Raw genomic sequence first — 144,179 nt, forward strand, 5'->3', positions numbered from 1 at the left:
CGGTCAACTCCCAACCACCACCATCAATCACCATCAACCACAGTCGTCAACTCTCAACCACCACCATCATCAACCACCATCAACCACAGTCGTCAACTCCCAACCACCATCATCAACCACCATCAACCACAGTCAACTCCCAACCACCACCATTAACCATCATCAACCACAGTCAACTCCCAACCACCACCATCAACCACCATCAACCACAGTCGTCAACTCTAAACAACCATCATTACGAGCGTAGTCAAAATAACAATAATAATCATCATCATCAGTAGGCCCACGTGTTGAGTTATAACAATAATCATCATCATCAGTAGGCCCACGTGTTGAGTTATAACAATAATCATCATCATCAGTAGGCCCACGTGTTGAGTTATAACAATAATAATCATCATCAGTAGGCCCACGTGTTGAGTTATAACAATAATCATCATCATCAGTAGGCCCACGTGTTGCGTTATAACAATAATAATAATCATCATCAGTAGGCCCACGTGTTGAGTTATAACAATAATCATCATCATCATCATCAGTAGGCCCACGTGTTGAGTTATAACAATAATCATCATCATCAGTAGGCCCACGTGTTGAGTTATAACAATAATCATCGTCATCATCAGTAGGCCCACGTGTTGAGTTATAACAATAATCATCATCATCAGTAGGCCCACGTGTTGAGTTATAACAATAATCATCATCATCAGTAGGCCCACGTGTTGAGTTATAACAATAATCATCATCATCATCAGTAGGCCCACGTGTTGAGTTATAACAATAATCATCATCATCAGTAGGCCCACGTGTTGAGTTATAACAATAATCATCATCATCATCAGTAGGCCCACGTGTTGAGTTATAACAATAATCATCATCATCATCAGTAGGCCCACGTGTTGAGTGTTTCCTCTCGTCGAGGTTGCGCCAGTCGCCGCTGCTGCTGCTGTCACATCCCGAGGATGCCGTGGCGTTGCGCGGCGTGGAAGAACGTCCGACGTTCCGGGGGAGCCCTTCACGTGGCCCTTGCATTCATCCGGATGTCTACGGAACTTAACCCCCCCCCCTCCTTCTTTAACCGCACAATGGGTTCCTAAAAATATATATACGTTGGTCCCATTTCCATTCGCTTCGATGCTGTAGGGGGTACTTTGTCTTTACACGTGTTGCCGTCGTCACGAAGACGACCCAGGGGGTCACTCTTGCTCACGGAGACTCAAGCCTCAACCTCGTGAGTTCCCAACCTGGCGTCAAAGCAAACATCGACTTCGAACCATCGTGAGGATGCGACGCAGCCATCGTCACCTCGTCGCAAACGGTCACTCCGCCCATCGTGACGATGCGAAGCAGCCATCGTCACCTCGTCACAAACGGTCACTCCGCCCATCGTGACGATGCGAAGCAGCCATCGTCACCTCGTCACAAACGGTCACTCCGCCCATCGTGACGATCGGACGATGTCATTGTCACCTCGTCACAAACGGTCACTCCGCCCATCGTGACGATGCGAAGCAGCCATCGTCACCTCGTCACAAACGGTCACTCTGCCCATCGTGACGATCGGACGATGTCATTGTCACCTCGTCACAAACGGTCACTCCGCCCATCGTGACGATGCGAAGCAGCCATCGTCACCTCGTCACAAACGGTCACTCCGCCCATCGTGACGATCGGACGATGTCATTGTCACCTCGTCACAAACGGTCACTCCGCCCATCGTGACGATCGGACGATGTCATCGTCACAAACGGTCACTCCGCCCATCGTGACGATCGGACGATGTCATTGTCACCTCGTCACAAACGGTCACTCCACCGATTGGCAATAAGCCCCCCCCTCCCCCCACCATTGCCATCAACCTGTGTGGAAGAACTTAAAACAAGAAACGGTGAAAGTGAAAACAGCCTTCATGCTTGACTGAGCGCAGACGGCTGCTGCATTAACCATCAACACGATCGCCTCAGCGCACCGCCGGTGTGCAAGCAACGGAACGGCCAAATCATCACCTCCCCTGTGTAAACAAAACTATTATTAAATCCTGAGAAATAAAAAATGCACGTGCAAAGTCACGCCAACTAAGCGCGCTGGATTCTCAAGGGCACGCGAGCGAGCGGGGATCATCGACGTCAGGGAGGCAGTGAACAATCGGTGGACTGGTTAGTGTTGCTGATCCCCCTGATCTCTCTGCCTAATCTCTCCCATCAACATTGTGCCCATCTCCCATTAACACTGCTGTTGTGCGCCGATGCAGGGACGGTGCTCTTGTGCGGCGACGGAAGCTCATTTCACGCTCATCTCTCTCCCTAATCTCTCTCTCTCCCTAATCTCTCACATTAACACAACTGACGTGCTTGCGTCCGGGGATGGAATTCCTTTCCAGCTCAGACCCCGCCTGCTTGCCCATCACCACATATATAACCTATTGTTGTAGCTGCTCTCTCGCTGGTTCAGCAGTTCCAAAGCTGGATTATGATTTTTTTCCGCCTGAGGACGACCGCTTGTGTTGCGATCGAAACGTCGTGATATATATATTTTGTTACCTACCTACGTGACTTTACCGAAAGAACCAAAGAGTATGGATTCCTGCAGTCACGAAAGCTTCAAATCAAGACGGGTTAATGTTGCTGAGGATTTTCCCTGCAGTCGGGATGGCGGCGGCTTCGATGGGCGGTTGCGCGTCCGCCGTCGGTGCCATCAGCTCGGTCGCGCGAGCCGAGCGAGATGCGTTTACACTATGAGACCTCCTTTGCCAATAACAAGATATAGTAATAGGTTTTTACCCTTTTATCTGGCACAAAAACTGACACCTTTATACAAGGGATCATGTTTGCAATAACCACAACACAAGCAGTCAAAATGCAAACAAAAAAGACAACTCTGATAATGATATGCACTGTCCTTGAATTTGATTGGTCCACACCCGAGACGGCTTTTCTTAGAGCCCTTGGTCTCCACTGGTGTTGGACCAGAAGACGCCAAAAGGCATACAACTCAAAAACAGCGCACCATCAGAGTATTGAGAGCTCGGGGTAAGCACTTACATTATGAGACCTTCTTTGCCAGTAACAAAATATAGTGATAGGTTTTTACCCTTTTATCTGGCACAAAAACTGCAATAACCACAACACAAGCAGTCAAAATGCAAACAAAAAGAGACAACTCTGATAATGATATGGACTGTCCTTGAATTTGATTGGTCCACACCCGAGACGGCTTTTCTTATAGCCCAGTCTCCACTGGTGTTGGACCAGAAGACGCCAAACGGCGTATATTATCAGAGTTGTCTTTTCTGTTTGCATTTTGACTACTTGTGTTGTGGTTATTGCAAACATGATCCCTTGTATAAAGGTGTCAGTTTTTGTGCCAGATAAAAGGGTATAAACCTATTACGAAATGCGTTTGTTGACGGCCATTTAAACCCAAGGGGATGACCAGAGTGGATGTTTCATTTCCTTTTCTCCTTCTTCCAGGAACCACTGATAAATGTGGTGCTTCTGGTTGTTGTTGTTGTTGCATGCGAAACCAAGGCCGTGTGCTTTGTGCACGCGCGCTGCGACATGGATACAATGAATCCGCGACAGAATTAATGTTGAGGCCCATATATGGAGTAATTGGGAGTGGTTTTCGTCATATAAGGAATAGTGGAACGGGAATCGATATATTTTTTTGCGATCCAATGCTTGATTAAACGGAAATCGACCGATTTTTTTTTACGATGCAAAGCTTCATCAATGCTTGATTCATGCTCGAACACATAAGCACATTTATTGATATTTTGAATACTTGTGTGCATGTATTCGAGCATTGATTAAGCATGGCTATGATATTTTGAATACATGTGGCTACGTGTTCGAGCATGGATCAAACATGGAATCGTTCAAGTTGACCCCTGTCGCGTGACTTTCTTGATCTAAAGACACGATTTGTGGATCGACAAAGCCCCCGCATTAAGCCGCCCCCTCGACGCTGATTGGCTCCCTTCCACATTAACATAACGTCCCATTCATTCTGCCGCCGATTCATTGTATCACGTTACTCGGCAGTGCGTCTGCGGCGTTCCGACTGAACGCTCACAAGGCCGCTCCGACAACGCCGAGACCCGCCGCCATTCGCCACTCAGTGACGGCGACGTCAGCACGGTGTCCGTGCCAGGCCAGGTGCACCTTGAGTAGCCAAGGGAAAGCTGTCGAAGGCTCGCTGCTGGCAGGAGGAGGACACGGGACAGACCCAGCGGGTGTGCCCATGGGTTGGCCGACTGAGATCACTGGCAGATGCACCGGTTGTACCCCCCCCCTCCTCCCACTAAGACAAAGATTCCCTGTATAGCCTTAACAAACTGTTGGGGCAAGTGCTGTTAACGGTGCGGTATACGAGGGGGTGGGTGGCCAGCGCCACGCCCGACCGCTGGACGAACGGAAGATGATGACGACCACTCGTGTTGCGATCGAAACGTCGTAGTTTTTTTGTTATTTTCTTTGAACCTTCCTACGTGACGTTACCGAAAGACCCAAATATTACAATGCGCTTCCCCGAATCCACGTGAAATCCAGCAATTGCTTCGCTCCACAACGGCCCTTGGACTCTGGAGACGATGAGGGCATTGTGGTGGCTAGGAGATGTTGGCTACCTCGCCTGGTATACAGGAGGTCGTGGGTTCGATCCCGACCCTGACGCCTGCTGCTGTGTATTTGCTGCTTTCGTGTCTCTCTCTCTCATAATCATCACGGTGGCTAGGAGATGTTAACTACCTCGCTTGGTACACAGGAGGTCGTGGGTTCGATCCCGACCCTGACGCCTGCTGCTGTATATTTGCTGTTTTAGTGTCTCTCTCTCCCCGTGGTCTCCGGGTCCTCCGGTTTTTTCCCCCCCTCCACCTTTAGAGGATTTGTCTGCAATAAATTTCCACACGATAAGCCACGTTCCTTGGCGCTATCGCTTGTGACGACAGCCAGGTCGCTTCTAAAAACAATAACTCTGTACCTCGGTGGGCCTTACCTGTTAGAAATGTTGACGAAAATGCGTTTAATAGTTTAACGTAGTTGTGGCGTTATCGAGCAAAAAGAACGGAATGCTATTCAAGAAGACGTTCGCCCAAATAAAACGTTTGCGCAACGTTCAGCGCGGGTGCTGGACGGATTTTCCGTCGCTCGACTGTGAGAGGTGGCGACCGTCACCCAGCTGTGGATAGAGAATGCCTGCTGGTGAAGATCAAGTTCATTTTTTTACGCAACGCCCTGTCTAATTGAAGAAATACGGCAGAGATCCCCTTGGGATGCCGGGTATGTCTCGCTTCTAACCGAATCAAATCGAGGAAGGGGGACGCTTTTGTGATCAGGAACACGTGAAATGCAATTTTTTGTTTGGTGAAAAAAAAATTCGGCCCCCATTGATTGAGTGGAACATTCCAAATCATTCATCACACACCCCCACCTCTCCCCCAATAGCAAGAGACAAAGATCCCTCGTGTAGCGTTTAACACATTGGATAGGGGCAAATGCTCTAAGCGAGCACAAACGATGGCACACACATGGAGTGGTGTGGCCAAAAACCAGGCTCCAATCCAGCTGTGTTAACAGAACCTTCATCTGCGGCGGGGGGGGGGGGGGGTCCGTTCCTTGGCTGGCGTCCAACCAGGTCCAATATCTAACAGAACAGGAGTGGTGGTGGGTGGGTGGAGGGGGGGGGTCCTTGCCTTTAAAACATTTGGCACTTCACCAGTTCAAGCAAGCCTGACTGCCGATGAGACACTGCATGTTGAAACTGGTTCGGAGCTTTTGCTCGTTTTGAACTAAGGCTGTTGAACCAAAAAAAAAACTAACTCCCAGAAGGCCGTGTGTCTGATGGGATGTGTAAAATGTTCACGTAAATATATATTTTTCTACAGATGGGGTTTTCTTTTTTTTGTTCAGGAGAGGCATACATGGAAAGGAGGCATGCACTGTATGGTCTGATTTTTGGGTGTTACATGTTTGAAATCGATCATGAATGACACAAACCATAATAACATCAATCACATCAAGTGCTTAGAAATCCAATTTTGCATTGGCAGGGATGTGGATTTGGCATGAACATAGAGCCTGTACTATGTAACTAAAAATTTTTAATACCTAAAAAAAAATCTTGCTTTCTAGGCTCCGACAATTTGAACCAGGGAGGTGATGAACTCGAGCTGGGATGGTTGCACAACTGTGGAACTGCTCGTGAGTTATCTGTACACCAGGTATAGCTGCTGCTTGTGGACAGACAATCCTTCACTTTCTTTCTGAGGGGTGGGAAGAAGTGAAGGCTGCCTCTGTTTATAGAAACACTTACCAGGCACAACCCATGGAGCACGTGGGGCGAGTGTTTTGTGTTACTCGCACATTTGATGGCTTCACCCCCTCTCTGGGAAAACAAAGTTACTCGCTATTCATCATCATCATCATCCAAATCAGCCGTGGTAAATTCACTGCTAGATGAAGGCCCCCCCCTCCAAGTCATCGCCACTTCCCACGATCCTACAACGCACTAATCCAACCAGCATCTGTACAGACTTCATTTGCTCCATCTCCTCCAATTCCTCGGCTTTATAACTCCTCATCATTGGCCCCATCAACGCTTCTGGCCATAACGAGATCTGCCCTGGTGAGTTTCTTAACGCCGATTGGCTTGCAAAATCATACTGCTGATGATGATACTGCTGCTGCTGATGATACTGCTGCTGCTGATGATACTTCTGCTGATGATGATACTGCTGCTGCTACTGATACCGCTACTGATGATACTGATGCTGATGATTCTTCTGCTGATGATACTGCTGCTGATACTGCTGCTGATGATACTGATGCTGCTGCTAATGATACTGCTGCTGACGTTGATACTATTGCTGGTGATGATACTGCTGATAATGATGATACTGCTGATAATGATGATACTGCTGCTGATGATACTGCTGCTGATGATACTGCTGCTGATGATACTGCTGCTTTATGACGATGCTACTGCTGCCCTAGCCTCGGTCATCGCCCCACCAAAGCGACCACTCGAGGCTACTCAGGGACCGCTAATACGCGACCCTGGTGTGTGTTAGTGTCAGTAGCATCAGTATCATCAGCAACAGTATCATCAGCAGCAGTATCATCAGCAACAGTATCATCAGCAGCAGTATCACCAGCAGCGGTATCATCAGCAGTAGCATCATCATCAGCAGCGGTATCATCAGCAGCAGTATCATCATCAGCAGCAGTATCATCACCAGTAGCGGTATCATCAGCAGCAGTATCATCACCAGTGGCGGTATCATCAGCAGCAGTATCATCACCAGTAGCGGTATCATCAGCAGCAGTATAATCACCAGTAGCGGTATCAGCAGCAGCAGTATCATCACCAGTAGCGGTATCATTAGCAGCAGTATCATCACCAGTGGCGGTATCATCAGCAGCAGTATCATCACCAGTAGCAGTATCATCAGCAGCAGTATCATCATCAGCAGCAGTATCATTGTCATCAGCAGCATCATCTTGCAGGCCAATCGGGGTTAACGGGCATTATCCTTTAAAAACTAAAATAACTTCTCCGACTACATCAGCCGGTAGTGGTGCAGAGGCAGTACTGCTTACAGCATCAAGCTCAGCTGATATCTTTCTAGTCAGCTCCGCTCTCTCTCTCTCCACTGCTAGGTTGGATGTTGGGTAGACTCGTCATCTCATTTATATTTACGTGATCTAACCCCCCCTCCTCTGTTATGGCTGTTTGGTGCTTTGTGGTGGCGGTGAGGAGAGATATGAGAAGGGCCAGGGGGTGGGGGGTGGGGGGGACGGTCCTTGCAATCGCTGCAAAACTCTCACCTCGCTCGCTCCATCGCCACAGCCTCCCCCCTCCATCCTCCCTCCTACTCCCTCCTCTTCCCTCCTCCTCGCTATCGACTTCATGACCCACTGCCCCCCTCTCGCCAGACTCCCAAAGGGGGGTGGGGGTCCGTTTTGCGTGAACAACAGAAAATCTTGAACCGAACCAGCCCGTCTGTTCGCCGCCAGTAAAACGTACAGGGCGACGGCTTTGTAAGAGTAATTAGCGGATAAATAAATAAATTATTGCTTTGAAGTTTTTTTTTCTTTGGTGCTGTGTGGTTGTGGGTTGTGGGGGGGAGGAGACAGAATCTAAAAAAAAACTGAAAAAAATGTGTTTCTGCCGTGACCCCCCGTGAACTCTGCGTCTCTGACCGCTCTGATAATTTGTTTGGCCCCGACGCTCGCTCGCTCGCTCACTCGCTGACCCCCCTCCACCCCCTCGAGAACAAACGCGCACGGCCGTGGACTTCCCCCAGCCGCTGTTTCCACCCGCGAGGCTTTACAACAGCGGCGTCTGTGTTCAGCGGTGGGACCGGGAAATAAATAAATATATAACGGGTCATGAGAATCCGATGGGGTTTTTTTTTTGTTAACAACCTCCTCCGTCTGGAGTTTAACAACCAAAAAAGAAAATACACAAGTCTCTGGGTTCTAGAATTCACGCTTGTCCCAGCTGACGTTTGAGAGCGTTGATTCGCTGTGACCTCTGTCCCGTCTGTAACGGGAGAATCGCGACAACTCTCGTCAACATATCATCATAATAACGATCATCATCATCATAATGATGATGATGAGGAGTCACAGTGCCAAAGGTGCCTTCCGACCAAAGTCACTCACCTCGCTCACTCCCCCCCACTTCGCAAACTTAACACGCGGCCGCATCCTTGGCCGCGGGGGAGAGAAGAGAAGCTCAGAAGACGAGGAGGAAGGTGCCAAGCGAGAGAAAGGGAGAGAGGGTGGAGTGGAGGAGCTACAATGAGCGGCACTCTTGGCCCGTCGCGGAGTTTCAAGCGAATTCGTCCTGGGAACGATGCACACGGGGGGGGGGTGGGGGGGGGGGTGGGTCACCGCGTTCGCCCGCACCCCCCCCCCCCGTCTCGATGAGTCCATGGAATGAGAGCGAGGACACTAAAGACAAAGATCCCACAACTTTTATAGCCCCACCCCCCACCCCAGTATAGCCTCCGCTCCGTCTCCCTCCGGAGGATGTCCTCTACGGGACGCGTTCCGTTTCTTGGCTGTGCCACTCCACATCGACACCACAAGCACCCCTAGACCCCGCAAACCTTACACACAGACAAAGACCCCCCCCTCCCAGTATAGCCTTGACGGGCTGTTGGGGCAAGTGCTGTTAGCAAGCACGTGTGAAGGCCCAAAACGGCACACGAGGTGGGGTTGGCTGGCCACGCGCCACGCCCGGCCGCCTTTGTCTCCCCAGTGGCGATGTTTACACACCGCATCGCTAACCGCTACGCCAGCACCATCACCAGCAGCAGCTGAAGCAGCCATCGAAGAGCGATTGTCCCAAACACAACGAAACTGAACTTTGTTGAACAGTCACGTCGTTTTTTTTTATAGATTGGCCAATTGCTCTCGGCACGCTGGGGTGCTGCATTCTGGAGCCCAACAAATTCCAAATCCCTGACAAGGTCTTTCAGTTCACCTTGTGTTATGAGGTGTGGTTCAGAGGAGGAGGAACGGGGGAAAATCTGGGTCATGTGACCTTGATCGTTCAGGACCAGAAGTTTCATCCTCTTCCTCGTCTGACTCGAGTGAGAATGATTCTGGTGCATCAGGAACCGGCAGTCCTTATCCGTGGCGTACTGGGCGTATAGCTGGTGGAATGTTTGGATAATGCACAGTCCACTTTTTCCGCTTTGACACACCTTTCCCAACTGGAGGCGCCATGCAGAAGTAACAATCGCTGATATGATCTGTTGGCTCTCTCCAAATCATCGGCACTGCAAAAGGCATATATTTCCTTTTCCTGTGTCCTGTTGCACAAGTGTTTCAGCATATGTGTGGAGCCCAAATCTTGTCCTGATCTACAATTTTGCAGCCAAAATAAAGGTGATAGGCTTTCTTAACCATAGTGGTCGTACTGCGCTTTTGTGATGCAAAAGTCACTTCGCCACAAACATAGCAGAAGTTATCTGCTTTGTTCACAAGTGCGAGGCATCTCTGCTCACTGTGGCTAAACAGAAATGTGTCCCTTTTGCAAGAAATGTCTAACCTCTGTGATTGCCAACAAGGGTTTTGCCACCAAGTACTAAGTCATCTTTTGCAGAGGGGTCAAATACATATTTCCCTCATTTAAATGCAAATAAATTTATAACATTTTTGACATGTGTTTTTCTGGATTGTTTTGTTGTTATTCTGTCTCTCACTGTTCAAATAAACCTACCATTAAAATTATAGACTGATCACTTATTTGTCAGTGGGCAAACGTACAAAAGCAGCAGGGGATCAAATTCTTTTTTCCCTCACTGTATCTTGGAAACTAGAGCCAATCAAGAATTTAAGCATTATTTTCATTGTCAGTGACCCATAATCAGTTAAGGTGGACGAAATTTATTTCGGAAGCATTTTGGCTGTAGACCAGTGTTATCTGAACTGGTCATGGGTCTCCCCTAGGTCGACTCAACCTCAAATGAGTACTTGGTGCAGAGTGCAGTGAACATCGCCACTGGGGAGACAAAGGCGGTCGGGCGTGGTGCTGGCCATCCACCCCCTCGTCTGCCGTGCCGGCCTTCATAGGTGCTCGCTAACAGCACTTGCCCCAACAGTCTGATAAGGCTATACGGGGGATCTTTGTCTTTGCCTTATTTGTATGTGTGTGTATGTGTTCGGCATGTGTGTAAACATGCCACATATTTACCCAGGAGAGCCACACCGAGAGGCTTTGGCTGTCGGGTGCTGCTGCAAATTGGGGAGTTGTGGGCCACGAAATCCTTTGGCTAAACGAGAGCTTGGATTCGCGTCGAGACGACGGGAGAACACCCAAAAAACTCCGCACAGACGGATTCAGGAACACGTTCGCCGTTTCTGCCATCTGCTGGCTCGCAGGCCACGGAGCGACGGGAAATCCCCGTGCGGCAACCCAAGGACGCACTTGTGGCAGCCGCGTCGGCGTGCGCGACGTTGAACAAGGGAGCTCTTCTGTAAGGGCGGTGCAGGGGACCCCGAGATGAGAGAACGCACGGGTCAGAGGTCAGAGGCATCGTTGCCGGCTGTGAAGCGAAGTCGGTGGGCCTTGGGTAGGGTGCGTCGCGACTCGACATGGACGACGGGCATTGGCCACGGATGAGTAACAGAGCCGGCAGCCGTGGAATGCGGAACGAGTTGGGGCCGGGCACCATCGAGACCCGAGTTGGGACTGGGCACCACCGAGTAAGGGGCCATTCCATAAATGACGTCACGCGATTTTGGACGATTTTTTGACCCTCCCCCCCCCGCCTTCGTCACACGGCGTCACAAAAAGTCAGACCCCCCCCTCAAATATGACGTGACAAAGCTCTGCCCCCCCCCCAAAAAAAATTAAACATGCTTCAAATCTTGATTTAAAGCTTTAGTGACTGCAGTAATTCATATTCTTAGCTTTTTCGGTAAAGTCACGTTTATTATTGTATTGTTTCCCTTCAACGTGACTTTACCGAAAATGCTAAGAATATGCTTCAAATCGCTTTAAACTATTGTCATTGTAGTGCGTATTAAATGTGGCGCTGCATTCTGATGTTGTAGGAGAAAACATTTATTTAAAAAGTCTATTTAATTAAGTAGAACGTGTTGTCTATATGTATTTTAAGTTGCGCATTTTTACGTGACGTCACATTTCTCAACCCCTCCCCCCTCGTCACACAAATGTCTGACCCCCCCCCCCTCCCAGGTGCGTGACGTCATTTATTGACGGCCCCTAATGCGTTGGGACTGGGCACCACCCGAGGGGAGATGGAGCGATGAAGCCGGCTCGCGTGAACACGCGCGCAGTGGATACCCATCAAAGCTCCACGCAGATCGGTTCAATGCGCAGACGCGTCGACATGACGCACGTGTTGGCGTGCGTATGTGTGCACGATAGCATTGCCTACAATGATACGGTGATAATTGCACCGTTGTCGAACACACTGCTCAATGAAGGCCTCCCCGTGTCGTGTTAGCCACGCGGGGTTGTTTTGACCATACTTCACCGCGGGTGTCAGTGCTGGTTAGTCACGAGGCAGTCCCCAGGGACGCTTTGGGTATCACTCGCCGCTGATGTTAGCTCGGGTGGCTGGGCTGAGAGAGCCATGCGCTAATTGCTGCGCCCACTCTGAACACGCACGAGGGTGGAAGTGGTGGTGGAGGTGGTCGGAGGTGGAGGTGGTGGTGGTGGTGGAGGAGGTGGTGGTGGAGGTGGTAGTGGTGGTGGTGGAGGTGGTAGTGGTGGTGGTGGAGGTGGTGGTGGTCGTGGAGGTGGTGGTGGAGGTATTGGGGGTAGTGGTGGAGGTGGTAGTGGTAGTGGACGTGGTGGTGGTGATGGTGGAGGTAGTGGAGGTGGTGGTGATGGTGGCTGATCGATGTCCGGGTGCGATCGATTGATGGCTCCCTATTGGTCAACCATGTTATTACGTGTTTCTCGATCTCGCGATGAACTTCTGCTCAGGACCCCCGTCTCCTCACCCCATGGGGTTGGCGGCACCACCACCACCACAGGGACCACTTTTAAAATAAATCTACAAACGTACTTTTTTTACTTGCTTTTCATTAGGATTATCTTAATGTGTTATTTTTTTCTTTGCCCGAAATTTGTTACGTGATTTTATTTTGCCCCCAATTTCACTTTTATTGTTCGCGCCTGTAGAAGCACTATGTATTGCATATTTTTTGGTTGTCACGAATAGTGCTATTGAAATAAAGTTCGATCGATTGATTGATCTTAACGGTTCGTACGACTCGGGTGTAAATTAATCCAAGCCTCCAAAAAGCCGAGAGGCATCAACGCGATCACATATCGCTCTTGTGACTATGCAGGGAATGTCAACAATTTGGCAGCACATCTCCCATGTATCTGCCTGTTCCGTGCGCGTGAAACAATGGGGGAAACAAAAAAACAATAATTACTTTTTTCACGCACATCCAATTTGCCACACGGCCGTTTTATTATTACATGCTTTTTATTAACTCACTCTGTCTGTTGTTGTTGTATCCTCAAGTCTTGTAACTGAATTTTAACCCACTTCCCAATGTGGTATCAACTGCAAACTTGATATACTTATGTCATACTGATGACAATACTATATTCTATCATAAAATATATATATTTTTTAAAACATTATTTTTTATATGTTATATTTCAGCTTGGGTCTAATTGTCCACGCTCAACTGACGTTGGCTGTAATTACCCACGGTCCCCTTACGTTATGGCAAGCTTCAGGGCCACTTCCTGGAGTCGTGGAGTTCTTACATTACTAGTACGATACATTGCATTAAAGCGTGTTTTTTAAAAAAAACATTTTTTTAAATATTACTTATTAGTTTTTGTGTGCGTGTCTCTTTCTCGGGCTTCGAAACGCGCAATGAGTCTCATCGGCAGAGCGAGGCTCGCTCCAAACAAGCAAACAAGGCTGGGGAAATGTCGGACACGTGGACGAGGCAGGGCCATTTCACTATGAGACGCGGGTCCTTAGTTGGGGCAACGATAACAATGATAAAATACGCGTACAGCAGCAGCAACAATAAGGGGCCGTCCATAAATGACGTCACGCACCTAAGCGGGTGGGGGGGGGTCAGACATTTGTGACGATGTGTGACGAGGGGGGGGGGGGGTTGAGAAATGTGACGTCACATCAAAATGCGCAATTTTAAATAAATATAGACAACACGTTCTACTTAATTAAATAGACTTTTTAATAAATGTTTTCTGCTACAACATCAGAGTGCAGCGCCACATTGAATACGCACTACAATGACAATAGTTTAAAGCGTTTTGAAGCATGTTTTATATATTTTTTGGGGGGGGGGGGGCAGAGCTTTGTGACGTCATATTTGAGGGGGGGGGGTCTGACTTTTTGTGACGCCGTGTGACGAAGGGGGGGTGGTCAAAAATCGTCCAAAATCGCGTGACGTCATTTATGGACGGCCCCTAACAACAACCGCCACTAAGTGGCGGTGACGTCACCACGGCGATTGTGCCAGTCTAGGTGCACGTGAAGGCCACTGTTAAGTGTCGAACGCCCGCCGGCAGGAAGTCACGGGGCAGACCGGGGACGGTGCCACGGGTCGGCTGACTTGAGACGAGTGGCCGATGGCACCACCTGTCCCTTTAGCCGCCCGGCGCTCCGCTCGTTGTTGTGAGCGTAGTTGTGTGTGTGTGTGCGTACAAAGACCCACCCCGTGTAGCCTTAACAGACTGTTGGGGCAAGTGCTGCTAGCGAGCACCTTTGAAGGCCGGCACGGCGCACGAGGGGGTGGGTGGCCAGCACCACCCCCGACCGCCTTTGTCTCCCCAGTGGCGATGTTTACTACACACCGCACCGGGCACTCATTTGAGGCTCAGTCGACCGCTGCACTACCGCTGTGTGCTGCGTACAGAGCGCGCAACTACCCCGAGGGCAGGTGGGGAGGGACGTGACCGTGGGGCGGTTGAGACTAAAGGTCCCGTCTTGTTAGGGGAGCCCAACGCCCCCCCCCTCTCCCCTACCCCCTGGGGGTGCACGCTGCTACCCGGTTCACACAAAGACCCCCCCCCGCTGTCTTCTAAAGCCGTGGTGGTGGAGGGGGGGGGGGGTCACGGCGACACGTTGATAGCGCCGCTTAGAGGGCAGCCACCTGCTTGAGTCGCCTAAAAGTCGCCCCGCCCCCCCTAAATCCCCCCCAACCCGAACCCGCCCCCCCCTAAATCACCCCCCATCCCGAAGCCGCCACGCGTGCTGCGTGTGGTCACTGCAGTAATCGATTCCTTGCAAAAGCTATTTGACGTTTAAACGTCTTAACGCCTCCTTGTTTCAGCGCGGGAACAGTCACAAGCGGTGTTTATGTTTCGTGTTAGGCGCATTGCATCCCAGGATCACAAATGCCGCCACCGCGTACGCAAAGCAGCGGGAATTCGACAGAGCCGGGCAGCGTACAGCGGCCGAAACTGTGGGGGGCAAGGGCCACGTTCAAGGGGGTGAGTTTTCAGCGGCAGATTTAAATATCACCAAAGCAGTGGTTCCTGACCTCACCTACGGCCTCGCGTCCCTTTGGTTCTCAATCGGTAAACAAACAAAAATGTGAAATGTTAATGAATGCATCGGCTCTGATGAAACAAAGCGAGTTGTACTTAACGTGCTTTCGATGATTTAGCTTCTAAAAAAAACGATCTGGTCCTGTCTCGCCCCCCCCCCCCTTCCCCCTAAAGGGCATCTCGCACCCACAGGTTAAGAAGACGAAGAACCGCTGCAACTAAAGATTCCGATTGTCTTATTGTCGGAGGCCAACGCGTTCCGTCGTCTCGTTCATTCATTCACTCACTTGTTGCGAGTTACCATCCTCTCCCGACCTGCCCTCTTCAATTCACACCTCCGGTTAAAAACCAAACAGCGGCTCGCGCAAACCCCCCACCCCCCCCCCCCCCACCGCGGCGACGACCAACGAAGACTCGGCAGACGATTGCGTGACGCTTCACCATGCGCAGTTTATTGCGTGAAACTTGAGCACCGTTTTGAGCACCGTCTTGAGCATCGACAGTCTTCACGCGCGAAGGCCTCCGCCGCCGCTACCGCCGCAGCACCTGCTGCTCTTCAAAGTTTTCTGCTTGGAAACGCGTTTCTTGTTTTGTTTTTTGTTGGTGGGGGGGGGGGGGGGCGAGACTGCGTTTTTTGAAGCGAACTGAACGAGCACCAAACACCGGATCCCACGCGCGTCCAGTCCATGGAAATCAGATTCCCTCCACGCCTCGCCCTGGAGGAGCCCCTTAGAGACTTTCATCATCACCACCACAACAACAACAACAGTGGCGTCGTGGCGGTTAACAGCAGCGACGACCACGATAAATCGGCGCTGGGCGCGAGCAATCAGACAAACAGCTTACGAGCCCCGAGGAAGCTCAACGGGAGCTCCATAATTAATATAAAAAATTCGTATTATAATAGGTGCGTGCACCGAACATCAGCTCAACTCCTGACGAACGTAACCGGCTCATTCGACGTGCAAGCGGATGCGTCTCTCGTCTACGAGAGCTCTCGGATCACATCTCGCTACATCTCCATCTCTTCTGTTAATCTCACGAAGATTTCTGTACACATTTAAAGGGTATGGGAGGGGGGGGGGGGTGCATTAAAACTATTTCTGCTTCGGACCCCCAATAGCCCACTACCACCACCATCACCACCGATGATGATGCTGCTGATGACGATGACAGCAATTGTGATAGTGCACAAGAAAGCTCAGGACCACATCGCAATGCGATGTCCACTGAAGCACCACTTTGGTTCAAGATAACGACGACGTTCGCCCGAAAGAGATCAACGGTCTCACGGATGAGGATCCCTCATATCTGCATTGATATGGGCAAACCGATGTCACGGATCCGATTATATTTCGAGATTTTACTCTTATCCACGGCGGTTAAATATCGCGGGTTATAGGAGTGACCTCCTCTATTCGACCCCTCTTATCCGTGAGTATTAAACAGCCTAGCTTTGCATTATGGGTAAAATCGCGGATAACTGAAAGAACTGGGAGCCGCGGGTAAATAGGAGTTTTCGCGGACCCTACAGCTGCCACGAATAGGAGTGGCGGGTGACAGGGCCGCGGATAAGAGTTCTCCTGTACAGGGCTTGGTTTATCGTGACACCATTTATCGCGATACGATATTGACATCCACGATACCACGATCGTCGCGATGTCATTGCCTTCGGTTTGTGTGGTTTTTTTGCGTGTGCCCCCCCTTCACATTTATAATCAACGTCACGCCTTCAGATAGCCTTTGGCTGCAGTAAATGAACCTCATGGCTGTACCCCAGGGTACCACAGAACCCCGGCTCTCGCATAATGCCCGTGACGCAGTCATTTTTAGTCTGTCGATGGTCGGCGATGCGGCAATCGGCTCATCTCGACGACCTGTTACACGATGCAACTATTCAAAGTTGCATTTTTCGATAACGGATTTTTTTTTATGCTGATGTTTGGCGGTTCGACATCACAGAGTAGCACCGCCGATTTCGGATTGATTGGTAACCCCAGTCGCGGAGTCCTAACACCCCTGGAAAAGAAGTTTCCCAGAAATAAAGTATTTAATTGCCTTGGTCATTTTGTATTATTTGGTACCCCGGTGTACCGCCATAAGGATCAAATGTCCACGTGATAAGCGACTGTGCTATCATTTGTGATAGCCAAGTCGCTTTGCTATACAATCTCAGTGGGCCTTAACTTTATTTTTATTTTTGCTGCAGCCAAATCACGATCCCTGCTCGACTAATTTGTCGCGTGATTGACTTTGCTCGTCGGCGGCGGGGGGGGGGGGCATGCGGGAAGGGGGCCGAGAGTGAAATCTTCGTCCGCTCAGTCGGCCTGCGGACCACCAGACTACTCGGACTGGAATCAAGTTGGGTGGATTGTTTGTTGCAGCGACCCAGTCAGTTTATGTAAAGAAATACAATGAACAAGAACACCGCGAATGTCGCTTTAAAACGTACCTGATGATATTGCACAGTGCACACCGCCCCCTTTGACACACAACAAAAAAACCCATGGGTGAGCCTTTACATTTGCTCACGTGAGATCTCGTGTTAAAAAAAGGCATAGCACCAATCGTCGGATTACAATTAAGATTGCTCGTTCATCAATAATGTTGAAAACAATACAATAATAAATATAAACAATTAAATATAGTGTGCTTGACAAATATCCCCCTGCCCCCCCCCCAAACCCGTCCCTCCCCTCCCACGTGGCTATAAAAGTATCCCTCGATAAGCGACAAGGAGGCTGACTCGCACCGTGTGTGCTGGCCAATGGCACCGGCAGACCCACGAGGGCAGCCGCCTCGTCCGCGTTTTAATGCGGCCAGTCCGAGGATTCGGCCGGCCAGGAATCCATGCGCACCGCAAATCTGCCGCCGCCTCTCTTCCCCCGTTGAACTTTTCCCTACGGCTGACCCGCTGCACGGTGTTTACCCCGACGGGACGCGTGAGAAATTTTGGCGTCAGGGGTTTTGGCCTGCTGCCGGGACAAAATTATCGTCGATCCCGGATGCCCGCGGCCTCCGATGACCACCGGTCATCTGGTCACGACACTTTCACCACTTGCTTGGATTGCCGTCAACGTGACGGATCGCCCACCTGCCAAACTCGAGAATGAAACGCCAACAAACAGAAAATAATGCAACAGCCGCGTTGGGTTGCATCACAAAAAATAAACCCTCCTCGGTGGGGGTCGAGCCGCCGTTGGTCGGCGTAAGACGCAGGGAAGAGTGAAGTGCACGGCTTGCATAGAAAGACAGCGGTCCTGAAGTAGAATCAGCTCGGCCGGATTCCGGTGAACCGGTAACCCACACCTGCCAAGCCACACACCCGTATTCTTGTGCAGGGAAATTGAGTAAAAATCTAAAATAAATTGTAAAGTCGTTTTTGTGTTTCTCCCTTGTCATGGGACTTTGTAGGATGAACGTTGAGACTTATAAGGGGCACGGGGTGACCAATAAGGTCTGAATTGTTATGCAATAAGGTAGGGCACTGATAAGTGGTTGATAGGTTTGGGTTAACCGAGCCGGCCCGACCAATCGTGAGCGGCGAGTCGCGCGACCCCTCAATCGCTGTCTCGAAGTCCGCGCGTAAAACCTGAAACCCGTGGCCGCGCGACTGCTTTGTCCACGTCGGGGACGAGAGTGGTTGTGCAACACAGTGTGTGGCGTTTGTCAAGAAAGGGCGTCACGTTTTTTTCAAGAAGCGCGAGGAGGTGTTTGTTCGTGTGAGCGCGAGCGACTTACGCGCGCTCTCTCTCCCCTCTTTGAATCGCGACTCTGAGTCACAAATAAAACGTGAAAGACACGTTGTTTCACGAGACAATTAAAATAACGGTGACGACGACGACGACGGTGATTATTTATGAGAGGCAGGCAACGATGGTTTTACTGAACGCAAAATTAGCGCCAACGCGCAAAGTGGTGGACACGGTGCCCGCGTGTCCTGCCCAGAGACCAACATCACCTCCCGATTAGCACCACCACCACGGCCCTCCCGAAGACCACCTCCATCACCGCCTCCGTCAACCATCACCTTCCGAGTCCTAACGTCACAATCGCCTCCAGGTCAACAACAACAACAAAACATCCACAGCGGCTAACCATCGGCTGGGCTCATGACCATCAACACATCAACACAACACAGCGACATCACCCACCCGCCTCTTCATTCTTCGTCCTCCCCCCACCTCGTCTCCTCGGTGCCCCCCCCCCAACCCCGGCCACCCGGGCCCGCTTCTGCCGTCGCCCCCCGGAAGAATCGCCGTGCCCCCTCCCCCCTCTCTCACCCCCCTTAGCTCGCTCCGCCGGCCCCCCTCGTCTCCCCTCGCTCCCCTCCCCGCCCGTCCACGGCGCACGACCGGCAGCACTGCGCAGCGACGGACGTCAGGGAGCAGCGGCCCAGCGCCCGCAGGGTGCGGCACAGCGGGGCCGAGAGGCGCTCACGCACGCAGCCGCGTCCCGCTTGGGGGCCTGGGGGGTGGGGGGGGTGACAACGTGGGGCGGGGGGGGGGAGGTGAGAGAGGGGCGGGTTACTGAGAAGGAAAGACGACGCAGTGAGATGAGAGGGAATGAGAGGGAATTGGAGACGGGGCAAAGAAGAGGGAGGGGATGAGATTTAATAATAAAAAAAACAGAATTGTAACATCGCAGAGTGAAAGGGAATGATTAAATACGAGAACGGAGGATGAACAAAAACAGTGACGAATGAGAGAAGAGAAATTTGATGAATCGTAGAGCGCGAAAAACAAGTCGGAGAATGAAATAAAACGAGGGAATGAAAGAGGACCGTGAACGTCGAGAGAGAACGAAGAGACGGAGCGAAGGCGGATTGTGGGAGGAGTCGGGAGGGGAAGGAGGAGGGGGGGAGAGGGGGGGGAGGAGGAGGAGGGGAAGGAGGAGGGAGGGGAAGGAGGAGTAGGAGGGGAAGGGGGGGAAGGAGGGGGTGGAGGAGGGGAAGGAGGAGAGAGGAGGGGAAGGGGGGGATACGGGGGAGGAGGAGGGAGGAGGGGGAGTAGGGGGGATGAGGGGGAGGAGGGAGGAGGAGGAGGGAGGAGGAGGGAGGAATCAGCGCCGCGCTGTAACCCCACTCCACCCTCTACACGCGGGGACACCGTGCGGCTATCGCCATGGCAACAGAGAGGCTGCGTCTGGTCTCCCCGCCTGGGCCGGGCGTGAGAACGCGCTGGGTGCCGGGTGGAGGGGTCACAGGTGCGGGGTGAATCCCCCCCCCCCGCCCCTCGTCCAGCTGTCTCAGTTGAATCCCCCGAATCATCAACACCATCATCAAAACAATCATCATCAACAACATCAACACCATCATCGTCAACACCATCATCGTCAACACTATCATCATCAACATCATCATCAACATCATCATCAACACCATCATCGTCAACACCATTATCATTAACACCATCATCAACAACACCATCATCCTCAACACCATCATCAACACCATCATCGTCAACACCATCATCATCAACACCATCATCAACAACACCATCATCCTCAACACCATCATCATCAACACCATTATCAACAACATCAACACCATCATCATCAACACCATCATCATCAACACCATCATCATCAACACCATCATCAACAACATCAACACCATCATCATCAACACCATCATCATCAACATCATCATCAACAACACCATCATCAATACCATCATCATCAACACCATTATTAACAACATCAACACCATCATCATCAACACCATCATCATCAACACCATCATCAACAACATCAACACCATCATCATCAACACCATCATCATCAACACCATCATCATCAACACCATCATCAACAACATCAACACCATCATCATCAACACCATCATCATCAACACCATCATCATCAACACCATCATCATCAACACCATCATCATCAACACCATCATCATCAACACCATCATCAACAACATCAACACCATCATCATCAACACCATCATCATCAACACCATCATCAACAACATCAACACCATCATCATCAACACCATCATCATCAACACCATCATCATCAACAACATCATCACATTACCCAGGTGGAGGCGGGGGGGAGTTAGCAAAAGAGCGGCTCACAATATGCAAAGTTCCCGACTTCAAATCCTCGCCGGTGGTGGACTCAGTCACCCATCAACCCTCTGGGAGGGGAAGTCCATAAAACGAGTCCCCCAACTCATAGACTTGTCCCCGCCATAGGAATGTGGAGGTTGTTTGATATTTTGTTCCGCCACGACCACTACCGCTAGCGGGGTCAGGGCTGTGAACGGGAGACGAACGCCAATGCCTCAACGCTCCAGGAGTCACCGACTGAAAGGCCAAACGTCCTCTCGCATGCCTGCTGGTTTCTCGCCTTGCGCTCCGCAGGGACATCTGCCATCAGGGACTCCCCTTTGGCTAAATATAAATATAAAAAAAAAGAAACGCGCTCCGAGACGTTTCAGTTGCGGCATGGGTCCAATATGCAAGCAATCATTACTGAATATATTTATCATCATCATCAGCCATGGTCAATCCACCGCTGGATGAAGGCCTTCCCCAAGCCGCGAGCACCTCCCACCCGCTCAGCGTCGTAAATGACGAGCTGGGGAGTCCGAGCAGAAGTGCGCGGTCGAGGCAGACCGTGATGAGACAACGCGCGATTCACGGACGCAATATCGCTCGGCGCGACGCAGCGGCCGGCCGGCCAGCCGGCCGGCCGGCCTACCCGCGTGCAAATAAAGGGCACCTTTGTCCGCTCGCGGAGAAAGGTGCCTCGCGTTCCGTCTCGCCCGGCACGGCGAGGAATTTTAATCATAAAAATTCCTGGGCCGGGCAGCGCGGCGGCGCGGTCAGACGGCGACGGCGGTGGCGTGCGGCAAAACGGGGAGGGCGAGAGGAGAAATTACGGCCTTGGGGGTTGTCATTAGCGCCCGCGTCGCTCACGAGAGACGACCCGCACCGAGTTTGCGAGTCAGCGGCCGCGTGCGGCCTCGAAGGAACGGCAGCGCGAGGTGAAAGGTGGTGGGTGGGGACGGGGGACTGAAAAACATTTTAGGGCCCCCCCCCCCCCTGAAATAACCGCAAGAGAAGCGCACGAGGTGACGCAACAGGTGAACCCGGAGCAGTGGAAGTCGCGTCGGTAATTCCTGTCCGGGGACGAGGCAGCACGAGGTCGCCGCTGACGGAGCGTGCGGGCGCCCCCCCCCCCCCCCCGCGCGCCCCCCCCCCCCCCCGCACTGTCCTCGGTGGAGGCGAGGTCGTCCACACGAAACGAGAACTGCACCAAGGTCGCCGACCTGGCTTTGCCCACGGTGGCCGTGCTCCCTCCCTCGCCCCCTCTCTCGAAAGCTCCGGCGTCGAGAGGTTCGGCTGACCAGGCTGCTGGCGCGCGTGCGGATATCGCGAGAGGGCCGGTGAGTCGGTTGGACGGGGTCTAGAGCCCCCCCCCGCGAGAGGGCTGGTGAGTCGGTTGGATTGGGTCTAGAGCCCCCCCCCCCCCGCGAGAGGGCTGGTGAGTCGGTTGGCCGGGGTCTAGAGCCCCCCCCCCCCCCGCGAGAGGGCTGGTGAGTCGGTTGGCCGGGGTCTAGAGCCCCCCCCCCCCCGCGAGAGGGCTGGTGAGTCGGTTGGACGGGGTCTAGAGCCCCCCCCCCCCCACGAGAGGGCTGGTGAGTCGGTTGGCCGGGGTCTAGAGCCCCCCCCCCCCCCCGCGAGAGGGCTGGTGAGTCGGTTGGACGGGGTCTAGAGCCCCCCCACCCCGCGAGAGGGCTGGTGAGTCGGTTGGACGGGGCCTAGAGCCCCCCCCCCCCCACGAGAGGGCTGGTGAGTCGGTTGGACGGGTTCTAGAGCCCCCCCCCCCACGAGAGGGCTGGTGAGTCGGTTGGACGGGGCCTAGAGCCCCCCACCCCCACGAGAGGGCTGGTGAGTCGGTTGGACGGGGTCTAGAGCCCCCCCCCCCACGAGAGGGCTGGTGAGTCGGTTGGACGGGGTCTAGAGCCCCCCCCCCCCACGAGAGGGCTGGTGAGTCGGTTGGACGGGGTCTAGAGCCCCCCCCCACGAGAGGGCTGGTGAGTCGGTTGGACGGGGTCTAGAGCCCCCCCCCCACGAGAGGGCTGGTGAGTCGGTTGGACGGGGTCTAGAGCCCCCCCCCCACGAGAGGGCTGGTGAGTCGGTTGGACGGGGTCTAGAGCCCCCCCCCACGAGAGGGCTGGTGAGTCGGTTGGACGGGGTCTAGAGCCCCCCCCCACGAGAGGGCTGGTGAGTCGGTTGGACGGGGTCTAGAGCCCCCCCCCCCACGAGAGGGCTGGTGAGTCGGTTGGACGGGGTCTAGAGCCCCCCCCCCACGAGAGGGCTGGTGAGTCGGTTGGACGGGGTCTAGAGCCCCCCCCCACGAGAGGGCTGGTGAGTCGGTTGGACGGGGTCTAGGGCCCCCCCCCGCGAGAGGGCTGATGAGTCGGTTGGACGGGGTCTAGGGCCCCCCCCCGCGAGAGGGCTGATGAGTCGGTTGGACGGGGTCTAGAGCCCCCCCCCACGAGAGGGCTGGTGAGTCGGTTGGACGGGGTCTAGAGCCCCCCCCCCCCACGAGAGGGCTGGTGAGTCGGTTGGACGGGGTCTAGAGCCCCCCCCCACGAGAGGGCTGGTGAGTCGGTTGGACGGGGTCTAGGGCCCCCCCCCGCGAGAGGGCTGATGAGTCGGTTGGACGGGGTCTAGGGCCCCCCCCCCGCGAGAGGGCTGATGAGTCGGTTGGACGGGGTCTAGAGCCCCCCCCCACGAGAGGGCTGGTGAGTCGGTTGGACGGGGTCTAGAGCCCCCCCCCACGAGAGGGCTGGTGAGTCGGTTGGACGGGGTCTAGAGCCCCCCCCCCCACGAGAGGGCTGGTGAGTCGGTTGGACGGGGTCTAGAGCCCCCCCCCACGAGAGGGCTGGTGAGTCGGTTGGACGGGGTCTAGGGCCCCCCCCCGCGAGAGGGCTGATGAGTCGGTTGGACGGGGTCTAGGGCCCCCCCCCCGCGAGAGGGCTGATGAGTCGGTTGGACGGGGTCTAGAGCCCCCCCCCACGAGAGGGCTGGTGAGTCGGTTGGACGGGGTCTATCCCGAGCTGGCACACTGCACGCGTGCGCCCGCACGGCGCCGGCGCCCCGTTCACGCGGTTGTTGATTTGCGGCATTTTTTTTTCGTTTGAAACGTAAATATTTGACCAGGTGTGCTTTTTTTTGTTGCAGCGCACGTGCAAGCACGCACACACGCGCGCGCACACACGCGGACACACACACGCAGGGAGGATTAAAACCCTTCCATCGTCCACCCCGAAGCCAACTCCACAACCTCAAACACGACGTCCCTACCCCCCGCACCGCACAGCGGACAAAGCTGGCGTCTGGGCCGGGAGCCGACATCGGTGCCGGGTTCTGCTTGGCGAACGGCGACGGGTCTCCTATCGATATCGCTACTTCTTCTTGTTCTTCTTGGTAGCGCTGGGTCACCTCCCCACCGAAGGCGACGGAGCGATTTTAGTAACTCGCCCTCGTTCCATCCACGCGGCGAAAGCCGCCCGCTTTCTGCACGAAGATCTTTTCGTGGCTCGTCAAGTTTGATTCCCCCCCCCCTCCCCCACGACACACACGCGTCACAGCTCTCTCTGTATTTAAATCAGCTCGGGCATCCCGTGAATCACGTGACTTCTGCGAGTGGCCACCCCCACTCTGAGCCACTCCCCCTCACACCGCCCGCTGCGAGAACAGACGCCGCTCCGTGCAGCAGCAGCAGCAGCGTGGAGGCCCTGACGCAGCCTCTCCCTCCTCCACCCTCTCCTCGTCTCCCCTGGCCCTGTGCTCCCGCTCCTCCGCTCCTTACCCATCCATCCTTCCTCTTCAAGTTTCCAGCAGGTTTAGTGGTTTTTGTTTTTAACGGGCGACAAGTTAGAAGACCATAATTACAGCCTTCGCTTTGCAAAACAGCGACATCGGGGCTGTCACCACAGTGACAAAGAAAGTTTGGCGACGAAGTGTATCAGCAATCGTTCGTCGGGGTGGCTACGAAGTCAGAGCGTCCGAATAATAATTTTAGCGTTAAAAAATATTTCGCCTGGAAATCCACGAGACGGAACGTTTGTTTTCACGAGGGTATCAGGGTGTCCCCGGGGTGTCAAGTAACCCACGCGTAGTGTCGGTGAGCGTGTGCGGGTGGAGGGAATCGGAGGACATCGGCGCGTCTTGGCGAGCGTGTACGGGAGTATCGGCGAAAGCCGGCGCGTGTCGCTGAGCATCGGCGAGGAGTTCCGTCGTGCGCGCGTCGCCGCGCTCACCGGTCCACGTGCCAGGCTGCGAGCACGCGTGCGCGACGCAGCGCCGCTCGGACTGCGGCCGGGCATGACCCTCGCACGGCCACGCACGCCGCCCCCCCTGCGCCCTCCTCTCCTCGTCCTCCTCCTCCTCCTCCGCGTGACCACAGCTGACCGGACGGCTCTGAACTCCCACGCCGCAGCTCACCGAGCACTGCGACACACGGGGAGACGCGGGGACGCAGGGACCAACGCCAATCCATGACGGAGGTTTTTTTTGTTTTTGAGGTTATATCGCGTGAATATATAAATGTGTCGTCAAAACCCGCCACCACCCGACACAGCCAACTGGTAAGGGTTGTCACGTAAACAGAACGTGGCCAATTCGGCACTAGTACAGCACTAGTGTATAGTGTAGTGTATAGTGTAGTATACTAGTACAGCACTAGTGTGTAGTGTAGTGTATAGTGTAGTATACTAGTACAGCACTAGTGTATAGTGAAGTGTATAGTGTAGTGTATAGTGTAGTATACTAGTACAGCACTAGTGTGTAGTGTAGTGTATAGTGTAGTATACTAGTACAGCACACCAGTGTGTTGGAGAGCCAAGCCACAACATTTACAATCTGAGTAACGACGTTTCGCCAGTAATTACAACCGGCTTCATCAGGCGACAGCCAGATTTGTGGAGAAGTCCACCTGTTTAGTTCCTTATATAGAGGCGTAGATGTGGTGACCACACTTCTGCGCTTGTGCACAATGTGGGGGGGGGGGGAGATTACTTAGGCAACGTACATTAGGCTGTGTCGGGTGGTGGCGGGTTTAACAACACATTTATATATCCACGCGATCTAACCCAAAAACCTCTATTATGGATGATATTGGTCGCAAAGGCCAACCACGTGTTAACCACGTGTTAAACTGACCAATACCAGTACCTGCCGTTCGCCACTAGATACGCTGACATGAGTGGACAAATGTATATGGTTGTGAGAGAGAGATTTATTGAAATGAATGTTGCTGCAGGAGGCATTTAATGTCCCACACACCACCACCACCAATACCAACGCCCGCCATTCGCCACGAAGTGACGGTGACGTCACCACAGAGCCTGTGCCAGGCCAGGTGCACTTTGAGGCCACGTGAATTGTCAAAGGCTCGCTGGTGACAGGAGGTCACGGGACAGACCCAGTTGCCATGGGTTAGCTGACTGAGATGACTGGCGGATGCACCGGCTGTAACCCCCCTAAACTGTGCCAAACTTGTTGCATTTTTTGCCGCCTGGAATTCTGCTCGTTATTGTGAGCGTCGCAGGGACACAGAGAGAGAGAGAGACACACACACGCACAGACACAATACCTGGCCATGGCTAACATCACTGGCGAAATATATCCGAGCCAATACTGGGGCCTTCCTTAGCTTGACTCAGCCATGATTGAGTACCTGATGCGATGTATAAAAATTATCCCTGGGGAGATAAAGGTGGGTGGGAATCGTGCTGCTGGCTACACCACACGCTCGTGTGCTGTGCAGACCTTAGCAGGTGCTCGAGGGGTGTGAATGTGTATCGCGTGTGAGTGTAGGTGTCTGTAAATATGTGCAGATGGTTATGCAGAGATCTCTGTATGTGTACAGACATCTGTGTGTGTGTATATAGGTGCGTGGGGAGGGGTAGTACAGCGGTTAGCACGCTGCACTTCGAACCACGGAAAAGCTGAGTTCGATTCCCGCTCACGACCAACACCAGTGACGATTGTCAGCACCGGTCCTGGGCATCCCCTAGGTCGAATCAGCCTGAAATTAGCGCTTGGTGCGATGTAAACATCACCACTAGGGCATTTGTAAGTGCTTGCGAAGTGCACTTGCCCCAAGCGTGTGTTCAGGCTATATGGGGGACCTTTGTATTTTGTGTACAGGAGTGTGCATGCAAAGATGTGTGTGTCTGTGTGCATCAATGTGCGCGGATTGATGTTGGTGCCCACCTTGTCCCATGGACCCGTGGACCAGGTGACGCACGGCTGGGTATTGCAGGCCTGCGTGGCGTTGGGGGTGGCACGGAGGTCACAGCGGTCGGCATGGGGGCACGAGACGCGGCGACGCTGCACCCCCCCTGCACACGTCCGCGAGCACTGCACACGCGCACACAACAACAGCAGCAGCAGACGCCGCCATTCGCCTCCAAGTGACACGGCACCCGTGCCAGGCGAGGTGCAATTTTGAGGCCACGTGAAGTGTCGATGGCTCGCCGCTGGCAGGAGGTCACGGGACAGACCCATGTGCCATGGGTTGACTGACTGAGATGACTGGCTGATGCACCGCCTGTGGTCCACACTTTGCCAACTCGCTGCGTTTTATCCACCCGGCGCCCCGCTCGTTGTTGTGAGCGTCGCCCCTCCTCTGCTGGAGGGCGACTGCCTCCTCCGCAGGGGCCGATCTTGCGCGGTGCCGGCGTTACAGGCGCACGCACAGACACGGGCGTGCCCTCACCGGCCCCCATGCCGATGTTGCCCAGGGCAGGCAGGGCAGCGGGGGGCAGCCCTCGCCCTCCGTGGTGGCGAGGCGGGGCCCGCCCAGCGCCAAGCAGAGCTGGGGCCGCACGGAGCGACGGCTGCGGGCGTCCACGCACAGCACGGCCCGCGATCGCTCACGTGGTAGCCCGCAGCCACGGCGGGAACACTGTCGCACGGGGTCACGGGGTCACGACGACAAAGACACGGGGTCATGGGGACAGGGAGACAGGGGACAGCGACACGAGGTCAGGGAATCACGGGGACACAGGGGCGCGGGGCCAGGGAGCAGCGACAGTCGGTACTCCGCAGCCAGGACAGGCACACGACGTCGCGTGAAGATGTCGCGACGCGTGCGGGGGCGGGGGTGGGGCCATGCCTCGCTCCAGTTCCCGGCGTGCCAGGCGACGCACGGCCGCACGGAGCAGCGCCGCGCCGGGGGCGGCCTCTGGGTGAAGTCGCAGTGAGCCGACCCCGACCGAGACCTCGATGCACACCACACGCTCCGGCGTGCGACGCCCAGCCCGCACGTGGCCGTGCACTGCAGCGCACGCACGCGCACGCACATGCATTCACACACACACATTCACACAAAGACAAAGATCCCCCGTATAGCCTTTTAACAGACTGTAGGGGCAAGTGCTGCTAGGAAGCACCTATAAAGGCCGGCACGGCACAAGAGGGAGTGGGTGGCCAACACCACGCCCGGCCGCATTTGTCTCCCCAGTGGCGATGTTTTACACACCGCACCAGGTACTCATTTGAGTCGACCTAGGGGAGGCCCAGGACCGGTTCAGATAATTAATCGTCGCTGGTATTGGCCGTATGCGGGAATCGAACTCAGGTCGCCAGGTTCGTAGCGCAGCGAACTAACCGCTACACGACCACTCCCCCCACACACACACGCACACATACATGCACACACGTGTACACACAGGCACACGCACTTAAAGATCCCGCCTGTAACTCGGATCGCAGGGCCCCTGGTGCGGTGCACGAGCCCCTGCGCCTCGCTGACTCGGAGCTGCACGCACGTCGACATCAACTCACACGGTAGTTGGTGGCCAGGCCACGACCATCGACTCGCTGCGCTAAGAGAACCAGGCGGAGTCTCACAGGCGGCCGCCTGGATTCGAACTCAGGCTCCCGTCGGTGCCGGCTCGGCGCTCTGACCTCGATCCGGTGATTTTTTTTTAGTTCTTCCCAGAAATCCTTCACCTCGCTCCACGGCGTCACCCTCCACGAGGCCTCCGGTGGCCTCGTCCCCTCCGCTCGCCGCGACGTCTCCCCCGCGCGCTCAGGAAACGCCACCGGCGACGACGGCAGCGACGACGATGACGGTGCAGATGACGACGGCAGCGACGACGACGGTGAAGATGACGACGGCGGTGACAACGACGACGGTGACGATGACGACACCGGCGACGACGACGCTGCCACGCCGCCCTCTCCTCGGCCTCCAGCGAGGGGCGGCGCCTGCCGGCGTTCGTGGCTCGAGCCCGGCGGCACGCTCGGCACCGTTGGAAGCTCGGGTCGGATTCTCGCCCCGTGTGCCGACGTGGCCGCGGTGGCGACGGTGGCGGCAGCGGCGTCCACCGGCGGGACGACCCCCACGGCCGTGGGCCCGGCTCCGGGGCCGCCGAGTGAACCCGCGCTCCCACCGAAGCCATCGCCGGCCCGTGGAACTTTGTCGGCAAAATCGTGGATTGGCATCGGCGACTTTGTGCCGGTTGGCGCGAGCGTGCGGCCGCCGCCGGCGCCGCCGTCCCATCGGCCTTCTCCCGGCGTCTCTCGTTCCGAGGATCCATCTCCAGCAGCAGCGTCGCCGATGGCTTCCCCGCCACCTGGCTCGACCGCGACGCCCGACGCCAGTCCGGTGGCTCCGGTGAAAGTCGGGGAACTCGCCGTGCTGGACGCTCGGTTGTCCGACACGGTGTCCCCCACGGGCCGCCGCCCGTCGCGGTCAGGTTGCCGCCCGGCCGTCGTGGTCGCGCGATCGCCGTACCCTCTCGCCGTTTCGGCTGGCGGAGTGGCGACGTCAACAGCAGCGTCGTCCGGGGATTCCGAACGAGTTGCCGATCGATTGCTGTCGGTCTCGGTTGCCGCGCGAGGTTGCGACGTGGCGGGGAAATTGCCAGCACTGGCGCCATGGTGGTGGTTTGGTGTCATACGAACCGGTGAATGTTGCTGCTGGTGCAGTGTCAGTGCAGACGGTGCGGTGGTGGGGTGGTGGTGGTGGTCCGATGGTGGTGATCGTGGTGCGGCTGCAGTTGTGGTGCGGTGGCGGTGTTGGTGCGGCGGTGGTGGTGGAAGTGAAGCTGAGCTGGTGGCGGTGACGATGGTGGCCGTGGTGGCCGTGGTGGCGGTGGTGGTGGCGGCGGCGGTGGTTTGGTCGGCAGGCTGCTGGGGTTGGCCGTCACGAGTCACGCCCGTCCCAGCCTCGTCCAGGTCATAGAGGAGGTCCTCGTGGAAGCTGATGAAGTTGTAGTCGTAGTAGTAGATATCAATGAGGTTCTTCTTCTTAGCGTTAGCGCTCCCGTCAGATGGGGACGAGGAGGTGGCGGAGGTTGGAGGTCGACCACGTGGCTCACCCGGTGGGTCATGCCGCTCTGCTCGCTCGCTCACGTCGTCACTTTGCGACACGGAGGACGACGGCGATGAGGAAGAGGAGGAGGAGGATCCGCGCAAGTTTTGGTTGAGCCGCTTGATGTCGTTTGGAATGAAGATGGCGTTGCTGTCCACGTGGACCTCGCCTCCTTGATCTTCCACGTCGCGCTCAGCGTCCACATCATTGTTGTCGTCGTCATCGTCGTCGACCGCGAGTCCACCGTCGATGCCGTTGCGTTCGCCATCTTCGTCGCCACGGCCGTCTGTTTCTTCACGTTGGTGGTGGTCGCGTTCGTCTGGGGTGACGCCTCCGTCACGGTCTGGGTCAACATCTTCCTCATCGTCGTCGTCGTCTTCACGGTGGACAGTGTCATGGCGTTCGTTGTCCTCATCTTGACGGTCATCACCATCGTCATCATCATCATCATCGTGGTCATCGTCTTCATGATGTTCATTGGCATTGCGATCATGGTCTCCATGGTGATTATCTTCATGACCGCCATCATCATTATCATCTTCACCATGGTTATCTTCATCATCACGGTCATTTTCATTGTCTTGGTTATCTTCATCGTCGTCATCACCATCGTCTTCATGACGATCATCCTCAACGCTTCCATTGTCTTCACCATGATCCTCGTCAGAGTCTTCATCGGCACCATCATTGTCATCAATCTCATTGCCTCCATGATGTTCACCATCATCAGATTCTGTGCCTACACCATCATCTTCATCACGGCCATCATCATCTTCACGACGGCCGATCTCGCCGTCGTCATCTCCACGGTCGTCATCGTCGTCGTCATCATCTCCGCCGTCGTCTTGGGGAGGACCGCCGTGGTGCTTGCCGCCCGTCCCGTTGGCGGCGGGCCCGGTGGTTGGGGGCAGCTCGGTGCAGGCCCTCCAGTCGCAGCGCTGCCACTCGGCGGGCCGATCGGCCTCGTTGCAGACGTCGTCTCCGCTCCGGCGTTCACAGCGGACGTCACGTGACCTCACGCCGGCCCCGCACGTCGCCGAACACTGGAAGCCAACGGTCGAAAACGACAGGGCAGAACTTTAATTCCCTGGAGCGGCTTCCCTTGCGATAACAAAACCCCTCTCTCGCCCCTTCCTCCCACCCTCCCTCCCTCCCTCTCTCCCTCCCTCCCTCCCTCCCTCCCTCCCTCCCTCCCTCCCCTCCCTCCCCTCCCACCCTCCCTCTCTCCCTCCCTCCCCTCCCTCCATCCCCTCCCTTCCTCCCAGCCCCGTTCGCTCCGTGTCCGGAGGGAACGAGATCGGCTCGTTGTGCCAGAGCGAGGCGGAGGGTCGCGTCGCGTGACACCACGAGAGGCGGTTGGCCACCGCCTCTTGTGGTGGCGCCGTCACCCGCCAGCGGATCGACCGCGGCCGACGATGATGACGGCGCAAGGGGGAGACGGGCGCAAGGGGGAGACGGACACAAGGGGGAGACGGACACAAGGGGGAGACGGACACAAGGGAGAGACGGACACAAGGGGGAGACGGACACAAGGGGGAGACGGACGCAAGGGGGAGACGGACACAAGGGGGAGACGGACGCAAGGGGGAGACGGACACAAGGGGGAGACGGACACAAGGGGGAGACGGACACAAGGGGGAGACGGACACAAGGGGGAGACGGGCGCAAGGGGGAGACGGACGCAAGGGAGAGACGGACACAAGGGGGAGACGGACGCAAGGGGGAGACGGACACAAGGGGGAGACGGGCGCAAGGGAGAGACGGACGCACCGGAGACCAGGCGCCCACGAGCCACGCGCCGCGCGGGTCTCCAGCGGGAGCGTCCCCGCGGGTGGGGCACGGCGGCGGCCCCGGGCAGGGCCGCGCGTGGGGGGGGCGGGGGAGCCCCTCGCACTGGGACGTGGGCAGCGCGCGGTGCTCGTCGGCCCCGACGCCGCGCACGCACAGCACGGAGCGCCGCTCCTCCTCCTCCGTCTCCTCCGAGGACGCGCCGGCGGTGGGGCGCGGTCCGCACGACGGCGACGGGCAGCCCTGCCACTCGCCCACCCACCACCTACGCACGCACGGCAACGGTCACCCGCGTGGCCTCTGACAGGCCGTTGGGGCAGGTGCTTTTCGCGAGCGCCCATTGTGATCGTGAGCGGGGATTGAACTTGGGTCGGTGGTTTTTTTGTAGCGCAGTGCGCTGACCGATGCTCCCCCACTCCACGCACGCACACGCGCGCAGAGGTATGGACGCACATGCTTGCATGGACTGATGGATGGTCCAAAAGATGTTTGGAACAAAAGATATAACAATCAATAAAGATTCGTTCATGATGCCATCCATATATACAGACACAGACACAATTTCAACCGAGAAGATGGGTACAAACTGAGCAATCATTGTAAGGATGTTATCAACCAGTTTAAGTCATAACTGGCTGTGATATTCTCACCCTACCACCGTCCAATGTTAGTTGTTATTTTCAGCTCTCTGATTCTACATTAATAAGTTAAATTTCTCACTCAAACAAAGTTACTTTCGTGCGCCGACCTAGAGGTGCCGGCGACTCTGCGATCTTCCCATTAACATGCGAATCTCTCACATTAACATAGCCACCCCAGCTCGCTCGCCGTGGAGGCCGCTCACCGATCTTACAATAACATGCTAATTTTTACCTGGCAGACGATAAATTGTTGTAAAACCCACCACCGTTGCGGTCGCCGCCCACCACCTACATTAACATTAGCTGCCCCGCCCATGCTGCTGACGCCCATTTCAAAGCTTTATAAACAATTTGCCTTTAGAAGCTAACCCCCTTTTCCTGATGACGGCCGCTCGTGTTGCGATCGAAACGTGTTATTTTCTTTGAACCTATCTACGTGACTTTACCGAAAGACCCAAAGAAAATGAACAGAGAGACTAATTAACCAATAGATGAACGAATAAACACACCAATAAATATATTTTCTAATGGATACACCGACAAACAGTGTCATCTGATGGCCAAACAAATGGACCGACGAGTGAGCCAGCAGACGGACAAATCAAAAAGCTGACCGACAGATGTACGGTCTGCTGATCCATTTATCGGAGGACCCTCAAACAGACCAATGATTATTTCGCAATGGCTGGACCGACGGACGGACGGACGGACGGACGGGTTGCGCGCGCGTTGGTACCGAGCGGGGCACTCGTGCTCGTTGCAGGCTCTCTGACGGTCGTCGGGCCGGGGGACGTCGTCGCAGAGCCGCTCCTCCACGGGCCCCGCCGTGCGCTCCGTGCAGTGCACCTCCTGCCTCTGCACCCCTTCACGCGCACGTGCGTGCACGCGCGCAGAAGATGGGTACAAACTGATTTTGAAGCTGATTTCAAGATATAAAACACTCGCAATGATTGAGCATGGGATATGAACTCTGGCGCTCAAGCCCATTAACGGAGGAATTATTTAAGGACAGCGTTTCATTAATGCATTATTATCTCGGACATTTAGGAGGCACTGCAGATGTTTTGGGCGGATGTTTGATGTTAGATGTTAAAATGTTTCGTTAAATAATATGTATGTTAAATATTCTTAGATAAGTTATATAAGCGGCTTATTTTTTCGAAATGGATTAATAGCAGCAGATAAATTATTATTTTTATTTGGTTTTCCACTCAATCGTCTGTTTGGAAGTAGAGTGGATCATCGTCCATTCCTCCTTTAAATGAGTGAAGTGTTTACGATGGGTCGATGCTTTGGGATTTTTGGCAGCACCGCTCACAGGCCTCCAAATCTTTGATACGCCATCTGTGGAATTGGGTGGCCGCATCGGCCACGTGACCCGGTCCTGATTCGGTTGATGGTCGACCAACTGGCGGCGTGGAAGGTTGAAACCGGGAGGTTCGGTGGTAGGGTCCTGTATGATATTTTTTATTTTTTGACAGCTGTTATTTTCATTGAGATTTGGGCAAACTCCGCTGCGGAGGGATTGAGCTGCGGTGTTGTGACGGTGGAGGGATGTTTCCGAACGCTATTGCAGATGTACGCAAACTGCCCTTCAGAAGAAAAATTTGAAAGAAAGGTTTTGGCGTTTGGCAAATCCCCTCCCACTTCTCCGGAGGACCGAACGCACCGCAGTGCCTCTTACTCATCGTCTCAAAACTTCATGATGTATCATTGTTGTTGTTGTTGTTGTTATCTACTTATCTGCGCTGCGCCAAAACTACGGAGCGTCCTGCCACCTGTGGTCAGACAGGCGAGGTCACTCACCTTGTTTAGGTCTTCTCTAAAGACTCACCTGTTTCGACTGGCCTACACTTCCCATGTGTGATCAGTGGACCCTGGACTTTGCACTCTTTATATTTCCTAACTTCGTGCATTGGCACACTGAGATCCTGGGATGAATTGCGCCTTAAAGATGTCAATTATTATTATTATTTATTTCACCGACCTTTCCCCGTCATTAGGATTCACGACGGGAGGAGAGGGGACAGGGCGGTCTGGCCTACACACGGTGGCGAAGATTGTGCGGTTGCTTGCGGTTGCGTGCGGCTTTGCGTGCGGTTGTGTGCGGGTTGCTGCGGTCGCACCTCTGCCGCAGGGCGCGGTGCAGCTACCCCAGGGCCCGTAGCGCCAAGCAAACTCCCGCGGCCGCCTCGCCCCCTCGCCGTGCGGAGGCTGGTGGACCGTGTACTCGTAGCGGATGCCTGGGTTCGACTCCTGGAACAGGAGCTGCGGCCGGCGGCGGTAGAGGTGGTGGTGGGAGCGGAGAGGAGGGTTGACAGTGAGTCCCACACCGGCTGGATTGACGGTGCCCCACCGCTCGCCTTATTCCTGACGCTGGCCTTAACATTCGCCCTGGCACTCACCTTGACACAAGCGCCTACTGCTAGCCCTAGGCCCAGTATTTATCAGTTGCCTAAAAATGGACCACTCAAGACAATGCAATTCACACGCAGTTCTCTCTCTCTTATGTAGTTGTGAGATATTCATCTGCTTCACCCCCCACCCCTCCAGTTCCCCCCCACTCCCCCCCGTGCTCGCCCCCCGCTCCCCCGCCACTCATCCACCCTGCTCCCCCCCACTCATCCACCCCCACTCCCTCCCCCCACTACTCACTCTTCCCCCTGCTCCCCCCCCCATTCATCCACCCCACTCGCCCCCCCCACTCATCCACCCCGCTCCCTCCCCCCACTACTCACCCCCCCCCCCGCTCTCCCCCCCACTCATCCACCCCACTCCCCCCCACTCATCCACCCCACTCCCTCCCCCCCACTACTCACTCACCCCCCCCGCTCCCCCCCCCACTCATCCACCCCGCTCCCTCCCCCCAACTACTCACTCCCCCACTCCGCTCCACCCCCCCCACCCCCCCCCCCCCCGCCCCGCTCGCCTGTATCCAAACGGGCTCGCGCGTGGGCCCTGCGGCCGTGAGGTTCTCCAGGTTCCTGCGCCGCCAGTAGGTGAAGGTGGCTCCTCCCGCCGCATAGTCTCCGCGCCACTGGATCACCCAGCCGCCGTTGAGGAAGTAGCGAGCCGGCTCCGCGTCGCTGCGCAGCGCCAGGAAGTTTCCGGCCTCCTCCACCTCCTCCACAACGATGTCCCGCGCGCCCGCCGGGATGCGGTCGATGTCCACGTAGCCTGGAGGTCACGGGGGGGAGGGGGGGTCAAGTTTCGTGGCGCCGATTGGTCCGGGATCCGCGGAGATCTTAAAGGAAAATCAGCTGCCGTCGGGGGGGGGGGGGGGGGGGGAGCCCGAGGCTAAATTGAAAGCGAACCGCGCTCCGACATGCTTTGTTACGTCGTAGGTGCAACATGAACACCAATCGGTTATTTTATTAATGATCGTCGGTCGCGGTCGATCCACTGCTGGATGGAGGCATTTCCATGCTGCCACCACCGCTCGTCGCCATCCTTTCACTTTTTTGGTTGGACATCATCATCATCGTCGTGTTACGGTCATGTTGTACCCCCAGGGCCCCCTCCCCCCCCGACCCCGCCCCCCAGGCCCCCCTCCACCAGGCCCCCCTCCACCAGGCCCCTCACCGAGCCCCTCGCTGTCGTTGAAGGTTTTCTTGACAGTGCGGCACGTGGAGCCATCGCCCATGCACACTCCACAGCGGTCCTCCACTGCCAGCGAGTCAATCCGCAGGTCGCAGCCAACGTGCTGAGACACAGGTGAGGCACAGGTGAGATACCTCACACAGGTGAGACACCTCACAGGTGAAACACCTCCCACATGTGAGACACAGGTGAGACACCTCACTACAGGTGAGACACCTCACTACAGGTGAGACACAGGTGAGACACAAGTGAGACACCTCACTACAGGTGAGACACCTCACTACAGGTGAGACCTCACTACAGGTGAGGCACAGGTGAGACACAGGTGAGACACCTCACTACAGGTGAGACACCTCACTACAGGTGAGACACAGGTGAGACACCTCACACAGGTGAGACAACTCACTACAGGTGAAACAGGTGAGATACCTCACCCAGGTGAGATACCTGACACAGGCGAGACACAGGTGAGACACCTCACACAGGTGAGACACCTCACTCAGGTGTGACAGGTGATACACCTCACACAGGTGTGACACAGGTGAGATATCCTCATAGAGGTGATGTACTCAGAATCAGTATATTTATTCAGGAGGAATCCGATGAACTATGAAGCTCTTTTTCACAGATGTCCAGTAGGGGCACGTGGTCAGCGAGTTACAACAACACAAGAGACAAAAACCGATAGCGGTGCAGAGTATAGGAATGCCACTTAAGTACAATTTGTACATTAATAACCTGCGAATTTTTCAGCGCTAAATGCAAGCTTGGGCAAGGCAGCAACATCACAAACAGTCCCAGACCGCACCATTAAACACACATTATCTCAATTAAATGCCACATTAAAATGTATGGGTAAGGATCAGAGTTACAAATCGCATTGGCCAATGTGGTTGTGTCCAGCAGGAATCTTCTACTTCAGAATATTTTTGAAGGAAGACTTATGATGAAGGAAGGGGAGTGGGGGGGATCAATAAGATAATTACAGGAGTGAGTGAGTGATTCATGGAGCGAGTGAGCGACAGACGGAGTGAGTGACCGATAGAGTGGGTGAGTGAGTGATTGATGGAGCGAGTGAGCGACAGACGAAGTGAGTGACCGATAGAGTGAGTGAGTGATTGATGGATGGAGCGAATGAGCGACAGACAGCGAGTAACCGATAGAGTGAGTGAGTTCTTGATGGATGGAGCGAATGAGTGGCAAACGGAGTGAGTGACCGATTTAGTGAGTAAGTGATGAATGAAGCGAGTGAGCGACAAACTGAGTTAGTAACCGATAGAGTGGGTGAGTTATTGATGGAGCGAGTGAGTGGCAAACGGAGTGCGTGACCGATAGAGTGAGTGAGTGATTGATGGAGCGAGTGAGCGACAGACGGAGTGAGTGACCGATAGAGTGAGTGAGTGAGTTATTGATGGAGCGTGTGAGTGGCAGAGGCAGTGAGTAACTGATAGAGTGAGTGAGTGATTGATGGATTGAGCGAGTAAGTGGCAGACGGAGTGAGTGACCGATAGAGTGAGTGAGTTATTGATGGAGCGAGTGAGTGGCAAACGGAGTGCGTGACCGATAGAGTGAGTGAGTGAGTGATTGATGGAGCGAGTGAGTGGCAGACGGAGTGAGTGACCGATAGAGTGAGTGATCAGTGGAGCGAGTGAACCAGAGAACAGTCAAAAGAACACTCGAGGCGATGATGAACGTGTGAGGAGTGAGCGAGCGAGCAAATGAACGTGCGCTCTGCCTTGGTGGGGATCCACCCGGGCACCTTGCAGATGCCGTTGATGCAGATGTCTCGGGCGTTTGGGTTGTCCGCGCACGGCGTTCCATCCACCGCGGCGTCCAGCAGCTTCTCCGTGAAGTGCTCGCCTACCGGCTGGCAGTGCAGCTCGCACGGGTTCACTGACATCGCATGCACGTGCATGCACGGTTATGCACGGGCACGCACGCACGGCGCCGGCGTTACGCATGCACTGGAGCGACGCGCGTGGGTGCGTGTGCGCTGGGTAGTGCTGGCGATTAGGTGAGCGAGTGATCGGGCGGGCAAGCGAGCGAGTCGGTGAGCGATCGGTGATCGTGCTCGGGTGTGCTGCTGGATGAGTGAGCGAACGATCGAGCGGCAGGGTGGTTGAGCGAACGGCGAGCCATCGGGGGATGGTGAGAGAGCGAGCGACTGTGTGGGTGGGTGAGAGAGTGAGCGGGCTGGCGAGTGGGCAGGCGAGCGAGTGAGCAACCGAGTGGGTGAGCGAGCGACCGAGCGGGCGGGTGGGCGGGCGAGCGAGTGACTGAGCGGGCGGGCGGGCAGGCTAGCGAGCGAGTGGCCGAGCGAGCGGCCGGGTGGGCGAATGAGTGAGTGACCGAGTGGGTGAGCTAGCGACCGAGCGGGCGGGCGGGCGAGCGAGTGACTGAGCGGGCGGGCGGGCAGGCTAGCGAGCGAGTGGGCGAGCGAGCGGCCGGGTGGGCGAGTGAGTGAGTGACCGAGTGGGTGAGCTAGCGACCGAGTAGTTGAATGGGCGAGCGAGTGAGTGAGTGACCGAGTGGGTGAGCGAGCAACCGAGTGAGTGAACGAGCGAGCGAGTGAGTGAGTGACCCAGTGGGTGAGCGAGCGAGGGGTCTCACTGGGGCTGATGACGGGGATCCAGGAGTGGAGGCGCCCCTTGTAGGGGACTTTGTCGAAGCGGCTGCACTGCAGCGCGCGGAACGACGGCGGCGTGCCGCCCGCGGCGCGGCCCGGCCCTGCCGACGATGCCGACGACGACGTCTTGTTCGCCGCCTTCATCGTCGTTGCCGCGGGGCAGGCGGCCGTGTGACACAGGCGGTAGCGGCGCCGCTCGCCCGTGCAATAGCGGCCGCCTCCACGGGGCCTGAGCGGACAATGCGGGGACAATGAGGGGACAATGAAAGGACAATGAAAGGACAATGAGAGGACGATGAGGGGACAATGAGAGGACGATGAGGGGACAATGAGAGGACAATGAGGGGACAATGAGAGGACAATGAGAGGACAATGAGGGGACAATGAAAGGACAATGAGGGGATAATGAGAGGGCGATGAGGGGACAATGAGGGGACAATGAGGGGACAATGAGGGGACAATGAGGGGACAATGCAGGGACAATGAGGGGACAATGAGGGGACGATGAGAGGACAATGCAGGGACAATGAGGGGACAATGAGGGGACAATGAGGGGACAATGCAGGGACAATGAGGGGACAATGAGGGGACAATGCAGGGAGAATGAGGGGACAATGAGGGGACAATGAGGGGACAATGAGAGGACAATGAGGGGACAATGAGGGGACAATGAGAGAACAATGAGGGGGCAATGCGGGGACAATGAGGGGACAATGAGGGCACAATGAGAGAACAATGAGGGGACAATGAGGGGACAATGAGGGGACAATGAGGGGACAATGAGAGAACAATGAGGGAACAATGAGGGCACAATGAGGGGACGATGCAGCGACAATGAGGGAACAATGAGGGGACAATGAGAGGACAATGAGGGGACAATGAGAGGACAATGAGGGGACAATGAGGGGACAATGAGAGGACAATGAGGGGACAATGAGAGGACAATGAGAGGACAACGAGGGGACAATGAGGGGACAATGAGAGGACAACGAGGGGACAATGAGGGGACAATGAGAGAACAATGAGGGGACAATGAGGGGACAATGCGGGGACAATGAGGGGACAATGCGAGGACAATGAGGGGACAATGCGGGGACAATGAGGGGACAATGCAGGGACAATGAGGGGACAATGCGAGGACAATGAGGGGACAATGCAGGGACAATGAGGGGACAATGAGGGGACAATGAGGGGACAATGAGGGGGATAATGAGAGGGCGATGAGGGGACAATGAGGGGACAATGAGGGGACAATGAGGGGACAATGAGGGGACAATAAGGGGACAATGCAGGGACAATGAGGGGACAATGAGGGGACAATGAGGGGACAATGAGGGGACAATGCGGGGGCAATGAGGGGACAATGAGGGGACAATGAGGGGACAATGAGGGGACAATGCGGGGACAATGAGGGGACAATGAGGGGACAATGCAGGGACAATGAGGGGACAATGAGGGGACAATGAGGGGACAATGAGGGGACAATGAGGGGACAATGAGGGGACAATGCGGGGACAATGAGGGGACAATGAGGGGACAATGAGGGGACAATGAGGGGACAATGCGGGGACAATGAGGGGACAATGAGGGGACAATGCGGGGACAATGAGGGGACAATGAGAGGACAATGAGGGGACAATGAGAGGACAATGAGGGGACAATGAGAGGACAATGAGGGGACAATGCGGGGACAATGAGGGGACGATGCAGGGACAATGAGGGGAACAATGCAGGGACGAGATGAGCGGTGAGAGTGTTGGGTACGGGCGAGTGTCGTGGCGAGCGACGCTGGCCGTGTTGTGCTCACGTGGGGCTGTCACAGAGCCTCTCTGCAGACTCCACCCCGCCCCCACACGAGCGCGTGCAGGGGGTCCAGGCCCCCCACGACCCCCAACCCCCCGGAATCCTCTCCGGGCGCCAGTCGGTGGAGACGCACTCTCCGTAATAGCACCACTACGTGCACACACATGCACACACACACACGTACACACACGTACACACACACGTACACAAACATGCACACATACACACGCACACACACGTACAAACACGCACACATACATACAACAACAACCGCCATTCGCCACTAAGTGGCGGTGACGTCACCACGACGCTTGTGCCAGGCCATGTGCTGGCAGGTCACGGGGCAGACCCACGTGCCACGGGTCGACTGACTAAGATGACTGAGATGACCTGTGCCCCCTACTGTGCCAACCTGCTGTGCTTCAGCCACCCGGCGTTCCGCTCGTTGTTGTGAGCGTCGCTCCTCCGCCCTCCGTTGTTGTTGGAGGGCGACTGCCTCCAACTGCCCAGTAGCGTCCTTCACGAGCCTCCTCCACAGAGGCCGATCTTGACACCGCTGGTACCAGTCATCGGCAAGTCCACTCAGCTCCACGTCCTCCTGTACCACATCACTCGATCTCTTCTCCAGCCCGTGCCACGCCCGTTTAGCCCCCTCGATCCGGCCAAACAAAAGCTGTTAGGCATGCAGTGGATGGGCATGCGGGCTACATGACCCAGCCAACGCAGCCTTGCCTGCCGGAGGAGTTCACCAATGGGACCTTGTCCAGATCTTTCAAGGATTTGTGAGCTCCTCACACAATTCAGCCTGGTTACACCCAGGATGGATCGTAGGTAGGCTAGCCTAAATGTTTCTAACCGGCGAAGATGTTCCATTAGGGGGGTCCATGTTTCGCAAACGTAGAGAAGGGAGGGCATGACTGTGGCCAAGAAGAACTGAAGCTTCATTTGGAGCGACAGACCAGGTAGCTTCCAGGCAGCGTTACGCAACCGATGAAAAGATATTGCCGCTCGACTGATTCGGAGTGAGACCTCTGCTGTTAAACTGGCGCCAGTCATAAGCACACTGCCCAGGTATGGGAAACTCTCCACTCTATCCACAACTGCCCCATCACCGATTGGGAGTTGTGGAGGTGGAGTGTCCGATGGTACAAAATACCCAGGCAGGTGCTTAGTTTTGGTGGGGTTGATGGTAAGGCCCCCATCTCTTAGTGGCATGCTCCAGTCTCAGCAGCAGCGTCTCCAACTCCTCCTCTGAATGAGCAGCTATTACCAAATCATCGGCATACATGACGTGGTTGAGCAATAGGGAGCCATCCCTTGACCGCACCCGGCATCGATCAGCCTCCCATTATATCCCCCGGTACAGCTATTGAAGGCTTCACGAACTACGTGGTCAAAATATATGTTAAATAATGTGGGAGCCAGAGGACATCCCTGTCGCACCCCAAGGTGTACAGGGAATGGCTCTGACTCCTGGCCACGTAGTTTTACCCGGGCCCGCTCACCATCATGAAGGTCCTTAATGATCGTGAGCAGGGGGTCAGGGACTCCAAAAGCATGAAGAACAACCCAGAGCCCAGGCCTACTGATGGTATCATAGGCCTTGACCAGGTCAATAAAGCAGAGATGTAGGTCTTCTTGGAATTCCCTACACCTCTGCTGTAGCAGACGGACAGAAAATATGGCATCTGTGCAGGACCGCCCTTTCCTGAAACACACACATACACACACAAATGCACACACGCACACGTACACACATACATACACGCACACGTACACACGTACACCTACATACACATACGCAACAACCGCCATTCGCCACGGCGCTTGTGCCAGGCTAGGTGCACCTTGAGGCCACGTGAAGTGTCGAACGCCCGCTGGCAGGAGGTCACGGGACAGACCCAGATGCCACGGGTCGACTGACTGAGATGAGTGGCCGTACATACAAAGACAAAGATCCCCCGCATAGCCTTCAGACTGTAGGGACAAGTGCTGTTAGCGAGCACCTATGAAGGCCGGAACGGTACACGAGGGGGTGGGTGGCCAGCACCACGCCCGACCACCTTTGTCTCCCCAGTGACGATGTTTACACATCGCACCAGACACTCATTTGAGGCTGAGTAGACCTAGGGGAGGCCCTGGACCGGTTCAGATAATCGTCACCGGCGTTGGCCGTGAGCGGGAATCGAACCCGGGTCGCCGGGTGCATAGCGCAGCGCGCTAACCATTACACTACCGCTCCCCACATACACACATGCACATATAACAAAGACAGAGATCCCCGGGATAGCCTCAGCAGGCCATTGGGTCAAGTGCTGCCAGAGAGCAGCAGCTGCGAGGGCCGTGACGGCGTGCGGCCGTGACGCTACATCACCTTGCCGTGGTCACAGCGAGTCCCGTCGGCCGCAGCATCGAGCTTGGAGTGGCACGTGTCGCCGACGGTGCACCACAGCGTGTGGCACACGTTCTATGTACAGCGGCGGGGGTGGGGGGGGGGCAGAGAGAGGAGGGGGGGAAGGGAGACGGGGGACAGAGATGGAGAGCGGAGCAGACAGAAGAGAGAGGGATAGGAGAGACGTGAGAGGGAATGGGCGAGGAGAGAGAGAGAGGGGACAGAGAAAGATCGCTGGGGAGTTAGTTCATAGATTCATAGTTCATTTATTTGGTATAGCCCTGTGAGCCATTTGGCTCTTGAATCGGGTGCAACCGCAACAAACAAAAAACACATGAACAAGAAAAACATCTTAAAGTGATTATGTGACTGTGCAAACAGAAAATCCAGGGAAAAAAAAGGGAGTAAAAAAGGAGAGAAAGGGGAGAGTGGAATGGGATAAAGATGGGAGAGGGAGATAGGTGAGGAGAGAGTTGGGAGAGAGAGAGAGAGAGAGTCGTGTTAACCCGAACCCCCTTGTCGGTTCGGGCCCTGCGCCTTGTGACGTCGCTGCGATCAAGGTGGAGCCGGCACCACGTGGGGCTCACACAGCAGTCCACAAACACAGAAAACAAAGTGCCCAGAGAGTACACGCCGCGTGAACGCTACGGCCAGGCGGGCTGCCACACTCCACGTGAACAACACCGCCGCACAGCCCCAGGCACTCGATCCCCTGACCCTGATGTGAACCCTAACCTGGACCCTAACTCGAACCCTGACCCTAACTCAACCTCTAACCCTAACTCAACCTCTAACCCTAACTCGACCTCTAACCCTAACTCGACCTCTAACCCTACCTCAACCTCTAACCCTAACTCAACCTATAACCCTAACTCGACCTCTAACCCTAACTCGACCTCTAACCCTAACTCGACCTCTAACCCTAACTCGACCTCTAACCCTACCTCAACCTCTAATCCTAACTCGACCTCTAACCCTAACTCGACCTCTAACCCTAACTCGACCTCTAACCCTCACTCAAACTCTAACCCTAACTCGACCTCTAACCATAACTCAAACTCTAACCCTAACTCGACCTCTAGCCCTAACTCGACCTCTAACCCTAACTCGACCTCTAGCCCTAACTCGACCTCTAACCCTAACTCAACCTCTAACCCTAACTCAAACTCTAACGCTAATTCGACCTCTAACCCGTGGTTTCCCGCAACAAACGTATATCCCCGACTCACCGTTGCTGCACGCGCGAGGGTTTCCCACTTGGCTGTGTTTTTTTTCCCCGCCCCCAAGGAGCGTCCTCTCTTTATCTAGCACCGCATCCTCCGCGTTGCGAGACGCACCGAGAAGACGCAACCCATAAAGTGTGTGCTCCGTTTTCAGTGACGTTAAACGCATCTGCTCTCGCTCGTACAAACATTCCCCTATAGCCATGCTGAGTTTCGGGCCAACTGCACTGGCGGCGCATCAGCCAGTCATCTTCGGTCAGTCAACCCATGGCACATGGGTCTGTCCCGTGACCTCCTGCCAGCGGCGAGCCATCGACACTTTAAGCGGCCTCAAAATTGCACCTCGCCTGGCACGGGTGCCGTGTCACTTGGAGGCGAATGGCGGCGTCTGCTGTTGCTGTTGTTGTTGTTGTGTGCACGTGTGCAGTGCTCGCGGACGTGTGCAGGGGGGGTGCAGCGTCGCCGCGTCTCGTGCCCCCATGCCGACCGCTGTGACCTCCGTGCCACCCCCAACGCCACGCGGGCCTGCAATACCCAGCCGTGCGTCACCTGGTCCACGGGTCCATGGGACAAGGTGGGCACCAACATCAATCCGCGCGCATTGATGCGCACAGACACATGTTTGCATGCACACACCTGTGCACAAAAGACAAAGGTCCCCCGGATAGCCTCGACAGACTTTTGGGGCGAGTGGCATTGGCGAGTAGCACCCACGAAGGTCGGCACGGCGTCACGGGGAGGTGGGTGGCCAGCACCACACGCGGCCGTCTTTGTCTCTCCAGTGCTGATGATTGCGCACTGCAGCATGTGCTCAGTTTAAGGCCAAGTCAACCTCGGGGAGGCCCAGGACCAAATCGGATGTCCGTGACTGTTATTTGTCATGAGCGAGAATCGAACTCGGGTCGCCGGGTTCGTAGCGCAGTACACCAACAACTACACCACCGATTTAAAGCTTTCGTGACTGCAAGGATTCATCTTCTTTGGTTCTTTTGTCGAGAGAATTTTATTGTTTTATTTTATAATTTTATTCTCATTCTACGTGATTTTACCGAAAGAACCAAAGAAGAACTTCACCACCACTCCCCACAAAGACAAAGAGCTTACAAGACTGTTGGGGCAAGTGCTGTTAGCGAGCACCTATTAAGGCCGGCACGGCACACGAGGGGGGGTGGGTGGCCAGCACCTCGCCCGACCGCCTTTGTCTCCACAGTGGCGATGTTTACACATCGCACCAGGTACTCATTTGAGGCCGAGTCGACCTAGGGGAGGCCCAGGACCGGTTCAGAAAATCGTCAGCGATGTTGGCCGAGAGCGGGAATCGAACTCGGGTCGCCGGGTTCGTAGCGCGGCGCGCCAACCGCTGCACCACCGCTCCCCACCACGCACACAGACACACACACAGACACGCAAACAGACACACACACAGACACACACAGACACACACACAGACACACGCCCGCGCGCGTCCGCACGTACGTACGTCCATGCCCCGGCAGTGTCGTGATGCCTCCCCGTACTGCAGCCGGCACTGGTGGGGGGCATCGTAGAGGGCTCCAGGGGGTGCCGTGGGGACGACGAGGGGCTCGGGCCGAGGGGAGGGGGGGTCGTCCAGGCAGAACCCCCAGCCCCGGCTGCGGTGGGCGGCGGGGGTGGAGCGAGGGGTGGTGGACAGCGGGGTGACAAGAGAGAGAGAGAGATGAGGGATGAGAGACAGAATGGCCGTGTAGGTTTTCGCTGGTCGTGCCGTTTCTGCTGCTGCTGCTGTAGCTCAACCCACGTGCATTTGGGGCCGTGCCCGCGTTTTCTGACGTTTCGCTCCGCGTGCTGGGCAATGCAGTCGGCCAATACAGCTACACAGCACGTTTGTTTCTGTTGTTGGTCAGCTCTGGGAGGAACCCGGAAAGCCCCCACGCAGAACAGACGGGAGAGAGAGAGTGAGAGGAACATACAAACTCCTCGTCGCTTACCCGAGGCACACTGGGGGCCGACGTTGGAGTCAACGTCGGCACCACGGTTCCGACCGCACGCCGACGTTGCGCCAACGTCGGGCCAACGTACACCGCGTGTTTACTGGCGGGGGGGGGGGGGGGGGTTGCGAAGAGAGCCACGCACTCGAGGAAGCGCGTCACGTAGTCGCGGCTGCACGAGGACCAGGAGAGCGGCCGCGAGCTGTACGTCAGCTGCGGAGACATGATGGACGGGCGCTTGCCCCGCGCCTCGCACGCGTTGCCCTGCCCGTCGTGCTGGATGCCAAAGCTGGGAGGTGGATGACGGGGGATCAAGAGGGGGGGGGGGTGGGAGGGCAGAGTTAAACGCAGCGGCATCGACTTTGCGAACTTCACGCGACGCGTCACGATTCGCTTTGACGCTGGCCTCAACGTAACAGGATTCTGGCCTTCGCCTTGTGACTTGAGACCTGGGATTCGTGGCTGACAAACCTTGAAACCGGCGCCGACGAGTGAGTGGGTCGGTGGGAGTGGTTGAGTGGGCAAGGGCACGAGTGAGTGGACGGGTGAATGAGTGTGCGAGTGGGTGGGTGTGTGAGTGGACCGTTGAGCGAGTGAGCGAGCAAATCGACAACTGAGTTGGAGAGTGTGCGATTGAGTGATCGAGTGGGAAAGCGGTTGAGCGAGTGGGTCGGATGAGTGAGCGGTTGGTTGAATAAGTATTCGAGTGGATGAGTGAGTTAGAGTGGGTGAATGATTGAGCGAGCGAGCGAGTCAGTGAAATTGGCAAAGGGGCCCTATTTAATTCCTTGTGCCAGAGCCCATAAGCCAACCCATGCTTCGGCACTGGTGGGGGCCTTGCCTGTGTCCGAGCTCATGGGCCATGGTGAAGGCCAGCGGAAGGCCCGTGTCCTCGTTGATGTTGCAGCTGCGGTGTGGCTGACACATGCCGGCCATGTGGGACAGCCCCAAAGTCTCGCACGGCCGGTTCATACCCGCACACAGGTCCTTTCTGCGGGTGTGGGAAACGCACAAAGGTAAAGACAGAGATCCCCCGTATAGCCTTCAACAGGCTGTTGGGGCAAATGCTGTGAGTGAGCATCTATGAAGGCTGGAATGGCACACTAGGCCACCGGGTACTCATTTGAGGCTGAGTCGACCTAGGGCAGGCCCAGCTACACTGCCGCTCTTTACTCAGGAAACACAAGCACACACAAAGACAAAGACATGCACACGCACGCACGGTCACCATGGAGATGGAGTGAGGAAATCAGTTCGTGTGCACATGCTGGGTGCATTGTTGCATAGCGGGGTCGCGAGCGGTGCTGCCGGTTTGGGGAGGGTTTCATCCAGCAGTAGATTGAAGCCGCTCACCGTGTGCTCACAAACTCACCACATGCCACACGCTCACCATTCGCTCACCGCATCATATGTCGTCCGTTACAACTCGGACAGTGCTATGTGCTGCCGGCTGCGTGGCATTCCTGAGAATTGTTGTCCTTTGGGCCTGGCTCAGCAACTGCCATTGAGGCAACCAAGGCACCGCGACTCACCTGGTGAGCAGCACGGCCGCGTCGTGGTGAGCGTGGTGGGCCTCTCCCTTGGGGTTCACGCTCCTCTGCCACTTGCAGAAGCTGTGCAGCGTGAGGTCCGCGTGGTGCACCACCTTCAGCTCTTCCTGCGAGCCGCGCGGTCCCCAGGTGTGACGCACGAGCGAACACACCGTCACGCGTCCCACCGTCGCACATCCCACCATTGTGAGTCCCACAGTCACGTGTCCCATCGTCACGTGTCCCACCATCACGTGTCCCACCGTCATGTGTCCCACCGTCGCACATTCCACCATCGTGCGTGCCACCATCATGCGTCCCACCATCACACATCCCACCGTCACACACCCCACAGTCACACACCCCACCATCACACACCCCACCATCACACACCCCACCATCACACACCCCACCGTCACACACCCCACCGCCACACACCCCACCATCACACACCCCACCATCACACACCCCACCACACACACCCCACCGTCACACACCCCACCATCACATGTGCCACCGTCACACACCCCACCGTCACACACCCCACCGTCACACACCCCACCGTCACACACCCCACCGTCACACACCCCACCATCACACGTGCCACCGTCACACACCCCACCGTCACACACCCCACCATCACACGTGCCACCGTCACACACCCCACCGTCAGACACCCCACCATCACACGTGCCACCGTCACACATCCCACCGTCACACATCCCACCGTAAACGTCAGCATTGGAGAGACAAAGGCGACCGGGCACGAGAGAGGAGTCGAATGCGTGCATCATGCGCTCTGCATGACACGTGACTCACCCCCCGTGCAACTCGTGCGGGGCTCACCTCTTGGCCCGTCAGCAGCACCATCCTCACGAGGACGACGTTGATGGGGTTGCCGATGCTCGCGTCCCGGAACAAGCCGGCCACCTGCAGCAAACGGGATGGCGGTGGTGGGGGGCGGGGTGGGGGGCAGGGTGGGGGGTCAAGACTCTCCCGGTGAGCGGTGCACCACCCTGCGTCGAGGAGAACGGCCACGGAAGACGACTTCACGGCGCAACGCCGGAAGCCGCTCCGGCGGGGACTCCTTACCCTAACCCCGCTGTCGCGCCTTCGTCACGTCGATTCGCTCATTCGGGACAGCGCGAGGCGACCATCGTCCACCCGATTGGCACATCACGTTTTATCGTCCGTCCCTTCTGTGTGAGATAGAGCGTTGCCCCCTCTCCTCCTCGCACGGGCGGGCTTCTCCCGGCGTGCTTCACGGTTCCCTCCGACGCTGTAAACAACCCGTGGGATGAGGACGCAACCGGTGAGGTGACGTTCGCGCAGAGTGACTCCACTCTGCATGGACGCGCATTGTTATCGCGAGTGGCCAGGAGCCACGGGGGGGTGGGGGGGGGAGGGAGGGGGGGTGTTGTCCGAGCCAAGCGAGGGAGTGGCTGCACGTGCCATGTTGACGACGGTGAGGACGTAGGCCTCGATGTTCTCCTCGCCGTGATGCTCCACCATCTTGCCGTCGGCGACCACCATCGTCTCCACCCAGCGCTCCTTGCTGACGGAGCGCGGGCCCACGCGGCGTCTTGGGCCGCCACCAGCAGCAGCAGCAGCGCGGAGCAGGGAGCGCTGCCTCCACCCCTGCTGCCAGCGCTCGCGTCTCCTCTCCGTGCGCGAGGCGGCCCGCGGCGAGTCTGCAACGGAGGCCGCAGGGCGCGGGGATCAGCGACAGCGACGGCAGCACGGCCGGGAGCGTCAAATGAACCGCTCGGTGCGCCCGTGGTCCAGGAGAGACGAGGAGATGAGTGGAGGAGGGAGAGGCTGCGTCAGGGCCTCGACGCCGCTGCCGCCGCCGCCGCCGCTGCACGGAGCGGCGTCTGTTCTCGCGGCGGGCGCGGCGAGGGGGAGGGGCTCAGAGTGGGAGTGGCCACTCACAGAGGTCACGTGATTCACGGGATGCCCGAGCTGATTGAAATACGGAGAGAGCTGTGACGCGTGTGTGTCGTGTGTGGGGGAGGGGGGGGGAATCAAACTTGACGGGCCAGGAAAAGATCTTCGTGCAGAAAGCGGGCGGCTTTCGCCGCGTGGACGAAGCGAGGGCGGGTTATTAAAATTGCTCCGTCGCCTTCGGTGGGGAGGTGACCCACCCTGACCAACCCACGATGGCCAGCGTGTTGAAGTGTGGCCAAACACGCCCACCACGGCTGACACGGTACATCGGGAGGCCTTCATCCAGCAGTGGATTGACTTCGGGGCTCCAAACGATCAATGCATTCAAATAGTTATTCTTTTCCGAAATTGGCCCCCCAACAGCGTACGCAGGCTATACGCGCGGAAGGCTGCGTTGTTGTTTCGCAACGCGTGCGTCCGGTGGGGGGGGGGGGGGGCAGGGCAGTGGTCAGTGCATCACGCTGCTCCTGCGACCCGGGCAACCCGGGTTCGATCCCCGCTCGCGGCTAGTAACGGTCGGAAGCTTGCTTCTGGGTCGACCCCAGCCTTAAAATGAATTGACGAGCACGCACCGCGGTGGGGACAAAGGCGGCCGGGCGCGGTGAGGGCCACACCAACGGCGGACCCCCTCGTGCGCCGTGCCGGCCTTCTTTGTAGGTTCTCGCGAGCGGCACCCCCGTACAATCTGCTCGCGAAAGCGTTCCCTCTCTCTGTGCTCGAGGACGTGGGCGGCCTCACCGCTCTCTCCGAAAGCGTCGCAACGGTCGTGCGGCTTCGGTGGTGTTATCATCTGAAGGGCGCGCCCACCCACGGGTGTTTATAGAACCGGCCAGAGTGGTCATATTTCACGGAGTTACGCTCAGGAGTTGGTGTGCGAGCGCACCAACAATAGCCTTAAAAGGCTATTGGGGGTGGCATCTTCATATTTGTGTGTGGTTTCGGGGAGTGGTGGTGCAGCGGTTAGCGCTACGCTGCGCTACGAACCCGGGGACCCGAGTTCGATTCCCGCTCACGGCCAACATCAGTGGCGATTATTTGAACCGGTCATGGGCCTCCGCTAGGTCGACTCAGCCTCAAAAGAGTACCTGGCGTGATGTGCAAACGTCACCACTGGGGAGACAAAGGCGGCCGGGCGTGGTTTCTTGCCACAACAACCCCCCCCCCCCCCTCGTGTGGCGCTTGTAGCGGCCTTAAATCGGGTCGCTCGCTAACTCCATGTGGGATATTTTTGTCTCTGCGAGGAGCGGCGGTGCAGCGGTGATGTCCGCTTGTGGAGTGACGAGTGTGCCATGGCGAACGTGGAGGGTTGGTGCCTCTCACTGCGCCACAGGCTGCATCGATTATAGACTGTTGGGGCGAGTGCCTGCATCGATTATAGACTGTTGGGGCGAGTGCCTGCATCGATTATTGACTGTTGGGGCGAGTGCCTGCATCGATTATAGACTGTTGGGGCGAGTGCCTGCATCGATTATTGACTGTTGGGGCGAGTGCCTGCATCGATTATTGACTGTTGGGGCGAGTGCCTGCATTGATTATTGACTGTTGGGGCGAGTGCCTGCATCGATTATAGACTGTTGGGGCGAGTGCCTGCATCGATTATAGACTGTTGGGGCGAGTGCCTGCATCGATTATAGACTGTTGGGGCGAGTGCCTGCATCGATTATTGACTGTTGGGGCGAGTGCCTGCATCGATTATAGACTGTTGGGGCGAGTGCCTGCATCGATTATTGACTGTTGGGGCGAGTGCCTGCATCGATTATTGACTGTTGGGGCGAGTGCCTGCATTGATTATTGACTGTTGGGGCGAGTGCCTGCATCGATTATTGACTGTTGGGGCGAGTGCCTGCATTGATTATTGGCTGTTGGGGTGAGTGCCTGCATCGATTATTGACTGTTGGGGCGAGTGCCTGCATCGATTATTGACTGTTGGGGCGAGTGCCTGCATTGATTATTGACTGTTGGGGCGAGTGCCTGCATCGATTATTGACTGTTGGGGCGAGTGCCTGCATTGATTATTGGCTGTTGGGGTGAGTGCCTGCATCGATTATTGACTGTTGGGGCGAGTGCCTGCATTGATTATAGACTGTTGGGGCGAGTGCCTGCATTGATTATAGACTGTTGGGGCGAGTGCCTGCATTGATTATAGACTGTTGGGGCGAGTGCCTGCATTGATTATTGACTGTTTGGGGCGAGTGCCTGCATTGATTATTGACTGTTTGGGGCGAGTGCCTGCATTGATTATTGACTGTTTGGGGCGAGTGCCTGCATTGATTATAGACTGTTGGGGCGAGTGCCTGCATCGATTATTGACTGTTGGGGCGAGTGCCTGCATTGATTATTGACTGTTGGGGCGAGTGCCTGCATTGATTATTGACTGTTTGGGGCGAGTGCCTGCATTGATTATTGACTGTTTGGGGCGAGTGCCTGCATTGATTATTGACTGTTTGGGGCGAGTGCCTGCATTGATTATTGACTGTTTGGGGCGAGTGCCTGCATTGATTATAGACTGTTGGGGCGAGTGCCTGCATTAATTATAGACTGTTGGGGCGAGTGCCTGCATTGATTATTGACTGTTTGGGGCGAGTGCCTGCATTGATTATTGGCTGTTGGGGTGAGTGCCTGCATCGATTATTGACTGTTGGGGCGATAGCCTGCATTGATTATAGACTGTTGGGGCGAGTGCCTGCATTGATTATAGACTGTTGAGCCAGTGCCTGCATCGATTATTGGCTGTTGCGGCGAGTGCATGCATCGATTATAGACTGTTGGGGCGAGTGCCTGCATCGATTATAGACTGTTGGGGCGAGTGCCTGCATCGATTATAGACTGTTGGGGCGAGTGCCTGCATCGATTATTGACTGTTGGGGCGAGTGCCTGCATCGATTATTGACTGTTGGGGCGAGTGCCTGCATCAATTACTGACTATTGGGGTGAGTATCTGCATCGATTATTGACTATTGGGGCGAGTATCTGCATCGATTATTGACTATTGGGGCGAGTGCCTGCATCGATTACTGACTATTGGTGTGAGTATCTGCATCGATTATTGACTATTGGGGCGAGTATCTGCATTGATTATTGACTGTTGGGGTGAGTGCCTGCATCGATTATTGACTGTTGGGGCGAGTATCTGCATCGATTATTGACTATTGGGGTGAGTATCTGCATCGATTATAGACTGTTGGGGCGAGTGCCTGCATCGATTATATACTGTTGGGGCGACTGCTGTTAGCGAGCGCCTATTGATAGGAGGTGAGGCATGATAGGGGGTTGCACGGCCAGCACCACCCCCCCCCCCCCCGATTATCACACAGGCTACTTTATTTATGGCTGAGTCGACCTGGGAGGAAGCTTTGAGAGCGACGGTGATGTCACTCATCCACCGATGTTGGCTGTGGCTTGGGAATCGAACTCAAATGGCCTGATTCGTAATGCAATGCGCTAACCGATGCACCACCGCACCCCCAAAGACGAAGATCCCCCCAGTATAGCCTTGACAGGCTGTTGGGGCAAGTGCTGTTAGCGTGCACCTACGAAGGCCGGAAAGGCACACGAGGGGGTGGGTGGCCAACACCACGCCCGGCTGCCTTTGTCTCCCCAGTGACGATGTTTACACACCGCACCAGGTACTCATTTGAGGCTGAGTCGACCTAGGGGAGGCCCGGGGCCGTTTCAGATAATCGCCACTGGTGTTGGCCGTGAGTGGGAATCGAACCCGGGTCGCCGACCGCTGCACCACCGTTCCCCACCTCCACGCACAACTCAACTCCGTTGGTGAGCGCCTATTAACCTCAGGCATTTCTGCGGGGTTCAAAACACACACACACACCACACTCGGGTCTCCTTGTTGGTTTATATCGTCATGGCAGCGACCTCCCTGCCCTCCCCCCACACTGAACACATGTGCAAAGGCAAAGATCCCCCCGTGTAGCCTTGACAGCCTGTTGGGGCAAGTGCTGTCGGCGAGCACCTACGAAGGCGGGCGCAAGGTGCGGGTGGCGTGGCGAGGAACCACACCACCCTTTGTTTTCCACCAATGCCGATGTTTACCCAATCGCGCCCGGGGTACTCGTTTAAGGCCGAGTTGACCTAGGGGAGGCCCACGACCGGTTCAGATATTCGTCGGCGACGTCGGCTGTGGGGTGGACAATCGAACTCGCGTCGCCGGGTTCTGCTGGACATCTGTGCAAACAAAACACAGAGAGAGCTCCACGGCTCATCGGATTCCTCGAGCGTAAATAAATATCCTGATTCTGGAGAGCAGGGCGCTGAACCACCGCTGCGCCACCGCCCCCCCATCCTCCCAGACGCACACTCGCGCGTAAGCCGCCGCTAAATTGGCACTGACATCATCCCTCCTGCTAATCTTCACGCTGCTCCGCGCAACTGCCAAGGGATTCCGAAATCCCATTGCTCTGGGCTCGGAGTTCGCGTTCCCGGCGCCAGGCGTTCAGTGACAGTCACGTCCCAAGCACTCACTCGTTCACGAGCTCGCAAGGTTCTAAAGATTCTGGCTGGGGTTAGACTCGGCCCATCAGCCCTACTGGTGGGGGGGGGGGTATAAAAGCGAGTACCCGCTGTGTGGGGAGTCGAGAGCGGCTCGTGCTGTGGATTTACTCGTCCCTGGACGAGGAACGTGGAATTTACACCACGGGGGATCAGCGATGTAACACGGGGATGAGTTCGCACTCAAAGTTATACGCTCACGCGTGCTCACTCGCACGTTCACTCGCACGCGTACGTTTACTCGCACGTTCACTCGCACGTGTACGCTCACTCGCACGTGTACGCTCACTCGCACGTGTACGCTCACTCACATGTTCACTCGCACGTTCACTCGCACGTGCACGCTCACTCACACGTTCACTCGCACGTGCACGCTCACTCGCACGTTCACTCGCACGTGCACGCTCACTCGCATGTTCACTCGCACGTGTACGCTCACTCACATGTTCACGTGCACGCTCACTCACATGTTCACTCGCACGTGTACGCTCACTCACACGTGCTCACTCATTCGCACGTGCTGGTACGTGCACGCTCACTCCCGCGCAGCACGCTCACTCGCACGCTGCACACACTAACCATGAACTCCGCATGCCGGTGGGACCGTGCCATTCCTCCCCGAGTTTGGGGGGCTCCCGTGCCCCCCACCGCGCTTGTAAATGACGTGCGCCCCGGGGTGCGGAAGCCCCGCTCCCCCCTCGCTGGGGGTCTCCCTCCCCTCCCCGTGGCTCCTCCGCGCCCGTCTCACCGGCTCAATGAAGTAGTCGCCCGCAGGCAGTCTCAGGAGACCTGTCTGGGAGAGAGGAGACAGAGAGAGAGAGAGAGTGGGGAGTGCGGGAGCGGGCGGTGGGTTGGTGGATCGCGAAGAGAAGGAGCGAGGTGGTGGTGGTGTTTGGGAGGGTGCTGCAAGGGGCTGGACCCCCTTACCTCCTGAAGGGCTCAGCTACCACCCCCGCCCCCCCCATCACCCAAGTAAAGTTATATTTTTACAAATTTTAACACCAGTTGCGCTTTTGCCTTCAAAGTTCACCGGATCGAAACGCGCAAGCGAGGCGTCCGCCACGTGTCGCGTTGATCCGTGCGCGAGATCGCCACGCGAGTATAACGTGTGTTGGCAGCCCTCCACCGCCTGACACGACCGATGAACAAATGCGTCGCGTGACGAACAAGCGCTCCGATGTGTGCCTCACTTCAGCGGCGACACTGACGCCGGTGGTCACAGCCTGCACCGTCAGGCGGTTTGCCAGAAATCGGGCTCCTTCAGGCAAAAGCGTCGGCAACAAATTCTCAAATGGGGCTCTTTGGCGGTGCACCGGTGCAGCGTGACACCCCATAAAACAGACCCAAATCTAAATGTATGATGTCATCTTATCTAGGATTTGATAGAGCGCTTTTTTATCAAAGCACTTTACAAGAATTATAAATTGTACATTAGCAGTAATGGCTGATGGGGAAAAGGGATGGGGGTTTGAGTGTTGGGGCGGGGAAGGGATGGCAAGGGAGGGTGGTGATAGGGAAAGAGAGAGGGGGTGAAGTTAGCAAGAGGAAGAATAATAAGGGAGGGTGATGGTAGGCAGAGGGAAGGCTGGCAAGGTTAGCAAGGGGGAAGTTGGTTAAGGTGTCAAGGGAGGAACGTAAAATGATGAGTGAAGCTGCCTGTTTGAACTGACATTCGTCTTCCGGCTGCTTCGACATCACGAGAACCCATTGTGACGCACCGCCACCCCGCAAGATTTTCTGACCGGGCACCGGTGTAACGAGACGTTTGTTCACTGCGCAACATTTTACTCGAGCGGCTATCCGACCAGCTGCTGCTGCTGCTGCTGCCCGGCCCGGCCAGGCCGCTCTCCGATGGAGCTCGGCTCCTGAAAGAGGCCCGTTGCTCGGGCGGTGTCCACCGGTGGAAATTCCCCATTCCCATGGCGAGACCCAGTCTATCCGCTGGACGAGCACTGTGCTCTGCGTTATCAGGGAAGGGAGATAGATAGCCGTTCTCGGAATGAGTGGAGAATGTGCGTGTTGTGCATGTGTGCATAGTGGGCAGCTGTCTCTAGACTGTGCCTGCCTACCGGTGTGTTTGTCTGTCTGTGTGATTGTTCGTTTGTGAATCTGTTATATCCGTCAGTGTTTCTGTCTTCACGCATATGTGCGTGTGTGTGTGTCTATAGGTCTGCCTGTAGTGTAGCAGTTTGCGCGCTAAGCTACGAGCCTGGCGACCCCAAGTTTGATTCCCGCTCACGGCCAAGACCATTGACGATTATCTGAACCGGTCCTGGGCATCCTCTAGGTCGACTCAGCCTCAAATGAGTACCTGGTGTGGTGTGTAAACATCGCCACTGGCGAGACAAAGGCGACCGGGCGTGGTGCTGGTCACCCACCCCTTCGTGTTCCGCGCCGGCCTTCATAGGTGCTCGCTAACAGCACTTTCTCCAACAGTCTGTTCAGGCTATATGGGGGATTTTGTTTGTATCTGTCTGCCAGTGTGCCCGTCTGTGTGCGTGTCTTTCTTTGTATCTGCCTGTGCGTGAGTTCTATCCCTCTACCTGTGCACCTCTCTCTCTCTCTCTTTCGCGTGATTCTGAATTTCTATTCGTCCACCTCCACCCGTCCGTCCGGCTGTCCGTCCTGTATTGTCCACGCGTCTCACCAGCCCGTCTCCACACGAGCTCACGGCAGCTGTCCCAGTGTGTCTCTTCCCCTCTGAGATCCATCCCAGGTAGTGGCATCCTCCTCCTCCTGTCTCCACCGTCCCAGCCGTGTCCTCCGCGTCTCCCGTGTCCCTCTCTGTGTCCCCTTCCGTGTCTCCGCGTCCACCTTCGCTCCCTCGCGGTGATCCCGGGAGACCGGGGGCAGCTCCCACGCGGATCTGAGACCTCCCTCCTCTCCGAATCTCCAGCACGAATCTACACGAGCGCACAACCCACCATTCATTCATTCATTCGCTTAAAATCAGCCGGGATGCATGTTTGTTCATTGCTTTGGTGATGCTCTGCTCGGGTTGCCCAATGATTAACTCATACACCCACCCAATCATATTACATTTATATTAATCCATTTAATCATTAATCCCGTCATTCTGTAACCAATACATTCACCGATTTTTTTGTGTGTTTCCTGCCACAGAATAATGTTTTAAGCGCAGTTGACTTCCAATCCAGTGGTCGCCGGTACCACATCGCGATGCGGCATTTCAAACCGGGGGCCAGTTAAATGCCCCCCCCCCCCACGACCACCTCACCCCCCCCGCCCCCCCCCAGGGGAGTTGCAATCCAGAGGTCGCCGACTCGATTCGACCTCCGGGCGCGGCGGCTGAGACAACGGGGCAAGTTTTCACCGAGCAGCGTAAATGGGCGGCACCAGACTCGATCGGCAGGCCACGTGCGGTGGGGCAAAGCGTGGGTGCACTCACCCTCCTACAACACCTGCGGTGATCAACGTGTATAAATAGACCAAATATCCTCCTCCAGAGGGCTTCTCTAGAGCTCCCCCTGGTGGAAGGCCCCTTCCACCAGCAGGTGGCGTGAGTCGGCACTTGCAGGGTTGCGCCTTCACCTTCGTGGCCAGTTCGTTGCTTGCAGCGTCCACGACTCGCCGATTCGTTCACACGCGCGCGCATACAATCAGTCATCGTCCACCACCACCCCTACCCGCCTCGCCCGTGCCCCCCGCCCCCGGTTGGCAAGGGTTACCCCGGCGCGAGAAGGGCCTGGTTGGGCCTCAGGTTGAGATGCACGCGTTTCCCGTGGTGGCTGAGCAGGTAGCGCAGTGGGGGCCCCCGCGGCCCCGTGTCCCTCTTGGCCCGAGACGCCAGTCTCACGGGGACCGTCACCTGGAAGCCCGGGTCCTGGCTGCGGACAAAGCGACCTGGGGACAGCGGGACACGGAGACGGCGCCAGGCACCACAGGACCAGGAGAGACGGAGGCGATGCGTTTTAGAGCATCTTACAGAGAGACCTGCTTTACCACTAAATCGCCCGAGCCAGGCAGGACCGGGCCCGCTTCGTACCTGGCCGGGAGGGAGATTGTCCGGTGCTTTGAGGCGTAGGCCGCGAGGTCGCGTTCCAACAACGTGTTCCCGAAATCGGGTGAATCCATCTGTGCGGAGCTTTGAGCGCTACCCTCTCACACGTGCTGGGGGGGGGGGGGGTCTCCTTCCGAGCCCTCCTGTTCCTCCTCGCGCGTGAAGCTCAACTCGCATCAGCAGTGGAGTTGGCCAAACTATCCCAAAGTGGCAGCAGCACCATAGGCGGAATTTTCACTTCTATATTTGTGTTGCGGGGGGTGGGCACGGGGGTGGGGAGGGGGGCAATGCTCCCCCCCACCCCCGTGCTCCACCCCCCCGCTCCGCTCTCGCGGCACATAAACTCTCCGTGGGGCCCGCGAGGGTGGCACGGTGGAGGGTGGTGGCACGGCCCGGGGTGGTGGCACGGCCCGGGGTGGCACGGCCCGGGGTGGCACGGCCCGGGGTGGTGGCACGGCCCGGGATGGCACGATGGAGGGTGGTGGCACGGCCCGGGGTGGTGGCACGGCCCGGGGTGGCACGATGGAGGGTGGTGGCACGGCCCGGGGTGGTGGCACGGCCCGGGGTGGTGGCACGGCCCGGGGTGGCACGGCGGGGGGTGGTGGCACGGCCCGGGGTGGCACGGCGGGGGGTGGGGAGCGAGGATTCACGATTCCTCTCTCTCTCGTGCTCCATCTCAAGAGCAAGGAAGAAGTCAAGCGGCGCTGCCAAATTCCGTGACAAAGAATTTGCCCAACTCCGCGTCTGTGTCTCTGTGTCTCCGCGCCTGTGTCTCTGTGTCTCCACGTCTGTGTCTCTGCATCTGTGTCTCTGTGTCTCTGCGTCTGTCTCCATGTCTCTGTGTCTCCGTGTGTATTTCTGTGTCTGTGTGTCTCCGTGTCTGTGTCTCTGTGTCTCTTTGTCTCCGTGTCTCTGTGTCTCCGTGTCTGTGTCTCTCTGTATCCGCGTCTGTGTCTCTGTGTCTCCGCGTCTGTGTCTCCGTGTCTCCGTGTCTCTGTCTCCGCGTCTGTGTCTCCGTGTCTGTGTCTCTCTGTCTCCGCGTCTGCCCAACGGCGCATGCTCCACCGAGGTAATTGAGAGGGCCGCGGTGGCGCGGCTGGGGGGTGGGGGATGCATGAAGTACCGTGGCCACGGCCCCTCTCCCCTCTCCTCCCTCCCTCCTGGAGCGGCTGCCGTCCCGTCGTCATTGACCCCTGGGCCAAATCGCCCGCGGTGCGTCCTAGCGACTCGACTCTCGCAAGCTAAGCAGAGGAAAAGTTGAGCCTGGCGAAGCAGTTGGATGGGGGTGAGACGCGCTGCGCGCCCGGGGCCGGCCGGGCTTGCGTGGTTGGGCCATCAGGGCACAGGGTTAGTGGGACCCCCCCCCCCCCCACCAACCGCCGCTGACCAGCGTGGTGAAGTATGGTCAAATACGCACACGACCCTCACAGCATTGGGGTTGATACAATGGGCTGTGTTGTTGTAAATGAGCCCCAATAACCGTATTCTTCCGATTAAACGACGCCTCACCTATGTGTCAAGGCAACCGCCAGGCATGCGTCTTATAATCCAGTTAATGTGACTTGGTGGGGAGCGGTGGCGCAGCGGTTAGCGCACTGCGCTACGAACCGGGCAACCAGATGGTTCGATTCCCGCTCACGGCCACTAACACCAGTGACGATTATCTGAGTCGCTGCTGCTCCCCCCCCCCCCCCCCCCCCAAGGTAGGCTCAGCCTCAAGTACCTGGTTCGGTATGTCAACGTCAGCACCAGGGAGACAAAGGCGGCCGTAACGTAGTTTGCGGCCACACCCCCGCCCCTCGTCAGCTGTGCCGGCCTGCACAGCTGTTCGCGAACAGCGCTTGTGCCAAGAGTCCGTCGAAAGGGGTTCATCTTCCTTTGTGTGTGGTCGCATCTTAGAGGAGCGTCGTGTGACGCGCGGGCGCAACAAGCGTCTGGGATTCGTCTCGTGAATCGGGATAATTACAGAATTGTTATCGAGGACGCAATATTCGATGCGATTAATTATCCGGGTAAATGCGAAACCACCTTACCTTGTTCATTATCGGGGAACACCGAGTCGATAGTTGCGCTCGGGATGACGGTGGTGGTGGCGGCGGCGGTGATGATGATGGAGGTGGTGATGGTGGTGGCGGCGATGATGATGATGGTGGCGATGGCGCGTCTGGGTAACTCCATGTAGCCGCGTCGGTCGCGCGCGGCCGCGAAAGGCGATCTCAAGCGAGTCGCATCGCGTCGAGTCGAGAGTCAAAGTCGAGTTTTGGTTGCGGTTGGACAGAGTTCCGTGGCTTCCAGTTGAGGAGGAGTGAGAGGTGGGGGGGGAGTCTCATTAAACGATACCTAGTTGCGTCAGGTTGCTTAGAGTTGCGTTGAGTCGAGTCGCATTGAGTCCGGTTTCAGACGCGCAGAGCTGCGTTCAGTTGAGGTCCAAATTGCGTCCCGTTGCACGGAGTCGAGTCGAGTTGCACGGCGTCGAGATTCGGTCGCGATGAGCGGTGTCGAGGTGGTCGTGGTTGAACTGAATTGAGCTGCTGGCTCGCGTGGTGCACGGAGTTGCGTTGAGCCGAATCGGAGAGAGTTTCTCTCCGGCTCTCTCTCTCTCAGTGTCTCGCTCGCCGCAGTCTCTCTGCGTTCAGAGCTCTCCCTACCCCCACACACACACAGAGAGCCCTCCTCGCTCTCCCCTCCTGCAGAGTGATCCCCTCCCCCTCTCACCTCGCCACTCCTCCTCCACTCTCCCCTCCTCCCTTTATCCCCCCCCCCACCACCTACTCTCCCTGCCCTCTCCCTCTCTGCTCCCCTCCGCTGCCCCGCCACTGTTTGCACTCCTCTGTTCCCAATCCCAACCCAGACGCTAGCAGTCTCGTCTAGCCGAGCGTGTTTGACTCCCGAGTGTGTGGGGGGGGGGGAGCGGTGGCACAGTGGTAAGCGCACTTCGATGCGAACTCGGAGACCGGACATTGATGGCGAAGATCTGAACCGGTCTTGAGCCTCCTCTAGGGGAGACAAAGGCGGCCGGGCCGGGGAGTCTCGGCCACCCAGGTGCTTCGTGTGGTGCTCGCTATCTAAATGGTGCTCGCTATCAGCACTCCCCCCACACACATGGGATCGCTCTCTCTCTCTTTAACTGTCTGTGTGCGCGTTTGGTGATGTTGTGTCACCGAGACGGCCATTGACCTGTGTGTGCCAGCCACTCCAATGTCCGTCTCGCTGACCAGCCATCCTCCTCCTCCACCCTACACACCACGCGTCCCACCCATCACAACCTCCTCCTTATTACATCCCAAACGCACTCCTGTCACGGTCCAATCCGATGAGCACGGTTGGCTACGTACGGCGCGAAAGAAACTCAACATACATACAATCGTAGCGTTTGAGAAATTACTCTCCAAATTACTTCATTTGAATGACCAGTTGCAACATCGCCACCGCCCCCTCCTACTGACGGAACGATGGCCAAATTGCAGGCCGGTGTTATATCGCCTTGTCCTCGCACAGAGACAGCTGTCCAGAGAGGGCCCCGTAGGCTAACAAGAGGACACTGCATTTGAACACGAAGGCTTTCGCGACCAATATTATTCACAATAAAGGTTTTGGGGAATTCTGGCAAATGGCCCGATGATGCTGGATGTAATTGCCAGCGAAACGTCGTACTACTCAAATTGTAAATGTTGTGGAATTACTCTCCAACACGCCGGTGGGCTGGAGTTGTAACTAATTGGCGCGTTGTTTACGTGACAAACCTTGCTGGCTGTGTCGGGTGGTGGAGGGTTACGACACATTTATACTTATGCGATTTAACCCCAAAAAATGTATTATGAAGAACACTGCATGAGAGCAATGGAGAAGGTTGAGATGAGATGAGACGATGAGACGTGCAATGAACACTTTCTGCATGCACATCATTCCCGTCTACCGTACGCACGGTGATCTATATCATGGGACCTTTTTGCCAGTGTCAAAGTATGTAAATTGAAGAATAGGTTTTATTATTTCTGGAAATAGAACAGGAGGTGTTAAGATGTTCAAACACCAAATAGAAACATTTTACAAGGAATAAATTCTGCATTAACCACACACAGTACTTGTGGTGAACATGCAAACAAAACATGACTCTTAAATAATAATATCTGGCATTGTCTTTTAAACGGACTGGCTTGCACCAGAGACAGCCTTTTTTAGGGCCTAGTCTCACCGGTGTCAGAGTAGAGAACAACGCCCAAAGGCGAACAGCACAAAGACAATCATTCACGTATGAGAGCATTTATTGTTCGGGGTGAGCAGCTGTATCATGGGTCCCCGTAGTTTAGACGGAGTGCCCTTGTGCAATGGAAACCCAGCAGCATTCGTTCCAAGAAGCTGACTCTGCTGACGAGGCCCCAAAAAGTGAAAATCGGTGCGCCGTTTGCACGCTTGCACAGATCTCTGCGTGAGAGCGTTGCTCTTGCAAAGCCAATCGGTTGATGGGAGAGTGGGGAGGGGGGTGGGTGGAGGAATGGGGTTGTTGTGTCCCAATGCTGCCCCCGTCTGTTAAAATGTGGGATTGACATTTCTACAATTGTCAATATCCGCGTCTACCGCACGTAAAGGCGATCTTTTTTCATGGCACCTTTTCCCCCAGTGTCAAAGTATAAAAACTAAGAATGGGTTTCACTAATTCTGAAAATAAAAAAAGGAGGTGTTAAATCTTGATTTGAAGCTTTCGTGACTGCAGGAATCCATACTCTTTGGTTCTTTCGGTAAAGTCACGTATAGATGACCTTGTTGTAACAGCTCTCTCGCTGGTTCAGCGGTTCCACTGCTGAATTATTTTTTCCCACCTGAGGACGACCGCTTGTGCTGCGTTAGAAACCTCGTGATATATAATTTTTGTTATTTTGCTTCATTTTTATACCTACGTGGACTTTGCCGAAAGAACCGAAGAGTAAGGAGGTGTTCAGATGTCCAAACACCAAATTTAAATAAAGAATTAAAGTTTTCGTGACTGCATAAATTACTCATACATGTACATGTATTTCTGCCTCGTATGTGTTCACTCTGTCTATGCTGGTATGTCCAACCCAGAGGTGAACTCGAAATTTAACACTCTTCTGAAATTCGTGGTCCGTCAGGTAAGTGTCTGTGTTGTTGGCCTGACTGATTGTGCATCACGTAATTTTTTCTTAGGTTTGTTGAATTCTCGTCTCTCATCTTCTTGTTGTATTTCCCTCCGTGCAGTTTGGCGCTCTCTATGTGTTGCGTTGTTGTCGATTTGTTTTTTTTTTACACCTGATGAGGGTCGCTTGTGTTGCGGTCGAAACGTCGTGATTGATTAATTTTATTATAATTTCATGACATTTCTACATACGTGACTTTACCGACCAAAAAAAAACCCACCAAATATTAAGCTTTTGCAAGGAATCGCGTCTACGTTAACCACGCATCCTTGTGGTGAACAAAACATGCTCTGATGATGATACAGCTGCTCACCACGAGCCATGAATGCTCTGATACGTGTGGCGTTGTCTTTGTGCTGATCGCCTTTTGGCGTCCTCTGCAGGTCTGACACTGGCTGTGTGACTCGGTCATGAAGAAGGTCGTCTCTGGTGCAGGCCAATCAGTTTCAAAGTCAATGGGAATATAATTAGCAGAGCAGATTTGTATGTTCACCACAAATACGCGTGGTTACTGCAAAATTGATTCTTTGCAAAAAGGTTTCTATCCGGTGTTTGAACATCTTAACACAATTCCTGTTTCATTATCTGAGAAGAGTGAAACCGATTATTAAGTTTCGTACGGCGATCTATTTATAGACACCCCTATAAATAGATTTTGAACCACTTTCATTGATGGCAGCAATACAAGTGGTTCAAAAGTCAAGTCCCCACGCTTTTATATATATATCTCTCTCTCCACTCACCCACCACCTTCACGGGAACAAACTTCCACATTAAGCGGTCACCTTCGCTCACCAAGTCTCCGCTCCTCATCTCAAAACTCACCGATCGTTGTTTCCCAGCTCACCCCACGACCCCTGAACCTCCCCCTCAATAACCGCCACCGTTCCTGTTACCCTCTTCACATTCCCATCATATGGCTATCACTCTTTAACCCCCGCTCACTCCATGCATTAATCGTTTTACTTCCATCGATTTCGCTTCAACCGAACTCACGCATCACAGATTCGCCCCCCATTTGCTTCCTCACATCCATTTCGTTCGCCTCGTCGCCACCGTTTAACACATCCATGCGTTGCACCGCTGTCAACGCCGTGTGAAGCGCATCGGATAAGGCGACACATCGATTCAATTCAAGATAAGATGACACCAGATAAGAATTTGGGTGCTGGGTACCTCTGGGTGCTACCAAATGGAACCTTCTGGCAAAAGCGGTACTTGCAGTGGCGGACAAAACCCGCAGCCAACGCAACAACAACAACAACAAAAAACCCCAAACGCGTCCCGTCAAGAATAACACTGTGCGGTCTCGAAAGGAGAAGTGTACAATAGGTGACGTTTCGGGCGACGGGCCCTTCCTCACAAGCGCATGGCCAGAGAGGCTCGCCGTGAAAAAATGACCCGACGATGACGAGCGCCAGGCGGCGGCAGAGACCCGCACTGCAGAGCGAGCGTCTCCAATTCGCCTCGTCATCCTTGACGATTCGATGTTAAATCTTGATTTGAAGCTTTCGTGACTGCAGGAATCCACACTCTTTGGTCATTTGGGGGTAAAAGTCACGTAGGTAGAAATAAAATAAAATTAAACGAATCGCGACGCTTCAATCGCAACACAAGCGCAACACAAGCGATCGAAACGTCGTGATTTGTTGAATTTGATTTCTACCTACGTGACTTTACCGAAAGAACCAAAGAGTATGGATTCGATGTTAAGTTCGCGAGACGGCGATTATCGCGATGTCGGTCTCCCACAACTTTGCAAATTGTGTATTTCTAGAATATAGCTCATTGTCTTGCACTTTTACTGTGAAGTCAAAAAGAAAATCACCTTCTGAGCCTCATCACAATTTTCATGAACGATTATTAAAGTTATTCTGGATGTTGTGAAATTGACGTTATTAATATTCGGTGTGGTTTAATTTGTCTGGATGTACCCCCAGGTCAGCGCCCTTAAACCATACCCGATAAATACTATGAACATTTTTTTTTTAATTTTACCCAGGTAAGGCCTACTGAGGCCTATAGCTCTTTTTCAGACACACGTGATTCTAAATGGGTCGGGAATACCTCGGAGGACCTGGAGACAAATCCAAGCGACCACGGAGAGAGAGACGCAAACTCCAAATATACAGCAGCAGGCGTCAGGGTCGTGATCGAACCCACGACCTCCTGCATACCAGGCGAGGTAGTTAATATCTCCTAGCCACCGTGATGATGATGATGATGAGAGAGAGAGACACGCAAACTCCAAATATACAGCAGCAGGTGTCAGGGTCGGGATCGAACCCACGACCTCCTGTATACCAGGCGAGGTAGTTAATATCTCCTAGCCACCGTGATGATGATGATGAGAGAGAGAGACACGCAAACTCCAAATATACAGCAGGTGTCAGGGTCGGGATCGAACCCACGACCTCCTGTATACCAGGCGAGGTAGTTAACATCTCATAGCCACCGTGGCACCCTATTGGTGACCGTTGGAAATGGTTAGTAATGAGTACACTGCTTGGCACGCGCGAATGTGGTCACGTGTCTCGATAACGAAGGTAAAGGCGCAGCACTGCAATTTATTGCTCGCGCCACGTGCTGGCGGAAGGGGCCCCGTGCACTAGAGGGAGCCCTAGAGTCCGTCAGTCTGAGTTACATTCCAGGCCACGGCTAACATCCGTGGCGAGTGATATCAACATGTGTGCTAGTCTTCCTCTAGGTCGACTCAGCCTTGACACGAGTATCTGGGCACGGTGTGTAAACATCATTGGGGAAATAACGGCGGATGGGCGTTGGCCTCCATGTATGTATGTGGAACTTCTTTCCCACCGTACGTAGCCAAGCGTGCTACTTGGAGGTGCGGTGGGTGCTCGCTAACAGCACTTGCCCCGACAGTCTATTAAGGCTATACCGGGGATCTTTGTCTTTGTGCTGCAATCGCGTTATTCACACCAGTGCCGCAGAGAAATAACAGCCACCGTAAGCGATTAATTTTATTTACAAATGCACAGTGGAAACCCGTGTACAACGTTAACATTTAAGAACCCTCACCGCGGTCGTCATTAACACTGTTAATGTAACAGAACAACGTTCCGGGCAATGAGCCTTCTTCTCGGGCAGAGGGACTGTCGACTCGCAAAGTCGTTAGAGATTAAGAGCGGGGGACGGTAATCGATCATTCCTCTGCCGATGATCTTTTTCGATTCATCCGACTAATCCGAGTAAACGAACGCAGTTCGAAGACGTTGTACGCCTGTTTGAGTGTGCCGCAGGACGGGAGGTTGTGTGGCGGTGCTCAGTGATGGCATCGCCTATGTGTGGATACAGGGACTCATCTGCTTACAAACGCTCGACTTACGAACTTTCAGAGATGTGAGCAAACCTTTCCCCGTACGTTCAGATGGCGGTGGTGGCATCTACAGCTACAGAACGTGAAGAACCAGTGGCATCTACACCTACAGAACGTGAAGAACCAGTGGCATCTACATCTGCATAACGTGAAGAACCAGTGGCATCTACATCAGCAGAACGTGAAGAACCAGTGGCATCTACATCTGCAAAACGTGAAGAACCAGTGGCATCTACATCTGCAGAACGTGAAGCACCAGTGGCGTCTACATCTGCAAAACGTGAAGAACCAGTGGCATCTACATCTGCATAACGTGAAGAACCAGTGGCATCTACATCAGCAGAACACGAAGAACCAGTGGTATCTACACCTACAGAACTTGAAGAAGCAGTGGCATCTACATCAGCAGAACGTGAAGAACCAGTGGCATCTACATCTACAGAACGTGAAGAACCAGTGGCATGTACATCTACAGAACGTAAAGAACCAGTGGCATCTATATCTACAGAACATGAAGAACCAGTGGCATCTACATCGATAGAACGTGAAGAACCAGTGGCATCTACATCAGCAGAACATGAAAACTTTTAAAGCCATTCCCCGTGTTTAGTGTACATGCCGTACAACATGTTTGGAGTCGACAGGAGTAAAGTTGTACTGACGAACAAATCGACTTATGAACAGACCTCTGGAACCTAACTCGTTCTTAAGTAGAGGAGTCCCTGCATACGAGTCTCTCTCTATGTAAGTATCTGGGTCTCTCTGGAAGTCATCGGCGACCGGGCTGAGACCAATCAACTCGCCACAACCTGAGAACCAGGTTTAACCGCATCTCAGTCTATGCGAGCCTACGAGTCTCTGTGTCGACCTGTGGGGTGTCTATTTCACGTCTCTAGGTGTCTCCGTAGAGTCGTTGGTGACCGAGCTGAGACCAAGAAATCCATCACACTCGAGAACCCGGATTCAAACCCTGGCCCTGCAGTGGCCTTGATTCGGTGTGTCCCTGACACGGCCACTGAACTCCCCGGCTCAGCAGGTGACCTCTCATCTGGAACTGGTTTGATGGGGGGGGGGGGGAGGTTGTCGTGTGAAGACACCGCTCCGTTATACACCGTACGGTGGATTCGTCGCAGATTCTATTCACGAGCTGTTCCGAGCCGAAGCTTGTGCAGCGTTCGTTCCGCTTTAACGCGTAGCAGGCAACGAAGGGATCAAAGTGTTGACGCGTTAGCCGTCCGTCCGTCCGTAACACGGGGTTACGATGTCTCTCGCGTAACCACGATCCTATTTGGACGAGACTTTTGCGTAAAGTACCGCGCATGCGTTCGCCTGGAACAGCGACGTTCCGGACTGTTCCGGCTGAAATTACGCACCGGTGAACGTGAGCGCCACCACCACCATCACCATCACGCGGTTAACCATCGTATTACCCCCATTTCAAGATCCCTCCACCGGCTTCCTACCAAACTCAGAAAATCACCTTCCAAGTTTGAATTCGCTCAATCACCGTTTTGAATATTCGTCACGGGCTAGACCGCCCCCCTCCCCACAACCACCCCCGCCTATCTTTATCCCCCGAGTTCAGTTCACTCCCCTCCCCGGGTTCTCGGTTCATCTCATCGAGTGCCTGCTTCTGCGCCCCCCAAAAGAATCAGACTCGGAGCAGATCGGTCGGACGGACGAGCTTTGTCACGCGCGTCCCCCAGTTGTCCTGGATCACCCTCATGATGACCGAATGGACCAATAATGTCTCTGTTGTGATCACCGTTTTGTTGTTTGTGCCTTTCAGTTTTGGCGCCATTTATCCGCTTAGTCTTGAAGATTTTCCGAGGGTTTTTTTCATTGGCTTGGCAGTCACTATTTGGCCCTTGTATATACCGAATGTACAGCGTTGTGGGATGTAATTATAAACTCTAAAACTGAACTATGAACTTTTTTTTTATTTTACCAGGTAAGGCCCGCAGCTCTATAGCGCTCTTTTCAGAAGCGATCTGGTTATCACAAATGATAGCTCAACAAAGCGGCTCATGATGTGGACATCAAACACTCGGAAGGCTTGTTTCAAAATGTGGAGAGAAAAACCGGCGGGACCTGGAGAAAAATCCATGCCACCAAGGGGAGAGAGAGACACGCAAACTCCAAATATACAGCAGCAGGCGTCAGGGTCGGGATCGAACCCACGACCTCCTGTATACCAGGCGAGGTAGTTAACATCTCCTAGCCACCGTGATGGTGATGATGAGAGAGAGAGACACGCAAACTCCAAATGTACAGCAGGCGTGAGGGTCAGGATTGAACCCACGACCTCCTGTATACCAGGCGAGGTAGTCAACATCTCCTAGCCACCGTGATGATGATGATGAGAGAGAGAGACGCGCAAACTTCAATTATACAGCAGGCGTCAGGGTCGGGATTGAACCCACGACCTTCTGTATACCTGGCGAGGTAGTTAACATCTCCTAGCCACCGTGATGATGATGAGTGAGAGAGAGAGAGACACGCAAACTCCAAATATACAGCAGGCGTCAGGGTCGGGATTGAACCCACGACCTCCTTTATACCATGCGAGGTAGTTAACATCTCCTAGCCACCGTGATGGTGATGATGAGAGAGAGAGAGACACGCAAATTCCAAATGTACAGCAGGCATGAAGGTCAGGATTGAACCCACGACCTCCTGTATACCTGGCGAGGTAGTTAACATCTCCTAGCCACCGTGCTGATGATGAAAGAGAGAGACACGCAAACTCCAAATATACAGCAGGCGTAAGGGTCAGGATTGAACCCACGACCTCCTGTACACCTGGCGAGGTAGTTAACATCTCCTAGCCACCGTGATGATGATGAGAGAGAGAGACACGCAAACTCTAAATATACAGCAGGCGTCAGGGTCGGGATTGAACCCACGACCTCCTGTATACCTGGCGAGGTAGTTAACATCTCCTAGCCACCGCAGCACCGAGCATGAACGACGCTATATAAATTTAAATTATTATCCTGTGTAATATTTTTTTGTTCCTAGGTAGTAAGTGTTATTTCCTAATTGCTTATGCCTCAAAATTACAGAAAATCGATATTATTCGCCACAAACTTTTCTTTTGTGACCAGGGCAGTGATATTTTTTTATTTACCAATTTTCAAAGAGAAAACGTGGTGTGCATTTGTGTCTTTCGTTCGCATTTTGTCCTGGTCACAAAAGCAAAGTTTGTGGGGAATAATAGCCATTTACTGTACTTTTTAGGCATCAGCAATTTATAATTAACACTTACTACCCAGGAACAAAAATTGTGTTACATAGTGAATTATCATCAACACCACCACGATCATAAACTACTGATGGATAGTGGATGCAGTGATGATGTTAAATATCGTGGATTCACGTATACATACATCTTTTCACTCTTGTAGTGCAGCAAAGCACCAAAAACGAATGGGGGACTGGTATCGCGATAATCGTTACATCGCGATCTCATATCGTGCGATGTCGTGAAAATAACTCAAGCCGGTGACGTCACAGCCCCCCCACCCCTCCCTCCTCTCTACATGTCCTAGAGCGACACCCCCCCCTCCCCCCACACGAGACACCCGTGACTCTGACCTCGCCTGACCCCCGAGACGGGAGGGAGAATCTCCGTGGAAGTTTCCAGGTCTTCGCTGCGATGGGCGGGTTTGGATATTCGTGGATTTTTTTTCTTGAGCTCCCGTCGATTATAATCGACTCCTTGAGAAGGGTGTATCCGTGGAAGTTCCTTGGGCTTCATCGTCGGGATGGATATCAGCGAAAGGTCCTTACGGTAGATATCCGTGGAAGTTCCTTGGATGGGTATCAGCGATAAGTATTTACTATAGATATCCGTGGAAGCTCCTTGGATGGGTATCATCAATAGGTCCTGACGATAGATATCCGTGGAAGTTCCTTGGATGGGTATCAGCGAAAGGTCCTTACGATAGATATCCGTGAAAGTTCCTTGGCTGTCATTACAATGTTCGAGATTGGATGACTGAATATATCAACCGAATTTGAGTTGTGTGTAGTTGTGTGTATGATTGTGTGTAGTTGTGTGTATGACTGCGTGTAGTTGTGTGTATGATTGTGTGTAGTTATGTGTATGATTGTGTGTAGTTGTGTGTATGATTGTGTGTAGTTGTGTGTATGATTGTGTGTAGTTATGTGTATGATTGTGTGTAGTCGTGTGTATGATTGTGTGTAGTTATGTGTATGATTGTGTGTAGTTGTGTATATGATTGTGTGTAGTTGTGTGTATGATTGTGTAGTTGTGTGTATGATTGTGTAGTTGTGTGTATGATTGTGTAGTTGTGTGTATGATTGTGTGTAGTTGTGTGTATGATTGTGCGTAGTTGTGTGTATGATTGTGTGTAGTTGTGTATATGATTGTGTAGTTGTGTGTATGATTGTGTAGTTGTGTGTATGATTGTGTGTAGTTGTGTGTATGATTGTGTAGTTGTGTGTATGATTGTGTAGTTGTGTGTATGATTGTGTGTAGTTGTGTGTATGATTGCGTGTAGTTGTGTATATGATTGTGTGTAGTTGTGTATATGATTGTGTGTAGTTGTGTGTATGACTGCGTGTAGTTGTGTATATGATTGTGTGTAGTTGTGTGTATGATTATGTGTAGTTGTGTGTATGATTGTTTGTAGTTGTGTGTAGTTGTGTGTATGATTGTGTGCAGTTGTGTGTATTATTATGTAGTTGTGTGTATGATTGCGTGTAGTTGTGTATGAATGTGTGTAGTTGTGTGTATGATTGTATGTAGTTGTGTATAAGATTGTGTGTAGTTGTGTGTATGATTGTGTGTAGTTGTGTGTACGATTAAGTGCAGTTGTGTGTATTATTGTGTGTAGTTGTGTGTATGACTGCGTGTAGTTGTGTGTATGAATGTGTGTAGTTGTGTATATGATTGTGTGTAGTTGTGTGTATGATTGTGTATGTGAAATAGAGGCGGATCGATACACCGTTAAAAGTCACGCTTTTTAATCGCAATAAAGTCATCATGTTTGGGCCCCTTAAATCGGCCACTGGCTTTGAAGTCTGCGTGTGAACTTGTGTGTGTGTGTGCGTGCGTGTGCGTGACGAGCGGTGGCGCAGTGGTTAGCGCGCTGCGCGAACGAAGAGCCGCACCGGGGCTACCCCCCAGTTCGGAACCCTCCTGGCTCGCAGCCAACTCCGCCGACGATGGCGAAGTACGTGGACCGGTCCTGGCCTTCCACTAGGTCGACTCGGCCTCGACAATGGGTCGCTGGCGAAGTGTGGCTCAGTCAACAGCGGCGCACCGGGGAGACGACAGCGGCCGGGCTGTGGCGATGTTCGCCTCGCACTCCCTGGTGCGACGCGCCAGTTACCATCGGTTAAGCGTTGAGCTCACAACACTCGCAACCCCCAATAGGGTGGGGGGGGGGGGTCTTTGTGTGTGTGTGTGGGGAGCGGTGGTGCAGCAGGTTAGCGCTACGCTGCGCTATGAACCTGGCGACTCAGGTTCGATTCCCGCTCACGGCCAACACCGGTGACGATTTTCTGAACCGGCACCGGGCCTCCCCTAGGTCGACTTAGCCTCAAATTAGTACCTGGTGCGGTGTTGTAAATATCGCCACTCGGGAGACAAAGGCGGTCGGGCGTGGTGCTGGTCACCCACCCCCTCGTGTGCCGTTCCGGCCTTCATAGGTGCTCGCTAACAGCACTTGCTCCAACAGTCTGTTAAGGCTATACGGGGTAGCTTTGCCTTTGTCTCGCGCGCGCGCGTGTGTGTGCGCGTGTGTGGCGGTGGTGAGTGGTTGTGGGTGGTGATTGTGGTTGTGGATGGGTGTGGTGTTGGCCTTGTGCGCTCACTGAGCTCTCGTATAAATACGGCTGCCCATAACACACACACACAATTTACTCCTACTCCTTAGAACTTGCAAGTCTACAATTCGACCCGACACTCACTACCCTGTCTAATCGAACTATTTCAGTATTATACACAGTAAGTCTTACCATATACACACCAGTCTCATACACACAAGTCTTGTGCACGCCACTTACATCTTATACAAATCATACCAAATTGTGCAGGGTGGCACACACACACACGCGTATACACACACAAACACGTGTACAAAGACACGTGTACACACACATACGTTGACACACAACATACGTGTACACACACACGCGTACATACACACGTGTACACACACGTGTATACGAAAACACGTATACAAGCGCGTGTATACACACACGTGTACACGTAGTGTACACACACACACGTGTACACACGCGCGCGCGTGTCCACCACTTAAACCTCCCGGGGTACTAATCAGGCGATGGAAACGAGGTGGCACTCTCCGACTGTCCACGTGACTCTCCTGCTGCACCTGCTGCATGCGGCCACCGCAGTGGAAGGTACGTCGCGGACCGTTTCACGACACCCGTGGCTTTGTTCGTCGAATCCGTTTCACGACACGCGTGGCTTTGTTCGTCGATTCCGTTTCACGACACCCGTGGCTTTGTTCGTCACGGTCCGTTTCACGACACGCGTGGCTTTTGTTCGTCGATTCCGTTTCACGACACCCGTGGCTTTGTTCGTCACGGTCCGTTTCACGACACGCGTGGCTTTGTTCGTCGATTCCGTTTCACGACACCCGTGGCTTTGTTCGTCACGGTCCGTTTCACGACATGCGTGGCTTTTGTTCGTCGATTCCGTTTCACGACACGCGTGGCATTGTTCGTCACGGTCCGTTTCACGACACGCGTGGCTTTGTTCGTCGATTCCGTTTCACGACACCCGTGGCATTGTTCGTCACGGTCCGTTTCACGACAGCGTGGCTTTGTACGTCACGGTCCGTTTCACGACACCCGTGGCTATGTTCGTCGCGTCCGTTTCACGACAGCGTGGCTTTGTTCGTCGATTCCGTTTCACGACACCCGTGGCTTTGTTCGTCGATTCCGTTTCACGACACGCGTGGCTTTGTTCGTCACGGTCCGTTTCACGACATGCGTGGCTTTGTTCGTCGATTCCGTTTCACGACACCCGTGGCTTTGTTCGTCACGGTCCGTTTCACGACATGCGTGGCTTTGTTCGTCGATTCCGTTTCACAACACCCGTGGAATTGTTCGTCACGGACCGTTTCACGACACCCGTGGCTTTGTTCGTCGATTCCGTTTCACGACACCCGTGGATTTGTTCGTCGAGTCCGTTTCACGACACGCGTGGAATTGTTCGTCACGGACCGTTTCACGACACCCGTGGCTTTGTTCGTCACGGACCGTTTCACGACACGCGTGGCTTTGTTCGTCGCGGTCATGCCACTCAAACCAACATCAAGGTGTCATCATCATCATCGGCATCAGCATCATCGTCGTCGTCGTGATGACCCACGGCGCTCGCTGCTTTCGCCAGCCGCCAACACCGCATGCAGCGTCGCTTTGCCAGCGCGTTCAAGACCTTGCAGGACGACAATTCGATCCGATACTCACGAACTTGTCTAATCGAATTATTTCAGTCTCATACATAACAAGTCTTAACCATATACACGCCAGTCTCATACACCACAGTTACATCTTATACACGCATTACCAAATCGTGCAGGGTGCACACAACAACAACCGCCATTCGCTACTAAGTGGCGGTGACGTCACCGCGGCGCTTGTGCCAGGCTAGGTGCACGTTGAGGCCACGTGAAGTGTCGAACACCCGCTGGCAGGAGGTCATGGGGCAGACCCAGGTGGTGCCACGGGTCAACTGACCGAGATGACTGGCCGATGCACCAATTGTGCCCCCTACTGCGCACACACAAACAAAGATTCCCCCGTATAGCCTTAACAGACTCTAGGGGCAAGTGCCGTTAGCGAGCACCTATGAAGGCCGGAACGGTACACACGCGTGTACATGCACACGTGTACACACACACACATACACAGATCGTATCCTGCAGGAGGCTCGGAGCACAGTGGTGGGAAACACCGCGAACAAACCTCACCGCCGTGTGCTCCTGCTTTAGCGAGGTCTCTCTATCTCTCTTCACCCATTTGCTCGCTATACAGAGACCACCCCAGGTCTCTCTCTCTCCTGGCAATCGGCTCTTCACTACCGCCCCCCCACGCCCTCCCCACATTTCGATGGACGGGGAGCGATTCTTCTATGATACCTATTTCATAGAACCTCCACCCCCGAAGTGCTAATCACGGGTCCATTGGCGGAAAACGCCAAGCGACCAGTAATAAACAGCACCATTACGCGTTGAATACGTTTCTTGATTTTTAATAAGGTCACCGCTATATATGTAAAAAAAAAAGTTTGGCGGAGAAAGAGTAGACGACGATGGAGAGGAGGGGGAGGGAAATCCAAACGTGGAGCAGGCAGGGCGAGGGAAGAAGCGGGAAGAGAAGTGAGGTGGGCGACCTGCAGTGTGGCGAGTGGGTGAGTGAGTGGAGTTGATTGGAACATTGCCGATGGTAGTAGCCAAAGTCGTAGGGGTGATGCAGCAGCGACTAACCGCCGGCAAGCGAGTGAGCGAGTGGAGTCAATCCGTGTGTGGTTCATCCACCAACCCTGACTGCTGGGCACCACAGTGGCTATGAGATCCTCTTGGTTATTTCGGTAAAGTCACGTAGAATGGAAACAAAGTAATAAAAATAAAACATAATAAAATAACATATTTTATTTACACAAAAAGTAATAAAAATAAAACATTATAAAACAAAATATTTTATTATTTTATTTTTATATTTTAATTTTATTTTTATTACTTTGTTTCCATTCCACGTGACTTTAACGAAAGAACCAAGAAGATGAATCCCTGCAGTCACGAAAGCTTTAAATGGCTATGAGATGTTAACTACCTCGCCTGGTATGCAGGAGATCGTGGATTTGAACCCGATGCCTGCTTTATTTTTGGAGTTTGCGTGTCTCTCTCTCTCTCCCCGTGGTCACGTGTTTTTCTCCGGGTCCTCCGGTTTTTCCCTCCATATTTAGAATCAACATCGCCACGCGTTTCAGAGTGTTTGGCTGCTATAATGTCCGCACGATGAGCCACTTCCTTCAGCTATAATAATTTGTGATTGCCAGATCGCTTCTGGAAGAAGAAGAAAAAAACAAGACCCTCAGAGCTCATTGGGGCCTTACCTGGTAAAATACAAAATACAATTCTTCATTTTGAAGATCATAAATTGTGGTGGCGAAACGGGGCGTTCCACCCAGCGTGTATTATCTAGCTCTAGGCGAGACCGAGAACGAAACGGAGCGCACGCGACGATACAAATGGAGCAAAGCGTTCCATACAGCACAGACGGAGACAGAACATACGGGCAGGACACGCGAGACCCGGTGGGGTACAAAATTAGAGACCGATGAGACAAACGAGTGCACGACACCAAATGAGACGCAATAAATTCTCGACGAAACGGACCCACGGCGGAGTATACGTGGCTACCACAGCAGTGAAGCAATGAGTACGTACCATCAGATGTACTCGCGTCTATTGTTCACAAATGCACCAAATGGGAGGTAGAAAAATAACACCCCCGAAGAGGCAAACAATACAAAGGAGACGGTACTATCGAGACAAAAGGTTAATTCTCGAATCCCAAGGGGTGAACCAATGCCGTAATTATAATATAAATTGGGTGGGACACATCCCCCCCAATATTCAAATATGCTCAAAATGTCCCCCCTCCCCAATATATTGCTATGAAAAAAATTGCTATTCTATGTAAATAAAAACAATAATTTGCTAAACCTTGGCCACGATATCTGGACTTGTCTTCATATAAATCAATGCACTGATTATATGATTGTGGTTATAGGTTGTACTTTATTAATTCATAATCTCAAACATTACATACAATGAAACAAAAAATGGTAAAAAAAAGTAAAAACAGAGCAATGTAACACAATACGCTATTAGATATTATTGTAAAAAATTTTAAAAAAAGTCCATCCCATGTGTTAGTGAATTTTTAAATATGTTCGGTAGGAAATGAGTTTTGAAATTTAGATGTTTTTCTGGGTTGGGACCCCCAGACACCCTTGAAAGATTTGGTCTCCCTCAATGTTGACTCCGTGGCTACGGCCTTGGTGTGAACCGTTGCCCGCTCACTGCCGATGGGCGATCGCTCATTCTCTGCTGCTGTTCTGACCGCCGCCTTTCTTCCACGTCTTGAGACGCAAACGCAGCGACGGCAACCTGAGCTCGATTCCCGGGCACAACGAACAACACCAGTGGCGAGTGATATCCTCTCTATACAGAGCCACACGAATCATCGTGGGTGAAGTATGGTCGAAACACCCACTCCCCCCCCCCCAACAAAACTTGCACTGTGACCTGCCACCTACAAGGTCCCACCAATCGCTCTTCCCTCTCTGCCCTGAAGAAGGTGCCATTGCCCGAACCGTTATCGCGCTAAATAGCTTCGTCAGGTATATGAAGGCTAGCGGTTAGTGGTTGCTGATGTGGTGAGTTTTGAAAGGAGCCGCTAGGGTTGGGCAGCGGCGGGGGGGGCATGTGCCCCCCCCCTCTCCTCTCATACTGCCCGCGGGCTGAACCCAGCCCACGAACACCGTTCCCAACTGAACCACGGCCACACTCTGACACGGCCACACTCTGACACGGCCACGCGAAAAAAAACCGATGTCCATCGGTCACTTCCGACGATCGTAGCCGCCCTAATTGACTACTAGAAGGCGGCGGCGTCGGCGGGCGGGGGGGGGGTAGATATTTTCAACTTCTGATGTTCTTAATTTGAAAAATGATATCTTAAATTACTCAATCGGAAGCTTAACAAATAAAACAAACTCTGCCAGGACCCTGCTGAACAAGAGTCATGCGACTCTGTAGGACGCTCTCCTTCTGGGTAACCACGCGGAATCATAATAATGAGCATGCTTACGTTTCAACGTCTCAAAGCGATCACTCAATTCGGTCACAGCAAGGGCCTCCTGGCGTTGTCAGAAGAGACCGGAGGCCACGTGGTCTGTGTGCCCGCGTGTGGCTCTGCCAGAGGCACTGAGTTCCGTTCCGTCCTTAGGAAGAACCTGCGTGGTGCTGTTGCTGCTGCTGCTGTTGGATGAAGATTATGATGATGATTGACTATGGGTCGCTAGGTGTGTGCGTCTTAAGCCCGCATTCTTAGTCACGGCTCGGCTCAAACTCGGCCCTGGCTCAAGTGAGCCGGCTCAAAGCCTTGCGTTTAAGGGGCCGTCCATAAATGACGTCACGCACCTGGGGTGGGGGGGGAGGTCAGACATTTGTGACGATGTGTGACGAGGAGGGGGAGGGGTTTGAGAAATGTGACGTCACATCAAAACGCGCAACTTTAAATAAATATAGACAACACGTTATACTTAATTAAATAGACTTTTTAATAAATGTTTTATCCTACAACATCAGAGTGCAGCGCCACATTAAATACGCACTACAATGACAATAGTTTAAAGCGATTTGAAGCATGTTTTATTTTCAAAATGGAAATATGGTTTTGGGGGGGGGGTAGAGCTTTGTGACGTCATATTTGAGGGGGGGGGTCTAACTTTTCGTGACGTCGTGTGATGAGGGGGGGGGGGGTCAAAAATCGTCCAAAATCGCGTGACGTCATATATGGAGCCGGCACTGATTTGCCACAAGCCGAGCCAAGGCTGAGCCCGCTCACTCACGCGACTTGTGGAGTTAACTGAGCGACTCAAGCTTGAGCGGAGTCTTCTTGTTGTGGAGGCCGAGCCGAGAGCCGAGCTGTAAGAACCGCGACCCCGAGTGTACGCCTCTGACTCTCCGTGTCCAGTGCGAGAGCCTCGACATTGTGGGTCTCTGGGTCTCCGTGTTAAGTGTGCGGGATCTTATAGCCGTGTCCCCGCATCTGAGCGACCGCTTGCTCAACTCGCTGGCACGCGACTGCGTCGCCTACGCGTCGCGCGGACCGTCCCTGCAAACGCGCTTGCGGGGACGGAGCTGCGTGCGAGCGGCTTCCTGCTCACACAAAGAGAAGATCCTCTGGGCGCGGTGGCTCTCACGCTGGGCGATTCGACGGCGACGCGTTTCAGCAGCGTCGTGCGGCCAACGACGCTAGAATCCGGATAAAAATGAATCCGCGACACAATGGATGATAGGTTATGTTGATGCGGTAAGGAAGGGATCACTTTAACGATTAAAACGTGTATATTCAAAATATCACAGCTTGATCCACGCTTCGTCCATGCTGGAATCAAGCATGGATCAAGCTGTGATATTTTGAATGCACGTGCCTATTTGTTCGAGCATGGATCAAACATTGCATCGTAAAAAAATTTGGTCGATTCCCGTTTATTACAATATTTTATCGTTATAAATACGTCGATTCCCGTACCAGTATTCCTTATATGGGCAAAACCATGCCCAATTACTCCACATATGGGCCAAAATTATAAACGTAATTTATCATTCATCCTGTCGAGGATTAATTTTATCCTGTTACAGCGCTGTAATAGAGCAATACAATCAGTTTAACACGTAGACATTCGCAACCAATATTATCCATAATATGCTTATCAATAAGAGAGGCTTTTGTTTTGTTTAAGTGACAAACCTTACTAACTGACTGTTTCGGGTGGTGACGGGTTTAACGACAGATTTCTTATTTAAGCGATCTCACCCAAAACAACCTCTATTATGGAGCGATAAAATCGTACACCCGCCAAAATCACCGATCATGGATGTGACCCCCACACATATATGGAAGAAGCAAGTGAGCGTGGCTTTGGCCGAAGGCGGAGTGTGTTTGCCCATATAAGGTCATTGCGGATCGTTAATCGAGATCAATTCCATCGATTCGCGCTCAGTTGGTCCACAATAAACGAACATCAAAAAGTAATATTAAAAAAAAAACTTTCATAAAAACACGCATTAATGGAATGTACCGTACTATTAATGTAAGAACTCCACGACTCCAGGTAGTGGCCCCGAAGCTTGCCATAACGTAAGCGACCGTGGTGATTTACAGCCATCGTCATGTTGACCGTGGACAATTAGACCCAAGCCGAAACAAAACATTAAAAAAATGCAAAATGTGTTTTTTTTCTGATAGAATATAGTATTGTCATCAGTATGACGTAAGTATATCAAGTTTGCAGTCGATACCACATTGAGAAGTGGGTTAAAATTGAGTTGCAAGATGTGAAGATACAACAACAACAACAATGAGTTCATCAACTGTGTCGATTAATTGCCAATAGATCTGTGGATCGAGTAATGATGTGACCGCGGACCCCGCCCCCCCTTCATTTGATTGGCTAATATCAGCAAGATATGGCGTGATTCCCTTGCAGTCCGCGTTGATTGTACCACAGCGCCCGTCAGGGAGACGTGGAGGAGGCTGCGGCATGGATCCCCCGTCGTCACGATGTGTGTGCACGTGTCGTCATCGTCATCATCAGGGGCCGTCCATACATGACGTCACGCACCTGGGGGGGGGGTGTCAGACATTTGTGACGATGTGTGACGAGGGGGGGCGGGGTGGGTTGAGAAATGTGACGTCACATCAAAATGCGCAACTTTAAATCAATACAGACAACACGTTCTACTTAATTAAATAGACTTTTTAATAAATGTTTCTCCTACATCAGAGCGCAGCGCCACATTAAATACGCACTACAATGACAATGGTTTGAAGCGATTTGAAGCATTTTTTTTGGGGGGGGGGCAGAGCTTTGTGACGTCATATTTGAGGTGGGGGGGGGTCTGACTTTTTGTGACGCCGTGTGACGAGGGGGGGGGCGGTCAAAAATCGTTCAAAATCGCGTGACGTCATTTATGGACGACCCCTCATCACCACCACCACCACCTCTGCCGTTGACACGTGATGGTGGCCACGCGCACGTGGCAGCCTATAATCCGTCGCTCTGGAGGCAGCAATGGGGGTTACTGGATCACACACAGACACGCAGATATCGTGAGACTCCCTTCCCGAGGGCGTCGTGGAGGAAGCCACACCACGGCTCGCCAAGAAGGCGGTACAGTAAGCGTGGGCTAATTTCCATCTGGCCCCATCTGTACGGCATAGAACGTTGCCCTTTCAGCACACGCGTGGGAGTTCTCATTCCGGCTTCCTCCCACACGTATAAACATTCATTGGTCGACAACACCTTCATGCATAGAGGACCGCAGAGCTTGGGTGGGTGGGGGGGGATTGTGAATGTGGTGCCGGCTCACCGCATGACCGCCGCCGCCTTCCCGCTCGTCTGCGACCCCTCGCCGCACGTGCCCGCTCGTCGTTCCGTCTGCACGAGGAGCGACGAGCGGGCACCGCGCGTCATCGGCGTCGGCGCACGGCGTCACGAGGTCGACCTCCTCGTTCCACTTTGTTTTTTTTGTTCGGCGTCACCTCCGTGGGCGCGCAGGGGGCATCTGCTGGCTGCGTCGGGGCGAGGGTGGCAGGTGCCAGGGCTCGCTGCTGCAGGTCGGCGTCTCCATGGCCGAGTGCTGCTCGGCGCACGGGCCGGGCCGCGCGTGGAGCGGCCTCGACGCCTCCCCGGAGAGTCTCTTTCGCTGGAAGCTGAGCGGCGGCGCCACGCCGTGCGTGCCCTGCAGCCGGGGTAAGCGCCTCGCGCCCACGGATGGCCGCTGGAGGCACGCGGGGGCAATGAGTGCCGGGCTTGCTAATGCCGAACGCGCTGTCGAACGACAGCGGAAAGTCACGCGTCTACGGCAAGGGGCACCACCGTGCACTTGCGTTTTTGCTCACATTGATTTTGATGGTGACCTAGGGCAAGAGGATGACCACAATGCCCTTCTTCAGGAATTTTTTTTTTACAAGCCGCAGGAGGGTTCTGGTGATCATGGTGATCATGGTGATGGTGGTAATTATTGTGTTGGTGGTAATAATTTTAATTATTGTACAAGTGGTGATTGTATTGGTGTTGGTGATTCTGGTTTTGGTGGTGACAGTGTGTTGCTGGTGACGGTGATGGTCGTGACGGTGGTGGTAGTGGTGATGATGATGATGGAAGTTTTGGTAGAGGCCGGGATGGTGAATGATAATGAAGACAGCGCTCGTGATGATAAGAATGATGACGACGCGGATTGTGGAGGCGGTGGTGGAAAGTTGTTTCGAGACGACAATGTTCATGCCCAAGATCATTCCCCGAGCGGTGACATCACGTGCCACAACATCAACTCAACCCGGGTCTGTCCCGCGATCTTGACGTGACCCTCAATGTGCATCTAGCCTGGCACAACCTCTGCGGCCATTCCAGCCGCGCTGAGTGGCGAAACAAGCGGCCGGTTAAACAAAGTTGTATTTTATATTCTTAGCTCCTTCGGTAAAGTCACGTTGAAGGGAAACAATAAAATAATAAAATATATTTAAAACAATAAAAATTCTCACGTTTCGACCATAACACAAACGGTCGTCATCAGATGTGTCGGTTTGCATTAATTAATTTATTTTTTAGCGGTGTATTTATTTATAAAAAAACGTCAGCGCCACGCGCAGCGATTTGGCAGTTTATTTAGAAGGACTAGTCCATCTATGTTCTGAAAAGAGGAGGGGGGAGACGAAAAATTAATGTATGCTGTCTGAAAGCCACTGTAAGCGTGAACAATCAATTAAGACCTGAAATGGTTTATCAAATCTTTCCAATGATTGCTAAGCCAGAATCCATCTTCTCGGTTGAAATTGTCTCTGTGCTTGTATATGTGGATAGCCTCATGAACGAATCTCTCATGGTAGCCAGATGGCTTACAAAGGACATCTGTCTTGGAAAAGTCAATGTCATGTGAGCCTACTGAATTATAACAATGATCTGCCACGGCCGAGGTGTTGTTTACCCGGGCGAGATCTCGGGTGGAGGAGGACCAGGACGACCCTCATTTGCGAGAGTCGTCCGAGGTCACCGGAGTGCAGACGGAGGAAAACAATTTGAATAAAGTGCGGCAACAAAGCGATGAAAAATAAGAGCCCCCCCCCCTCAAAAAAACCCCAACAAAGTTGCCGTGTGTCAACTCCTGAGAAACTGCTCAAGAATATATATATAAACATTGCACAAACGCTAAATTGGCGTTGAGCAATAAGTTCGCCGCGACGCGAGCCTGCTCGGGCAGATCTCACATTTAGACGGATCGTAGGGACGACTTATACGAAGCTGAAGTTGCAGCCGTGGGGGCGGGGCGGGGGGGGGGGGGGCGGTGGTGTAGCAGACCACAGCGTCAACAGGACCATTAAGCGGCTGCGTACACAGACGAGCCGCTCGCCCCGTGACGTCGCCGCTGACACCGCCGTCGATGTTCCCACGGCAGGCTCCTGCGACCGCGTCGAGTGCGGCCCCGACCAGCGGTGCCGCGTGGGCCGCAACGGGGCCCCCCGCTGCCTCTGCGCGCCGCCGTGCCCCCCGGCTACGCGCGCGGGCCCCGTGTGCGCCTCCAGCGGCCGCACCTTCAGGGACGAGTGCGCCCTGCTGAGGGCCCGATGCCGGGGGCAGAGGGGCCTCTCCGTGCAGTACCCGGGGCCCTGCATGAGTGAGTCCGTGGGCGCGCTCTCGACGCACGCCCACGCCGCGTCGTCCACCTCGCTGGCGGAGTTCGAGGCGCGCGACGCGGCGTGGACCCCAATTGGCAGGTCCTGGATCGCGCGCGGTGTCCACGGATACCGAAAGCTCGGGCTGGGGACGTGACCGGGAAGCGAGGCTCGCCTCACTTCTGTTCCCAAGCCTCGCGTAACCTCGCTCCATTCAAGAGCCCATAGCTGTCAACCCATACGGGTTCACGGCATTCTTGTACCTGGGAAATTGAGTTTTTAGGTCCGCATGGCGTACAGCCGTTTCAATATAGGCACACACCAAAAAAAAACCTGTAATTTTGTGTCTATTTGTTTGCGTTTCTCTCCTTGTCAAGGGACTTTGTAGGATGAACGTTGAGATTTATAAGGGGCACGGGGTGAGCAATAAGGTCTGAATTGGTCTGTAATAATAAGGTAGAGGGCACTGATAAGGGGTTGACAGGTATGAGAGCGTCATAGCACCTCTAGCACCGCTACTGCCATGGCTACAATTCCCAATGAACCTCGCTCGGGTTTCATTCCTCCACCCATGTTTCTCTCGTCCACACTGTGTTCAACCACCACACTGCAGGTCACAACAACACACTCGCCCATTCACTCCAACAACAACAACAACCGCCGTCATTCGCCACTAAGTGGCGGTGATGTCACCGCGGCGCTTGCGACAGGCTATGGGCGATTTAAGGCCACGTGAAGTGTCAACCAAAAACAAATTCCACTGAGTTTGTAGTTTTGGATAATTGTTTTTTTTTAATATATATTCTCTTCAAACTACCTGAGAAAAAACACACTACACATTCACTCATATGCTCACTCACACGTTCACGCACACGCTCACTTACTCACAAGCTCGTTCGCCCGACTCACACACCCGCTCACTTACTCAGTTTGTGCTTCTTTGTAACTCTCTCCCGTCTCCCCTAACTTTGTTCAACTTCAGCGACCGCGTCAACCGCCGTCATCCGTTCTAACGCCTGCAAAAGGCGCTTGTTTGACGCTGGCCAGCTTTGGCATTTCGTGTTTTTAAAGCCCGCGCTCGGCAAAAACCGCGATTTACAAACCAAAACAAAACCGAGGGGGGACTCAGAGCGGAGTGCCGCTGTCTGCCCCCCCCCAACCCCCACCACCCCATCCCCCCCCATCCCCCCATCTCCCCCACCCCCCCATCCCCCCCAACCCCCCCCCCCACCCGCAGGGTCGTGCGCGGCCGTGCCGTGCCCCGGCGCCTCCGTGTGCCTGCTGGACCAGAGCAGCACGGCGCACTGCGTGAGCTGCAGCCTGCGTCCCTGCGCCGCCACCACCATGACCACGACCACCACCGAGGTGCCGCCACGCTCCACGCTCTGCGGCAACGACGGCGTCACCTACCCCGGCGTGTGCCACCTGCGCCGGGCCACCTGCCAACGCGGTCGCTCCATCGGCGTGGCGCACCACGGGCCCTGCCAGGGTAAAACCCGGAGCCCTCGCCACCCTGAGCCCTCGCCACCTGAGCCCTCACCCTAACCCCTGAGCCCTCACCCTAACCCCTGAGCCCTCACCCCCTGAGCCCTCACCCCCTGATCCCTCACCCTAACCCCTGAGCCCTCACCCTAACCCCTGAGCCCTCACCCTAACCCCTGAGCCCTCACCCCCTAAGCCCTCACCCTAACCCCTGAGCCCTCACCCCCTGAGCCCTCACCCTAACCCCTGAGCCCTCACCCCCTGAGCCCTCACCCTAACCCCTGAGCCCTCACCCTAACCCCTGAGCCCTCGCCACCCTGAGCCCTCGCCCTAACCCCTGAGCCATAACCCCTGAGCCCTCACCCCCTGAGCCCTCACCCTAACCCCTGAGCCCTCGTCACCTGAGCCCTCGCCCTAACCCCTGAGCCCTCACCCCCTGAGCCCTCACCCCCTGAGCCCTCACCCTAACCCCTGAGCCCTCACCCTAACCCCTGAGCCCTCACCCCCTAAGCCCTCACCCTAACCCCTGAGCCCTCACCCCCTGAGCCCTCACCCTAACCCCTGAGCCCTCACTCTCACCACGGGCGCTGCCAGTGTAAACCCCTCTGATCTCTAACAACAACGACAACAAAACTCTAACCCTGAACCTGACACTAAACCCTCAGCCGAAACCTCTTGTTCTGAAACTCCGTCCCTAAACCCAAGCATAAAACCGTGCACCCCCAGCACGATTCTCCTGACCCTGAGCCCAACATCGTCTGCCGGCGTGGGGGGCTTAGATCGGCGTGGCACACAGCGGGGCCCTGGCAGGGCGTTCGTCTCTGCTAAACCACAAACTCCTAAACCCAGAACGCTAAATCCCACAGTAAACCCGAGATCTAAACTCTTAAAACCCCTAATTCTATTGCCCGCCGCCAATCCCTAACCCTTTCGGATCACAGCGAGGCGGAGTGGGGTGGGGGGGGGGCTGACGCGTTACACGCCTCGCTCAGATCAACGGCTTGCCGGAGTCCGTGAGCCCGTGGACCAGACGTCTCACTCGTCGGTGCCACCTGCGATGGCAGAAGGCAAAAGCGGTTCCAGTTTGTTTACACCGCCACCCAAATAAACAGCGACTTGAAAACGAGTGGGGTTATACAGCCACCTGGCCCTCACTCACCCCGTACAAATAAATCGTCACGATCAAAGCTTAGCTACTTGCCCTTGTTGGGATATCTCCTCCGGGCGCATGGGCCCACGTCGTGCCCGCACCGCCGTTTAGCGCGGGTCGGCTACGTACGGCGCGAAACAAGTTTTCGCGTCGTGCCGCTCCGATCGTTACGCACTTCGCCCCTCCCCCCCCCACTCCCCCCGCACCCCTCCCCCCGCAGACCGCCCGTCCTGCGCCGACACGCGCTGCGGCCCCGGCCGCCGCTGCCTCTGGGACTCGGAGGCGCGGCGGCCGCACTGCGTGCTCTGCCCCGAGGCCCCTTGCTCCACGGCGGCGACCCGCCACGGGCCGGACGAGCGGGCGGCCGTGTGCGCCTCCGACAACGTGACGTACCCGAGCGCGTGCGCGATGCGCGAGGCCGCGTGCGCGCGGGGAGTGTACCTGGAGCCGCGAGCGCCGGGATTCTGCGGCCGTGAGTACGGCGGCTCCAAATCCCCCCTCCGCTTTCTGTCGCGCGGCTCGTGCGGAGCGGTCGCCCGCTGGGAGGGGTTTCTCAACGCGTCAAATTGCGTCGCCTCGGGAGCTGGGGATTCGCCGATACGCCTCTGCTGGCTTGCCCACTCGCCTGACGCGTGTACTCGGGGAAGTTGCGGCGTTACCAGATCCATGGGTTTGGCGGTCTTAGCCGCAGTCGGACACACGCGGGAGTCTTTAATTGTTCATCCGGCGGCGTCCGCATCTTGCACGGTTTGCGCCGACCCAGTTAAGCGCGGCCCATTGTTTCCGAGCCCTGTTGAACCTGTAAACCGGTCTCTTATCAGTTTTTAGTTGAATCGGAGAAGCTGTGGGTTTGACCCGCCGTTCCCAAAGGTGGTGCCGTCATCTTGCCATGCAGCAGCATACGTTGCGCTTTTTGCCATCTGAAACGTACACCTCGGCATCTCGGTTATCGTTATTGCATTTGTTTATATTTTCCAGCGACGGTGGAGTACGACTTGGAGGACTTGGAGGATGAGGTTGATGATGAAGACAACGGCGATGGCGGCGGTGGCGACGATTACGCCTCCGAAATGGGCGATGACCTCATAGAGGCATGGGAGTCTACCCAACGGCTCGATCCGCAAATCACCGCGTCGGAAAGGTCAAACGGCCGGGACAGCCGGTAAACAAGAAAAAAAAACACGCACGCAGAGGTCAAACGCCCGGTTACCATTATTCTCTCCGTGGCATGCCACTTTCACCCCCTGTGTGCTTTAAAGCAAAAGTTTGCGGGGTGGATCTTCCAGTGAGAGTGCGTGCGTTCGTTTAGGCGCGTGTGACCAGATTCGTGTGTTAACTGTTGACACGGTGACACGTGCCAGATTCGCCGTGTTAAACAGAGAATGCGGTACAGCAAAAGGCGCAAGGTCCTGCAAGGATCGATTGATTCCCTAGCCGAGGATACGAGCGGAAGGTCCGCTGATTCCCTCGAGCGTAGGCTGCGGTGACCGTATTGTGGCGAGACCAACGATGATGCGATATAGAATCCACGAGAGTTTGGTCGTCGTCTGTTTGCAAAATATTTATCGTCTCTCGTTCGCTCATTATTTCCTTGCACGTTATTTACAAAATAACACGCACGGCAATTGAAGGTTCTTGAAAATAAACGGCTGTAACCAATTTAAAATGAGCGCTCGGCTCAACGTTTTTTTTTGCTTGGAGTAATTAACGGACCCGGAAGTCACGTGATACCATCACTTCCGCGGCTCTTTTTTTCAAATTTGCTGAATTTAAAATGACAGCGGAACTGACGGCATGAGCGCGACAGATGGTGACATTGCGACGGTCAGGAGGCTCGCTTGCAGGCCCACGCCGAGCGACGGGTCCTCTAAAGCCGCACGCTACGCGAGGCAAATTACTCGGTTCACATAAGCGCGTCCAGTGCTGGAGCGGTTTTGTTTAATGGTGCCCGCCGTGATGCTTTGTGAAGTGCACATCTCACTGGCAGCCATCGGTAAACTTTGGTGGTTGTAGATTTGAATGTGGATCGGGGTTCGAAGGCACGGGAGCAGAAAAACTCAAATGCTTTGCTCACGCCACTGCCGGCGGAAGAGCCTCCACTCGGAAAAAATATATATATTAAGGGCCTATCCAGAGGGCATTTTTTTCCTGCCTACTATACCACGCTGGGCAAACGTATTGGGAGAGGTGTGAGTGTCCACACTTTACCCCGCCGCATTCGACCCGACGATGGACTCGCTGTGGTGGCGAAGCTGTGCGCACTGCGGGGTGGACAGAGACGGCGGTGGGACTTTAAGAACCTTGCCCCATTGTTGAAGCCGCCGCGCCAGGGAGATCGGCTCGAAGAGTCCAATGGTGCGCCGATCGTTATGCCACAGGGGGAAGGTGTGATTTGTTTAATAACTACAAGGCACTCCCCCCCCCGCCCGCCACCCCCCGACGATGAGGAAACACTCAGCGCCCTTCGAAGACCAAATTACTCCCGGGGCTGATGAAATATGGCATGGGATGAACAATAGCTGAGGGGTTAGGGTGGGGGGGGGGAGAGCTTGCAAAATGATATCATGTCTGGCCAAACCAGCTTGTAATAAAATCTCTTTAGATAATACAACCCTTTAGATATTATTTTTACACGGCTGTTACAGCTGATGCATTGCATTCTATATATATAAAATGTTTTAACGTAAAGTATATGATAACAACGACAACAAACACAATAGATTTTATTTTATACAAAACAAAATACAAATTGGTGGGTGTCGTGATAGGTAAAGGCGATGGCGTTGGTGAGAACCGGTATGCAGACGTGAGCGATTTTTGTTGTTGTATTAGGCTGACAAACGATGGTCGACCCCGGCCTAAGCTCCGTCGTCGCTGGGGGGGTTTTGAGTCTCTGCCGGTCTCCACGGCACCCCCAGGCAGGAGGAGGCCCTTCGCCCCGGTCTCACCGCTCGGTGTTTTTGCTCACGAAATCAGCGACGAGAGTTTTTGTTTGTGTTTTCATACATCTTAGTCAAGGACGAATACGGTGACCGTCTCAGCTGCTGCCCACTCGGGACCCAGAACGCGACCGACTGACGAGACGAAGTGAGCGCGTCTGAACCCAGACCCAGGGTTTGTTCATTTGTTGCGGTTGCGAAACTCTGAGCGAGCGATTCTTTGGGTTGCGTTGAACATCACACGGCTGTTTGCCAACACCTGAAATCTGTACCACACGTGTAAAACTTTAAACCTGGTCCGGACTACACTCACGCGTAAAATGTATTATTCTCGTCCATATCGTAATGATTTAGCGTTATTCTGAGCTCTGTGTATGCAAAATTGGCATGTGAAAACTGTAAATATTGATGATGTTAAAATACAAAAATTAAATCTCTTTTGTCCGCCCTGCGTGTTTGTGATGCGTACATTTCAAAAAGACAATTTTCAAGATCAAGACGTCATCGTTGCCGAGGCCATTAATGTCACCACCCCACCAACGCTTTGAGCTCCTCCACCAGATCCCACGGCTGCTGCTGCTGCTGCACAGGAGACGCAGAGTGACCTCTACAGCAGACGCAGAGTGACCTCTACAGCAGACGCAGAGTGACCTCTACAGCAGACGCAGAGTGACCTCTACAGCAGACACAGAGTGACCTCTACAGCAGATGCAGAGTGACCTCTACAGCAGATGGAGAGTGACCTCTACAAGAGACACAGTGACCTTTACAGGAGACAGTGACCTCTACAGAAGATGCCGTGTGACCTCTACGGGGACACAGCGACCTCTACAGGAGACGCAGAGTGACCTCTACAGCAGACGCAGAGTGACCTCTACAGCAGATGGAGAGTGACCTCTACAAGAGACACAGTGACCTTTACAGGAGACAGTGACCTCTACAGAATATGCCGTGTGACCTCTACGGGGACACAGTGACCTCTACAGGAGACGCAGAGTGACCTCTACAGCAGACGCAGAGTGACCTCTACAGAAGATGCCATGTGACCTCTACGGGGACACAGTGACCTCTACAGGAGACACAGAGTGACCTCTACAGCAGACGCAGAGTGACCTCTACAGCAGACGCAGAGTGACCTCTACAGCAGACGCAGAGTGACCTCTACAGCAGACGCAGAGTGACCTCTACAGCAGATGGAGAGTGACCTCTACAAGAGACACAGTGACCTTTACAGGAGACAGTGACCTCTACAGAAGATGCCGTGTGACCTCTACGGGGACACAGCGACCTCTACAGGAGACGCAGAGTGACCTCTACAGCAGACGCAGAGTGACCTCTACAGCAGATGGAGAGTGACCTCTACAAAAGACGCAGTGACCTTTACAGGAGACACAGAGTGACCTCTACAGGAGATGCAGTGTGACCTCTACAAAAGACGCAGTGACCTCTACAGGAGACGCAGAGTGACCTCTACAGGAGATGCAGTGTGACCTCTACGGGGACACAGAGTGACCTCTACAGGAGACGCAGAGTGAGCTCTATAAGAGACGCAGTGGCCTCTACAGGAGACGCAGAGTGACCTCTACAGGAGACGCAGAGTGACCTCTACAGGAGATGCAGTGTGACCTCTACGGGGACACAGAGTGACCTCTACATGAGACGCAGAGTGACCTCTACAGGAGATTCAGTGTGACCTCTACAGGGGACGCAGAGTGACCTCTACATGAGACGCAGAGTGACCTCTACAGGAGACGCAGAGTGGCCTCTACAGGAGACGCAGAGTGACCTCTACAGGAGATTCAGCGTGACCTCTACAGGGGACACAGTGTGACCTCTACGATCTGTGCTCGTTGTCTCCCACCACCACCACCTGCTCTCAGGCCTTCCCTTTGGTCGCCAGACACGTGGAGATGACCCCAATGCCTGTCAGTAACTGGCCATCCCCCATCCAGAAACACGGGTCCCACATAGCGAAAGATTAATTTGTCTAGCATACACAAATATAAAGATTTCACGAAACGTGATCACAATAATGCACCCATGGGCGAGACTGGTGGCAGAATGGCAGCCAATGGAGTGAGCGCAACAGGGCCACCACAGCAAAGACGGAGCATTGAGATCCAGCTCACGTGACAAGAGAATGTGGCAAGCGCCAGACGATGAAACATGGTGACTTTCAACCAGCAGTGGACAGAACATAGCTGATGATGATGTAGTCACCAGCGGTGCAACATCGTGTATTTTTTTGTCCCTTTGAAATTTTTGACAATTTTATTGCCTGGTGTATTTTCGGCATCAAGTCGCGGGACAATTTTTTTTATTTGGAAAGTTCAGGTGGAGCGATCCTATTGTGTCGAGGTTAGAAGAGAGATTTTACACGCGAAAATGCGTTAACACGAGGGGTTGAACATTTCCACACTCTGCTATGAGATTGATGTTCGTAAAATGGCACTCAAACCAATATTTCATTCTTAAAGAGGGCGTTTATTAGTAATAACTTCACCGAGATACGTAACAATCCAAATGTTAAATGAGCTGTGTTTGGTTCGCGCTCGAACGTGGCTGACAAGGCCCAAGCTTTCGGCTCTTCTGCACTCGAGAAGCCGGATTAATCACAGGATTAATCACAGGATTAATCACAGGATTAATCACAAGGATTTATCACAGGCAGTGGCGACTGAAACCCGGATTCGAGCCCAGGATCTCAGCAGTACCGGCTCAACTATAAATATCTAATCTCTGAGTCACCCTGCCACCCCACAAACTGTGTCACCCCGAGATTCCTCGCTCACACCTATAACCCTAATCCAATTTAAATGCCCGCGTCTGTGCCCAACACCCACGTGTGGGCGAGACTCGGGGACTCGTGATTCTCAAAGTGCCGTGCGCTGCCAGCGGCTCGAGGCAACCGTGGCACTGATCGCACGTGACGAACCAAAGCATCGTTATCACGCAACCAATGAGTTTCACGTCTCCTCTCACTCGTGGCGGGCCATCAAGCATCTGCCTTGGCGAACACATGTTCAGACGTAATGTCGACCGCTGGCCCTGTACCGTGTCACACGGTACACGTGCAAGCCTAGACTGTATACCTAGTGAGTAGTTAATAAAAAATAATCATGAGCGGAGTTGGAGGGGGCACATGGGGGGGGGGGATGCCCCCCCCCCCCCATACTGGGCACCTTTATTAATGTATTTTCAGTCGTTTACAATAAAGATTAAAATAAATGATTGAATTATATGCACCCGCGATTCCTGATGTGAGGGACAATGCGAACCCCTGGCCACCCCATTGCACCATCATATTAATGATGATGCAACAGCAGTGTTTAGTGAGTTCAACTGAGTCGCAGACGTAGACTTGGAGGCAACACATTTATTGAACTCCAACACACGGGGTAACTTTCCCTTAACAAAATAACAACCTGTGGTGGTGACCACCAGGCTAACTACACTAGTTACCACACTAGTTACAACACTAGTTACTACACTAGTTACAACACTAGTTACTACACTAGTTACCACGTGACTGGTGTAGCTAGCCAGGTGGTGACCACCAGGCTAGCTACACTAGTTGCAACGTGACTGGTGTAACTAGCCAGGTGGTACACTAGTTACCACGTGACTGGTGTAGCTAGCCAGGTGGTGACCATCAGGCTAACTACACTAGTAACCACGTGACTGGTGTGGCTAGCCAGGTGGTGACCACCAGGCTAACTACACTAGTAATCACGTGACTAGTGTAGCTAGCCAGGTGGTGACCACCAGGCTAGCTACACTAGTTACCACGTGACTGGTGTAGCTAGCCTAGTGATGACCACCAGGCTAGCTATACTAGTTACCACGTGACTGGTATAGTTAGCCAGGTGGTGACCACCAGGCTAACTACACTAGTTACCACGTGACTGGTGTAGTTAGCCTGGTGTTGACCACCAGGTTAACTACACCAGTAACCACGTGACTGGTGTAGTTAACCTGGTGTTGACCACCAGGTTAACTACACTAATTACAACGTAACTGGCTACTAGGGACCGGGACCAACACCTCGGGCCCGGGTCCACGTGTTGGAGTCTCGTTGAACGGAGAACGTAGACGAAGCTTTCTTCCAGGATGAACAACAACAACGCCGGTCCCTCTCGGGACACGCTTATATTCTCTGCGACGTGGCTGGCTCCGCCCTTGGCCACGCCCACCTTCCAGAATCCTCGGGAAGGATCTGGACCCCGACCACGTGACCACCCCGAGCCCTCACTTGGGGCCCCTTTGTCGACTTAACTGGTCACGTGTCCTCCCAGGTCAACCAGAGTGCCATGGCCTTTAGTAACCTCATCCTTCGCCCGGCACTCACACACCCTGTCCTGTAGGGGCTGGCACTGCACGCCTAGCGTGGTGCCACCCAGCGCTGTTAATCAGCGCTCACCGAGCCCCTCTAGGGCCGCTACTACACCCACACCACTGTGGTATCCGCGATGTCGCTACACTACTATACACTACACTATACACTACACTATATACTACACTATACGACTATACACTACACTATACACTACTATACACTACGCTATACACTACACTATATACTACACTATACACTACTCTACACTACACTACTATACAATACACTATACATTACTATACACTACTTACACTACACAATACATTACTATACACTACTATACACTACACTATACACTACACTATATACTACACTATACATTACTATACACTACTATACACTACACTATACATTACTATACACTACTATACACTACACTATACACTACACTATACACGACTATACACTACTATACACTACACTATACATTACTATACACTACTATACACAACACTATACATTACTATACACTACTATATACTACACTATACACTACTATACACTACACTATACATTACTATACACTATACACTACTATACACTACACATGTAACAAACAAAAAACGCCACACGTTCATCACGGGCCGACGGAGCAGGGGGGGGCCGATGGAGCCGGGTGGGGGGGGGGCGATGGACTCGGGGGGGGGGGCCGACGGCGCGAGCAGAGGGAGCCGACACTGACTTTCTCATACATCATACACTGACTCACTCACACATCATACACTGACTCACTCACACATCATACACTGACTCACTCACACATATCATACACTGACTCACTCACACATCATACACTGACTCACTCACACATCATACACTGACTCTCTCACACATCATACACTGACTCACTCACACATCATACACTGACTCACTAACACATCATACACTGACTCACTCACACATCATACACTGACTCACACACACATCATACGCTGACTCACTCACACATCATACGCTGACTCACTCACACATCATGCACTGACTCACTCACACATCATACACTGACTCACTCACACATCATGCACTAACTCACTCACACATCATACACTGACTCACTCACACATCATACACTGACTGACTCACACACCATACACTGACTCACTCACACATCATACACTGACTCACTCACACCATGCACTGACTCACTCACACACCATGCACTGACTCGCTTATCATATACTCGCACAACCACTGACCCATTCACTCATCATACACAGGTTCACTCATCGTGTGCTGGCTCACTCGCACATCATACACTGACTCACTCATCATGCGCTGACTAACACATCGTGCGCTGACTCACACATAATGCGCTCACTCAACCTAATACTGACTCGCACATCATACGCTGACTCACACATCATACGCTGACTCACATCATACACTCACTCACGCTGCTGCTGACTCACTCACACATCATACACTGGGAGTGTCGTGCTGCCAGCTATGGCTGCAGGTTTTTGTCGTACGTGTTATGTATATCGTTGATTGTTAAATTTAAAATCACAATTCCTATGATTACTGTTGTTACATTGTTTTTAAAGCTTTATTTTGGTCTGGTTGTGGTGTAATAGTTTTCTGCAATGTAGATTCATATTTTGTTTGTTGCGGTTGCAACCGACTTAAGAGCCGCATGGCTCACAGGGCTATACCAAATAAATGAAACTTGAAAACTTTAACTTAAAAATCTGCCTTAAAGGGAAAAAATATTATAGGAGACGTTTCGGACAATGCTCATGAAGAAGGGCCATTGCTAGAAACGTTGCCTGTTACATATTCTTTTTTAAATACAAATGAGTGATTTTGTTTTCATTTATCTTTAAAAGAACGGTTGCTTGAGCACAGGCCAAAATATACAAAACGACCCAGCAATGAACAGCACTTCAAGTCGTACAGATGAGAGTTACAGAAGTACATTCCTTGAATTGAGCAAGATACGAGCTTTGGAAAAATAGATGTTGGGAGGGAATTCCAAAGCGGAGTAGTGGGAGGAAGGAAAACATAACTGTGACATGCAGTGTGGTGAGTGGGTGAGCGCAGTGTGGTGGGTGAGAGTGTGTTGTGGCCTGCAGTGTGGTGAGTGGGTGAGCGCAGTGTGGTGAGTGAGAGTGTGTTGTGACCTGCAGTGTGGTGAGTGGGTGAGCGCAGTGTGGTGAGTGAGAGTGTGTTGCGACCTGCAGTGTGGTGAGTGGGTGAGCGTAGTGTGGTGAGTGAGAGTGTGTTGTGACCTGCAGTGTGGTGAGTGGGTGAGCGCAGTGTGGTGAGTGAGAGTGTGTTGTGACCTGCAGTGTGGTGAGTGGGTGAGCGCAGTGTGGTGTGTGAGAGTGTGTTGAGACCTGCAGTGTGGTGAGTGGGTGAGCGCAGTGTGGTGAGTGAGAGTGTGTTGTGACCTGCAGTGTGGTGAGTGGGTGAGCGCAGTGTGGTGGGTGAGAGTGTGTTGCGACCTGCAGTGTGGTGAGTGGGTGAGCGCAGTGTGGTGAGTGGGTGAGCGCAGTGTGGAGGATTGGTGAGTGGACAAAGTGTGTGGTGGTCAACCCGAGTCCTCAACGCGGGTAGAGGAGGAATCAACGGCCACAGGAACCAGGGTATCAGGAAATGTCACCACGGTGCGAGTGTTTGAGTCAAAGGGAACAGAACTTGACAGCAAAGCGGAATCGGTGCCTGCGCTGACGCGTTCATCACAAACGTGACCGATAAAAATGCAGCAAAGCGCGCAGTGAAGCGGCCGAGGGACGCGTGCTTGGAATGACACCGAGACAGAGGAGGAGCACGTGCACGTGAGAACACAAAGCGCGCACGTGACGAGAGACATCCCCATTGGCTGTGAAGACAAGCGGGCCTGGAGCGTCATGGCTCGAACGAAGACCGAAACAGCACGAGGATTTCCTCCGCAGCTCTGCACAACTCCAATTGCGGGCGAAACGTCGTACTCGACCGGTGAATGTTGTGGGGTTACTCTCCAAAACACTCCCGTGTGCTGAACCGGCAACTAATTGGCACGTTTTCTATACGTGACTAAGGGGCCGTCCATAAATGACGTCACGCACCTGGGGCGGGGTTAGACACTTGTGACGATGTGTGACGAGGGGGGGGGGGTCAAAAATCGTCCAAAATCGCGTGACGTCATTTATGGACGGCCCCTAGCCTTACCAATTGGCTGTGTCGGGTGGTGGCCGGTTTAACGACGTAGTTATATTTACGCGATCTAACCCAAAAAAGTACCTCTTTTATGGGTAACATTGGTCGCGAAAGCCCGATTAGTAAATGTTCAACTACTCAAAGGAGGATGGTGGCCGACACTCATGGTAGGAGTTGCAGCCAAGGGGTGGAATTTGACCCGAGAGGGGACGTTCACTCGACAGAGATGGAGCGATTCAATATTCTCTCAGTTTTCTTCTTTTAAATCTCTCCTGACGCTCGTTTATCCAGCGCACCGTCACCGCGTCTCGTCGTCAATCAATCCAGGAGGGTGATCCAGACGAGTTTTCGCAGTTTGGACGATGTCACTCACATAGCTGTAAACCCGTACGGGTCACCCGTTATTCTTATACAGGGAAATTAAGCAACCATTTGAAAGATGTTCTAAATCGAACCAAACATTAAACTAATTTTCAATGGTACAGTATATATTTTTTTCAAGTAGTGGTACCCCAGACTTTCGCAGCTTCTTAAAATTCCCTTTTCACACCACCAGCATGTGGACTCTACCTTGCCCCCTCGCCAGCCTGCACATGTTCACCCCCTCCTCACCTTGCATCATGCTACGTCCGCCAATTAAGTGCACATTTTTATGCTAATTCCTTTGTCAAGGCACCTTAATTACTCTCACACAGCTTAAAGGTCGCCGTCTGAGCTTGGCTGTGTTCACTCCAGCGCTGTCCTCGAGACAGTCTGGTCCCTTCACCTGATGAAGGCCGCTTGTGTTGTGGCCGAAACGTCGTGATTTTTGTTGTTTTATTTTTTACCTACGTGACTTTACCGAATAGAACCAAAGAGTATGAGTTTGCAGGTCCATACGGCGAACAGCCGTTTCAATACGGCCTATATTTTTGTCTATTTGTTTGCGTTTCTTCCCCTTGTGATGGGACTTTGTAGGCTGAACGTTGAGATCGATAAGGACACGGGGTGATCAATAAGGTCCGAATTGGTCTGTAATGTGGTAGGGCACTGATAAGTGGTTGACAGGCATGGATCGATGATCGCTGTGAACTTTGCAACAGAGGCAGAATTGTGCGCTTGCGTGAATGGTCACATCGGAGGATGTTATAAGCCCACGAGAGCGATGTTGTTGTGTTGTCTTGTTCGTGTTTTTTGTTTGTTGTGGTTGCACCCGATTCAAGAGCCGAATGGCTCACAGGGCTATACCAAAATAAATAAACTGAAGAAAAAAAACTGATCCAGCAGTGGATTGACCACGGCTGAAGGTTTCTGTGGAGCGAACGGGGGTGGGGTGGGGGTGGGTGTATCACGTGACCGCGGCTCGTAGCGACGTCACCGCCGCAATGGCTGCCCCCTTAGCGGCCCTGGGACGGACGGGAATGTCCGGCGTTCGTGGCTGCGTCTCTCTCCTCCTGCGAGCTCCCGGCTCAGTGCAGGCGCCTGCACGGTGAGCTCCGCTTCAGTGGGGGTCCCCTTCCCGTCCTCCCCGCGTGGTTGTCGCCTTACCCGGGCGGTGCTGCCGCCACTTCGGAGCCGACCTTGACGATGCGGCCTAGCAGAGCCGAGGAGCCTTACGCTTTTCCTAGAAAGCTCTACCTGGGAACTCCGTGCCTCGAACCCCGTAATTTTGCGTGATTTAGTCATGCCTTCATCCGATGTGTCTAGATTAGCTTTTAGTGAAATAGGTGTGAGCCCATTGACACCAAGATACTCTTCGGCTTGTATAGAGACCCACGTACCTTACATAGAGACTCATCGACTTGTAATAGAGACGCACGGACGGACTACCATAGAACACGACATCAATGCAAGTTTGATTCATACGGAGTCGAAATGTTACCGCATCTCCAGACGTTGCATATAAACAGTGGGCATACCGTATGTCAGAGAAAGAGACGGTCACTGATGGGCAGATGACTTGAACAGGGTAAGGCAATCGACGGCACGGACTTGTACGGTGCAGCAGAGGAAAATGAGATAACTCGCCACTGCTTTTAGAGAGACCCATAGATAACTTAGAGACCCATAAACTTGTACAGTATAGGGAACCATAGGCTTGCATATGCTTACAGTGAAATCAATACACATAGATGTCCTTTATTAAAATCAGGCAACGGCTATTTTTGCAAGCGACACCTGCGTGATAACACAACACAGCATTCGGCAACTAAATGTGTAAATCTATAAACAAAAACGGCTTGAGCACATTTCTCATGCGCCTCTCATTCACTCCCCTCCCCCTAAATTGAGCGATCTTTCGAGAGGCAGTCAAAACATTCCCTTCCGACTCTTTGAACAGACCGCTCACAACTTGGCGGTTCAAGGACGTTAGACAGGTTTGGGCAGGCAGGCTGAGCCTGTGAATGGGCGCGCGTGTGTGTGTGTGCGCGTGCGCATGTGTGAATGCATGCGAGCGCAGACACTAATTAGGATATCATTTCACACCAATGTTCTGTTGTCGTGGCCGTGATGACACACGATGAGGTAGCCACCTAACGCGTATTCGTCTGGCCGCCCCGTTTGATGTCTGGACATTTAAGCCGTAAAGAAGGGCTTATTGTACAATGCTTGCAATTATCACTTGCATTACGTCTTTTAACAAGACCAGTGATGTTTGGCACATGGGGGTAGAGCGTTGTACATTATAACGAGTAGAGTTGCTACCGATCTGAATGTGACCTGCGCTAATTTAAGACTTTGCCTGGGTCATAATGACCGTCATCATTCCTAATGCAAATTAGATTGTGGCATAGTTGCCGTGTAATTTATTGATTTTGGGTTACGAAATTACTACCCTGCTGCAGCATTCTGCTGCCATGATATAACTACGCGGGAATGTATTGCGTGTGACGTGCAGAGTTGCGTCAACCCATTTTTCGACAATTGGTTATTCCTGAATGATTTAAAGAATACAGAACACCTCTACCAAAGCTCATTAAGTGTCACCGACCGTATAATTACACACGAATCAAGACAATGGGAAGTAATGAGTTTGTGCTATTTTTACAGTTGTATTAAGAAATATTACACTGCTTTAATTTCGATGTATAGATTACTAGTTTTACTACTTTGTAGAATGCGATGGCAGACTAACAGTAGCCAAAAAATGAGATAACACACAAGAGGATGCCCACCACGGAGATGGAGATGAGCTCACATGCACGAGCTTGAGGGGGGGTATTGTTGCATTGCAAGACCTTGGAGAATCGTGATTGTTGGGGGGGGGAGGGGAGTTCCTTCATCCAGAAGTGGATAGACTGTGACTTATGGTGATAAACTACATTACGCAGCATGATCAAGCCCTTGACCTGCCACGGTTGCCCTTCCCAAGGTGGCTCGGTCAACACTGAGCTGACACCACTGGGATCCTTGTTTCAGATCTGGGTTTCAGCTGCCCGTGGTGAAACTGGGTGTCGTGTGTATGGGGTTGACAGTCTCAGCTCAATCACCAATCACCATACGAAAAAACATTATTCAATTCGTTTTTTGGGATTCACTTTGGCTTAATTTCAACTCTTTAAGAACTGTTAATATCAGTTTGACTGCCATGTGACGACCATTTCACTGCATTAGGCAAACTACATCCCCGAGTGGGGATTTTGATTTAAAAAAATCACTCGAAGGGATCTCAGAAGCAATTTTTTAATCTGGTTTCTGGCATTGGAGGTTTGCACTGCTTTGCGAGAGTTCTTAATGGACACTCTCATGATGCCCAGAGCCCGATTGGAATAAAGTTGTGTAAAAGACAATAGGTACATTTACCTTTCCTGACCCTGCTTCATCAATGCCATACGTTCCTTCTGCTGTCTTTGTGGCCAGGTTCCTGTCATCAGTGCCACAGGGCAAGGGCGGTGACAGTCAGCTCATCGTCGTCAACGAGAAAGTGGTGGGGCCCGATACTGACAAGACATTTAGAGATGAAAGACAATATTTTATCACGGCATATGAATACATCATATGAAGTGGACAAAAAAAAGTCTGCAGAACATTTTAGCACTACATTTCCTTGCAATAGACAGACAGACCTAGTACAATCGCGATTAACCAGCGTTGGAAAGTGTAAAGAAGCTGTACAAAAAAAACCTTGTGATCTGTTGCTTCTCGCATCTCACCCCCCCCCCTGCTCTGTTTCTCTCCCGGCACGTGCACACACGCAGGACATCTCGCCTGTTACAGGCATTCCTGGCGAGCACGTGACCACGCGCAAGGTGCGCATCTTCGTGCCGGCACGCAACGCCATGCAGTCGGGCACCAACAACACGCGCAAGTGGAAGCTGGAATTCGACACGCGAGAACGCTGGGAAAACCCACTCATGGGTTGGAGCTCCTCGTGAGTGGCGTGTGATGTCTGTGGTGGTGGTGGTGATAATTGCGGAAGCAGTGGTGATTGCATTGGGGGTGGTGGTAGTGGTGTTAGCAGTGGTGTTAGGGGCTGTAATACTGACAATGGCACAGTAAAGATGGGGCAGTGGTTGTGATGGTGGCGGTGCTAGCTAACAGTACTTGCTCTAACAGTTTATGTAGGCTACATGGGTGAACTTTGGCTTTGTGTGTCGGTGTGCAGGGGTGACCCCCTCTCCAACGTGCTCCTGTCCTTCTCCAGTAAAGAAGAAGCCATCGACTTCGCTGACAAAAATGGTACCGATAAACGATACGAATCTACGCACGGCTCATTATGAAATGAGCAGAAAGTCGTTCCTGCTTTGTGAATGTAAAATGTAAAAATTGTGATTTCATCTAACACTGGCTGTGCACGGTAACTCAGGGTGGAGCTACGAAGTGGAAGAGAAGAGAACCCCGAAGCCCAGGAGCAAATCCTACGGCGCAAACTTCTCCTGGAGCAAACGCACGCGCGTGTCCACCAAGTGACACCCCTCCCCGGCACGCACAGGCACACATGCTCACACCCACACAGGCACGTTCATATACAAGCTTTCCCGGTCTTGCCAATCTCCATAGGTTGACATGCAACACCAGGTATCTATGATTGGCAAGCACCGTGGCAGTAATGGGTGTCAGTTGCACTGTTGACGGATAGACGTGTTAAGCCGAGCCAAGTGTGTGTCAGTAGCTGCGTCACTCGCCACCTTTGTCGCAACAGCGGTTTACAGCTGCCGGTTGGGTTCCAGAGATAAACACGTTGTGTGCACGTGTGTGCACGTGTGTGTACGCGAATGTGCCATCCGCTGTCAGTGCAGGTGCGTTGATCGTGTCTTTATTGTGTTACCTATAATTATTATAATTGTAATTCACTTGTCAATAAAGTTGCCTCTGACCAGGTGTGTTGTTGCAATGCTCATTTGCGTTTGTTACTACGCGTAAAAGGTCAATCGATAAATAATGATTTTACATGGCAATATCACCCTCAATAAAGTAGGCATCGGAGCGCATAATAGCAGAGCCGGAACGGTACAACAACAGGAACGAAAAAAGAAACCTGTCACGACCTTGGTGGCGAACGCCGACTGAGCAGAATAAATTGCAACCGCGTGCAACGAATAGCACAATAAAAGTGAGTAGAAAATTAAATAAGTAAAGAAACAGGTTTATATATTTTTTTTCTCCCCTCCCCTGAATGTTATTGTATGGGATGCCAAGTCTGAATAGATATGTCTTGCACAGACCACGGAACTGAGAAAAAAAGGGTGTTGTGTTTAAACAGGAAAAGCTCATTGGCTCCTGGTATATTCCACCAGCATTATTAACAGCAGCAGCAGCTGCTGCAACAGCATCATCGCCGTGTCCATCTCTTGTCGCGTTGCGTCCCGCCCAAGCACCGGTCATAGTACGGTGCATTTACATGTACAGCCTGTGTGTCGATCCACTGCTGGATGGGGAGCCTCCCACCCCCCCCATTCCCTTGCAGGCAGTGAGGGTTTTAATTGACCGTACTTCACCAGGCTGGTCGGTGCGGGTTGGTTAAGGCGAAGGGAATACAAATTAATTGATGTTGCTGCACTGCCCTCTACTGTCTTCTTGGTTCTTTCGGTAAAGTCACGTAGAAGGGAAATAATACAAATAAAACAATACAATAAAATTCTCACGATGTTTCGGCCACAACACAAGTAGCCTTCGTCAGGTGAAGAAACAACTGTCGGAAAGACAGCGCTCCAATGAACACTGCTAAGCTTGGCAGCGTATTTTAAGCTAGGTGGGAGGAGCAGAGTGCCTTGACAAAGGAGTTTACATATCAACAGAATAATTTAGCATTGAAGTAGCTGTGTTAATGTGATAGATTAGCAGGATGTTAAAGTCATAAATTAGCATGTAACTGGGAGATTAACATGATGTTAGTGTGAGGGATTAGCATGTAACTGGTCACGGAAGTACCTATGTTAAAGTCAGAGTTTACATATCAACAGAGACATTTAGTATATTGACGCTAAATAACTGCAACTCCCCAACTATCATACAATAAACCGATGTGAAAGAACTAAATATTAACTACATCAATATAATCAATGTACTCAATATATTCTCCAATAAGCTGAGCTATTAACATAAAGTAACTGGATATACACTACACTATATAATGAATACGATATAGTAAACTGTTAAAAAACTAAAATATAAACTACATCAATATCAATAAACTCAATATAATCTCCAATCAGCTGAGCTACTAACAATAAGTCATACATTACAATTCTATGTCGAAAAAAGTGGCGGTTTCTTTTTTCCTCAACGTTAGCACCACGGAAAGCGACGAGCTTTGTTCAGACGGACGAGTCCATCTATGCTCGGAACGGAGGAGGGGGGAGAGAGAGAAACAGCCACGATGCGCTGCTCTGTCCTGTGTTGCGTTACAACTATGCTATAAACTAGACTACTATACATTACAATGTTATACCTTCCAATCTAAACAACATTGTCTAATATCGTATACACAGCCCAATGTAAGCTCTAACATGCATTATATTGATATGCCTCCAACTAAACTTTTTTCTACATTACACGACTATACACCGTAATATACACTGCCATAGACAAACCCCACCATTGAATTATACAATGCGTTACTATACACTACCCTATACTTTATACTATAAAAATATTAGACTTGTAAAATTACACTGTATTAGTCTACCACTTTTACTGTATACCACGCTGCTGTATATTCACTACAATTACGATACTATATATTGCCTTATGAATTATGTTAAACATTACACTGTTATACTATTTATTATTATACAATGTGCTAGAAACCATACCATTGACCGTCGTGTGAAAGGTACTAAGAGGCAGTGCCAGCGAATGGACTGCGGTCTGAAAGTCAGCGGAAAATACAATCAAGAACCGAAATGGTTTATCACGCCTTTACAATGATTACTAAGCCGAGAATCCGTCTTCTTGGTTGAAATTGTCTCTATGTGGATGGCCTCATGAACGAATCTCTCATGGTAGCTGGATGGCTTGCAGAGAATCCGTCTTCTTGGTTGAAATTGTCTCTACGTTTGTATATGTGGATGGCCTCATGAACGAATCTCTCGTGGGGTAGCTGGATGGCTTGCAGAGAAACCTCCGTCTTGGAGAAGTCAATGCCATGTGAGCCCACGGCGGTTTGTTTACATGGTGGTCACCCATCCAAGCACTGCCTGGGATCAACCCCGTGCTTCGATTCCTACGTCTGACGTGTTTGCATTGCACTCTCGGCGATTTGGTCAAATGCCACGGATCAACATTGCGTCTTAATTTTCTGTTCGCTGCCCCTGCGTGTTCTCTCTTTCTGATGGGCCGAGTCAACCCTCCACCCTCAACAAGGATTTGAACTTGAAACCTTCCGATTGTGGGCCACTTGCTCCTGCCACGAAACTGGTAAACGTGCAACGTTAGTCCAACGGTTCCAGCCACGTGCTATCGTTGGCCCAACATTGGCATGTTTATTGGGGAAGCCACCTGGTCGGTGGGTGGTGCTGAGGAATGCAAACCACTTTTCTTCGGTGTTTTGCTGAAAGAGTAATAATAAAAATAGAGGATTTAAACTCACGAAGCGAAACTTCCGCTCAGTGTTTTCGTAAGGAAATACTTGGGCCCGCCGCTTGCGCACGGACGGGAATAACGTTTCGTTACTACGCACAGAGGGGGATAATGTTTCGTTACGACGCACGGAGGGGGATAACGTTTCATTGCCATGCCACGTTCCGACGGGAGGCTCGCTCGATTAGCACGGAGCGGCGGCGGTGGTCTCGTGCACCGATTCAAAATATGAACTTTTTTTCTGTTTAACAAAATCCACGCCAAACAAAACCTCGACTTTCCCTAATAGAGGTTTTGTTTCGGGTTAGATCGCGTAAATATAATATTGATCGCCAAAGCTGACGTGTTAAATCGATTTTCCCTGTTTTGGGAACACCTGGTTCCGAATTCGGAGCAATTCAAAAGAAATATTTAAAAAAACGGAACGTGCATTGTGTTTTATACATTAAACCCTTTTTCAAATACAGTACCGATAGGGAGTAGTTCCAGTGGGACTTCATCATGTGCCACCGAGCTCTCTCTCAAGATTTTCTGCCACACCTCTCCACCTTTCTCGTTCCACCGACCACCGCAAACTGCTGCGCGCTTCGGAGCACATCTAACAACCTACGGCATAGACACGCGAACACACAGTCAGGCCCACAGACAGACAGACAAAGAGCACACTCACAGCCATACAAAAGACAAAGATCCCCCGACATAGCCTGTAACAGACTATTGTGGCAAGTGCTACGAAGGCCGACACGGCACGCGAGGGGGTGGGTGGCCAGCACCACGCCCCGTCGTCTTGTCTCCCCGGTGGCGATGTTCACACATCGCACCAGGTACTCATTTGAGACCGAGTCGACCTCGGGGGAGACCCAGGACCGATTCAGAGAATCGTCACTGGCGGCGTTGGCCGTGATCGGGCATCGATCTTTTTCTAAAAGACTTTTGCTGTTTTTTTTCCTGGATTTTTCTGTTTGCGCGTAGTCACTTTAAGATGTTTTCTTGTTCATGTTTTTGTTTGTTGCGGTTGCACCCGATTCAAGAGCCGAATGGCTCACAGGGCTATACCAAATAAATGAAACTGAAACTGAAAACTGATCTCGGGTCGCCGGGTTCGTAGCGCAGCGCACCAACCGGTTCCCTCACGCGGGCATTCGTACAGACACGCGCAGACACAAAGAGCGAGAGACACAAAGACAGACACTCAGAGACAGAGAGGCAGTGCCGTGTGAATGGGCTTTGCTCTTCCCGATGCTCGGGGGCATTGCCGGACAAAGCGAGTTTTGTTTTTTGGACAAGCGAGAACGAGACGATGTCTGGAATTGCGCGCGAGTGGGAGCGGTGGCACGGTCGTGGTCGTGGTGGTGAGCGCACTGAGCTACTGACCCCCAAAGACTCGAGTTCACTCCTGCTCAGGGCCAACGTCGTTGACGAATATTTTGAACGGGTCCCTGGGTCCTCCCCTAGGTCGACTCAGCCTTAAATTACTGCCTGGTGCAGTCTATTAAAATAAAACATCACCACTGGGGAGACAAAGGCGGCTAGGCATGGTGACGAGGCACGCTCGCTAACAGCATTTGCCCCCAACGGTCTGTTCAGGCTATACGGGGGGGTCTGTGTTGTGACCTGCAGTGTGGCGAGTGGGTGGCTGATTGAACAAATGAGTGTGGAGTCTTGTGGGGTGCGGTGGTGTAGCTGTTAGCGCGCTGCGCTATGAATCTGGCGACCCGGGTTCGAATCCCGCTCACGACCAACACCAGTGACGATTATCTGAACCGGTCCTGGGCCTCCCCTAGGTCGACTCAGCCTCCAATTAGTACCTTGTGCAGTGTGTAAAACTTTGTCACTGGGGAGACAAAGGCGGCCGGGCGTGGTGTTGGCCACCCACTCCCTCGTGTGCCGTGCCGGCCTTCATAGGTGCTCGCTAACAGCACTTACAACAGTCTGTTAAGGCTATACGGGGGATTATTGTCTTTGTGGAGTTATGGTGAGTGTCCTGTGGTGACCTGCAGTGTGGCGGGTGGGTGGGTGAATGAATGAGTGTGGAGTTGTGGTGACCTGCATTGTGGCGAGTGGGTGAATGAATGAGTGTGGAGTTGGGTGGGTGAATGAATGAGTGTGGAGTTGTGGTGACCTGCAGTGTGGCGAGTGGGTGGGTGAATGAATGAGTGTGGAGTTGGGTGAGTGTCCTGTGGTGACCTGCAATGTAGCGAGTGGGTGGGTGAATGAATGAGTGTGGAGTTGGGTGAGTGTCCTGTGGTGACCTGCAATGTAGCGAGTGGGTGGGTGAATGAATGAGTGTGGAGTTGGGTGGGTGAATGAATGAGTGTGGAGTTGGGTGGGTGAATGAATGAGTGTGGAGTTGGGTGGGTGAATGAATGAGTGTGGAGTTGGGTGGGTGAATGAATGAGTGTGGAGTTGGGTGAGTGAATGAATGAGTGTGGAGTTGGGTGGGTGAATGAATGAGTGTGGAGTTGGGTGAGTGTCCTGTGGTGATTTACAGTGTGGTGGTGGTTGACCACCGCGTGGTGGTTGAGACGACAAAAGTGTCGGGTTTGTCGACCGGGCGTCCTCAACTCTTCCGCCTCTTCTTCTTCTTCCACGCGTCTGTTCCGCTGTCCTTGCCAACCTTCTCCCGTCCTGCGCCATCGCGACACCACATCCCCCCCACCCCCTCTTCTTCTGCCTCCCTCTTGATCTCTTTCCTTGCTTGCACCTTCTAACCCACATCTTGTTCCTGCTGTCGCTCAACATAACCGAACCGTACAAGAGCCTTTCTCTCTCTCATCTTCTCTCTGTGATTTCGACCGCCTCGATTCTTCAATCGCTCTTCTTAATTTCTCACCCTGCCCTTTCCTTGTTAAACCCGGCACCCAACACTTCAGTAAACTCAGCAAGACTCATTATTTCCCTTTTAGAGTATGTTTTTTTTTTAACACGCGTCTTGATTTTTACAGGCACAGGACTACTTTCATTTAATTTATGCTGTAAAGTGTTGCGATGCCCTCTTTAGTGGGGGCGAGTTCTTACTCTTACTCGATTAAAAGCATTGAATGAATGAAAGCGCAATCGGCGTGTTTTCTATGAGCAGCTCTGACGCGTGCATCACAAGTAAGGGCATTGACCCAATAAGACTAAACAACGCAAACGGATGAGAAAAAAATGCGAAAACACGTAAGTGTCGTGGCCTGGAGCATGGGTGGGGGTGGGGTGTCGAAAACCATACGGATGGAAAGACAAAGGCGGCCGCGGGCTCGTTTGTGTGTTTTTTTTTCTCGGAAGACTCCATCACCCCCCCCCCGCCGCTTCTCCCTGGCGTGAGTCTCGCACTGCAGGAAGTCGCGAGAAACTCTTTCACGACTTCGCCTTCCGGACCTGAGAGAGAGAGAGAAAGAGTGTGTGACAGATGAGAGAGAGAGAAGACTTGACTTTTAAACAACTTTTATTGCCGCCAGCAGCAAAAGCACTGGGGGCGATTTCGATATGAAATACACAAAGTCACCAGCAACACAAATGAAAATAAACGTTACAAATCCACGCGCTGTGGCGCTAAAAAGCACCGCGCACAACATGAAAGAAAAGTCACGTGGTGGTGGTTGTGGTGGTCATCGTGCACGCCACGGTGACGAGCGAGCGATCAGAAGGTGAACACGTGTGGTGCCGTCCACGCTGGTACAGAGGGCTCTTCCGGCTCCCCAGCGTTCGAAGAAGACGTGCACATCACCGACACGTGTGTGGTACATGGCGTGCTCCAGCCGGTGCCGCGCCTTGAGCAGGCCCCTGAACACTGGAAGCAGCACAGAGCAGCCGTCAGTGTCACCTTGCAGCGTCTTCTTCCTCGTTCTGTACACCACCAACTTCGCCTGAGCACAGGCGAAGTAGGCGAGGTCATGGCGCTTGTTAGCCAGGTAAGACACCACTCCATATACGAAGCTGCTGTTGTAGAAGGGTACCCACAGTTTCCTGAAGATGTCCTCCAAAAGGCGGAACATTGGTTTGAGAGAGAGGAGAGAGAGTGCGACAGAGGAGAGAGAGAGGAGAGACAGGAAAGGGCCCACTTTGTTATTCCCATTCGCGCGGCGTCTCCCGAGCGATATTAAAATATATATTTTTTAAACCCCACGATGTCCCGTCTGCTTCCCGCTGGGCGAGTGTCGGAGTTTGGTTATATAAAGTTACATAAATCCAGTGTTTTGAGAGACGCTGGGGGGGGGGGGGGGGGCGCGGAGGTGGGGGGGGGGGATGGCCACGGAAGGGGATGCGGAGAAAATACGTGAGGATTTTCCGTCAGGAATTCCGCGGAGCGAGCGTGAGACGCGTGTGACATTACTGGGCCGGCTGACCCGCTGGCATTCCCGGCGGTCGCATACGCTTCACAATCGTCGACTGTTTCGAGCGGAATTCTTTGCACAGTTTTAGATTTCTTCTCCGCACGCCACAGACTTCGGGGGGGGCGGGGGGGGCAGCGGGGGATGGTGGCCGAGTGAACGATCCGACAGCGCCTTTGAGAACCCGCTTCAGCGTTGTGGGATGTGTGGTTTTTTTCTTCCGTCTTGCCATTGTTGGTTGACCCAGGTCACTCGCTCTTGCTCGTCTCCCTGTCACCCCTCCCGGAGACCTCACCTGGTAACAACAAAATGACAACTTTAACTTTTTCGATTTAAAGCTTTCGTGACTGCAAGGATTCATCCTCTGTTCTTTCACATGATGAAGGCTACTTGTGTTGTGGCCGGCACGTCGTGAGAATTTTATCGTCTTATTTTATTTTATTGTTTTATTCTCATTCTACGTGACTTTACCGAAAGAACCACAAGAAGAACTGTAACTTTTGTTCGGCAACAGCCGCCGTTCGCGAGTCAGTGACGGTGGCATGAACGCAGGGGCTTGTAACCAGGCCGGGTGCACGTTGAGGCCGCGTGAAGTGTTGAAGACTCGCTGGCAGGAGGTCACGGGACAGATGCCGGTGTCACAGCCCAACGCAACCTCGCAGGAGCTCTACTCCCTGAGACTCACTCACACGAGTGCAGATCTGTGAAGAGTCTACGAGTGGCCTCACACTGCGATCGAGGTCCGGTCAGGCTGAGCTATTCCAGTCGCCACGGGCGTTCATGTAAAGGGGGTCCAAGTTTACTCCCAAGCACAGCGCCGAGACGGCCCCACCGGTCTCGCGAGACGGCCGGCCCGTATCCCAATCGTGGGTGATGCCGAGTTACGTAAATCATCACCTCGTCATTGCGTCAAAGGCTTACGCATCTTTGCTTGTGAGATCGGCACGTTCACCAGCGTCGATTCAGCCAAGCACGGCTCTGCCGACGTGACACCAAATTTCAGGTCCGGTCCAGAGTTGGCGCTCGTCTGGAACGAATGCTGCTGAAAATGACGGACAGCCAGAATGATGTGCCGTGTCGGTCGGTGGGTTTGTGTAAGGAATACTTGGAAAAATGGTTTTATTTGTAAGTGAAGAGACGGATAAGTGAAGGAGACATTGGTTACTTATTGATTCTGTTCCTTTGCACTCAGCAGTCAATACGCCCACCGTCTGTGTCCTCTTATGTATTCCTCTCTCTCTCTCTCTGCGTAACTCGGAGCAGGGCATCCCAGCGCCCCGGCGGCGATGTTGTTTCCTTCGTGGCTGCCAACTCCGTTTCGCTTACCCCGCGATGAATGCGAAGAATGATCCACTTGCAGGCGGGAATGCCGAAAACTTAGCGGATGTTGTGGAGAGGTTGGGGGGGGGAGCTGCCACGGGAGGGGTGTTGGAGTCACAGCAGACGCTGAACGATCGCTCAGAGAGAATTGTTATTTAGGTTTTTTTTTTAACGCAAAATGACGTCCACATTTCCCGGCAATAGATCGACTCGCTTTTTTTTGTGGGGGGGGGGGTCATTTGTTTGCGTGCACTAGCAAAATACGGATTTCAGAAGATGTCCGGATAAAAGATACTTACTTATAGACAGAGATCTCACGGAACTAACGAGGAGCAGCAAGACGTGGCGTTAAAAATAAAAATGTTAAAAAAAAAATTCACGGACGGGCACGAGTGATGTACATGTGTTCCGGATAACAGCAGGGCACACAACAGCAAGACCATTCATGAGAATAATTGGGAGAAAGGCGAAGTTAAACTTCTTGGACCTGTAATGATAAAAAAGACCGATTATAAAATGCAATTTGACTGGGAACATTCGGGAGGCACCACTGGAAGACAGCGAATTAAGTTACAAAAACGATGCGAGGAATTAGATTCCACTGGGAGATTAATCTCAATGTAAAGTTTAACACCTAGTCCTTGCCTTTCGCGACCAATATTATCCATTATAGATGTGTTTGGGTTAGATCGCGTAAACATATAAATGCATCATTAAACCCGCCACAATTAGCGGCGAAACGTCGTACTTGAGTTGTGAATCATATGTTTCTTTAATAGCATAACAATACTGGAGGAATCCGAAGGGCTATGCAGCTCTTTATCACAGATGTCCAGCAGGGTTGTTTACCCTGCAATATTGGTGGGTTTACTCTTAAACACACCGGCTCGTGCTGAACTCGTAACTAATTGACATGTTTTGTTCACGTGACAAACTTTACTAATTGGCTGTGTCGGGTGGTGGCGGGTTTAACGACAACATTTATATGTTTAGGCGATCTAACCCACCCCCCCCCCCAAAAAAAAAGAAAAGTCTCACAGCTTTGTTCCTTATATAGAGGCGTAGATGTGGTGACCATACTTCTGCGCTCTTGTGCAAAGTTGGGGGGGGGGGGGGTGGTTAATGAGTCAACGTACATGATGCATGTGCATTATGCGAGCCCTTTGATCTTGTCCTTCCTGTCTAGTGTGTGTATTAAAATAGCCGTACCAACGGTAATCCCGGTTGAAGTATGGTGCACTTTATAGGCATGCATTTAAATCATGTATTATTTGATGATTCGCTTCCACGCAGCACTAAGGCGGTAGTTATCCGAACGGTTAAAATTATTTTTATTTCTTTTAATTTCTATAGATTGTCCAATTAGTCTTGGCCAGTAGAAACTTATTAGCGAATTTGTACATGGAAGATTTCAAGCACACTAAAACCCTCTGCTTAGTTTACATATGTGGATGACACATTGGTGGTCTGGCCACACGGCAAAGATACAGTGAACGCATTTCTAAATCATCTAAACTCGCAAAACCCATCCATCCAGTTGACCACGGAAGTGGAGGCTGACATAACTTTACCATTTCTGGATATTCTGCTCGGACGGGGTCTAAATGGAAAAATAGCACAAAGTGTTTACCGAAAGAAAACGCATACTGACACCTATCTGAATGCAGTCGCACCATCACCCCGCACAGAAATCTGCTCACATCAAGACGCGTATTCATCGAGCAAAGTTTCAGATGGTGACAGTCTGAGAAGTGAAATTCAACATGTTAAAGAAGCGCTGCAAATGAACGGTTACAATGATGCACAAATTAACTGGGCATTGAATGCCAAAACCAAATAAAATAACACGAGCATTGGAACTGCCCAAGTAATTAAAACGATCAAAATACCGTACATTGCGGGAGTTACTAATAAACTAGCCAGATGTTTGGAAAAAAAAAACATCTGAGTCAGATTTGGCACGGTACATAAAATACAGAAATTCATATATGGTACAAAGAATGTATTCCCGAAGCTGTCAACAGAAGGTGTGTACAAGATTAACTGCACGTGTGCTAAATGTTATGTTGGGCAAACAGGACAAATGATCTGCACGAGACTAAAAGAACATCAGAGAAATATTAAATATTCCCAAATACAACTGTCAGCAGAACACGCGTGCCAATAAGGACACTCAATTGATGTTGACAATGTTGAAGTTATGTGCAAAACTACCTACTACTGGCCAAGACTAATTAGAGAATCTGTCGAAATTGAAAGAATAAAAAAATAATTGTAACCGTTCGGATAGCTACCGCCTTAGTGCTGTGTGGAAGCGAATCATCAAATAATACATGAATTAAATGCATGCCTATAAAGGGCACCACACTTCAATTACCGTTTGTACGGCTATTTTAATACACACAATAGACAGGAAGGACAAGTTCAAAGGGCTCGCATAATGCACATGCATCATGTACGTTGACTCATTAACCACCCCTCACTACTTTGTGCAAGAGCGCAGAAGCGTGGTCACCACATCTACGCCTCTATATAAGGAACTAAACACAAGTCTGGCTGTCGCCTGATGAAGCTAGTTGTAATTACTGGCGAAACGTCGTTACTCAGATTGTAAATGTTGTGGCTTGGCTCTCCAACACACCGGTGTACTCTACTAGTATACTACACTATACACTACACTATACACTACACTATACACTAGTGCTGTACTAGTATACTACACTATACACTACTATACACTACACGATACACTACACACTAGTGCTGTACCAGTGACGAATTGGCATGTTCTGTTTACGTGACAACCCTTACCAGTTGGCTGTGTCGGGTGGTGGCGGGTTTTAACGACACATTTATATATTTACGTGATCTAACCCCAAAAAACACTATCACGGACAATATTTAACGACGTAGAAAAAAAAGTCCTTTGCAATCATGGAACTGAGTATTTGAAGAGTCCATCTCCGCGTCATCTCACGTGGGTTTAAGTTAAAACCAAAACAAAATGCATTCCTGCGGATGGAGCTGGTAGGAACGTTGGGTTGCTCGGTCAATGGCCTTGGTCAACGGCGGCACCACGTGGTGTATTCCGCAAATATGCCCGACTGTGAGGGCGGGCACAAGCCGGCGTGAGTAGGTTAAACGTTGAGATTTATAAGGGCACCACGGGGTGACCAGCCCCACCCCTCCCACCCCCCACCCAGCCCCACCCTCTCCACCCAGCCCCACCCCTCCCATCTTTGGATGCACGACGGACGGACACAATAATCCCCTGTGGGCTGGTGGTGTAACCAGGAGGTTCCTACCAGTATTACTCGGTGCTGCTGGCAGTAGTACGCAAACAACAACAACAACAACAGAGGCTAGAGAGGTAGACTGGTTAAAGTATTTATTTTAAAAAAAATGTCATACCGAACATAATGTAATAAAAGTAACACAGTTAAATAATTAATCACGTTTTGTTTGCGTGCCCTTTTGATGGATTCAAAAAAATGTTTCCGCTGTTGTCGCTGTGGTTGCTGTTGTGGTTGTGGCTGCCGTTGTGGTTGTAGCCGTGGTTGCAGGCGGCTTCTGCAGTGATTCATTGGGCGCGCATTTTTCCCCGGCAGGGTCACGATTCTTGATTCATGGAGGGAGAGGCGCTGCGAGAGACAAACTCGAAAACAAGATTCCGGGTCTCCCCTTCTTCCGGTCGTTCATCGCACGCGCACCCACAGACGCACGCACGCGCACACAGACGCACTGACAAAGACAACCACGTACAAAGCTAAAGATCCTCCGTATAGCCTTAACAGACTGTCGGGGCAATTGACGTTAGCGAGCACCTATGAAGACCGGAACGGCACACGAGGGGGTGGGTGGCCAGCACCACGCCCGGCCGCGTTTGTCTCCCGAGCGGCGGCGAAGTTTACACACCGCACCAGATACTCATTTAAGGCTGAGCCGACCTAGGCGAGGCCCAGAACCGATTCAGATAATACTCGTCACTGGGTGTTGGCCGTGAGCTGGACTCGAACTCGGGTTGCCGGGTTCGTAGCGCAGCGCGCTAACCGCTACACCACCGCTCCCCACGTACAGGCAGCCACACACACGCGCGCACTCGCCACTAACCGTGCACAAAGACAACCACATACAGACACAGACTGCCCCCCCCCCACCTCTCTCACACAGCAGGTGGAACAGATATGTCATCAGGTAGAACAGATACGTCATCAGGTGGAACAGATACAGCAGGAGAACAGCAGGTGTAACAGATATATCATCAGGTGGAACAGATACGTCATCAGGTGGAATAGATACGTCATCAGGTGGAACAGATACAGGAGGAGAACAGCAGGTGGAACAGATACGTCATCAGGTGGAACAGATACGTCATCAGGTGGAACACATACAGCAGGAGAACAGCAGTTCTGCTGTATCTGTTCCACCTGATGACGGTCGCTTGTGTTACGATCGAAACGTCGTCATGTATTTTATTTTCTACCTACCTGACTTTACCGAAAGAACCAAAGAGTGTGGATTCCTGCAGTCACGAAAGCTTCAAATCAAAGTTCTAGGTGTTACCCTTTCTGCCAATGAAACAGGAGGTGTGAAGATGTTCAAACATCGAATATAAACCTGTTGCAAGGCATCAAGTTTACATTAACCACACGTACTTGTGGCAAAACATGCAAACAAACATGGTCATATAAAGTCACGTAGGTAAAATAAAATAAATGAAAACAACTAAATTAAATCACGACGTTTCGGTGGCAACACAAGCTTCCGTCTTCAAGTGGAACAGTCACAGCAAAATTGCTGTATCAAGTGAAGAGAGCTCTAAGAGACCCGAGATTATATACAGGTTAAGGGGGGGGGGAGGAGCCAGGAAGGGCCGTGGGAGGGGGTTAAGGTGAGCCGCCTTTTGTTTTTTGCTGCAGGGAGTATGAATCATTGCAGTCACGAAAGCTTCAAATCGAGAATGGTCTGATAATATTCGTATTGTCTTTAGACTGATTGGCCTACACCAGAGACAGCATTCTTTAGGGCCTGCTCTCACTACCGGTGTGTCAGAGCAGGGAAGAACGCCAACAGGCGAACAGCACCAAGACAATGCCAATCAGAGCATTTATATTGTTCGTGGTGAGCAGCAATATATCATGGGGCCTATTTGCCAGTATCAAAGTATGACAAATAAGACGAGGTTTTACCCTTTCTGGAGGTGTTAAGATGTTCAAACACCAAATAAAAACCTTTTGCAAAGTCTGCATGAACCACACGTACTTGTGGCACAACATGCAAGCATACATTGCTCTGATAACATTTGATCGCATTGTCTTTGGAACCGATTGGCCTACAACAGAGACAGCGGCCTCCTTGATGGCCTCGTTTCACCAGCGCGTCCAACTCGTGTGCACGGGCAACGATGGATAGCTACTTGAAAATAAGTAATATTAAAAAAAGTTTCTTTAAAAACACGCTTTAATGAAATGTACCGTACTCATAATGGAAGAACTCCAGACTCCAGGAAGTGGCCCCGAAGCTTGCCATGACGTAAAATACCGTGGTGATTTACAGCCAACGTCAGTTGAACGTGGACAATTAGACCCAAGCCGAAACATAACATAAAAAAAGATTGTTTAAAAATTTATTTTTAATTTTTTATGATAAACTATAGTATTGTCATCAGTATGACATAAGTATACCAAGTTTGCAGTGGATGCCACATTGGAAAGTGGGTTAAAATTGAGTTACACGATTTGAGGATACAACGACAACAACAACAGACAGAGTGAGTTAATAGAAAGCGTGTAAGAATATTCGTCTGGACCCGCCAACAATGCACCACCGCACAATGTTCACTCATCGCTCTCGTACAGAGAGAGGACGGGACGACTCAGAAACCAGACGAGCGGGAAGGAAGCAGCATCAGTAGCCACGTGGTTAGGAGACAGCGACAACGTTCAGCAACGCTCTGCGGTCCTCTATATATACAGGGACTCCTCTACTTACGAATATTCGACTTACGAACGATTCTGAGATACGAACAAACCTGATCCGTATGTCCAGTTGCCTGTTCGGACCGAGAGTCGTGAGTTCAAACGCCACGCAATACATGGCGGTGGTGGCATCTACATCTACAGAACGTGAAGAACCAGTGGCATCTACATCTACAGAACGTGAAGAACCAGTGGCATCTACATCTACAGAACGTGAAGAACCAGTGGCATCTACATCTACAGAACGTGAAGAACCAGTGGCATCTACAGAACATGAAGAACCAGTGGCATCTACATCTACAGAACGTGAAGAACCATTGGCATCTACATCTACAGAACGTGAAGAACCAGTGGCATCTACATCTACAGAACGTGAAGAACCAGTGGCATCTACAGAACATGAAGAACCAGTGGCATCTACATCTACAGAACGTGAAGAACCATTGGCATCTACATCTACAGAACGTGAAGAACCAGTGGCATCTACATCTACAGAACGTGAAGAACCAGTGGCATCTATATCTACAGAATGTGAAGAACCAGTGGCATCTACATCTACAGAACGTGAAGAACTAGTGGGTTCTACATCTGCAGAACGTGAAGAACCAGTGGCATCTACATCTGCAGAACGTGAAGAACCAGTGGCATCTGTAGAACGTGAATAACCAGTGGCATCTACATCTGCAGAACGTGAAGAACCAGTGGTATCTGTAGAACGTGAAGAACCAGTGGCATCTACATCTGCAGAACGTGAAGAACCAGTGGCATCTACATCAGCAGAACGTGAAGAACCAGTGGCATCTACATCTGCAGAACGTGAAGAACCAGTGGCATCTGCACCTGCAGAACGTGAAGAACCAGTGGCATCTACATCTATAGAACGGGAAGAACCAGTGGCATCTACACCTGCAGAACGTGAAGAACCAGTGGCATCTACAGAACGGGAAGAACCAGTGGCATCTACATATACAGAACGGGAAGACCAGTGGCATCTACATCTACAAAACATGAAGAACCAGTGGCATATACATCTACAGAACATGAAGAAGCAGTGGCATCTGCATCTGCAGAACGTGAAGAACCAGTGGCATCTACATCTACAGAACATGAAGAACCAGTGGCATCTACATCTGCAGAAAGTGAAGAACCAGTAGCATCTATATCTGCAGAACGTGAAGAACCAGTGGCATCTATATTTGCAGAACGTGAAGAACCAGTGGCATCAACATCTGTAGAACGTGAAGAGCCAAATGTATCAACAGGAGATTATACAATCGTTAAAGTCATTCCCCGTGTTTAGTGTATATGCCGTACAACATGTTTGGAAATCGACAGGAGTAAAGTTGGGACTTACGAACAAATCGACTTACGAACAGCTTAACTCGTTTATAAGCTGAAGAGTCCCTGTAATTTTTTTTCGAGGTGCAATCGGCCAATTCATGGGCGTTTACACTTTCGGCAGGCAACCCGAAGAAGCCCACGCGCACGAGGGAGAAACACTTGATCACGTGCTGGTGGAACAGGTGGCGTCCACACGTTATCACGTGCTGGTGGAACAGCTGGTGTCCACATTTGATCACGTGCTGGTGGAACAGCTGGCGTCCACACGTTATCACGTGCTGGTGGAACAGGTGGCGTCCACATTTGATCACGTGCTGGTGGAACAGGTGGCGTCCACATTTGATCACGTGCTGGTGGAACAGGTGGCGTCCACATTTGATCACGTGCTGGTGGAACAGCTGGCGTCCACACTTTGCCGCGTGCACCGCGCTCCCCCTCGTGGCCAGCCAAGGTATCGGTGGAAACCTACCAGGGGTTTGATTCCTGCTCACGGCCAACACCGGTGACGATTATCTGAACCGTTCCTGGGCCTCCCCTAGGACGACTCGGCCTTAAATGAGTACCTGGTGCGGTGTTTAGTAAACATCGCCACTGGGGAGATAAAGGCGGCCGGGCTTGGTGCTGGCCACCCACCCCCGCCGTGTACCGTTCCGGCCTGCTCGCGAACAGCACTTGCCCCAAACAGTCTGTTAAGGGGCCGTCCATAAATGACGTCACGCGATTTTGGACGATTTTTGACCCCCCCCCCCTTCTCGTCACACGGCGTCACAAACAGTCAGACCCCCCTCAAATATGACGTCACAAAGCTCTGCCCCCCGCTCCCCCCCAAAACCATATTTCCATTTTGAAAATAAAACACGCTTCAAATCGCTTTAAACTATTGTCATTGTAGTGCGTATTTAATGTGGCGCTGCACTCTGATGTTGTAGGAGTGTTGTTATACCAATTAGTGTTGTTATAACAATTCTATATTTATCTAAAGTTGCGCATTTTGATGTGACGTCACATTTCTCAACCCCCCCCCCCCCTCGTCACACATCGTCACAAATGTCTGACCCCCCCCCCTCCCCCCAGGTGCGTGACGTCATTTATGAACGGCCCCTAAGGCACCACGGGGGATCTTTGTCTTTGACCCACCGACGGCCTCGCCACCACGCCGCGAGTCGTCGTGGCGACGGCTTGGCGAGGCTTTCATCCAGCAGTGGAGTGACCGCGGCTGATGGGGTGATCGTAGCCTGGCCCGATCCAGCGCGACCCCCCAGGGCACAAGGGGGACGTTCGATCCCTGGTGTCGTGATGCTGCCCCCTGCAGGTCGCGGTTGGGGGTGGAGATTTTACCCGACCACCCAGGGGCGCAACGTTGAGGGTAGTGGGGGTGGTGCACGTGGCAGGGTTAGGGGACATCCATTTAGTAGGTGCGCACAAATCTGTCAAAACTTGACCCCCCCCCCTACTCCCTGTACGCACGCGGACTTTTTACCCCCCCCCCACCTGCGTACGTACAGCCTGACGCACCCCCCCCCCCCGCTCCGAATCCTATAGAACGGCCGATATTTAATCCACGCAGAAACAATCAAGGATTAATAATATTGACGTGTTTAAGCAAACAGATAGTCCACCGCCGGACTAACTCATTTGAAGGCCAATGTAGACAAATTATTATCGAGGCTTCACCCCCCCCCCCCCCGTACATTGTCAGCAGACCCCCCCCCCCCCCATACGCAAGCGTACGCATTTGGGTTAACCCCCTCCCCTCTCCATGCGAACGCACTCAATGGATGTCCCCTTAAGCGACGCACAGGGGCCCAGTAGGACACAAATAAACAAGTCAACAAAAACTTAGAATTTTTTTCGCTCATTAAAAATGTACCTGCGGGTTTACTACCGCGGACCAAGCCCCATTATTACCGCCCCTGGCTGTCGTCCCATCAATGGAGCAGCAATGAAATTGCGCGATCCCCTCGCCCCCTTTGAAGACATCCTCGACCGTTGGAGGCTGGCGTGAAGACGCATTGATAACTTCATTGTTTTGTGAGCGTTGTACCTTGTTGTTGTTGTTGTTGTTTTTAAATAAATACCGTCACTCTGAGACTGGTCTTTATTTAAACCCAATACACTTTGCAACTAAAATAATATAAAGTTACAGCCTGTCATATTCATGGAGGTGTTTTTTTATCGGTGAGATCGTGTAAATATAAATGTGTCGTTAAACCCGCCACCACCCGACACAGCCAATTAGTAAGGTTAGTCACGGTAACAACAACAAAACGTGCCAATTAGTTATCGGTCCAGCACACCGGTGTGTTGGAGAGTAATTAAATACCGACGAAACGTCACACTCGAATTGTAAATGTTGGTGGTTTTCCGCACGTAGCCAACAGTGCTAATCGGAGGTGCGGTGTATGTGTGTTGAACTTCTTCTGCACCGTACGTATCCAATCGTGCTAATCGGAGGTGCGGTGTTTGTATGTTGAACTTCTTCTGCACCGTACGTAGCCAACGGTGCTAATCGGAGGTGCGGGGGGGGGAAGATAACAAACTAAAACACAAAAAGGAGTTTAAAATAAATGAGTTTGTCAATAGAGATGATTTTTTTTTATAAATAAAAAAGTGCGCGTAGCTCCGGCGGCTTCCATTATATCAGAAGGGAAGAGCGTTCCAGACGGCCGCAGAAGCGCATCTGAAAGCGCAGCGCAATGTCAGCGACTCCCGTCTCTGTTCGATGGCTCCTGCCACAAACCGCTGCTGCTGCTACTGCTGCTACCGCTGTTGCTGCTACTGCTGCTACCGCCGCTGCTGCCGCCGTTGCTGCTGCTGCGAGGAAGCCAACACGAGGGGCTGAACGATTTGTTGTGGAAAATATCTAACTGCGATTTTTCTGAGAGATATTGCGATTTGCGATTACAGCGTTTTAAGTCAAGCTTCAGTTCAATATTCACCGTGTAATAGATTTTAAACACGTGATGGAGCATTACCACGTGATACCATCAAAATACGAACTGCTCTATATATTCGAATGCAAGGCCTAGAACTTAAAATATATGAATCGCTTCCAACAAGTATTTATTAAAAATGTTTTCATTGAAATAGAGCAATCATACACAGAACAATTGTTAATTAAAGTTACAATAATAAAAAATAATAAAACAATCCCAATAAGAAAGTAATAGGACTTTTCAAATCGCAAAAAAAATCGCAGCCTTTGCGATTTGCTAATCGCATTGTTTCAAATTGCGATTAATCGAATTGAAATCGATTAATCGTTCGGCCCGAGCCCACAAACAGTTCGCGCCGCGGTTTTATTGCTCCTGGGCGCCACCAGAGGACGCCAGAGGCTCGCGAAACGCGCAGGCCGCTGGCTCGCTGCTAGGTCCGACCATCGACGACATTTGGGGCCGTCCATAAATGACGTCACGCGATTTTTGTCCCCGCCCCCCCCCCCTCGTCACACAGCGTCACAAAAAATCAGACCCCCTGAAATATGACGTCACAAAGCTCTGCCCCCTCCCCCCCAAAACCATATTTCCATTTTGAAAATAAAACATGCTTCAAATCGCTTTAAACTATTGTCATTGTAGTGCGTATTTAATGTGGCGCTGCACTGATGTTGTAGGAGTGTTGTTATACCAATTAGTGTTGTTATAACAATTCTATATTTATTTAAAGTTGCGCATTTTGATGTGACGTCACATTTCTCAACCCCCCCCCCCCCCTCGTCACACATCGTCACAAATGTCTGACCCCCCCCCCTCCCCCCAGGTGCGTGACGTCATTTATGAACGGCCCCTAAGGCTACACGGGGGATCTTTGTCTTTGACCCACCCACGGCCTCGCCACCACGCCGCGAGTCGTCGTGGCGACGACTTGCCGAGGCTTTCATCCAGCAGTGGAGTGACCGCGGCTGATGGGGTGATCGTAGCCTGGCCCGATCCAGCGCGACCCCCCAGGGCACAAGGGGGACGATCGATCCCTGGTGTCGTGATGCTGCCCCCTGCAGGTCGCGGTGGGGGTGGAGATTTTACCCGACCACCCAGGGGCGCAACGTTGAGGGTAGTGGGGGTGGTGCACGTGGCAGGGTTAGGGGACATCCATTTAGTAGGTGCGCACAAATCTGTCAAAACTTGACCCCCCCCCCACTCCCTGTACGCACGCGGACTTTTTACCCCCTCCCCCACCTGCGTACGTACAGCCTGACGCACCCCCCCCCTCCGAATCCTATAGAACGGCCGATATTTAATCCATGCAGAAACAATCAAGGATTAATAATATTAACGTGTTTAAGCAAACAGATAGTCCACCGCCGGACTAACTCATTTGAAGGCCAATATAGAAAAAATTATTATCGAGGCTTCACCCCCCCCCCCCCCGTACATTGTCAGCAGACCCCCCCCCCATACGCAAGCATATGCATTTGGGTTAACCCCCTCCACTCTCCATGCGAACGCACGCAATGGATGGCCCTTTAAGCGACGCACAGGGGCCCAGTAGGACACAAATAAACAAGTCAACAAAAACTTAGAATTTTTTATTTTTTTCGCTCATTAAAAATGTACCTGCGGGTTTACTACCGCGGACCAAGCCCCATTATTACCGCCCCTGGCTGTCGTCCCATCAATGGAGCAGCAATGAAATTGCGCGATCCCCACGCCCCCTTTGAAGACATCCTCGACCGATGGAGGCTGGCGTGAAGACGCATTGATAACTTCATTGTTTTGTGAGCGTTGTACCTTGTTGTTGTTGTTTTTAAATAAATACCGTCACTCTGAGACTGGTCTTTATTTAAACCCAATACACTTTGCAACTAAAATAATATAAAGTTACAGCCTGTCATATTCATGGAGGTGTTTTTTTATCGGTGAGATCGTGTAAATATAAATGTGTCGTTAAACCCGCCACCACCCGACACAGCCAATTAGTAAGGTTAGTCACGGTAACAACAACAAAACGTGCCAATTAGTTATCGGTCCAGCACACCGGTGTGTTGGAGAGTAATTAAATACCGACGAAACGTCACACTCGAATTGTAAATGTTGGTGGTTTACCGCACGTAGCCAACCGTAATAATCGGAGGTGCGGTGTATGTGTGTTGAACTTCTTCTGCACCGTACGTATCCAACCATGCTAATCGGAGGTGCGGTGTTTGTATGTTGAACTTCTTCTGCACCGTACGTAACCAACCGTGCTAATCGTAGGTGCGGTGTTTGTATGTTGAACTTCTTCTGCACCGTACGTAGCCAACGGTGCTAATCGGAGGTGCGGGGGGGGGGGACGGATAACAAACTAAAACACAAAAAGGAGTTTAAAATAAATGAGTTTGTCAATAGAGATGATTTTTTTTATAAATAAAAAAGTGCGCGTAGCTCCGGCGGCTTCCATTATATCAGAAGGGAAGAGCGTTCCAGACGGCCGCAGAAGCGCATCTGAAAGCGCAGCGCAATGTCAGCGACTCCCGTCTCTGTTCGATGTGCTCCTGCCACAAACCGCTGTTGCTGCTACTGCTGCTACCGCTGCTGCCGCTGTTGCTGCTACTGCTGCTGCTACCGCCGCTGCTGCCGCCGTTGCTGCTGCTGCGAGGAAGCCAACACGAGGGGCTGAACGATTTGTTGTGGAAAATATCTAACTGCGATTTTTCTGAGAGATATTGCGATTTGCGATTACAGCGTTTTAAGTCAAGCTTCAGTTCAATATTCACTGTGTAATAGATTTTAAACACGTGGTGGAGCATTACCACGTGATACCATCAAAATACGAACTGCTCTATATATTCGAATGCAAGGACGAGAACTTAAAAGATATGAATCGCTTCCAACAAATATTTATTAAAAATGTTTAAATTGAAATGGAGCAATCAAACATAGAACAATTGTTAATTAAATAAAGTTACAATGATAAAAACAATTATAAAACAATCCCAATAAGAAAGTAATGAGTCTTTTCAGATCGCAAAAAAAATCGCAGCCTTTGCGATTTGCTAATCGCATTGTTTCAAATTGCGATTTCAAATTGCGATTAATCGTTCGGCCCGAGCCCACAAACAGTTCGCGCCGCGGTTTTATTGCTCCTTGGCGCCACCAGAGGACGCCAGAGGCTCGCGAAACGCGCAGGCCGCTGGCTCGCTGCTAGGTCCAACCGTCGACGACATTTGGGGCCGTCCATAAATGACGTCACGCGATTTTTGACCCCGCCCCCCCCCTCGTCACACAGCGTCACAAAAAATCAGACCCCCTGAAATATGACGTCACAAAGCTCTGCCCCCTCCCCCCCCCCAAAAAACCATATTTCCATTTTGAAAATAAAACATGCTTCAAATCGCTTTAAACTATTGTCATTGTAGTGCGTATTTAATGTGGCGCTGCACTCTGATGTTGTAGGAGTGTTGTTATAACAATACTATATTATTTAAAGTTGCGCATTTTGATGTGACGTCACATTTCTAACCCCCCCCCCCCCTCTCGTCACACATCGTCACAAATGTCTGACCCCCCCTCCTAGGTGCGTGACGTCATTTATGGACGGTTCCTCATCCGCCCGCGAATCAATTAACGCGCCCGCATCCCAGAGGGCAGTATACGAGCACTTTGGTGTGAACTGACATAATTCGTGACCCATAATACAGGGGGGGGTTTGGGATTAGATCGCGTAAATATATAAATGTGTCGCTTAACCCGCCACCACCCGACACAGCCAACTAGTAAGGTTTGTCACGTAAACAGAGCGTGGCCAATTCGTCACTGGTACAGCATCGTCGGTGTGTTGGAGAGCAAAGCCACAACATTTACAATCTGAGTACGACGTTTCGACAGTGATTACAGCTAGCTTCATCAGGCGACAGCCAGATTTGTGGCTATTTACCCCATCTAACCCCCCCCCCCGCAATCCCCCCCCCCCCCATGTATTATGGATGATATTAGTCGCGAAAGGCTACGTGTTCAATAATCCGTGACAAGAGGTTTATTTTCCCTCTCTGGAAATATAAACCAGGAGATGTTCAGAGGTATTCAAAAACCAAAAAGATACCTTTCGCAAGGCATCAGCTCTGCATTAACCACACATACCTGTGGAAAAGCCATCACAAACAGAACACCGGTAAACCGCCTGTTTTTATTGCCAGGAAGGGTAAAAAAAATCTCCTTATATTTCATCATTTTTTGACACGGGGCAAAAAATGTCCCGTAGAAATATCATCTGTGGTGTTCAATCGTCCGATCACATTACCGCCCGTAGCTCATTAGTGAGTCGTCAGTGTTACGTTCTGCGGTGCTAAAGTTACGTTACAGTGGCGATGCGTACACAAAGCACGTGTGCGTTGCCATTCGTATACACACAGAGGAGCAATATGAGGGCACTCCAAGGCCGTAGCCATGGGGTCAGAAAAATATCTAAATTTGAAAACGAATTTCCTGCCTAAAATATTCACCAACACATGGGATGGACTTTTTATTTTATTTTTGTTACAATAATGTCTAATAGTGTATATTGTATTACATTGCTCTGGTTTTACTTTTTGACCATTTCTTGTTTCATTGTATGTAATGGCAGAGATTATGGATTAATAAAGAACAACCATAACCACATTCATATAAACAGAAATCTATGCATTGTTATTTGAAGACAAGTCCAGATATTGTGGCCAAGGTTTATCAAATTGTTGTTTTTATTTACATAGCATAGCAATTATTTTTATAGCAATATATTGGGGGGGGGGGGGGGACATTTTGAGCATATTTGAATATTGGAGGGGATTTGTCCCCCCCAGTGGATATGTCCACCCCAATATATATTATAATTACGGCCTTGGGGCACTCACATTCGCAAAACAAAGACAAAGATCCCCCGTATAGCCTCGACCGACTATTGGGGCAGGTGCTGTCAGCGAGTAGCACCGATGAAGGAGTCCAATGCGCACGAGGGGGTGGGTGGCCAGCACCACCACGCCCGCACACAAACGTTGCCACGTACGCACTCACGCACCCTGTCAAATGATTTGGCGATGCTGCCTCCGACGTTGCTGCCATTGGCAGTGGTGCAAAAGCAAAGTGAACAACAACAACACTCAACACGTTCCTCGATAGCGCTGTTTGTGCGTGGCCTTAAAGGAACAGTATATACTAGGCGAGAGAGAGAGAGAGATGGTGAGAGAGTGGAACCTCACTTTATGTACTGATTGTAAATACTACAAGGACTTCCCCCCCCCCCGCCTCAATGCGGCAAAACGTCGCAGTTGAGCGGTACTTCTATGCTCCCTTGCCTTATGCTTTCCGCTTTCAGCAACAACCCGCACAGACCGGCGTGGTGAAGTATGGTAAAACATAACCCCACCAGCCGCAGGTGTCAATGTTGGTGTTGGCGAGGGAACGGGTTTCGGTCTCACACGGTCTCATCGGCAGGGTTGCGGCCAGGCTCACACATCAGCCTGCAATGCCCTTAAATGTACAAGGCTGGTTGAACAAAATGTGTGTTTTGTTTGAACGTTTAAGTTATCAAGAGCCATGCTCTCTTCTGGTTAGACGCTGGATGCAACCTTGGATTCATTTAATTGGCAATCATTATTACCAGAACGACGCACTGGTGGGGTTTGGGGAGGGGGTGGGCTGGCACCACACCCGGCCGCCCACCACCAACACACACAAAGACAAAGATCCCCCGTGTAGCCTTAACCGCCTGTTGGGGCAAGTGCTGTGAGCAAGCACCTACGAAGGCCGGCACGGCACACGAGATGGTGGTTGGCCAGCACCAACCCCGACCGTCTTTGTCCCCCCAGTGGCGATGTGTTACACACCGCACCAGGTACTTATTTGAGGCCGAGTTGACCTAGGGGAAGCCCAGGACCGGTTCAGATAATGGTGAAGTATCGAACGCCCGCTGACAGGAGGTCACGGGACAGACCCAGCAGGTGCCATGGGTCGCGTAACTGTGATCACTGGCCGATGCACCACCTGTGCCCCCGACTGTGCCAACTGGCTGTGTTTTATCCACACGGCGCTTCGCTCGTTGTTGTGAGCGTCGCTCCTCTGCCCACGCGCGGTAAAGTAAATGACGGGGGGGGGGGGGGAGGTGGTTTGTGGAGTCGCTGGCATCCAGAGTGGCTTATTCACAAGGAAGATAACGTTATCGTCTCGCAGGAGATAATGTAAGCCCGCTTATCTGCACTGGGGAATGGCCTTGTCTTCAGATGCAGCGAGGGAGTACGAAGGGACCCCCCCCCTCACCGTCCCCCCAACAGCCCCCCCCCCCCCCACCTCGGGCGGTGTGAGGTTTAGCGGTGGCGTCTCTCGTTCCGGGGAGGTCGTCGCAGGGTGACTAGTTTAACTAGCACGTGGGCGTCAAGAGGGGCCCTTAACTAGATTAACTAGCACGTGGGTGTCAAGAGGGGGCCCTTAACTAGATTAACTAGCACGTGGGCGTCAAGAGGGGCCCTTAACTAGATTAACTAGCACGTGGGTGTCAAGAGGGGGCGCTTAACTAAATTAACTAGCACGTGAGCGTCAAGAGGGGGCGCTTAACTAGTTTAACTAGCACGTGGGCGTCAAGAGGGGGCCCTTAACTAGTTTAACTAGCACGTGGGCGTCAAGAGGGGGCGCTTAACTAGTTTAACTAGCACGTGGGCGTCAAGAGGGGACGCTTAACTAGATTAACTAGCACGTGGGCGACAAGAGGGGACGCTTAACTAGATTAACTAGCACGTGGGCGTCAAGAGGGGGCGCTTAACTAGATTAACTAGCACGTGGGCGTCAAGAGGGGGCGCTTAACTAGTTTAACTAGCACGTGGGCGTCAAGAGGGGACGCTTAACTAGATTAACTAGCACGTGGGCGTCAAGAGGGGGCGCTTAACTAGATTAACTAGCACGTGGGCGTCAAGAGGGGGCGCTTAACTAGATTAACTAGCACATTGACCTACCTGCACGATCACACACACACACGGCCACCGCGTGCCGGCGACCAGGCCACAACGGTTCGGCCAACGAAACTTGAAACAATCCCGCCACGAAGTCGGTCGGAGGCCGACTAGGAAATCACCGCCCCCCCACCCCCCGACTGCGAAAACCTCGGCAAGACCCCCCTGAACACTATGGGGGGGGGGGAGAAAAAAACAAGATTTTTTATTACTATTAAACATGTTTTTATTTTACCAGGTATGGCCCACTGAGCTATGAAGATATTTTTTTCAGAAGCTACCTGGCCATCACAAATGATAGCTCAAACGAAGTTGGCTTATCATCATCATCATCTTCGCGTGGAAATGTACAGCAGCTAAATACTCTAAACGCGTGACGTTCATTCTCAATGTGGAGAGGGAAAAAAAACGGAGAACCCGGAGGAAAAAATCCACGCGACCACGGTGGAGAGAGAGGAGACACGGCAAACTCCAAATAAACAGCAGCAGGCGTAAGCGTCGGGACTTCACCCGCGACCTCCTGCACACCAGGCGAGGTCGTTAACATCTCCTCGCCACCGTGTCGAGGTGTCAACTGGGGTGAACGTGACGAGTGGTGACGGCACAACTGGTGGCTGAGTGCCGCGTGCCGATTGGCCGCCCGGGGCTTCCCAGAAATCATTAATTTAATTCGCCGCTCCCGGGAAACGACAATGGCTTAGCTTTAATTATTGATCGGCTGATTGCAGCCCTCGACAAAGACTCACCCCCCCCCCACCCCCGTATAGCCTTCACAGACTGTTGGGGCAAGTGCTGTTATAGCGGGTATCGATGAAAGCCGACGGAGGGAGCCGATGGAGCCGAGGGAGCCGACGGGGCCGGGGTGGGGGGCGACGGGGCGAGCAGAGGGAGCCGACACTGACTCACTCACACATCACACACTGACTCACTCACACATCATACACTGACTCACTCACACACTGACTCACTCACACATCATACACTGACTCACACATCATACACTGACTCACTCACACATCACACACTGACTCACTCACACATCATACACTGACTCACTCACACATCATACACTGACTCACACATCATACACTGACTCACTCACACATCATACACTGACTCACACATCATACACTGACTCACTCACACATCATACACTGACTCACTCACACATCATACACTGACTCACTCACACATCATACACTGACTCACACATCATACACTGACTCACTCACACATCATACACTGACTCACACATCATACACTGACTCACTCACACATCATACACTGACTCACACATCATACACTGACTCACTCACACATCATACACTGACTCACTCACACCATCGACTGACTCACTCACACATCATGCACTGACTCGCTCATCATGCGCTTACTCACTCACACATCATACACTCGCACAACCGCTGACCCATTCACTCATCATACACAGGTTCACTCATTGTGTGCTGGCTCACTCGCACATCATACACTGACTCACTCATCATGCGCTGACTAACACATCGTGCGCTGACTCACACATCATACACCCACTCAATCTAATACTGACTCACTCATAATACGCTGACTCGCACATCATGCGCTGACTCACACATCATACACTCACTCACGCTGCTGCTGACTCACTCACACATCATACACTGACTCACTCATCATGCGCTGACTAACACATCGTGCGCTGACTCACACATCATACACTCACTCACACTGCCGCTGACTCGCTCGCACATCATACACTGACCCACTCATCATGCGCTGACTAACACATCGTGCGCTGACTCACACATCATACACTCACTCACGCTTCTGCTGACTCACTCACACATCATACACTGACTCACTCATCATACACTGACTGGCACATCATACACTCACTAACGCTGTTACTGACTCACTCACACATCATACACTGGCTCACTCACACATCATACACTGACTCACTCACACATCATACACTGACTCGCTCATCATACACTGACTCACTCATCATGCGCTGACTCACACATCATACACTCTCTCACGCTGCTGCTGACTCACACATCATACGCTGACTCACATCATACACTCACTCACGCTGCTGCTGACTCACTCACACATCATACACTGACTCACTCATCATACACTCACTCACGCTGCTGCTGACTCACTCAAACATCATACACTCACTCACACATCATACACTCACTCACACATCAACCACTGACTCACTCACACATCATACACTGGGAGTGTCGTGCTGCCAGCTATGGCTGCAGGTTTTGTCGTACGTGTTATGTATATCGTTTATTGTAAAATTTAAAATCACAGTTCCTATGATTACTGTTGTTACATTGTTTGTGTAGCTTTATTTTGGTCTGGTTGTGGTGTAATAGTTTTCTGCAATGTAGATTCATATTGTGTTTGTTGCGGTTGCACCAAACTTAAGAGCCGCATGGCTCACAGGGCTATAACTAATAAATGAAACTTGAAAACTTGAGAGGGGCGTGGGTGGCCAGCACCAAGCCCCGGCCGCCTTTGTCTCCCTGGTGGCTATGTTTATAACAGGTACTCCTTTGAGGCCGAGTCGACCTAGGCTTAGGCCCAGGACCGGTTCCGACATTCTCCACTCTTGTTTGCCGTGAGCGGGGAATCCAAACTCCGGTAGCCGGGCTCGTAAGCGGTCACGATACGCTTAGGGGCCGTCCATAAATGACGTCACGCGATTTTTGACGATTTTTGACCCCCCCCCCTTCATCACACGGAGTCACAAAAAGTCAAACCCCCCTCAAATATGTCACAAAGCTCTGCCCCCCACCCCCCCCCCCCAAAATAAAACATGCTTTAAATCGCTTTAAACTATTGTCATTGTAGTGCGTATTTAATGTGGCGCTGCACTCTGATGTTGTAGGAAAAAAACATTTATTTAAAAAGTATATTTAATTAAGTAGAACGTCTTGTCTATATTTATTTAAAGTTGCGCATTTTGATGTGACGTCACATTTCTCAAACCCCCCCCCCCACCCCTCGTCACACATCGTCACAAATATCTGACTCCCCCCACTCCCTCCCCGCCTAGGTGCGTGACGTCATTTATGGACTGCCCCTTAGCCACCGTGCCACCGCTCACCGCCGCACAATGCACGCACGCACGCAGCCAGCACGTCCACATCGCGCGGTGTGCGGGATGCCATTCTTCGAGGCAAAACGCCGAGAGATAGGAGTCTAATCTAACAGGCGGGGTTTTTCAATGGGGGCAACGACGAGAGGCGTCTGCCCCAGACTCATTTCCTCCCAGATAAAGAGTGTTCGTGTAGACGCGCGCGGAAGTTCCGCCCTGGACGAAAGGCAGAAGGCAGCGAGTCGAGTTGACGGGGCTTTGGTTTGGCCCGCGAACCTCGATTTACCCTGAACGCGTCAAGTCTCAAATCAGATCTCGGAGGCTAAGCAGGAGGGGGTGGGTGGGTGGGGGTTGGGTGGGAGTTTGCTTTTTTTTAAATCCTGCTTAAGTTCCTTTGACTGCGGTGACCATGCGATCGGCAAATGGATTCGACGAAATTCCGCGCGTCCGTGCGGCCGCACTCTCTTGGACAGCGGCGACGATCCGTCCGGTAGCAGCGACCACTCCTGCAGTGAGAGAGAGAGAGAAATAACAACAACAGCAACAACAGAGTCTCGAGACTCGGCGCGGCTGAGTAAATACACGGACGTAGAAATGACGACAGTTGCGAAGTTGAGCAGCGAGAGACGCGCAAGGGTTAGCGCAAGCGCGCTTCGCGAACCGAAGTTCGATCGCCGGCCATGGCTAACGTCGGTGGCAGGCGACATCCGAACCTGCCCCTCCCCCCCCCACGTCCCCCACACATTCACCGTCCCGCGCTGGCAAGCGTGGTTGACGCACGGTCGAACAATCCACAAGTCCCGCACAGCACGGGGAGACCGTGGTGCCAGAGAGGGCCCGCGAATCCAAGGCCGTAGCCATGGAGTCAACATTGCGGGGGGGACCAAATCTTCCAGTGGTCCTGGGGGTCTCCCCCCAGATAAAAAAAAAAATCATGATTTGAAAACGAATTTCCTGCCTCAAATATTAAAAAACTTCACTAACACATTTGATCGACTTTTTATTTATTTTTGCAATAATGTCGAATAGTGTATTGGATTACATTGCTCTGTTTTTTTTTATTTTTTACTATTTCTTGTGTCATTGTATGTAATCGCAGAGGTTAGGGATTAATAAAGTACAACCATAACCACAATCATATAAACATAAATTTATTTTATAGCAATATATTGGGGGGGGGGACATTTTGAGCATATTTGAATATTGGGGGGGATGTGTCCCCCCATTATTTGTTATAATTATGGCCTTGCGTGAATCACACATGGACTCGACTAGTGGGTGGCTTCCTCGGATTTCTACCCGACGCGGCCGATAAGGGCCCTTGCTGTTTGAGACATGAGCCTCGATAGTACGCAGGGCTGTCTTCTCTCCCTCCCCGCCTCCAGCTCTCCGCTCTCCTTCCCTCTCCCTGCCTCTCCACCTCCCTCTCTCTCCTCTCCTCCATCTCTCTCCCTGTCTATCCATCTCCCTCTCTCCTCTCCTCCATCTCTCTCCCTGCCTCTCCAACTCCCTCTCTCTCCTCTCCTCCATCTCTCTCCCTGCCTCTCCACCTCCCTCTCTCCTCTCCTCCATCTCTCTCCCTGCCTCTCCATCTTCCTCTCTCCTCTCCTCCATCTCTCTCTCCCCTCTCCACCTCCCTCTCTCCTCTCCTCCATCTCTCTCCCTGCCTCTCCATCTTCCTCTCTCCTCTCCTCCATCTCTCTCCCTGCCTCTCCACCTCCCACCCAATTTCTCTGCCATTTTCCCCTTTCCACATCTCTCTCCCTCGATCCATTTTTTTCTCTAGATCTCCTTACCGTTCTCTCACCTCATGCTATTCTCTCCGATCTCCTCATATCTCTCTCTCCCATTCTCTCTTTCGACCTCTATATTTTCGCTCTCTCCATCTCCCTCTCACCCCTCTATCTCTCTCCTGCGCCTCCTCCCCCTCTCGGTCTGGCCGTTGATTAGATTGGCCCCAATAGCCCGGGACAAAATGTTTATCTTCTGCCAGAGCCTCGCGGCTCGCCCCTCGCGGACTTCCATTCATCAGTCCCTTATGAGCTCTCCTCTCTCTCCCTCTCTCGCTCGCTCTGACGACGTTTCGGCCTGACGGCCATCCGTGGACGTCGAGTTGCCCGGCCTTCGTAAACTTCGGTTCACAAGTCCCGCGCGCTCACTCAGGGATGATCACACACACTCACGGACTCTGAACACAGCCCCCCACCCCCCTCCCCCCCCCCACAAAACGCCAAGCGACCAGCAACAAAAGGCACCAGTGAAGGTGCAATAGATAAGGGTCAACAGCGACGTTTGAATTGAGCGGGGATATAATGATTTGAATTTGTTTTTTTTTAAAGAGACAGAGACGATGATGACGACGATGGGAGGGGGGAGAATTCCAAAGTGGAGCAGTTCGAGAGAAGAATCAGAGAGAGAGAGAGAAACGAGGTGACCTGTGGAGTGTTTGGTGAGTGGGTGGGAGAGTGAATTTGGGGAGGGGTGGTGCAGTGGTTAGCGCGCTGCGCTACGAACCTGGCGACCCGAGCACGATTCTCGCTCACGGCCAACACCAGTGACGATGATCTGAACCGGTGCTGGGCCTCCCTTAGGTCGACTCAGCCTCAAATTAGTACCTGGTGCGGTGCGTAAACCTGGTGTGGTGGGCCACTGGGGAGACAAAGGCGGCCGGGCATAGTACTGGCCACCCACCCCCTCGTGTGCCGTGCCCGCCTTCATAGGTGAACGCGAACAGCACTTGTCCCAACAGTCTGTTAAGGCTATACGGGGGCATCTTTGCCTTTGGGGCCGTCCATAAATGATGTCACGCACCTAGGAGGGGGTCAGACATTTGTGACGATGTGTGACGAGGGGGGGGGTTGAGAAATGTGACGTCACTTCAAAATGCGCAACTTTAAATCAATATAGACAACACGTTCTACTTAATTAAATATACTTTTTAATAAATGTTTTCTGCTGCAACATCAGAGTGCAGCGCCACATTAAATACGCACTACAATGACAATAGTTTAAAGCGATTTGAAGCATTTTTTATATTTCATTTGGGGGGAGGGGGCAGAGCTTTATGACGTCATATTTCAGGGGGGGTCTGACTTTTTGTGACGCCGTGTGACGAAGCGGGTGTCAAAAATCGTCCAAAATCGCGTGACGTCACTTATGGACGGCCCCTTTGCGAGAGCGAGTGACTGGTTGAGTGGGTAAATGAGCGAGTGTGTGATCTGCAGGGTTTACTGGTGGTCAAACTCTCCACGTGGTGCTGGCGGTGGTGGACGAGACGACGCAGTCAGCGTCTGGTAATGACCGAGTCTCCTCGACACGGATGGAGGAGGAATCGACGAGTGAAGTTCAGTAGCCAGGGTGGCAGCGATAGTGGAGTGAACTAATAATCGATCAACTGCTGGATGAAGCCAAAGCCGAGTCGGTCGTGGGGGAGGGGGGGGGTGGAGGGGGTTGCGTGACCATACTTCACCATATCGGTCAGCGCGGGTTGGTTAAGAACTTTGACTGGAACCAGTTCAGTCGTGGCTTGGAATCGAACTCGACGCGCTAACCACTGTCCCACCGCTCCATCCGCTGTTGTTACACCCAGAGGAGGCATCGACATCACGCCAGCGCCCTGGGCTGGATTGGGGGATGCCGCGTCGGGGCAGAGGTGCGCAACCACAGCCAAACACGAACTCCGCAGGAGCATCGATAAACACATCATTAAACAAATATATAACGTATAAATATAATCGGTGGACGTTAAGGGCAATGGCCCGCCTTCGTATCACGCAGGGTGAAGGTACGGAACGTCGGCCTTCTCTATATTTGTTCAATATTTACACTTTCGCTTTCCCTTTAAAGTCCGCGTCTTTATTGACAACGGTGTTGAGTTATCGCGATCATGAATGATGAAGTACGCGTCGCGCGCTCGGACAGAGGAGCCCCCGCTCAAATTGCAGATAGCCCCCACGCCCATCCACCCCCACAAGCCCCCCCCCCACTGCCCATCCCCCCAGAAACCCCCCCCCCCCGTTCATTCCCACCGAGCTCCCCCCGCCCCCTCCCTGCCCATTCACCCCCCACCCAAGCCCCCCCCCCCCCCCCGCCGTGATGCTACCCCCACGTGATCACGCCGCGTTTCTTTTCTGGCATTAAAAAAATAATCCGCGGAAGCTCCCCACACTTTGACCGTGTGCTTGGACTTCTCCCACCACCAGCACCAGCACCACCAGCCTCTATCCTACCGCCCCACGCGGACTTGCAGGCCCGTCGGGTTCGCTGGCAATGCCAGGTCGGAGACGGCTCGCGGAGATCTTCATCCAGCAGTGGATGGACCACGGCTGCTTGCTGCTACTGACGGCCACGCATCGTGCGGTTCTTGTTCGCGAGGGTTATCATGGATGAGGATTGCTAAGTGTTGCGATCGAAACGTCGTGATTTGTTTGATTTTAATTTCTACCCACGTGGACTTTACCGAGAGAATCAAAAGAGTACGGATTCCTGCAGTCACGAAAGCTTCAAATGAAGATTGTGATTTGTGTGCTCAGGAAATGTTACCGACGGTGTATGTAACACGTGGCATGGGTGCTGGGTGTTGCTATACTGTTGATGATCAGAGATAATGATGATTAAGGTGATCATTATTATCGTAATGGTCGTAGTGATGATGATTGCGATGACCGTGAAAATTATGATTATGAAGATTAAAGAGATGATGATGATGGCAGTGTTTATGGTAATGATAGCGTTGGTTTTGATGATGTAACGATTACTATTAACGAGATTATGACGATTATATCGGTGATGACGAAGATGATGAGGGCGATAATGACATTGTCGATGGCGTTGTGGCCCTGGTTGGAGGTGGTCCTGGTACTGGTGACACCAAATCGATGAAAACTGCGCCCTCGTGATTGATGCTACACCAAAACCTCCTCCGCCTCGGGCACCTCCGCGGATTTCTAACCCCCTTGCGCCTGAACATTCATTCATTACGAGCGATAATTGCCGACGCATCTGCCGCTAATACGCAGAGTCGAAACCAGAGCCAGGTGTTCGGGCAGGTTGGTAAGCGATGGGTCAGAGCCCCCCCCCCTCAACCCCCCACTCCCCCCGACAGACCCAACAACAACAACTCATGCTTAGCCATCAATTGGTCTTAACAATTACTGGCTTGTACGTAGCCTCCATGCGCTTCGCACCAAGGGTAAGGAGGGGGGTGTGTGTGTCTGCGTGTGTCTGTCTGTGTCTGTGTGTGCCTGTATGTGTCTGCGTGTGTCTGTGTGTGTGTCTGCGTGTGTGTCTGCGTGTTCGTCTGCGTGTCTGTGTGTGTCTGCGTGTCTGTCTGTGTGTGTCTGTGTGTGTCTGCGTGTGTGTGTCTCTGCGTGTCTGTCTGTGTGTGTCTGCGTGTCTGTCTGTGTCTCTGTGTGTGTCTGCGTGTGTGTTTCTGTCTCTGTGTGTTTGCGTGTGTCTGCGTGTCTGTGTATGTCTTTGTGTGTGTCTGCGTGTCTGTGTGTGTCTCTGTGTGTGTCTGCGTGTGTGTGTGTCTTTGTGTGTGTCTGTCTGTGTGTGTCTGCGTGTCTCTGTGTGTGTGTGGAGTGAGCGGTAGTGTAGCGGTTAGTGCGCCGCACTACGAACCCGGCGGGCCGAGTTCAGTTCCCGCTCACGGCCAACACCAATGACGATTATCTGAACCGGTCCAGGGCCTCACCTAGGTCGACTCAGCCTCGAATGAATACCTGGTGCGATGTGTACAACATCGCCACTAGGGAGACAAAGGCGGTCGTGCGTGGTGCTGAACACCTACCCCCTCGTTGCCGTTCTGGCCTTCATAGGTGCTCGCTATCAGCACTTGCCTCAACAGTCAAAGGCTATACAGGGGATCTGTGTCTTTGTACGTGCGTGTAGTATATTACCACTATCGTTATACCATAACCATTATCGTGACATCATCACCTCCGATGAGAAGTTCAACATACATCACCAACATCATGCTATTACCATATTTGTACCATGATAACGACAATTATCCCGTCGTCATTACCGCTATCATCTCATCATCCCATCACCGTCATCTCATTACCATGGCCATCAACCCATCACCGCAAACTTAACATCACCATCTCGGTCAATGAATCGCCATCCTACGAATCACCCTCCTCTCTCTCTCCTAGCGTCTGCATTTCCCGTCCCATCAGCACGACCATGGGTGGCATTCGCGGCTCACAGCAAAAGGCACCTGGGTTCGATTCCTGACTCGGGCGCCTTTCCATGTCTAGTTGGTGTGTTGGCTCTCTCTCCGTTCTGCATTGGTTTTCCAGTTTCCTCCCACAACGAAATAAAACCGCCACACACTCACTGTGAATGCTCTTGGCTAACAAAAACGCATCGGAGTGTTGAAGAATTGCTGCGAAAACTCGGCGGAACCCTCCTGAAAAAGAGTTGAGACTTGGCGAGGCCTTTCTGGGTAGACACGTGGAGCAATAATCCCATCATCATCACCACCACCATCATCATCACAACCATCACTACCATCATCACCACCACCATCATCATCACCACCACCATCCCCCCCCACCCCCCCATTAACGTGGTGGGGTCGCGTGGAGCTGTTGAGGAGGGTGACCGCGTCAGCAGGGCCAGGAACCGCGTGTGGAAGTTCAGTCGAACCCCATCCGCTTAACAAAGATGATTGGTTCCAGAAAACCGGTCGTGAAATCATTTGGTCGTTAAGCGAATGTAGGAGATGCACGTTAAAGGCTTCATTCGTTCCTATAGCGTCGAAAGCTACCCCTTTGTCACCCAAAGCACGTATTTTATAATATTTAAACAATGGATATTAATACGTGAAGATACTAATTACATTATAAACACATAATATTAATTTAAACACGGTTAAGCAATGCATTAATTCATAGAAAAAATATATTAAAATACAAAATTATGAATAAAAATGATAAATAATAAAACCAATAATTTGAAAATAAAAGCAAAAAAATACATAATAAAAAGAAAAATAAGAAAAGAGAATAAAAAATGTAAAATTTTAATAAATTGAAAATATAAAAAGCAAAAAACCCACGACGTTTCGATCGCAACACAAGCGGCCTTCATCAGGCGCTTGTGTTGCGATCGAAACGGCCTTCATCAGGCGCTTGTGTTGCGATCGAAACGTCGTGTGGGTTATTTTCTTTTATTATTTTCAATTTATTTTTAATTTTATTTCACTATTTTTTATTTTTTTGTTTTTTTATCTGCGTGACTTTACCGAAAGAACCAAGAATATGAATTCCTGCAGTCACGAAAGTTTTAAGTTAAAATTTTCGCATTAATTCCTATTTACTGGACTTACAACAGCCCGTCCTTAACAGGGAAATTGTCTTGATTTGAAGCTTTCGTGACTGCAGGAATCCATACTCTTTGGTTCTTTCGGTAAAATCACAACAACCGCCATTCGCCACTAAGTGGCGGTGACGTCACCACGACGCTTGTGCCAGGCCATGTGCACCTTGAGGCCACGTGAAGTGTCGAACGGCCGCTGGCAGGAGGTCACGGGGCAGACCCAGGTGCTACGGGTCGACTGACTGAGATGAGTGGTTGATGCACCACCTGTGCCCCCCTACTATGCCAACTTGCTGTGCTTTAGCCACCCGGCGCTCCGCTCGTTGTTGTGAGCGTCGCTCCTCCGCCCTCCGTTGTTGTTGGAGGGCGACTGCCTCCAACTGCACAGTAGCGTCCTTCACGAGCCTCCTCCACTGAGGCCGACACACACACACACGCAGACACACACACAGACACACATACACACGCAGACACACACACAGACACACACGCGCGCGCGCAGACACACACACAGACACACATACACACGCAGACACACACACAGACACACACGCGGGTGCGCAGACACACACACAGACACACATACACACGCAGACACACACACACAGACACACACACGCGCGTGCGCAGACAGACACACATACACACGCAGATACACACACAGACACACACACAGACACACACACAGACACACACGCGGGCGCGCAGACACACACACAGACACACATACACACGCAGACACACGCACAGACACACACACAGACACACATACACACGCAGACACACACACAGACACACACACAGACACACATACACACGCAGACACACACACAGACACACACATACACACGCAGACACACACAGACACACACAAACACACATACACACGCAGACACACACACACAGACACACACACACAGACACACATACACACACAGACACACACGCGCGCGCGCACACCGCTGCCGGGTCGCCTCGGTCACCCGTGACCTCGTGGCGGGCGCTCTTCCCACGCGCCGAGACATCTGCGCAGCCGCCTCGACTCGCCCCCCCCCCCCCCCACGTCTCACGCTCGCTCGGAGCGACCCCCAAGTGTGCGGGAGAGTGGGGAGGGAGGCCGGACTGCTGCTGCCGATGCTGCCGATGATTGTGATGATTGTGATGATGCTGCTACTGATGATTATTGTGAAAACAAAGATGGTGCCGATGATTATGATGATTGTGATGATGCTGCTACTGATGATTATTATGACAACAAAGATGGTGCCGATGATTATGATGATTGTGATGATGCTGCTACTGATGATTATTATGACAACAAAGATGGTGCCGATGATTGTGATGATTGTGATGATGCTGCTACTGATTATTATGACAACAAAGATGGTGCCGATGATTGTGATAATTGTGATGATGCTGCTACTGATGATTATTATGACAACAAAGATGCTGCCGATGATTGTGATGATGCTGCTAATGATGATTATTACAACAAAGATGATGATTATGATGGTTGCGATGATGCTGCTACTGATGATTATTACAACAAAGATGATGATTATGATGATTGCGATGATGCTGCTACTGATGATTATTACAACAAAGATGATGATTATGATTATTGTGATGATGCTGCTACTGATGGCAAACAACAGGGATCTCTTCACGCAGCCCCATTGGCAAACAACAGGGGTCTCTTCACGCATTGTGTCACCAGCACCGATTTCGTCCCGGCAAAACTGTGGACCGGTTTCGACATTGGGCGTCTCATCAGCGGTCAGCCTCGCTTGAATCCACACGCCGGCGAGCCGTCAGATGTTTATCGGCACCCCACATCTCCCGGTTACGTTGTTGCAAATCTTTCGTTCGATCTTAGTGGGGTGTGTGTAGAAAATACCGTAAATGGCAATTCGAGAGTCGAGAGCATGCATACAACGTGCGTACGTGTGTCTTTGAGAAGAACATTAGAGGGGAGCAAGCCCGTCATTTAATATATATTGTAATGTAACATTATTGGGGGGGGGGACACACATCCCCCCCCCCCAATATTCAAATTTGCTCAAAATGTCCCCCCCCCCCAATATATTGCTAAAAAATAGATTTCTGTTTATATGATTGTGGTTATGGTTGTACTTTATTAATCCCTAATCTCTGCCATTACATACAATGAAACAAGAAAAGGTGAAACATAAAAAAACAGAGCAATGTAATACAATATACACTATTAGACATTATTGTAAAAAAATAAATGAAAAGTCCATCCCATGTGTTAGTGAATGTTTTACAAATATTTTAGGCAGGAAATTCGTTTTCAAATTTAGATGTTTTTTTTCTGGGGGGGGGGGGACCCCCAGACACCCTGGGAGATTTAGTGCCCCCCAATGTTGACTCCATGGCAACGGCCTTTGTGGGGAGTGTTGGCGCGGTGGTTAGGGCACTGCGCTGCAGTCTGGGCGACCCAAGTTCGCCTCCCGCTCACGGCCAACATCAGTGACGAACACTCTATAGAGACCGCTTCTGGGCCTCCCATAGGGTCGACTCAGTCTTTAAACTGTGTATCTGGGTGCGGCGTGTGAAGGGGCTGTCCATAAATGACGTCACGCACCTGCGGTGGGGGGGGGGGTCAGACATTTGTGACGATGTGTGACGAGGGTGACGTGGCGTTTGAGAAATGTGACGTCACATCAAGATGCGCAACTTTAAATAAATATAGACAACACGTTCTACTTAATTAAATAGACTTTTTAATAAATGTTTTCTCCTACAACAATAATAGTTACAGCGCCACATTAAATACGCACTACAATGGCAATAGTTTAAAGCGATTTGAAGCATTTTTTTATTTTTTTTGGGGGGGGGAGGGGGCAGAGCTTTGTGACGTCATATTTGAGGGGGTGGTCTGACTTTTTGTGACGCTGTGTGACGAAGGGGGGGGGGGGGGAGGTCAAAAATCATACAAAATCGCGTGACGTCATTTATGGACGGCCCCAAACATTACCCCTGGGGAGACAAAGGCGCTCCGGGTCTTTATTTATTTTTGCCACAGAGTCTTCCCGTGTGCCGTGCTGGTCTTCACAAACGCTCGCGAACGGCACGGGCTCCATCAGCCCGCCCCCCGTAGGCGATACGGTGAAACCTTTGCCAATGGCTTTGCATATGCGTAGGTGTGTGTAGGTGTGTGTAGGTGTGTGTATGTGTGTGTGTACAGGTGTGTGTAGGTTTGCGTAGGTGTGCGTAGGTGTGTGTAGGTGTGTGTAGGTGTGTGTAGGAGTGTGTAAGAGTGTGTATGTGTGTGTACAGGTGTGTGTAGGTTTGCGTAGGTGTGCGTAGGTGTGCGTAGGTGTGCGTAGGTGTGTGTAGGTGTGTGGAGGTGTGCGTAGGAGTGTGTAGGAGTGTGTATGTGTGTGTACAGGTGTGTGTAAGTTTGCGTAGGTGTGCGTAGGTGTGTGTAGGTTTGTGTAGGTGTGTGTATGTGTGTCTACAGGTGTGTGTAGGTTTGCGTAGGTTTGCGTAGGTGTGTGTAGGTGTGTGGAGGTGTGTGTAGGAGTGTGTAGGTGTGTGTGTAGGAGTGTGTATGTGTGTGTGTAGGAGTGTATAGGAGTGTGTAGGTGTGTGTAGGTGTGTATGTATGTTGGTAGGTGTGTGTATGTGGGTGTGTAGGTGTGTGTAGGTGTGTGTAGGTGTGTGGAGGTGTGTGTATGTGTGTGTACAGGTGTGTGTAGGTTTGCGTAGGTTTGCGTAGGTGTGTGTAGGTGGGTGGAGGTGTGTGTAGGAGTGTGTAGGTGTGTGTGTAGGAGTGTGTATGTGTGTGTGTGTAGGAGTGTGTAGGTCTGTGTAGGTGTGTATGTATGTTGGTAGGTGTGTGCATGTGTAGGTGTGTGTATGTGTGTGTGGAGGTGTGTGTATGTGTGTACAGGTGTGTGTAGGTGTGTGTAGGTGTGTGTAGGTGTGTGCATGTGTGTACAGGTGTGTGTAGGTTTGTGTAGGTGTGTGTAGGTGTGGGTGTGTAGGTGTGGGTGTGTGTGTAGGTGTGTAGGTGTGTGTGTAGGTGTGTGTGTATGTGTGTGTAGGTGTGTGTAGGTGTGTATGTGTGTGTAGGTGTGTGTAGGTTTGTGTAGGCGTGTGTAGGTTTATGTAGGTGTGTGTAGGTGTGTGTAGGTGTGTGTACAGGTGTGTGTAGGTTTGTGTAGGTGTGTGTGTAGATGTGTGTAGGTGTTTGTGTAGGTGTGTGTGTAGGTGTGTGTATGTGTGTATAGGTGTGTGTAGGTTTGTGTAGGTGTGTGTGTAGATGTGTGTAGATGTGTGTAGGTGTGTGTGTAGGTGTGTGTGTAGGTGTGTGTGTGTGTGAGGAAGGGAGGGAGACGCGGGGTCTCGCGTCAGTGGTCAGTCCGTGGCGCATTCCTGAGTTGCAGAGCCCCGTGTCACGGCCACTTGTATTCATCTCCGATTAGACAGACAACAGTCTCTCTCTCTCATCCTAGACTCACACACACAGCCATAGACACACAGACACACACGCCCATAGACACACACACACACACGCACGCCCATAGACACACACACATGCACGCCCATAGTCACACACACAGCCATAGACACACACACAGCCATAGACACATAGACACACACGCCCATCAAAGATATCAAAGATCCCCCATATAGCCTTAACAGACTGTAGGGGCAAGTGCTGTTAGCGAGCACCTATGAATGCCAGAACGATACACGAGGGGGTGGGTGGCCAGCACCACGCCCGACCGCCTTTGTCTCCCTAGTGGCGATGTTTATATACCGCACCAGGTACTAATTTGAGGCTGAGTCGACCTAGGTGAGGCCCAGGACCGGTTCAGATAATCGTCACTGGTGTTGGTCGTGAGCGGGAATCGAACTCGGGTAGCCAGGCTCCGCCCGCGTTTATCTTAAACAGCTTATATACACTATACACAACATACACTACTATACACTACTATATGCTACACAACATACACTACTATACACTACTATACACAACTACATTACACTATACACTACTATACACAACTACATTACACTATACACTACTATACACTACTATACAACATACACTACTATACACTACACAGAACATACACTACTATACACTACTATACACTACTATAAACTACTATACAATACTATACAACATACACTACTATACACTACTAACAACATACACTACTATACACTACTATACACTACTACACCCACGCGTCCTTAACGAATGTACGACTGCACACGTGATACGTAATACACTTAGACAATAATAATACTTTTAAAGAGTAATTCGTGGAAGAAAGGGTAAAACCTATTCCTGATTTTAAATATATATACTTTGATACTGGCCGAAAAAAAGGGTCCCATTTCGTGGCATATTCCGAAAATCCACTGCTGGATGATGGCGTTCCTATTTCTGTTTCGGAGATTAGTGAAGGGATGGGGGGGGGGGGCACGCTAACATCAGTGGCGATGCAACTCGCCACTGATGTTAGCCGTGGCTGCCAATCGAACTTGAGATAGGCAGAATAGTAAAAGCAGTGCTCCCCACCGCTCCACCCTACACAATTATAGTTTAAAAAAATAAATCCCCTGTGTATACTTCGACTTAACTTGTTATTCATTGTGCAGACTCACTGGAGCAGTGAAACGATTATCCCTTGCACAAATATAGACCCTCGCTCAATACACACACACACACGTACAGACATGTATCTCCCCGTATAGCCACCATAATCATCATCACCAGTAAAACAATATAATCACCAATTCCTAAATCACCACTACCATCACCACCTACATTGTTTTACGCTATCAGCAGCAGCAGCAGCCGCGCCCGTCCACCACTAAGTTGCCACAGTGGCGAGCATATTTGGTGGCATCTGCCACAGTCATCTCAGTCAGTCGACCCATGGAAACCTGGGTCTGTTCCGCGACCCTCCTAGCCAGCGGGAGCTTCGATATACTTCACGTGTCCTCAACGTGCACCTAACCTGGCACAAGCGCCGTGGTGACGTAACCCACCACTTCGTGGTGAATGACGTAATCACCACAACTAGCGTTGTGCCCATGCACGATCACTGCCTCCGTCATTATCACCAACATCACCCAGCCATTGCCCATATCACCAACCACCCTCTTGCATCTGAACGATTATCATGGGAAGAAGATGAAAGATGATCACACAATTGATGATCTCACACTAGAAGATGATCTCACACTAGAAGATGATCTCACACTAGAAGATGATCACACAATAGAAGATGATTACACAATAGAAGATGATCACACAATAGAAGATGATCTCACAATAGAAGATGATCACAAGATAGAAGATGATCACACAATAGAAGTTGATCACAAGATAGAAGATGATC

At 52.4% G+C, this 144,179-nt stretch overlaps 3 protein-coding genes across 3 annotated transcripts; 2 read left to right on the forward strand and 1 right to left on the reverse strand.

Moving 5' to 3' along the window:
- Positions 1 to 15,642: 15,642 nt before the first annotated feature.
- LOC116953506 (uncharacterized) lies at positions 15,643 to 61,119 on the reverse strand. Its single transcript, XM_076075111.1, has 25 exons — positions 60,464 to 61,119; positions 58,099 to 58,273; positions 57,057 to 57,312; positions 54,989 to 55,202; positions 49,409 to 49,647; positions 48,803 to 48,886; positions 47,960 to 48,084; positions 47,269 to 47,418; positions 46,573 to 46,716; positions 45,941 to 46,091; positions 43,220 to 43,312; positions 40,850 to 40,995; positions 39,027 to 39,271; positions 38,176 to 38,309; positions 36,399 to 36,519; positions 35,746 to 35,993; positions 34,943 to 35,084; positions 33,553 to 33,679; positions 32,158 to 32,440; positions 29,022 to 31,430; positions 28,183 to 28,344; positions 27,784 to 27,972; positions 27,279 to 27,425; positions 25,322 to 25,511; positions 15,643 to 19,500 (listed from the first exon to the last, which is right to left on the reverse strand). The coding sequence occupies exons 1-25, from the start codon at positions 60,606 to 60,608 to the stop codon at positions 19,322 to 19,324; spliced, it is 6,498 nt and encodes a 2,165-aa protein (XP_075931226.1). The 5' UTR covers positions 60,609 to 61,119; the 3' UTR covers positions 15,643 to 19,321.
- Positions 61,120 to 72,340: 11,221 nt separating this feature from the next.
- Positions 72,341 to 89,404, forward strand: LOC116953550 (follistatin-A-like). The gene is made up of 7 exons (XM_032973850.2): positions 72,341 to 73,319; positions 81,283 to 81,477; positions 83,180 to 83,398; positions 84,634 to 84,885; positions 86,249 to 86,500; positions 87,007 to 87,190; positions 89,042 to 89,404. The coding sequence occupies exons 1-7, from the start codon at positions 73,241 to 73,243 to the stop codon at positions 89,058 to 89,060; spliced, it is 1,200 nt and encodes a 399-aa protein (XP_032829741.1). The 5' UTR covers positions 72,341 to 73,240; the 3' UTR covers positions 89,061 to 89,404.
- Positions 89,405 to 97,814: 8,410 nt separating this feature from the next.
- NDUFS4 (NADH:ubiquinone oxidoreductase subunit S4) lies at positions 97,815 to 101,398 on the forward strand. Its single transcript, XM_032973888.2, has 5 exons — positions 97,815 to 97,969; positions 100,342 to 100,408; positions 100,680 to 100,852; positions 101,087 to 101,160; positions 101,288 to 101,398. Exons 1-5 carry the CDS (start codon positions 97,866 to 97,868, stop codon positions 101,389 to 101,391), a joined length of 522 nt encoding a protein of 173 aa, XP_032829779.1. The 5' UTR covers positions 97,815 to 97,865; the 3' UTR covers positions 101,392 to 101,398.
- The last annotated feature ends 42,781 nt before the right edge of the window (positions 101,399 to 144,179 follow it).

The sequence above is a fragment of the Petromyzon marinus genome, chromosome 52 (assembly GCF_048934315.1).
Source record: "Petromyzon marinus isolate PM22_M1 ecotype Great Lakes invasive population chromosome 52, UKy_Petmar_22M1.pri1.0, whole genome shotgun sequence".
In the NCBI taxonomy this organism is placed as follows: domain Eukaryota; kingdom Metazoa; phylum Chordata; class Hyperoartia; order Petromyzontiformes; family Petromyzontidae; genus Petromyzon; species Petromyzon marinus.

Bases quoted from the DNA above. Each gene is read 5' to 3' on its own strand.
- NDUFS4 (XM_032973888.2), top strand. From the start codon at position 97,866: ATGGCTGCCCCCTTAGCGGCCCTGGGACGGACGGGAATGTCCGGCGTT. The intron at 97,970-100,341 runs GTGAGCTCCGCT...CTTTGTGGCCAG, and splicing joins TCAGTGCAGGCGCCTGCACG to GTTCCTGTCATCAGTGCCAC. The intron at 100,409-100,679 runs GTGGGGCCCGAT...GCACACACGCAG, and splicing joins TCGTCGTCAACGAGAAAGTG to GACATCTCGCCTGTTACAGG.
- LOC116953506 (XM_076075111.1), bottom strand. From the start codon at position 60,608: ATGGAGTTACCCAGACGCGCCATCGCCACCATCATCATCATCGCCGCC. The intron at 48,085-48,802 runs GTGAGCCCCGCA...CGCGGCTCGCAG, and splicing joins TGCTGCTGACGGGCCAAGAG to GAAGAGCTGAAGGTGGTGCA. The intron at 35,994-36,398 runs GTGAGGGGCCTG...CGTGACCTCCAG, and splicing joins CAACGACAGCGAGGGGCTCG to GCTACGTGGACATCGACCGC.
- LOC116953550 (XM_032973850.2), top strand. From the start codon at position 73,241: ATGGAAACGAGGTGGCACTCTCCGACTGTCCACGTGACTCTCCTGCTG. The intron at 83,399-84,633 runs GTGAGTCCGTGG...CCCCACCCGCAG, and splicing joins GTACCCGGGGCCCTGCATGA to GGTCGTGCGCGGCCGTGCCG. The intron at 84,886-86,248 runs GTAAAACCCGGA...CTCCCCCCGCAG, and splicing joins GCACCACGGGCCCTGCCAGG to ACCGCCCGTCCTGCGCCGAC.